A 143,084-nucleotide genomic window follows, 5' to 3' on the forward strand; every position below is an offset into this window, starting at 1 on the left:
ACAAGAAAGACTGTGATCGAAATTTGCGAATCGGTAAAATTTTATTGAAGGAGGCATTTAGCAGGAGTAAACTGCGAAGGCAAGAGAGGCTACATCATGGGACCAAAGAAAGGAGGAAAGAAGGGGAAGGTGAGGAAATTATTGGAATGGCCCCAGGATCCAAAACCAGATCTTTTGGCACAAATTGCGGTGCTCAAGATAGCCAAAGACAAGGAGACGCAAGAGCGCAACCTCATGATGCTCGAACGAGTATGAGCTTACCTTCTTCTTCTACTTCTTCTCGGTGGAATTGACTTTTATTCTGCTTTTTAATTTTATTTTTTCCTAAAATTGTATGTTTCAACATGTAACCTTGGGCTGTTGCAGCAGAAAAAAAACAATTATAAACCATACTTCACTGTTGATTTTACGAAAGTGTATCTTCGGAAAAACTTGATCTGTCTTTGGTGAACTGCGAGGTCACCGTCAGTATTGATATTAGCACTGTTGAACAGTGGGCCGGCGTCATAGTATACTCACATTCAAGTCCACCAGACTATTACTGCTCGATCACACCTCTTCCAGATGCTCTAGCTTTGAGAATGTATTTGTGATTGAATCGAAAGGATTTGACATTCAATCACGATGTCCTTAGGACAACACTGAGTAGCACTGGAGATGCCGTGATTGCAGCACCAAATGTCTGGTTCTACTTTTGATTGATGTCAGAAAATGATTGAGTCAAGGGCAGCACCTTGAAAATGAAAGAGAAGTGAAAGTGTTAAAGAAAGAATCAAATTGGTCTCTTCCAAGTTCTACAGCTTTGGTGGACGTCGAATTTTTGGGTGCTCAGATTCTTTGAGGCTTTCAGTTCCTTGAATGATTATTTGGCTGTGTTGTGTGAAGTAACTGTTTCATGTGGGCCGGTTCGTTGTGATAATTGTGAGTCTGCAACATTGTTCAGGATAAAATCTCGTCATTTTGGGAGGTTAAGAAAGAAGAGTACGACAAGTTACGTGCAGAATTTCGTAATAAAGACCGATCCATGGAGGAGCTCGAAGAACACCACCAGCTTGAGCTTAAGGTCTATTTGTAGTGCAAAACCGAATTAGTTCTCTCCGACTCCTGCTGGAGACTTCGAAAATATCATTTTTTTATTTCCCAGCTTGTGAGGCAGAATCCATGAAACATATGTTGATTTGGACGGATGACCGGTAGTCTGTGCACTCTTTGGAGTGAGATTTATAATATTGCGTTTGTGATTGATAATGTCGTTAGTGTAGGTACTTATTGACATATGGTGTAATGCGTTGATAGCTTTACAACCAAAAAATGAAACACCTGTTATACGAGCAACAAATTATGATGGCTACCATAAAGGCTGACAGTTCACAAGCTTTGAAATTGCAACGGGATAAATTTAGCAAGCGTGAAGGAGAGCTCGTGTAAGTGGGTGTTCGCTCAAGAGTCTTTGCGCCACGAGTCTTCGTATCATACTGAAGTAAGGACAATCTGGTATTGAATTTACTACTCATGTATGATCAAAGTTTGATTGACTGTACGAGGTCACGTACTTGACTTGGTGACTGAAAGAACTCTCTTCTCCGGCGCGTTCTTCGCAAACCATGTTACAGTGCTATATCATTGTGCTGGGACTAACTTCACACAGTAAAATACGGTTGTTGTGGTAGATTTAAGAATCTGGTAGAGATGGTTAACATTTTGTTCCACCGTCGTTCTGATGCAGTTAAGTTCTGGGGGCGACTTGCAGGAACGATAAGCGTGCTCTGAAGGATCGAGTGCGGGAGATGGAATTGTCCTACGAAGACATCATTCGCTCTTACAAGTTGGTACTAAGCACATCCAGCTTGTCTATAACAGGCAGCCGTGCAGTGCTCGATTTTTCATTAGTCCTTTTTCTTTTTTTAAAGCTAACATGTTTGGGTATCATGGTGCAAATTTGATTAAATGATTTTGCATTGTTTTCAGGAGCATGCCAAAGAATCCACGAAGATGCGCCAAGAGTTTGATCAAAAGTCTAAAGAGCTACATCAAAAGTCTGAACGGAAGGTATTATTTTATCCTGTTCTGTAGTACTGACTTGCATTGTTCTGAGCAGCATCACACCAGCAGTCAGCTGTTTAGTTTTCTACATGTCTAACAATTTTTTTGTAATTCAGCTCAAGTATAGTTTCTTTGATTGACTGTTCAAATGCTATGAGTGATGGCTTCCTGCAGATCAAAAATCTACAAGAAGAAATGGACTTGCGCCGAAAAGCAGAGATTCAGGAGATTGAGGAGAGGAAAAATTTGCACAAGCTGGAATTGACGAAGAAACATGAGAAAGCATTTTCTGAAATAAAATGTTACTACAATGATATCACCCACAACAACCTGGACTTGATTAAAGTTCTGAAAGTATGACAATGTGTGCCATGATCCTTCAAGCTGCGTCTTGCACCAGTTACCTATAATGTCCAAGTGTTCCTTGAAACAGGAGTGTTTAATTACATCACAACTTCAAATTTCTTCCCAATCAGTTGCTGTGAGTACTGCAGGAAGACGTAGCGGACATGAAGAAGAAGGAGGCCGCAAATGAGAAATTAATGTATGAGATTGCGCAAGGGAACAAAAAGCTTACCGAGCCTCTGACGAAAGCACTCAAGGAAGTCGAGGTTCTGAGATCTTGTCTGACAAACTACGAAAAGGTAACTATTCCTATAAGTCCTTAACATTAATAATGAATCTGAATGCTCAGCTTGAGTTTCCCTTTTCATTTGACATTTCAATGTGTTTATTCTCCTCCATTTCTAGTAGTTTTTCGTTCTATAATATCTGTGGCTAGTTGAAGTGCAGGACAAACACTTACTTGCTCAGACAAGTTCAGGACTGAAAGAGAAGACCAGAAAACTTAAGCAACTGGAGTGGGATTATGAGGTCCTTCAAAGAGGATGTGAGCAAGTAAGCTTCGTTATGGTCTCAAGAATACCATGTCTGTTCTTTTTCCCGTACCAGTGGAGTAAAACAAACAAGGGCATCGAATCTATCCAGATTCATCCATATTTTGAAATTTCGTCCATCGTAAATGACTGTCCAACCCCTTCAAATTTTAGTCATCAAAGTGTCAAGGTGCCCTCATGACGCACAAATCGTGAAAGAAGCATTTCAAGATCAGAAAATGCTCAACTTCTTCATACGAGATCCAAATTAGTAGGTGGTGAGCGAGGGCCCTTGTACAGCCACTACAACACGTACCCCTACAGAAGTCCGTCTGTTTTAATCGATTAGATTTGGCATATGAGATACTATTTTCATCTTGTCTGTAATCGCCTACACCATAGCCTTCATAACAGGGAAACAGGCAAGAATAGTCTCTAAATAGAGCATGTTCTATAATAAACTGGTGCTATTGTCCTTGCTACATTCCAAGAATCAGATGTCTTAGATTATGCATTTTGGCACTCATCATAGAGCTCGTACTAAGTATTGTTGTCGTGCTCCCTGAATTTCTCGTCAGCTACAAGCGGAACGTGATGAAATATTTGCTAAGTTTGAGAGTAGCATCCATGACGTCCAACAAAAAAGTGGGGTCAAGAGCTTGCTTCTGGAAAAGAAAATGCAGATTCTGGAAGAGAAGCTTGAAAAGAAGGTTACATACTCGAATCAATTACACGTCTTTGATTCCCTCGAATGTTTTGCTACTTCTGAAATAGTTTACAAATTATCATGTTCGATAGAAAAAATTCGTATAAACGGATGCAGTCAAAATTAAGAAAGAGTAATCTAGTAACTCTCTCTATGTACTTGGATCAACGTTACAGGAAGCGCAACTTGGAGAGGCAGGGGTGAAACTAGATCCTAATTCTGGTATAGCTGCTGTTCTCGAATCAAAAAACAATTTGATCAAGTCCCTACGTTATGACCTTGGAAAAGTTACGAAGGTAATTATCTGGTCAGAATGCTTAATGTGAATTTAATGTGTGAACATGTTTATACTATACACATGTTGATGCCTTATTCGTGATAACGTAGTTAACGCTTGTGGTTGATAGGCGCATAATGACGTAATTCAAGCATTTGAAGCAAAAATGGCAGAGTATGGGATCCCACTTGAGGAAATGGGTTTGCCACACTATATTTCCAATGTAATGAGCTGAAAGGACGACTGTGAATAGCTTTTTGTTTCAGACATTGCATCTTGAATTAAAGCAAATATAAGTTGTGCAACGAACACTACCGTAGATTTGACTGGCGATTGATGCCCATTTGGTATCGCTACATGTACCCTTGACAAATTAGCAACTAGAGTCAAAGTTTCATTCGATGTTTTTGTGCAATTGCGCTGAAGCTGTTATGCGCTTGAGTTGGATTTGATGCAGAGTATGTAGGCGCAGAGATAGATATTTTTAGCGACAGAATGTGTTGAAATTCTCATGTGCCCTAAGTCTTCTTAGAAACATTATGCTTTTTCTTATTATTACGGTCAAAGTTTCAACCGAATGACACTCTATATGCCATGGTTGCATTTGTGAAGCTCTGTCTCCATTGGCTCTATCTCTAGTTTGAATTCGTGTTTTTTTACAGCCTTTACGATGGAGTTGAATCTACGTCTTTTGTGTATTGCGTAGTTTGTTGATGCACCTGTTGCAGCTGTGAGGGAGCAGAGCTTTGAATGGCCTCTTATTGCTTCGAACAGAATCTCGTCGCATAGATGAACCTTGATATTAAACATGTCCTATGTGCCCATGCCAACCCAAACTCGAATAAGAATTGCAACCCAGGCTTTGAGTGCAGCAACAAGCACACGGCATACAATTGCTCCACGAAGTCTAAACTGTGTTCATGGTGTTGGGAAAACTTTGTACCTCCCTGCCCCTCAGACGAGTTTCTGAATCATGCAATTACCTTCAGTTCCTTTCCTCTCATCTCAAAATGGTATCATGTGTAATTTTCCACCTGGCCAAACGGTCGCAACAAGTTCCTGTTGTAAATTGATGGCAAATGCAAGAACGTAGAAAGTATCCGCGAGGTAAGGCAGTGAGGTATTGTATGCGATACACCTTTGTTAGGGCTACTACTTGTAATGCATGTCTTACCAACTGAAGAAAGTAAGTTAAGGGAATCAATTCTTCATTATTGACGTGCATCAGATTTGCTCATTGCTATGGTGTCCTGATGCAACGGCTTGTCGAACAGAGATGGAGACCCCAAATTGAATTGTAGTCCAGATAAGGAGAAAGTTAGGCTATGAGTATCGTGTTGTGAAGTTCATGAAAATTTCGGCGAGAGTTGCATTATTACCATCACCCTCACAAGCACCATTTGAGTTTTTTAAATTGGTAGTTTTTGAGACACTGCTAAGTGGATACCAGCACCAGGATTCAGTAAAAGTTTGAATTTTGCATTCGTGACAACGTTGCAGCCCAGTTGGGCACAGAAGGAAAGTGTGCGCGGCAACCTTGATGCATCAAGAGGTGTCTTCCGATTGAGTGTCATTCCTATTTTGCTAGAGAGGTCCCAAACCAAACCGTCAGTTTCTTGTAGTGAATTTGTAGCGATTTCGAGGGGGAATTTCAACTGAGATAGAGTAGGCATTGAATTTCAATTCGCTTCTTCACTGAGCCTCTCTTCGGTTATGAATCAGTTGCCTTGTGTGACACGTAAGAATCTCCGGGCGAGTGCATGAAAGGATGAGCAGCTCAAGCAGCCTCCGTAAGGTTATCGGTTCCATCAAGGATACCACAAAAGTTGGTGTAATCGCACTTAATAGCGACTACAAGGTAAAGAGAAACCGTTGTGATTGAACAGTTCTTCTTCAGAGTACGCACTCACTAATAATGGAGTCTACATTGCAGGACTGTGTAATCATCTGTCGTGAGGCACTTCCTCTGCAATTTTGAAATTCTTAACGAAGTAATGGATTAGGGAACACCTTTTTCAGGTTTGGCTACAACTTTGATTAGCCGATGACAACAATGACAATGAGAGCGAATTACAGGAACTCTTCAGTCTCCAATGCCATCTTGAATCCGCGTGTGTAGCTTCGAATGAGAATTCGGTTGCTATACTTAGAGCTCGGAGTATGTAATGCTGTAGGGGGGTCGAACCAAATGAACCCATCTAATTCCGTCGTTAATAACGTAAAGGATTGCAGGAGCTTGAGATCGCGGTGGTGAAAGCAACCAGTCATGTGGAGTGCCCACCAAAGGAGAAACATGTGCGAAGTAAGTAGCTACTTTTTTTTATTCAACTGGGATTGTTCATGCCTGGTAATCATCTTTTGATAATCGCATCGTCTTCGCTTCACCGAAACAGAATGATTGCATCAAAGCTTGATCTATCTTAAGTAGACAAAGCACATTGCGGAAACATGAGGACGTCTTTGTCTGCTAAATTCGTTAGCGATCTTTATCCTTATGCACTTTCCAAGTTTTTCTGTCTGATCGTGGATGAAGAGTCGTACAACCCATGGTCATCTCAAAAACTGCATAGTAGCTGAGATGTTGGATGCTGGCAGCTATATTTTTGGCAACATCATCATCGAGACCGCGAGCAGATGTGGCGTATTGCATTCACAAACTTGCAAGACGCATTGCCAAAACACACACATGGACGGTATATTCTTCGGTCTGAATTATAGAAACCTTGAGATTTGTCATGTTCCGAAGGTACAGTCTGGGTCTCCCGGATCCTAAAAAATCGGGTACCACTGCTTCAATCAACAGCATATGTAGCAGATCTCGTAGAACGTGTGCACACTTCGCTCGAGTAACTTTCGTTCGTGACCCATGATTTCTGTTGAATTGTAGACCTTTAAAATTTTGCTTGGACCAATGATAATGATCCACAACGTAACATGTAATTAGGAATAACCAACAGAGTGAGTCAGTCTCCCTCTTTGTGAGGCTATTGTGGTAGTGATTACGTAGGTATTTTCCGTTGGGCAGGTTGCATTGAAGTCAATGATGGTGATTCACAGAACACTAAGGGAAGGAGATCCCACTTTCCGAGATGAGCTTCTCAATTATGCCCGTAACCGAGGACATGTTCTAAACCTATCCAATTTCAAGGATGACTCTAACCCTAGTGGTAAGTCATGGTTCTTGATGTACGCAGCAACTGCTCACAACTTGGTATGTGCTGCGCACTTAAATATGTTCGAAAGTGGTCTCGCCGCTGCCGAATTTACCAGGTTGGGAAGAGCATCATGCTTCAATTACAACAAGCTTTGACGTGTACGTGTCATCAATTTGTCAATGCGTTGGATCGAACTTGTGCAGCATGGGACTACTCAGCATGGGTGCGCACATATGCCTTATATCTTGAAGAGAGACTCGAATGTTGTCGTGTTTTGAAGTATGACGTTGAAGCTGAGCGAACATCGGTAAGATTCTGTCTGCTCTTGAGGATGATCACACCTGCAAAAAACAGTTGTGTGCGCTACAACCACATTTCGGAGGGTGCAGCAATACGTATACATGTCAAATTCCCCTTTCATTTGCAATAGTATTGCCAATTGATTGCTGTGTTTTGTAAATCTCATCTCATCTGTGTCATGGAAAGTGCTTGGGTTCTCGTGTTTTTTTAAAAAGAAAATTGAACTTTTGAATTCATTATTGTTTTAATGCCTCTGGTGCAATATCCTATAAGATCTTTTCTTATTGGGTGTTATAATTAAAGGTATCTGGCAGAACCACAGTCGGACGAGGGAGCTTGGTACTGATGAATTGTTGGAGCATCTGCCTGCATTGCAACAGCTCCTGCACCGACTTATGAATTGCCAGGTATACGGGTCACCGACTGTAATGGCAATAGTTTCTGGAGTGCGGATGGCCGACAGAGGTGTGAGGAATTTCAGAAAGATGATTCATCTTCTCTTCAGTGTGTATGGTCAACTTCACTGAAACCTTACATCAAAACTTCTATCAACTTGTCCAACGAAATCTGTCCATCAGGTCCTGAGATGCAAGTTCCCGCTTATAACTTCACAAGCTCATTGTTAGAGTTTTGTCATCGTTGGTCAGCAGTATGCACAGTCAAGCTCATTTCTATTCACCAGATGACCTTGGTATATACGCATTGCAGCCCGAGGGAGCAGCGATCTCAAATTATGTTATTCAAGCAGCTTTGAGCTTGGTGAGCAATACTTTAGTTGGGTGGAATTTTACGCTTCATTTTTGGACTGTTGTGAGCACTGTCTCTTCTGGCATCATTTTGTCGTCCAAGTCTTGGAAACATTTGCATGCAGTACATGTACATTGTACACGTACATTCTGTCCTCATTCATCAATTTCAGTCCAGAAGAAGATGCTGTCTAAAGATTTCTGTGTTTCAGTGTCTAAAGGAGAGCTTCAAGATTTACCGTGCGATTAATGACGGCATCATTAACCTGGTAGACAAGGTATAAAAGATATTTCAAGGACCATTAATTCTTTTCTGTAAATCGTCCATCACAGTATTGTCCGAAACGCGTATTTAGATGGTATAAACAAATACATTTCAAGTGCTGCAGTTAATGGTGGTGGTTTCAAATGATGAGGTGATATTAGGCAGTAAAGGCACTTCCAAGCCTGAATGCCAGCTTTAAATTCCTTAACTTTCTCAGAATGCTAATACTTAAATATGGCACGATTTCATCAACCAGTCCTTAACTCCTTCATATTGCTTGCATGTTTCAAATTAGCTACCTGTGGATGTGTACGCAGTTCTTTGAAATGACTCGAAACTACTCAATAAACGCTTTGGAAATCTACAAACGAGCAACCCTTCAGGTTTCTCATCGACTGGAGTTTCACAAAATCAATAATAAAGACAAATGCTGCGCAGTGTAGAACTTTTCTATTTCTGGTCATGGAACGAAGCTAATAAGTACCCTGCAAGCATAACCTGTACTACTGAATACACTGATCAAGTGTACATGGAAAATTTAATTTTGATTGCCTAGGCTCGTGCTAAAAACTTCTTGTCATAAATTCTGATATCCTAAATAAACCTATAAATCTAGGCGACAAAGACGATGTCAAAATCAAAAAGTGATCAGCTTCCAACCACTCGACGTTGACTACTAAAATTTAACCCTGCAATTAGCCTGAACTAATACTGTGATGCGGTCGAACATTCTAAATCAAACCTTCAATCATTAAACGTCCTCTCACTATCAATCAAGTTTTCAGTGTAGGAGCCAAATATGATGGACCTAAGATTTTGCAGGCTGCAAGACTTGTGGAGTTTTTCGAGATGTGCAAAGGCTTGGACTTTGCTCGTAATTTTCAATTTCCTCATCTAGAGCAGGTTTGAGTCGCCTCTAAAATGCTTTTTGATTGTTGCTAAATCATGAATTCGGTTTTTGAATGTAGTCTGTCTAGGAAGATACGACGAGATATGGAGTGCTGGAATTATGCTGTTCTTTTTCTCAACAGCAGTAATTTCTTTTTCAGCCCCCAAAGTCGTTTCTTTACACCATGGAAGACTACATAAGGGATGCTCCCCGCATTCAAGAGGTAATGCTTTCGAATGGATCTGAGTAGACTATCATCCTTATTTGTATTATTTGTATCCAATTAAGTCATGAAATATGCGAGTGTTAGGAGAGTACCAAACATCCCTGAGTGTGTAGAGCTTCGCCTTAATTCTTTCCTTACAGGAAGTTGACGAACGCTATCCCAAGATGCTAACCGCATCCGGTTACACAAGCAACGACGGTGCAACACCTCCAGCTGTTCAGCCGATGGCTGAGGAATTCTTCACTCCACCTCGATCCGTAGAGTGGGATCTAATGGCAAGTCCCATGACACAGACTTCTCTGTTTTCAATGTCGACGATCCTTGAAGAACACGGCTCAAACGGCATCTACTGTAGTACCAGAAGTTTAGAAATGCAGAGAGGTGGCACATTAGCTCTGAGAAAAAAAAATGAAAAAAATGCATTATTTCCGGGTAGACATTCCTGGGAATTCACTCTTAACACTTGTCCAAGTATGATTCCATTGCTAGCCTAAGGTCGATTGCACATAAGTCAATGTCTTGAGCGTGCTCTGCACAGGAATTGAACGATGTGTTGCAGGCGGAAAACAATTCATCGAATTCTGGTCTTTACTCACCAAGTAATCCTCACTTGAACTTGAAAAAACATTTAAACCACGGTTATGCCAGTGCAAGAGATGTAAAGATAAATTGGTTCCTAACTTAGACTTTGCTTCATGAGTGTAAGCAAGCATGGCCGGGTGGATGGGTGTAATACTTCATAAACATCCTCTAATAGACTTGGATATGCACACGTGGGTAGAAGTCCCAGAGTCCGATTGGAAATTGCAATTGTACTTCGTGTACGAATTTAGGGGAACAGTGATGACAGGGACATGCTCTCAGAATAATTGTTGACCTCGTTGCACATTCAGGTACAGCGCAGCCACCGCAAGTCACGGGTTGGGAACTTGCTCTTGTTTCGAACTTAGGAACCCGTGCTGCCAGTGCATCTGCTCCCAGTGACAGGGTACTCCATCCTTCCCTTATCGTATGTATTAGTCCATGCCTTTTTTATGACAGATTTACGTATCTCTGATTGCATGATCGTGCTTGCACTTGGGGACACAACGTTTCTTCGGTCGTCTTCGAGATGACTCTTCCAGGATGAGACGATGGCAGTGTTCCAAGCTGATAAGGCAATGAGTAAATGAGCGGAACAGTCCAGTCTTTCGTGGCTTAAACTGCCGACTGATCTCCAGCACTTTCGGAGCCGGACCTGAGCATGGAAACTCATGGTGAGCTTTCGTGTGTACACGCAGGTGTCTGGTTTTGATAAGCAGTTGTTGAACAGCTTGTACGATGACGCAATGCAAAGAACATTCCAAGCAGCAGGGACCCAGAACAGCGCTAGTCCAGTCTCATCCGGATCAACAAACCCCTTCGAGGACATCATTTTCGCATCCAGCAACTATGCGCTGGCATCCCCGGTGGCGCACCGAGATCCCTTCCTACGCCAGCAGCAGCAACAACATAGGCTGTCCAGAATGTCGAATAACAATCCTCCTCCCTCTGGCAACAACCCCTGGGGATTGTCGCCAGTGAGGAGCCCCCAGTCGTCAACTTCACCACCACCTCAGCTGGCGTTGCCACCACCATCCAAGTATCAGCGGGAGGGTGGGTACTTTGACAGCAATTCGCTGCGAATTCCCAACTTGCTGTGATTGCTGTGCATACATTTGCAAGTGATTGCTGTGCGCACACACACACACACGCACACGCACAAGGAAGTGGACAGTGGAAAGTGTTGGAGCTCTCTCTCCCTCCCTCTCTCTCTCCTTCACTCTGTTTCAGGGGCAGGAGCGGGCGAGCGGGCAGGGAAGCCCATGGGACGGGCAGGGCACACAACCTCTCCATCACACACATGAATCAGCCCCCAGACGGCACCGGCACGGGCAGCTGGCTTGAGAGTGCGGTCGGCAGGAGAGAGGGGCAGGGGGGAAGAAGCAGTAGGCCCAGAAATGGGTCCATCCACAAATTCCTTCATTCATCTGCATGAATAATAATGGGGGGGGGTCAGAACGGAGCAATGGCCCCCGCCACCACTTCCGTTTCTGCATGAGAGTGAGGCCCTCCTGACTCCACAACATTCGTCCAGACCCCCCATGGAACCAACCCTTGTTAATATGGATGATGCTTCTATTTCAAGCAGACCCCAATGCTTCACAACTAACAATCCGCATTTTGCTATTCCCTCCCTTACAAGGGAAATCATGTCACACACTCCATTATATTTCTAATATTTTATTTATTATTTTATTTTATTTCAACACCATGTAGAGGACTCCTGGGTAGGGTAGAGTATATTATCTTGGATTGTTGTCATGTGCATTGGTTGTAGTTTCTTGCTAACTTACAAACACTCATTCCAGTGCAGCCAACCAACATAAACCGTGACATAAACCTTGGCAGGGTTTATCCATTTCTTTTTCACTCTTGGTTTGAGTTTTTCTTATCCTTTTTTTTTACTTTTTTTTCATTCCAAAGAAGTAGAACTATACAATCATAATATATATTTCTTTTATCTCATCATTCTGTAAAATGTAATTTACAAGTATTTTAGTTCTGAAAATGGCACAAATATATACACTTTCATTGAAAGAGATGAATATAATTTTCACACAATATTAGGAGTTATCTTTGTCAAAATCACTTCTAAAAACAATGATCCACTTTAAGCTCAAATGTTTTTGTATTGTACATTTATACACCTTTGAACAACCCTTCAAATATACTAATTTATTGATGAACTCTGCACTATCCTATTAAGATTGACTCATACCTAGTTGAGGACAAACTTGGTACTTTGTCCGAATTGCAAGAATTTACAAATGCCTTTGTAGGTCTTCAAATTACTTTGAATAGTGCTATGTGCTAATGGTATCCAATGTATTATAAGACAGCAACATAATTATTATTGTGTGTGGAAGAGAAAACTAAAAAAGTTTTATTTTTAAGAATCAATTGGATTCTTGCATTTTAACTAAAAAGATTTAGAAAAAGGGTTTTTTTTTTTTTTTTTTTTTTTTTTTTACTATTCTAAATTACAGACACAGATTGCAAGTTCTGTTTCTACATACATTTTTCCCGTCAAAATAATACATTTTCTAGAATATTTTTTCCGGGGTAATCATATTATATTTAACTTGTTTTGAAATTTTTATGTTCTAAAAGATGCTGTTATTTCTTCTGCAAGTTATTTTGTATCTATAAACTAATGCACTGCACAGTTGGGTTTTTTAGAGGATAGTCACTGCTGACACTTGACTATTTTACAGAGTTTGAATTCTAATTTAATCTCATTAAAATTTTAGAGCAAATAAAAAAATAAAAATTAATGAATCTTAAATAATAATTTCCGGGGCATATATTTTTTTGTAGTAAATTTATTATAGATTTATAATAAATATTGAAAAAACACCTAAACAATTTCAATAATAATCATAAAATTGTAGAATAGATGGTTGTCTAATCTTCTTTAATTTACATATTTATAGTCCAAAATTTTGATATTTAATCTAGAATAACTTTTTTTTTTTTTTTTTTTGACATCTACATAGAGTTATTTAGTGCAAGTAGTAAATAACCATCTTGTTAGTACTAAACATTATAAGTAGCAAGATACTAACAAGATGGTTATTTACAACCAATTTAATAATTATAATATGAGAGCATAAATGTATTTTTTTGTTGCTTTCTTATATGTAACAATTCAGAATTGTGATTATTCTAACCAACAATTTTTATTTTGAAATAAGTTTAGTTGGTGCTATAAAAAATAAAAAAAATAAAAAAAGATTAATTTGGAAATAAAATTGTTAGAATAATTGTTTTAGCACTTATGTATTGTGATCATCAATTGGTTGTTAGAATATAGTGCTGTTAAAATAAAATTCTAAAACAAGTAAGAAACTAAGAAATTTGATGTTATCCAAAGACGATTTTAGAATTTTGAAAAGAAATTTTTTTAAAAAATAATTAATTAATATTTATAATTTCGGCATTTTTTGTTGACTGAATGAGTCAAAATAATAATAATAATTATAATAATAATAAATCTCATACCAATATTATTTATTTTCAATAAAAAATATTCAAAACAGTTCTTTTTTATTTTGATAAGATTTTACGGTTTGAAAAAATCCAACTTTGAATAGAGGCTCCTAAGATTATTTTTTAAATCTTAAAAAGATGTAATTCAAAATATAAAAAATCTTTAAATAATACACAGCTATTAGCTAAGTTATTTAATGTTTAATAATGAATACAATTCCAACTAAATTTCTACATTTAAAAAATAATATGTTATAAAACATGTTTCAGTGCATGTATGTAAGAATGAAAGTGGAGTAATAAATCAAAAACTTCATATAGGTTAATGTTATAAAAAATTAAAAATAAAAATACTTGCAACCAAGTCTTATTTTTAAAATGTAGAAGAAAAAAGGTATATATATATATATATATATATATGTGTGTGTGTGTGTGTGTGTGTGTATTATTAAATATAATTTTTAGATTTAATTTATAATTTTAAAATTTTGTAAAATTATTTTAATAGATATCATTATTTTTTAATTTTTTTTATATAAGATTGGTTTAAGTAAAATACACAAATATTATTTTTAAAATAACAGGTTCTTCACACCTATATAATAATTTAAATATTTAACATATTTAACATATGAAAAACTAGTATACTGGTTAAGAGTATTATAAGATAAGTTTAAAAAAAAGTTATATTACTACTCAAAACTTATTTATTTTTATTGAAAGTTATAATATTATTCAACATTCAAGTATGTGTAACCAAACATCTGCCACCTTGTGTACAATAGCATTGCTATAATCTTTGGTAAGGTCATATATTTAAAGATTATAAAATTTAACTTATTAATTGAAAATCTTCGATTTATGTATTTTAATTTAATTCTTATACAATTATAAAATTATTATTTTTTAATTTTTTATAATAATATTATTAAAAAAATAGGTGATATTTTTATGACTATTAAAAAGTTGGTGGTATTCCACAAAACAAGCAAACAAACCATAGAACAAGAACAATTAACAAACACTTAGAAAGAATAAAAAGAAAAAACTTGAGATCTCATCAATGTTATAGCACCACCAAACTTTCTTAAAAGACTTTAATTTTATGTAGTACAATAAGTATTTTCTACTGCGAAATTCCAATGTTCCCCCACTACTTTGAATTAATTCCAAATAAAGATATAACTTATAATATTTTTCCAACTTAATTGCATGTATTTTTCAGAAGTATTTTGAGGTTTGCTTGTTTGGCGTAATTCCTTGGAACATAATCATATGTTATCCAGGGGCTTTCCAAAGAATAGTTATTTTTATAAACGAGTATGTGAATTATTGCTAAGAATACATATTGTGTTGAAGTCATTTCTTACAATGTGAATTGACAAGTTTTATACCCTGTCCCAGCTACATGTTTCATGCAACAAAACTTCATACAAAAATAGTTAAGTTTAATTCTCTGCAAAGGCATTTTATCTATCAAAATCTGTTATTTACATACATTTATTTACATTAGATTAATCCAAAATATTTACATACATACATATATGCAATGCTATAACACATGTTCATTTGCAACCTAGTTGCATAGATTTCAAAATGCTACAATAAATTATACTTGATTGTAATAGTATGATTTTGGTCTTGTGTTATGATCATGGTAGTAAGATGTTCTTTGAGAGGATGGGACAACCAATATTTATGTATGTTTTTAATCAAAACCTCAGAGCAAGAGTATGGCAATGAAAAGATTAAGTTAAGTTGGAAAAGTCCAAGCAATCCAGTATAAACAACTGCAGTAGCAGGTTTTTTTTTTAATCCTAATGAATTTTAATAATAAAAATTCAAAATAGTGGTTGAAAAATTGATGCATTCAAATCGATTCAAGGATCTAAAGAGTGAAAGTAAAGCAGTAAAGACAGAACAGTGCTTGAGAATGCTTGAAAGTAGTTGAAAAATTGAGTGAATGGATTAGTCTTTGTTGAAATATCAAACTGAAAATATAAAAACAGAGGTTTCATAGTGAGAATTTTGATTTATTGCACAAAAATTTAGAATCAATTCTAACAAAAACTTGGAAGTTTTCTTTTTTCTTGATGAGATACAATTACAATAAAATAATTGACTTATTTATTCATATCATCAATAAAGAAATATTACATTAAACTGATGAACATTTGGGAAATAATATTTAAAGGAATAAACAAAGTGTCGCAATGTTGGTAAATTATCAGGGTTCATTATGTACTGAATGTTACAACCATGGTTGCAACTAATTTAAACTTCATTCAAAATTTTGTAACAAAGTAATTGCAGTGGGTGACCAGGTTGCACATACATTATAACAAGTTACATCAACCAAAAATATAATGTTCAAAGATAAAAAATTAATTTATAATTATGAAGACATGTAAAAATCACTATACATAAAAAAAACGTCACTATTGACAAACAAAGATTTACTTTGTAGCGAGAGAGCATCACAGACAATGCATGTCTTTTTGGGAGTTATCCGATGAGTTGGTCCCTCAGATTCGGCCGGAAAAAACAGCAATAAATGATGATGAGATTAGACAACAGTTAAGGGGTGGGGGTGGGTGGGGGTTGGAAAGCCAGAAAGGAATGCAACAGAAGACGAGGATGGTGAGTTGCGGTGCGACGACGGTGCTGCTCATTCGAATGAAACTAGTCTGGTGAGTGTCGATGTGAGTGTTTACGAGGAAGGCCACCCCGCAAGGAGGAGGAGCATCCGAGGGCGGGAGGGAGGACAGGGTGCAGCTCAGCAGAAGTAGTGGTTGCTGCAGAAGAAGCAGCAGCAGCAGGGAGAGCAGTGGCAACAATGTCCAGGCGGGAGGGGTTCCAGGTAAAGGAGGAGTGTCAGTCAGGCTGGGCGAAGGAAAAACTTCCAGGTTCTGTACCACCACCACCACCTCGCCTCCCTCGCCTCCCTTCCTCCATTGCCTCCCTGCCTGCAGGACCCCCGCCCTTGCAAGTATTTGTCGTCAGGACGTGGCCCCGTTGCTTCGTCGTGATGATAGAACTGGAGGCGCACTATCGCTCCTCATGTTGTCTTGTTCATTTGGTGGTTGGCCAGACGGTCCGGACTTCACACACTAAATTCCAGCGCATTTACACTTCTTAAATCCAAGACTGTCCTCAAAAACTGTATATACATATGTCCTATCAAGGATACCTTTTGACTGCTATATTTCCAATATAACTCCAATCTTCTTCATACATTCAACATTTTTTTTGTTGTTCGTGTTTTCCTGACTTAAGTTTGTTGAACTTTCAAAATATTAAATTTGTCAGAATCATGGAGCGTGAATCATACTGAAATTACTTTTTCATTTGAAGCTTCGGCTATATGTATCACTGTATGAGTTCTACAATTCGCAGCTCCCTTTCCCTTCCAACCTTCGCTTGCGCATCCATGCATTTATGTGCATGCACAAGGGGGTGGTGTTGTGTTCTGATCAGCATTGATTTGGTGTTAGGCACTGGTTGTATCAAATAGCACATGACAGTGGGTTCCAGTTTAAATTAGGATTTAAGTGAAAAGTAAATTGTCCTGATTTCTTCAGAGAATCTTTTGAAGAAAGGAAAGTAAAATAGCAAAATTAATACACGGGCTCCGCGACAGCAGAGCAAAGTTTGCTGGAAATAGGCTGGGTTACATCAGCAGTGAGCTCATACGCTTCACCGGCACACCTCGTTCGCCCACATCATCGAATCTTCCCCAACAAGCCTCCGCTTTCAATTCACCTGCACTTTCTCCCCAGCCACAACTAGCGCCCGGCTCCACCCCAAGCTGAATCCATCCAGGCACCACCTTGCTTCTCCTTCAAGTCGCAATCCCCGATGCATACATAACGGCCACGTTGCTGCTTACACCCTCACATGATGTAGCACGAGACTACTTCTATTGCTGGTTCTGATATAGTTTCACTGCTTTGCTGAGCAACCCAGGATATCGGGTAGGTGGGTGCGGAATGCAAGTTCAGTGCTTTGCTTTCAATCGAGTTAGGCCTCTTGATAGAATATTAATTTCAACGTGCAAGAGCCAGTTGATAGTGGAAAACGTGAACAATCCTGAAGCTTGATAAACCTTGAGAAGCAGCTCTGTGGCATCAAAATCTGTAGCGCAAGGAGAGCGACTGAGTGTGACCACCTTTTTAATGTTGCATCATCGTAGTAGAGTTGCAAGTACCCTGAAGCTGATTGGGGTTGTGAATCAGACCCACTGATTCAAGTGCTACCATTCTGGAAAGATCCAACTTCTCCTGTAGAGGGTTTCTTTTTGTCTAGTTTTCTTTTTTATTCGGCTCTCTCTCCCTCTCGCTCTTATTCATCGTGCTCAGACTAGCCGCAATCGCAACGGCCGGGGCCGGCCAGGAGTTTCGCTATCCGTTACTTGTTTGCACTAGTTGATACGTTTCCGTGCACATGAGGCTATTTACATCAACTTCACGGCGATCCGCTTGTGATCCCGAAGCAAACTCGGACCCAACATATGGCATTGCAGCTCTCTCTAACTCCAAGGTACACTCTCCGTGACAAATGATTCCTGTAATCATCTTCAGTTCTGACAGCCTTGGTTCCCCTTGAAGATCGGGTCCAAGTGTTCACCCTCCTGCGCCATCGTAGAACAACACTACGATGGTTACATGGTGCACCGGAACTGCACGACACTCGGTGATGGCGCCTAGGTAACCTGCAAAAATAGCAAATCAAATTTGTTTTATTTCTCCACTGTTCTTTTTTGGCTACATGGATAGGTATGGCTCGGCATGCACGAGCGGGTTGTCAGATCCGAGGTTTTGGAGGAAAGGAGAATGGACTGTGGAATTCTTTATGTGTCCCAATGTGCTTCTCTATATTTAGCTGTGGTACTTACATAAGCTCCAACAAGTTTGTCTGTCGGGTCGAGGTTTGGGTGGTCGGCTACATTGCGGCATTCTATGGCACAAACTAGGAGTATGTCGAAGCTTGTTAGGGCATTCTTCTGAGCACCACACAAACCCATGTGGGTCACTTGTGGGGTGCATCGTCTGTGCCAACTCATTTTGCTAATGATGTCGGGAGTTCGCACCTTGCGAAACTAGTCGATGGTAGGAAAAGTATTGCGAGAGAGAGAGAGCGAATCGTCCTTTTTGTGTCGATCTCTTAGCTTCTTTCCGGTGCTGGCTCGTCCAGGATCATTCGCCACTATATGTCATAGTGATGATCTATCTGATTTATCCAACTTCCAAACCCTCAGTGGTAGGTGATTGATCTCCTTAACACCTCTTCGAACCTGACGTAGAGGCAGAATCGATGTCTATCTTCAAGATGCCATGTCTTGTCCTCGGCTCTCAATCTTCGATGACTCGCCTCTTGCACCAGGAATGGATTTTGAACACTTTTGTTCTTCCCCTCTGCGATGTTCACGCGATACTAGCGATGAATGCAATATCTGTAGCTAGGTTCTTTGAAAGTCCAACAATGATGAGTGAACCCTTGAACAGTTCATAGTAAATGCGAAGCAGCAACAGTTTCTGAAACTTGGGATTGCTCCCACAAATGTAGAGGCGTTGATCACTTTGAATCTAGTATTGCCTGCTGGTATTCTGGATGTGTAACCATGCGGAGACCGGGCTTGCATTGCACGTGGTATTGCATTGGCGTTTTTCAACGTTCCCCCTTGTTTTTCGCCGTCCTCATCAATTTACACTGAGTGACGTGTTTGGAGCAGTGAAGTTCGGGTATCAGCTTGATCTAGTGTCGAGTGTTGGAAGAGTTGGTCCGAAGAGTAGTGGAAACTTCATAGTTATGAGTATGTCGGACGCGATTTTGTGGTATAGCCACTTCTGTGTCGGTGAAAGAGTGTTCTATCTAGAATACGACCTAAGCTGTTCAGGTTTGGAAGGGTTTAGGGGACGCTTGAGCACACTCTCCAGCAACATGCCCACAGGGAGGGTTATGATCGGGTAATAGTTGAACTGTATTGTGGAAAAATTGCTAGGGATCTCACTGTGAAATCAGGGAATGTTTCCATTTCATCAGGAAAATTCTACTTGATAAATCGCGACTACCTTGCGGCCGTCTCTGTCGAGATAAAGCTGTTAATTGGGGCGATTGCATTATTAGCATCTATTGATCGCGATTCGATTGAAGCAAGTGTCGATTCAATTGTTATTATGAAGTATCTAGACTATCTGGACGAGCTGGGGTCTGATTATACGTTCCTTCTGCCTACCCATTGCTAGGTGCCGGTAACAGGATGGATTCACTGTGAAACAGATTTACGTTCACAGTAGGCAGCCGATTAACTACCGTCCCATGATTGTGACTAAGCACATTACTGCACAGATGGTGTAACTACACATTAGTTTATTTTAAGTCCACCTCAGGTTCAATCTGAAGTACTGGTGATTTTAACTGCTCGGGTAGTTAATTTCTGTTATAATCGCATAGCCAGATTGCGTACATTGAGATAATGTTCTGGTGAAATGTGTACACAGGTAAAATGGATCCAGAAATATGGAGCCAGCTTCCCCAGGAAATGCTTCTGGATGTGCTAGCACGACTCCCTTACGACTACATCCCAAGGCTCCGCGAAGTTTGCAAAAGATGGAAAGAGCTGCTAGTTGCGAAGTACTTCACGGACAGGATTGTATCGGTTCGAAAATCTCAGACGCCCTTCCTACTAGTCTGCGTCAAACGATTCCAGGCCATTGTAGCATACAATCCAGCTCGCAGAGAGTGGCGCGAAGTCTTCATCTGGAAGAAATCTCCTAACTTTTACATACATTCGCTCCGCGCCGCTGGAGGAGGTCTGCTCTGCTTCGAGGGGAACGTGGGCCGCAAGAGGGAAGATGGCGATATTCGGCTCCTCATCTGCAACCCCATTTCCAAGCTGTGGCGCATCCTGCCCCCGCTGCCCTCCGGAATCAAAACCTCAGGCTGCGTCAACTTGGTCGTGCTGGAGAACGAGCCGAACCAGTTCAAGATCCTATTCACGCAAATTCACCAGTTACACGGACAGCGACGCCTTGTCGGAACCTTGTTCGACTCACTGACTGATTCCTGGACTACTCACAGTGAAGACACTACTTTGGAGTCTATCTACCGGAGCGTCTACGTCAATGGCTCAATGCACTATATAGGCTCTGAGCGGGTGCATGAGGACGGCACCTTGATCAGTCGCAGACAAGGCGTCTCGTTCGATCTCTTACGCAAAGTGTTCTCTCGGTTCGAGGCACCATTGGCAAGCGTCAGTGTAGGAGCCAAGAAGTTCATGGAGCTTCATGACAAGCTATCTTTGGTCACATTTTCTACGGTGCCGACCTTCTCCCCCTCGGTGCAGCAATTCGACGACCAAACCGGAACGTGGGTGGAAGTACATGTGCTTCCTCCTGGAACTACCCTCGGCGTTCAGGGCCATGTACCACTTGGTCAAGGCTCTTATCTCTACTTTGCAGATCCCCGCAGATCATCTTTCAACGTCATTTGCTATGATTTGCTGAATCGGGAGAGGTTCGACGTCGACGAGGCATTCCTGGATTTGCGTTCAGAAGGGTACAAATTGTATCATCCTTCGTTATGCTCTGTTTGATTTTGGTGGCCTGCTCCTGGGCTTAAGTTAATTCCTTCCAGAGATGAGGTAATAATTACTTTAGAGGATATCATCTACTATCCTGAGAAAAGCTAGAAGCATGATCGCGTGGTTGTAAAGTCTGGTTCAGTTCTGTCGCTCAGAGTTGAGCTCGTGTGTCTATTGACACACACAATAGTGGTAAGGTTTATTAGGATAGAATCACAGGTATGGCTCTACCATAGAATTAATTACTGGTTAAATGATCTTGATCTGGGTCTCTACATTCCTTGCGACACAATCCGTCGACCTCCACAATTGTGCCTATTTTTCATGACTCACCTGTGAGGTGCAGTTATATATACATATATACATATATATATATATATATATCTATCTATATATATATTCATGGGCTTTTGCACACTTTATCACTTTCAAAGGCGACAAGCGGGGGTTCCAGAGTTCTGGATAATTTCTTACCGCGTTATGAGTTCCATGTGTGGGTTCTGTGATTACTATTGTTGCTCTTCCAGAAGACCATTCAGGATGTTAAGCTCCTGGCTGTGCAATCGCAATCAAAGTTCAGTGGCTCATCGATCGTTAATATATGTTCTCTCGCATGTGCATGATCCTAGACTTGAGTATGCTGAACATTGCCGTTGCCTAGTATTTGTGGTGCTGTTGATGAAATGAATCAGGTTGTAATGGGGAGGGGGGATGGGTGCATTATAAGCGACTCCATCACCATGTACCCTCTGGTCTTGTTGGCAACAGATGCGTTATAGTTGTCAAGTGCAATCAGTTACAAACCGATGAACCTAACGGAACCATTCTAGACTGGACGGTTTGTTTCAGTTGAAGAGCCTCTACAGCTTCTACAATCTTAGAAGTATTGGAATTGCAGAGGACTTGAGGTGCTTTATTTCTGTAGTACCATTTGCAAGTGCGACAGAAAAAAAGTCATGCCACGTTTGAGCTGCGATGAATGGAAGTGTAATATTGACTGGAGAAGAGCATTATTTGTTTACAATTTTTTATATAATATCGTGTACTGCGATGACCCCGTAGATTTCTTCATTTACAAAGTTTGTTTTACTGAAGGGCATGAAGCTTGTGGGTGACTTCGTCATGCACACAAGAGTGTCCCTCAGAAGTAGTACCTATTCCACCTTCTGAAGAGATGGACTTCAGCTCAAATGGATCACGCTTATCTCCACTTTTTGGCAGGTATTCTACTCAGATTGATAGGAAATCGAGCATATTTGGGATCATCTTATTTCATGCTGAGGAACACACTTTATCATGCTCAGCTTGACGATCCAATTACAAAACTTTTGCAGTCCCAGGTGTGCATTGAACTGATTTCATGGACTCGAGATTATTTCTGCGACCATCCTTAGCTTCAATGCCCAAGGCAGACAGACACAACTCCGCGTGAGGTCCAGAGACAGGGCAACTCTGATGAGGTTGCCGATCGCATTTCGCCTCGGGCATTGCTGAAATGAAGTTGGATAAACAAATGTCATCATATTTCATAAGTGTACATATATGAGGCCTTGTTCCACGAAAAAAAATTCGTCACTGTCTATTCATGTTGCAACTATAAAATTATTAAATAGTTTGTATTTAATATTAGAATGATTTCAATTCTTTAAAATACAATTACAAAATTTGAAATTATAAAAATAAAAATAAAAAAATAAAAAATCAGCCCATAAAATTTGTCCTGATGACTCTACAATATGTGTTTCAACCAAATATAAGTTACAACAAATTTCGTAACTGTTTTGGTGCAAGCTCTGTTACGAATAAGAAATAAATAAATAACTAAAATGGGAGTTCTTTATTATTCTTAATGTTATATTTGAAAACTTGTATTTTCAAACAAAGTTTTCCTTCTGTAGAATCATGTATTGGTAGGGTGGACCAAGTTCTCAAAGTCCTGTACAAAACCCCCACAATGCAGCAATTGACTGGCCAAGATTAATAAATTAACAAATGAAGTATGGCAAATTAAAATTTGAATAAAAATCAAAATGTGTTTGCAGTCAATCACTTCATGATGACACCTTTCCAACAAGAAACACTATGATGTACAAGTCATGCTTGACTCTTAATCCACAACTTACTTTGATTTAGATACAATTACAAAATACATATATACATAGATGTACATAGAAGCAGCAATCATACAGATGTTGGCTCTTGTATAATTCTAATCTGAAACAAGAAAGTGATGGAGAACATGAAGTTGCTTTGAAGAGCTTGCAATGAAGACAACAATCCTGTTTTGCCAAAATTAGTAATAGGACTTTTCAAAAATCCTCTACATTTCTTTTAAAATTCCATATGAATGCTCAACAACCATACATGTTGATGATTACTTAAAATTAAACTCATCATATAGTCTACAAAGTTGAATTCTAGGCCAAGGCACAAACAAATTCTTATCACCAATATCTCATTCATTGGCTACAATCAACACACTAATATCAACATCTTTAATTTTTATAATTGCCCCATTCAATCTTCTTCCTACAATCACATCTTGAAGTGATTTGACATTAAAGGTACATAAGAATTATATATTAATCCAAGAATGTTCACAAAAACATCTATAAATTGGGCTTTGTGATCTACAATGGCTTAAAGTATTGTAGAATAATTATGATCACAACTATACCAATTTGTTAATGTACATCTTAAAAGTAGATCAAATAAAACATGAAAATTATTAAGAACACCACAACATTGTGATATGCCATGAATATTTTCAAACTTATGTTTTAATTTTGATAAAGTTTTTTTCCATGGCTATTTTAAATATAAAGAAAAAATAATATTGATTAAAGTAGTAATAAATTACTTACAAGCTATAGTACTTGTTGAGTCATCCACACCAAAAAGTTTATTCATAGAGTCATAAGTGTCTCTAATTCAATGCAATGGCAATTTGTTTACATACTTTCATGAATTGCCATATAATATTAATTAGTCTAAGAAGAAAATTCCTCTTAAATCTTTATGTACCAAATTACAAATGCATAGAAAAGTTGAAACAAATAGTTAAAAAAATTGTCAAAAGTGTTCAAGATCTTTTTGCATCACCAAAGTTGAAAATTGTTCCTACTAGTGATTTTTACATAGCTTGATATAATAAAGACCATGCTTTGATCCAAATATATTCTTCTTCTCAACCTTGTAAAAAAAATATTTCTTAAATTATTTCTTTACAATCAATAAAATGAATCTAAAAAAATGATAGAAAAAATTTCTTCAATTTTTATTTGTATTTTGAAATTACCAAAATTGATACTTTTGGTATATTGCTTATTTGATTCATTTTAAAATATTCTATAAATTTTTAATTATACTATAATTCTAATAGATTTTATTGCCACATCCATAGCAACAATTTCAACTCTAATATTGTGATTGTCTACGTTGCGTGACTTTTAGAAAAAAAAAGAAGATAATAATTAATTTTAAACCAAAAATAAATATAAATATTAAAAAAAATCAATCATTAAGATTATTGATAAAAAAATAATAATAATCAACCAAATGATGATACATAAAATAATATTGATCTCTCAATGGTCAATATTTTTATATAATATAATAGAATATGCTTAAAATAAGTAAGTAATAAATAATAAATCAAATTATTACTTATTTAAAAGGAAATTTCTAATACTTTCATGACATCACTCAAATTAAGAAGAACATTTATATAACCATATCCCATAGCAATGGCACTATCCATTCTCTCATATTCATATTTCATCATATCAAGATGGTACAATTCTTTTAAATCTATTATTTCTTTGTGGCAAATATCTTCTTGATCATGCCCACAAGTAATAGCTTAAAGAAATTCAAGCCTAATCTTATCTATAGAAGCTAATACACATTCTTCATTCTTAAGAATACCTTTCTAGACTTTAGTCTTATCTCAAGACTTTCTAATTTTTTTTATTTTTGGCAATAGTCATTCTAATTCAATATATTATCATTTTTGAATAATTTTTTAGTCTTTTTGAGTAATACAAGAGTATGTTAAGGGTTTTTTTTTGAAATTCATATCCTTGAGATTTTGGCAAGAATGCTAACTTATTTTTTTATCTTATTTTAAAAGTAAATGGATTATTCTACTCTATTGTTGTGTTTTGAAGCTTGCAGATTATCCACCTTCAAACAAATAATTTAGTTTTGTAATATTGATTTTTTTCTTAAAGAGAGTAAATTATCCCTGTATGTGGAAATTTTCATTTGATATTAAAGGCTACACATAATCCTTCTCTAATTTAACTTTTTGAATTTGTTTGAGTTATCAATAGAAGAAAAGATTATAGATGCTACTTTTAACAAAATTGAGAATAGATTTACAAATATTGCTAATCTTTTTAAGCTTTTCAATACTCTAAGAATAAAATTCTCTCATATTTTCAATGTGAATCATAGAGGTACTATACCTATGTCCATGGAAGAAGTCAACAATGAAGTTCAAAGTCTATACCAAGAAGTTGTAAAATTAAGAGATATAAGCAAATGAAGTTCATAATTAAATCCAAAGAGTTTTGCTATTATAAGTATAAGAGATGCAATGATAAGTATGCTAGAGAAGTTTGATAGAACAAGATCAAAATTTCAAGGATTTCTATAATAAATAAAGTTTTATCTAAGATTGCATTCTTTTTAATATGATGATGGAATTTTCTTTCTTGATTTATATCTTTGATAGAAAAAAAATTCACAAATCTTTTATAATTTGAATTCATTTTTGAAAGTGTTTGCAGCTACATTTAGAGAAAGTGATTGAGAAAGGATAGCAAAGACCAAGCTCGTATTGTTATGACAAGGATCATATTTAATTATGACATATGTTGCTAAATTTCAAAATCTTCCTTGTGATGTGGATTCGAATAAAAAATTCTTTATCAATCAATTTTCATATGGTCTGAAAGATAATATCAAAGATTTAAGGCTGACAATGTTGAGAATATATTCATTAAAGCACTTTATTGCTCAAGCTATTGTATGCAATAATCAATTCTTTGAAATACTTCAAGAATAAAGATTTGATAAGAAAAGTAAAAATCAAGCCATAATGACATCTTTTTAGACTTTAAAAATTTATTTGTCTAGTTGCTAAGGATAAGAATTCAATGAAAATAAATAAATAAGTGATACTTTTCCAAAAAAGTATAATAAAATAAAAATAAAGAAATATGTGTATTAAAAATAAAAATAAAAAAAATAAAAAAAAACTAGAATGGTTATTAGCAAAAGAGAAGAAAACTAGAAACTTCTTAAAACTAGATTAGAAATAAGAAAAGAATTGACAAGAATGAAGAAGGCTTTATTCTTACCCTTATATACATTATCTACCTAAGAGCTATGTAGTGATGTTCTATAGAACCTTCAAAATGTGTTGACTTAGCACATCATGTATCTTAACTTACAAGATAAGTTTTCTATGTGGATGCCACATAATTAGCTTATTCTACACGTAATCAATATATGTGGTGTATGTTTAACTTATTGACGAATTTTTTAACCTATCAATTAATTATAAATACATATAAAATTTGTTAAAATATATAAATAAATATGAAAGTAGAATAAGTAATATTGTAGAGGATATTACTTTAGGTAAGTTGCTATTGGTTAAAAGATTGGCTTTTGATATGTAAGAAGGACAAGAAATAAAATAGATTCACAGAAAAAAGATCTCAAGAATAAAAAATATATATTAAAAGCATATTTATATAATAGATAAAATAACAATGGATAGTCTTAGTAGAATGTTGGATAGATGTATTCATCAAAAGATGAAAGTTTTCGATTGAAGTAGCAGCCACCACCTCTAAGTACAAGATATTGAAAGTAAAAGATATCTTACTCTATACTCTCTTTGTGAGTAACTTTATTGATGTTATATATTGGTGACTTCAAAATTTTTTTTCTTCAATAAGTTATAGGCCCACTCACCTTTATTTGTGAGTTTTGACATTCTTTGAAGTCTTTCTTATTGTGAAGAGTAGATCTTATGGTTGTTACTAATGTTAGGATTTGATATCTTCTAAACTTCTTTTTGTATCTACTTGTTGATGTAGTTTTGTTCTTAAAAGTTTTTAATTGCATTCATTATCTTAGATTGTATCAATTACCTTAGAATGATGTTATAGAATACTAGTATTATGTTTTTTTATTGAATTACATCATTTGTACATTAATATTGTGCTTTTTTGAGGTGAATTTCTTAAGAGATTTTTTTATAGTGATAAGAAGATATTTGTGAGATTAAAAGTATTCTTATGAGATTTGAAAGTGATTAAAGAATGAAATCACTTGTTAATCCTCAAAAGAGGCATTCTGAGTTTTTAAGGCAGCAAGATCTTTTTGTTTATTTAATAATCTTTATCTTTATTTTATTTTATTTTATTTTTTGATACTCTTCTTCATTAGAAATAGCTTCAAGTGAAGGTGAGGATTTGAAAGTGATTGAGAAGTTTAGAGGAAACAACTTCTACCATTGGAAGAAGAGAATGGAGCTTTTGTTGGCTTCATTGGACCTTTGCCACATTGTGGATGAAAGAAAAGAGCCTTCAAGTGATAATACTGATGTCAAGGTGAAGAAAGAATACAAACATTGTGAAAGAAAGGCTTATAGCATGATTGCATCAAATTTGGATGATGCCAACTTTTGACATATAATTACTCGAAATAGACTAGTGGAAGCATGAAAGACTCTTTACAACATTTATAAGAGTAGAAAACTTGTCAACATTCTATGGACAAGGACGAAGTTTTTAACAATAAAGATAGAAGAAAGAAATGATCTTATGTCTTATGTCAACAATGTAAAAACATTTACAAACCAACTAGCAATTATTGACAAGTCAATTGATGATAAAGACATTGTGTTGACATTACTTATGAGCCTTTCAAAGTCCTATAACTACTTTATTGTGGCATTGGAGTTTATCAACATGAAGGAGCTTACCATGAATTATGTCACATCAAGGCTTATCTATGAAGTGACCAAGAAGAAATTAAAAGAGCTCTAAAGTGATGATTTGGCTCCATTTTTAAAACAAAGTAAAAGTAGATATTCTCATCAACAAGATAATTCAAAAAAAAACTTTAAAAATTACTATATTTATAAAAAAATAAATTGCTTTATTAAAAATTACTACAAAGTCAATAAAGGAGATACGGAGAATGCAAACAATGTTCATGATAACTTTGATAGACATGGCTAATGGTTTCATGGAAAGTGAAGGAACCTCCATGGTTGCTATATCCAAGTCGATTATAAATTTGGATGTTATTAAGAATATCTTGAGAAGAAGATAAATGCCACCTCTTCCTATAGAAGTGGATCATAATAAAAAAAAATGAGGTGAAAGAAATCTTAAATTTTAGGCATTGCCAAAATAGATTAAAATATCTTATTTATTGACATAGATATGATATTAATGAATACACATAGAAGCCAAAATAAAATCTTGCAAATGCAACAAAAAAAATTGAGGCTTTTTATCAATGATATTAATCATACCAAGATAAATAATAGCAAGATTTATAAAAGATGATGACCACTTCTTGTGGAACTTATTTCTAGAAGGTAAGATAATGTCATGGACATACATATTTTTTTCAATAATTATCTATATGATTAGATAGAAGTAGATAAATGTATATTAATTTCATAATATCTTCTAAAAAAGATTTGTAGAAACTTTATAGATGTAATTTTGACTTTACACGTTGTCATGTTATAACACTACTATATGGTGAAAATATAAATAAAAAAGATTTATTAATATTTAGTCATCTTGGATGTTAGAAATAGTAGCCAATTCTAGTGCCAATATTCAAGGGCCAGTTAATGTCACCCCATTGCAAGCTGTACCACAGAACGTGACAATAGCGTATGCTCCACTGGCATCATCGAATCAAGTACACTCCGTACCAACGAGACGACTAGGATCATTTTTTAACCCTACATGGAACAAGCCTAGTAGGTATATACCAGTAGAGACACCCAATATGCTTGATGGAGGTGCAAGAAGACCACTTCGTTATTTCCGTTGCAGACAAATTGGTCATTATGCTAATGAATGTTCCAATCCCAGAGCCAATGATAATTACGCGTTAGTATGTGGAAATAGCAAGCAGTCAAGGCATACTTATCAGCAATGTAATGCTTCATTCAATTTCAATAATCGGGATGAGCAGATTCAAAGCCAAGGAAAAATTGAAGAGATAAATCGAGGTCAACAAGATCCTCCGATAAATCGGGTGGAATGTGTCCAAGCCATTCTTACCAAGAGTCAGCAAAAAGAGAAAGGACCAATTCAACATTTGGGTGAGCTTGATGTCAAAGGCCAATTTGACCCAATTACAGGGACATCCAATCCAGGTCCTGTTACGGGCCTCTTACCTAGTATGAGACCTGACTCGATTGGGCAACCCAATGAGGTCTCGAATACGGAGGCTTCGGTTCCATTTCAAGTTGTTTCATTCTCTATACCGTTTCGGAAGAAACATCTTTTCTATGAAAAGGTCCTCTTAGAGGCGGGAATTCCATGGAAGCACGGTCTGTTGTTCCAATTCTGAGTCTAGGGCGAAAGAATAGGGGACCTCACGAAGTTAAAGGAAAAGAAAGAAAAAAGAAGAGGGCATTCGGAGATCGGGATTTTTGGAGTCGAAGAGCTGGCTTCAAGCTCCTTCGAAAGGTATAAGACTTAGTTTCATAGGATTTAGGAGGATTTTACAATCGTTGCTCAAAGTCAGTGTTTGTATTAGTGAATTGGGTTTTTTTTGCAATAAAGTTAAGGCTAGTACTCTTGACTGTTTTGTGAAATTGGAGAAACATCTGCAGTTGAAATTTTAGAGATGTCTAGATGGTTGAGTATGCCAAGTGCTTGCAAAAATTTGTGTTAATCTAATAGTATGGATAGAAGATATTTGATCATTAGTGTAAAGAGGTATCACAAGTCGGCATATTGGGGTTGTTTAGGGTTTTTGTAATATCTAGGGATCTACCAGCTGAAATAAGGTGAATTTTGATGTGGTAAGTCGAAGACTTAAAGGCGGAGCTGTATACAAAGTTTGAATGAGAATCAATGGTTAGAGAAGGAAAAATTATAAGTTATAGTTCGTCATCAACTTCTAGGTGGCAGTCAAGGGACATCAGTGTGGATTTAAGGCATTTTCTTGCAATCTGTAAATTGGATTGGATTGAACTTCTTGAGCATTTAGAAGACTTATAAAGGCAGTAGTGGTAGAAGTTTCACAACAATCAGACGATCAGATTGAAAATTACACCTTGCCAAAGCTCACTATCTAGGATTAGGGTTTAAAAAAATAAATAAAATAAATAAAATAAATAAATAAATAAAACTAAAAAATAACAAAATAAATTATGCTTATAATATCTCAAAGTTATTAAAAATAGTGTTTCTAAGCACTTTGTATTGGGAGTAAGCTTTTATATTGAAATCCGAAATAGTTTGTATTTAGATAGTTGAAACCCACTAAACTACTCGGATACTTGCAAAACATCGTTTTATCTTCCACATCCAGATGTCCCGTGCATTCTCAAGCAAGACAGCATGTAATACGATAATGTGTTTATAATTGATTGGTAGGTTAGAAACTTGGTAAATAAGTTAACTACGTGCCACATATACTAATAGCTTGTGAAACAAGCTAACTATATGGTACACATATAAAAAACTTTGCCTTGTAAGTTAAAATACGTATCTAGCAAAGTCAACACATATTGAAGGTCCTATAGAACATTGTTATATAGCTCCTAGTTTGATAGTATATATGAAGGTAAGAGTGAAGTCTTCTTCACTCTTGTCAATGCCTTTCTAGTCTTTAGTCTTGTCTCAAGACTTTCTAATCTTCTTGTCTTTAGCAATAGCCATTCTAGTTCAATACATTACCAACTTTGAATAATTTTTTAGACTTTTGAGTGACATAAGAATATATTAAAGTTTTCTTTTTTAGAAATTCATATCCTTGATACTTGCAAAGTTTTAGGAAACCACTTTAATATTATTTGGTAGATGATTTGATTTAGTGGTATTGATAGAAATCTTCTTGGATGACTTTTTTTGTCCAATAGATTCATAGAAATATAATTTAATTGACTAGAAGTTATTTTTTTTCATAATCATACACTTTCTTGAAATTTGGTGATAATTGCTCTCATTTATCTTGAATTTGTTATTGGTTTCTATATACACCTATTCTCCACAAATTATTTGCTATGATTTTCCACTATTTAGGTACTTTAGTTATCTACATACATTGTCATTTGGTTGGCCTATATTTTTCAAAATCTATCCTCTTATAACAATACATAAATAGAATCTCTATTAAGGACCATCTCTTAGTTTTGAAAATCCTATCTTTATCAATAAGATTTTAGGGTTTAGGATTTAGGATTGTTAAGTGTATATCTATCATCTTTTTTTATTCAAAAAATTTATATTTCTAAATTTCTTAATTTAATGTTTTGAAAGAGAATAATTGTTTTAATATTGAAACATTTCATTAGATTTTAAAATTATACTACATTGCTAATCAGATATTAATTTAATAAATCATATATTTTTATTTATATGCAAAAAAAATTATTTAAAAATAAATTAATCAGCCTAGTTTTTTAAATTTTAAACCTCTATCAAAATATTATATATTAAAAAAAACATTTTTCTAAAAATTAATTATTTAAATGTTTTTTCACAACTTTCTAAACATCTAAATAAATTGATAAAAAATATTTAAGATAAATAATTTTAATTTTATAAATGAATATATATATATATATATATATATATATATATATATTATTTTTGAACATAAAATTTTCAAAAAGAAAAAAACTAATATATAATTATATAAATATATATAAGATATTATTAATGCCACCACACTTTTTGCTATTGCCACCAAAATCTCCTATCTATTATATGCCACCTTTTTATGATAATTTACATACCAATTAAATTCTCTTTATATCATGACTTTCCAAATCATTTGATTGAATAGAGATTTTGATTGAAATAAAACTAAAAACTAAAAAATACTAAAAAAAAAAAAAAAAAAAAAAAAAAAAATAGATTAAGTAGGTGGTAAGTTCTAATAGGAGTAACAAAAATTGTGATGGTATTAGCAACACCCTAAATATATATATATATATATATATATATATGTATTTTTTTCTAAACAAATTTTAAACCATAAACTATCAAATCAATATTTTTTTCATAATTAAATCATTTAAAAATAAGGTTTTAGAAATATGATATATATATATATATATATATATATATATAATTTTCACACATTAATGTTACATTAACTAGACTTCTAGAATCTGTTTAAGTTCCTTGCAAAAGAAACTTTTAAAAAAAGATAGTCGATTTGAGAGAATAATATATTTATACTTATATAACTAATAAATTTTTAAGTTCTATTTTTTGAGAAAATGATTTTGTATTTAAAGTTTGATTTAAAATTTATTCAATTAAAAATTCAATAAGTTTTGAAGTTTTATTATGGCTAGTTTAAAATTTAAGATAAAAATCACACTACATTGCTTTAATATAATAATTATTTATTGGGATAATGTAGTTAAAGCTGATAAATTTTACCTGAAATTAAATTTTAAGTTCAAAAATATAATTATGTATCATTTTTAAAAAATATTCGTTCATATATAAAAATATATTTATATTTATATATATATATATATATATGAAACTGTTTGGGTGTTAACAAATTACACTCATGCATACACACTTCAATTAGTCCATATATTAAAAAACCTAGTCCAAATCATAAATAATAAAATTCATTTTTATTTATGTCACAAAGGGACGAAAACTTATATAAAATATCTCTAAATAAACCATTGAATAAAACATATAATTTTAAAAATCTTATATTTATTACAAAGGTTGTGAATTGACCTTCAAATAATTCATTAGAATGGAAAATAAAAGAAGCTGATTAAATAAATAAATTAAAAACCAAAGAAGTAGTTTTAACCAAAACTAAGGTTGGTGTAAAATTCAGATACTTAATTATTTCCACATATTTGTGAATTTTAAAAACTGTTCTAAAAACAATTCTTTATTATAATGTGAATATTATTATGTGAAAAAAGTATTTATTAACACAAAATATCAATGAAAATTAAAAAAAACTAATTAACACCAAATAGTTAATTAAATTATTGTAAAATACTATTAATGATCTAAATACATTATAAAAATTAACTATATTATTTCATTATTTCATTATATGTTGTACATATGGGTAATTATTGATTTTTTAATGAAAAGTAAATAAACACACATACTTTGTATTATTTTATTCATTCAAAAAAAGTAAAATTATCTGTACTTCTTCATATGGTAATGATACAAATGAAGAATTTTATTTGGAGATATTGTGTAAGATATTGTGAAAAGATGATAGAATAACAAGAAATTAAAAATGCAAGATGTAATATGTAAATGCAATTAGCTTGAGAAAATAAATCACTTTTTTGTTGGTGTTTCTAAAATAAACTTCTTTCATAAATAGTCATTTATGTGTATTTAAATTTCAATAATTGCTTCAAAAAATGTAATATTCTACTTCAAATAAAGTTTATCACCCAATGCAATGATTTTATTCATAAATTGTTTCTCAAAATACATATAGACTGTATAATGTGTATCAATTTTAAATGAATAAAATCATAATTTCGAATACCTTTTAGCCGAGATATACATACTCTGTTAAAGAGTTCAAAGTAAAAACATGCATATATATACTTTGAACTTTTCAACAGAGTATATATATATATATATATTTGGAATTTTATTTTAAATGCAAGACTTATGATTTGTTTTTCAAAGTAGCATACATTTTATTTAGTTTTAAAATATTTTCATTTTATTGTGATGTCCTTATGAATTATAAAAGGAAACTCATTAAAATATATTTTCCATATACAAGCACAATTTCGATAAAAATAAATTAATAATGGATTTTCAAGCCATTATAGCTAATTTACATCCATGATCAATCATTTTGTACATAATGTAACTAAATTTTCAAATATTATTTAACTAATAGATGTTTAAAAAAAGCAAACATACTTCATGAAAAGAAATTATACACTGATTTTACACGTCATATTTATAAAAGAAAAAAAAAAGAAAAAAAGAGGAAATTAATAAATTAAAACACCCACTTTACATAGAAAAGATTTAAAATTATAGATTTTGATACAGTAGTTTCGTATGTTACATTAGAAACAAATTCTTCAAATTATGTTTTATCAGAAAACCAAAAACTTTTTTTTTAATTTTTTAATTGTTTAATTGTTTTTCTCCTTTGTATGTTCTTTTCTATTTGTTTTCTTCTTTTCACATGGATAGAATAGAATGGAGTGTTCAAGGACCTCGAAGGTAGGAAAACATCCGCATTGTTTAGCACCATGTAATGGGTACTTCCATTTTAATCGAGGAGCAAGGGACGGTCATACTCCCTACCTCTGTCTTTTTCTTTTTTTTCTTGTTTTTGAAACATACTAGGTTTACTTGTTGCTTAAATTGAATAGAGGTCATGCTCCCTACCTTATTGATGACGAAGGGTACTTGCTACTGCCGAGGCTTGTGCCACTTTACAAAGCGGATGGACAAAAAGGCAGCATTCTGGAGCAACTGTTCAAAGGGAGAACCAGTACTGCCTGCCATACTGGTTGCGCAACTCGTGTTTGGCATGTTCAAGGCAGACTGGCAGAACTTTTGCCCAAAAGCCAAAATGGCAAGCTGAGACCACAGACGAGCATCTCAACTGAGCATGACGAGGGGATTCTAGAGACTTGCGTTCTTCGCAGCGGCAATAATATACACAATGCACATGACATTACTCGGAAGGAGATTGCTTTTGAGGCATGCACAAGGTAACGTACTGTACGTGCTGGACTTCCACAAAACTAAATTGCCTTCACTCCATCTTTTCCCCATACTTTTCCCTTATCTGAACCCTTAAATCTAACCTCGAGAGGTGGACTGTGTCCTTGAGAGTTTAATTGAAAAACTGTTTCCACAGAATGCAGGTCAATCTCTGGTAAGAATACTACAAAACTCGAGACTCCTGGTAGGTCTACTACGTCATTGTACCGATTTGTCGTCCAATGGACGTCAAGATGACGAAGTTTTCCTCTTGGTGAGCACCTCGGAGTTCAGAGTTTCTGAATAGGCTTCTTTTTCGGAATGTTTCGGAGTTAGTGTTGGTGAGGTTAGCGTTCCCATGAGCGATTCCACGGGTGTGTAGTAGAGTTGGAGAGACATGCAGCAAATCAATATTCCTAGGAACAGCTGCAACCACAAAAGCGAATCCCTATTTGTATTAGACATAGTGTCCATACAAGACAAGGTATGATCTCTCATAATTTGCATCCGCAATCAAGAGGAGTTTAAGAGTGAAAAGATAAGTTGCCTGTAGAGTTGGTTTGAAGTTGAAGAGCTGAATGGATACTACCATGGTAAGTAACATCGCCATGGATGTAGCGTAAACCTGTAAACAGACGATACCATTAGAAACTGATCGCTAACTTGCAACAAAATCGACATTCCGAAAAATCGAAGCTTTGTGAACAGTTCCCTCGACCTACTCAATTCACAAAAGTTCGAAGTTGAGATGTGACCTTGACAATGCTGTCAGCATACTTCATTATCCATGACACCAAAAGACCAGTGCAGCCAAGGTTGACTACCACGAGCCATGTCATGAAGTTGTAGCCATCGAATAGGCGGTACCACCAGGTACCTTTAGAGAAGCCTCCTCTCACGTCGTCCACAGTCAGGCGTGCGATGTTAAACAATATGCCGAACCTGCAATATGCGCACAATGATTCTCTGAACAGATGCTTTTAATTAGATGTCACAATAACCAGACAAGCAAAAAGCATTGGAATGCTAAAGCCGTTTGCATCGTCTAAGTAGAAATGGTCACTTACGCATATAGTTGCATGTTCTGCCAGTAGAGTGAGTCCTGGTTTTTCTTCATCAGGAATTCGGTGTAGATGCCTGCGAGCGCTGAAAGGCACGCCGAGAGTATGCCGAGGAGGTAGCCTTCAATGGGCGCAGCCAGTAAGCTTCCGCAGTTGATTTCTCCACAGTCTTTCACCTGTGTGCCGATCAATTTCAGGAACTCCTTGTCGTGCATGTATTTCTCGCATAATCGAACCTGACAGATATGATCAGAGAAGACGGCTGGTTTAGAGGCGGTCAAGAGGAGACTCTCACCTGGCTGACTGTTGTACCGATGGTCAGCAACACTATCGCCATCCATTGCAGTCTTGACAACTTCCTCTTCAAAAATGTCCTGGAAAAGTGCACATTGAACCAGTATAACAATAAAGACACATCAATCAATTCCGCCACGAGTTTGAGCATGACTCCAACTCTTCTACATTTCATACATCAAAAGGAACCAGAGAACAAGTAAGAGCCTCAACCAATAGTTGCAGATTCGAGATCAGGAGCCTAACCTGAACAAGATCCCAGTTGTGACAATCTTCAAGTTGCCCATGATTTGATGAGTTGAGGTGTCAACATACGTGAGAGTTAGAAAGTGCACATTATTGTGCACAAGGTAGATAATGGATGGGATTGGGTAAAGAAATATGCTGCTCCAGCTTGTTGTAACTTTTGCAGCCTTCGATGTTTTGCTTTCCTTCCATAAAAGATAGCCACAAATGATGAACTGCACAGAAAACCAGCGAGTTTCTAAGAATGTGCAATGACACGCACTGCTTCTCGGTGAAACTTCAGTTGCATGCTACATTCCAGTTTTCGACCTTTAGAACTTCAGCCAAGAAAGGAATGGTTGCGTAGTCGTATTTGTAGCCTCCACCAGTTTGTGACAGCGTTGTTAGGATACCCTGTCACACACGACATCCAGGATCAATCATTTGCGTAGTAGCCAAATTAGGATGTCAATTCACGAAAAAGACTTCTTCAAGATACCAATCACCAGTTCTGACGAATCCTAATAGCTGGAGCTGAAATTTCTGAATCACATAGAAGAACACTCTGAAGTCACGGTGTTTGGCATAGTCTGGCCTCAAATGCAGTGTGTTTCAATAACACTTCAAAGCGAATCGTCCGAACAATATCAAATCGCATCGCAAATGGATTACCAGTGGAGTGACCCACATCATTCGCAGAGCAAGGCTTAGATGGAACTAAGGTCTCTTCCTCAGTGGCACCAAATAAAGAGACAAGATTGGGAATGCAATGGAAAGCACAAGGGCCACATTACCAGGGAACTCGTAAAGACCGTGAGAACAGCAGCCACAAAGAAAGATTGCAGTCGGACAGGATGAATTGGAGGCTTCTCATCGTCCCTCCCCTTCTCATACACCGGCACTGCGACATCCATCAACGCCTCTCGATCTTCCCATGATGACTTCTCTGGTCCTCTCATTACTCCACTTTGCTCACCTTGTACCAACTCTGGTGAGCCTTCTAGAGTGTTTTCCTGGTACCCTCCAACGCTTTTTTGTATTTTCAACCGCCAACAGCTGCGAATTGTCACAATTTTCTTGGAAACCTAGCTGCGCTAAAAGTAAGTGAGGAAGGCCTCTGTTGTTGTTGAAGGCTGCTCAGCACTTGCGACAATCCCCAGAGTCGCATTGAATTCCGCGTGCGGCATCGATACTCCCCAGCTGAAACAAAACTATGGATAACAAGCGGTGCCGAAAGGGAAAACCGGCACAGTGGAGGAGGCCAAAAGCTGCATGCGCCATGATGCCACACCCCAGTGCGAAACAGGAAAAACAAGAGAGTGGGGGAGGGAGGAGGGTGCGAAACAGGGGGAGCTGAGGAATGGGGGAGCGCGGAGAGAGACAGCGAGAGAGAGAGAGATGCTGGAATCGAACCCAGCCAGGTGAGTTGTGAAGACGCAAAACACACTCATTCATTCACTCACCCCACAGCGCAGAGCAGGGCAGGGACGGGATAGAACCAAGCTTCAGGACGGGCGAATGAACAAACCCCCTGAGAAGGATGATGGATGGATGGATGGATGGACGGACGGACGGGTGGGGGTGGTTACGGGGACGCCAAGAAGAAAAAGAAGAAGACAAAAGCAGAAAACAGAAACCCCCCCCCTCCGATTCTCCAACACCCCCCGATACCCTCCAATACCCTCCTCCAATATCCTGCCTGCCTGCCTGGCTTCCTTCTGCTGCTGCTCCTGATTCTTGATTATTACTCCCTCACATCCTTCATCCAGGCGCTTCTCTTTATCATCCAAACCCTCACACTAGCTGGGCTCATGCCCGACGCACATTCTCATTCATCACTACTCCTGTTCAATTCTTCCTCTGCTTTCTGTTCCTTCACATTCCATTCATTCTCAAACTTCACCGTTCTATTTCTTTATTATTATTCCTAATTTATTTTGAAATAAATAAACTTCTAGAGTTCCACGTTTTTATGCCATATCATGCATTTTGTGTTTTTAAATATTCCGCCAATACTACATTGAGTATTTATTGAATAATCACAACCCACAAAACAACACAACTTCTTTTCCTTCTTCTTTTCCTTCTTCTCTTTTATTTTGATGAGATATAATTATAAAGAGAAGTAAGGAAAATGAAACCTTTTTATACAACATAATCTAAATATAGCTTTCAAAACTTCTATGCTCCTTGAAAGTCATAATTGAAGCCTTCTTTTTGCTATAATGTGTTTATTTATATAATAATATTTACCAGTAATTACTGAAGCTGAACTTTTAAATCTAAATGTAGTAAATACGTCCCTAAACAGAAAAAATTGTTGCAAGAATTTTAGCATGTAATAATTTGTGATAACAATGTTTGATGTAGAAAAGACTTTGTGATCAATGGAAAATGTGTTATTTGAAATTGAATCAGCTTTTTCTTTTTCTCCAAAAATTGCGAAAATTCTATTAATTTCAAAACTTTTTTTTTGTTACAAAAATAAACAAATCTAGACTATGTCGGTTGCTGTTTTCATTTGAAGAAGATTCTTCAAAAATAAAAGGTAAAATAAAATAAAATACTGCAATTTTTATAGTTAGTAAAGGAACCAATGCAACTTTGTGTTTTATAAACACAATATGACATTTCAACATTTAAAATTTAAAATTAAATAAACCATTATCACTTAAATTTTAAAGAGAATTTACTTCACAATGGTATAACTCATTTTTTCCAATTTTGGACAAAACTCATTCTTTTGATTTTTTTGAAAATAAAACATAGAATCTGGTTAAACTTTCTACAATAAAAAAACATAAAAAATAAAAAAATAAAAAAATAAAAATATGTATGAATGTATATATATATATATATATATATATATATATAGATAATTTTTTATTGTATATTTGATTATAAAAAATACATAAACTTCTTTAAAATTAATTGATATTGTTCAAAGTATATATATATATATATATATATATATGAATAAATATCTTCACATAGAAAATATTTAAAATAAGTGTTGGTAGATTTGAATTTTCTATCAAGATATTATATATTTAATTAGCAGAAATTTTTATTGTTAAGTACAAAAAAGAGATAAAATTTTAATTTGTAGTTGTTAAATCAAAAATAAACTACTAATAAAGTAATAGAAATATATATATATATATATATATATATATATATATGCACAAAATGCAAAAATAAAATCATTTACATTTCTTTAGTAAAATTGGCAAATACAATTTTATTTATCACAATAATTTAAGTAAATAAATTAAAATTAGAATATCTTTGTGGTAGATGAGATGCCACTCTAGGCACATAAAATATTAATTAAAGCATATGCTTGTGGTAGGTGAAATGCCAAAGGATATAATAGATATATTTTTTGATGAATGTAAAAGCCAAAAAATGGACGTTTTCTATTAGGTCATCAACTACTACATATAAATAAAAAGTATTAGAATTGAGAGTCATCTTATTCTATACTTCTCTTTATTAGCAACTTTGATGATGCTAAGTGTTGAGACTTCTAAATTATGTTTCTTTAATATGTTAAGGGCTCACACACATTTACTTATGAGTTTTGAAGTTCTATGAAGTCTTTAATATTATTCAAATAGAATATTTTGTTTTTGATGATAATAGAATTAAAAATCTTCTAAATTTTATATTTATATTTTATTCTAAATATTTGATAGCTCTTACTTATTGTTAAATATATTTTAAATTTGGCATTTATTTCATACCTTAAAATAATGTTTTACAATTCTAGTATTATATCTTTTTAATAAATTAGATCTTTGGTGGATTAATATTATGCTTTCATACAAGAAAGAAGTTTAAGGTGCTTAAGAAGCTTCTTATAAGATTAAGAAGTGATTTTTAAGTATAATAGTGATTTAAGATTGATAAATTTGATAGGTGATATTTATATAGTTTATAAATTGTATAAAAAGTCTTAAAAATGAAGTTGAAAGTGATATCGAAGTAAAATTACTAATTTATTTATAAAAATGGTATTTTAGAATTCTAATGCAATTACACCTTTTTGCAAATTTTGAGAGGTTTTAGAATCTTTGATATATATATATATATATATATATATATATATTAAAAACTGATTTCAAAAGAAAGTAACAACTTGAAGGCCATTAAAAAATTTAAAAGAGACAGTTTCTACTATTGGAAGAAGAAAATATAATTTTTGTTAGTTTCTTTAGATCTTTGACATATTATAGATAAAAATGAAGATCCCTCAAGTACTAATGTTGATTCCAAAAAAAACAAAATAACTTCAAATGACCTAAAAAGAAGGCTTTTGGTATGATTGCCACCAAATTTAGATGTAACCAACTTTTCTTTTATTATTTCTTGTAATGGATCAAGAGAAGCATAGAAGATTTTTTGTAATAATTATAAAAATAAGAATCTTTTCAATAACCTATAAAGAAGGAATAAATTCTTAATAGAAACTGAGGAAAAAAGTAATGATCTCATACTTCATATTAACAAAATAAAAGATCTTACAAATCAATTAACAATTATTAACAAGCTAGTAGATGAATATGATATTGTCATGACCTTATTTGTGAATCTTTTTAATTCTTAAAATTACATAATTATGGTATTAGAGTCCATAAAAATGATAAAAATCACATTAGACTATGTTTCGCTAAGATTTATTCATGAAGTGATTAAAAAGAAGAAAACAAATGAACATCAAACAAAAAATTTGGGTCTCTTTTTAAGACAAGACAAAGATAGTTATACCAACTAATATAATAATGTAAGTAGAAATGTGAGAACTTCCTTCCTTTCTAAAAACACATATCATTTTGTACAAAATTACTATAAGGCTATGAAAAAAAATAGAGAAAATACTAACAATACATATAACAAATTTAGATGAAATAATTATATATTCATAGTAAGTAAAGGCACCTCTATAATTTTTAACTCCAAATAGATTGTTGATTTGAGTGCTATAAAAAAAAAATAGCTTTATATAAGCATTTATTTGATACTTATAAAGAAATTCTAGCAAGTAGAGTTTTGTTGGGAGACAATGACATGATACAAGCTATTAGAAAAGATTCTATTGTAGTAGAGATTGTTATAAAGGCTCAAATCAAGATGATAATATTAAAAGAAGTCTTATATATGTGTCACAGACATACGCATGTAAGCCAATAATTACATATATAAATAGATAGAAATAAGTAAAAATAGGTAAAAATAAGTTAATTCTATAATATTTGCTATGAAAGCTTCCTAGAAGCTTAATAGATGTTGCTTTGACTATATAGGTATCTTTAATTGACTTTTTGGATTAGAAACGTGGTCAACAAGTTAGCCATGTGCCACTCATATTGTTAGCTTGAAGACCAAGTTAACTATGTGGCCATCACATAGAAAAACTTGCCTTATAAGTCAAGGCATGTGTCCTACAAAGTCAACATATATTGGAGGTCTTATAGAACATTGCCACATAGCGCCTAGTTAGATAGTATATATAGAAACAAGAGTGAAGCCTTCTTCACTCTTGTCAATTCCTATCTTGCTTCCAGTCTAGTTTCAAGAGTCTCTAGTTTTCTTGACTTTTGGCAATAGCCATTCCATTTTCTTTCTTAATATACATATTAAGTTATTTCTATTTTTTCATCTTTCTTTGAGAGAAGTCTCACTTGTTTATTTATTTATGTTCTTGTCTTTGACAATGTGCTAAAATTGAATAAAAAAAATATTTTTTAGTGAGCAAATTTATTTTCTATAGTTATAAGGTTGTATTTGACAAAAATGAGTTTTTTGTGAAGACATTAGGTAGACATGAAATTTCCAAGGGCTTTAAAAATAGAAAAATCTTCTTCATCAATCATAAGAAGGTGAATGAAATTGAAGTTGCAACATTTGTTGAATTTCCACAAGCTCAAATCAAGTTTGGCATTTAGCTTTGATGCCTTATTCATTTCAATTTCAACATCATGAAGGAGCTCTAATCTATGGTGAGTCACTTGGATCTTAGTCAAACATATAATAATATAACATTTCTTGCTTATGATAGTTGTATCTAAGGTATATATATAAAAAAAAAAACTTTATTTTTAAGTAGAATTACAACAAGTGTAAGCAAATTATTGAAGATTGTATATTTGGATATTTAAAAACCTATAAAGATGTCATCAATAGAAAGAGCAAGGTATTTTATCAAATATATTGATGATTTTTTAAGAAAGATGTGGATTTTTATCATTAACGGTAAGAATGAGTATTTATCAATATTTAAGGAATTTAAGGCACTTATAGAGAAGTAATGTGAGTAGAAGATCAAGATATTTTGCACTAACAATAGGAGTGAATATTTGTTAAATTATTTTGATGAATTTTTAAAGATTTAAGGTATTCTAAGGCAAATTTCTATTTCTTACACTTTATAATAATATGAATGTATTGAAAGAGTAGATCAAATTATTGTAGAAATGATAAGATGTATGATTTATACTTGTAACCTTATACATGAGTTTTGAGCAGAAGCCATAGTAAATACAATACATGCAAAGAATAGATGCTTTACAAGTACAATCACAACCATGACTTGACAAGAAACTTGAAGTAGGAGAAACCTTGTGTTTTATACATGATAACTTTTAAATTTATTATGTATGCAAATAAATCAAATTATATGAGGTCCAAACTTGATACAAAAGATACAAAATGTGTATTTCTTGGATATTGTGAATGTACCAAGGTATATAAATTAATGTGTTTAAATACCAAAAAGATTATCAAAAGTTATGATGTTAAGTTTTTGGAGTATAAAAGTACTTGCAAGCAATTAGATATGTGTCTAAGTAAAAATAATAGTATGTTTGTAGATACATCTATAATTTCAACAAAGAAAGAAGATGATGAAGACAATTAAAGTGGTGGAGATGTGAATCAAGGTAAAAAACCTAAAAAGATGAAAAAAAAAATATAATTTTTAAAACCATTAATGAGAGAAATAAAGATATTGAAGATGATGATGATGAAAGGTGTCATTTTAAAGTGAAAAAAGACAAGATTTAAGAAAAAAATAAATTTGAAAGAAATCATGGAATATATAACAAAGACTCTTCTCCAAATGAAAAGAAATATCTTATGAAAGAAATAAGATTACTTGATAAATGATAGAAGAAGCACATCTTTTTTCAAGTAACTGAAGAATATATCAATGTTGTACTTTTTACTAATTTATTGACTTTATACAATACAATAAATTCTATAGATGCTATAAAATTGATGAAGGCTAGAAAAAAACAGTAAAAATTATTCATATATAATAGAACATGAAAATTGTTTATACTTTTAGTAAATTCATCTTTAATTGGTTGTAAGTGGATACTTAGAATTAAAAAAAATACAATAGGCAATATTGTGAGATGCAAGATAAGATTAATTTTCAAATACTATTAACAAGTTGTTGGTCTTGATTTTAATGAGGTATTTGTTTTTATGGCCAAATCTGCCAATATTAGAATCATTATACCAATTAGGGCAACAATGGACTTAAAGATGTAATAAATAGATGTGAAGACGATTTTCTTAAATAAAGAGTTAAAAAATACTTATATAGATAAACTTTAAGTATTTAAAAAACCAAAAATAAATAAAAAAATAAAAAATAAATACACAATAGCTAATTTGTAAGTTGAAAAAATCATTGTATGATTTCAAGCAATCATCAAAAGCATGGTACTAATGTTTTGACACATTTTTTTATAAATAAAGGATGTATAAAGAATAAAGTTCATCATTTAATATATGTAATGCAATCAAAAAAAAATATTGATTTTTATCATTAATATTAATAATTTATTCATCTTAATTAATATCAAGATGATGGATTGATTAAAGGCAAAGTTAAAAAAAATTAAAAAAATTAAAAAAAAAATAAGATGAGTGATTTGACAAAGCTTAATTATTTTATAAGAATAGAATTTGTGAGAGATTGTATTAAAAAGACTATTATAATAAATCAAAGTAAGTACATTAAGAAAGTATTGAAACAATCCAACATAAAAGAATATAAGTATCATGGATACATACATATAAACAAATAATTACTTATATGATTGGATAAAAGTAGGTAAAAATAGGTTAAATCTATAATATCTTCTATAGAATCTTTCTAGAAGCTTCATAGATACTGCTTTGACTTTATAGGTATCTATAATTAACTTTTTAGATTAGAAATGTAGTCGATAAGTTAGCCATGTGCCACACATGTTGATAGCTTAAAGAACAAGCTAATTATGTTGCCCTTACATAGAAAACTTGCTTTATAAGCTAAGGCATGTGTCTTGCAAAGTCAACATATATTAGAGGTCTTATAGAACATTGCCATCTAGCTCCTAATTAGATAATATATATAGAGGCAAGAGTGAAGCCTTCTTCACTCTTGTCAACTCTTTTCTTTGTTCTAGTTTAGATTTAAGAGTTTCTAGTTTCTTTGTCTTTTGGCAACAGTCATTCTAGTTTTTTTTTAATATACATACTACTTTATTGATATTTTATCACTTTTCTTTTGACACAATTTTTTTAAGTTTATACATCTTCTTTCAATTCATGTCCTTGATAGTAAGTCCATTAAAACAGCTTTGAAGGCCACTTTTTAACTTTATAAATGCTAGAATTGAAGATCAAATATAAGTTATTCTATAATATCACATATTGACAAAGACATTAGATTTGAAAGTCTTTGAATAATAAAAAAGTAGGAGTATCAAAGCAAGTTAAAAAAAAATTAAAAGAATATATTACCATATAGAAGATATTATCTTAAATAATTTATTAATGGTCAAAAGATTGGCTCTTAAGATGTAAAAAGGCCAAATCTATATGTAAGCCTCAAAATTAAGGACTAATAAATAATATCAATAGAATAAAAGATCTATTAGAAAGTATTTATAGATAGATAAGAGTATTAAGTATAGGTTATGGAATATCTTTGTGATAGGTGAGATGCCACAAGATCCTAGATACATAAAGTATATGTTAAAGCATATGCTTGTGGTAAGTGAAATGTCAAAAAATATAATAAGTATATTTTTTGATGAATGTAAAAACCAAAAAATAGAAGTTTTCTATTAGCACATCAACCATTACTTATAAGTAAAGGATATTGGAAGTGAGAGTGACTATATTTTACACTTCTCTTTATCAACAACTTTGATGATATTAAGCATTGATACTTCTAACTTATGTTTCTTCAATATGATATGGACTTCATTATCTTTAGAATTAAGGATCTTAATTGTATTTTGAAAATTAATTATATAAAAAATTAATAAAAATATAAACAGATTTTATACATATATTTTAAATATAAAAAATTACTTCAATAACTAAAATAGCTAATTTAATAAAATTTTAAAATAAACTATATCTATTGTAATATTTTAAGTTTAAATATTTTTTAAAAAATACATTGTGAAAGGACAATATAAATTTTTATAATGTAATAGGACAACAAATGTTTTTACATTGGAAAAGACAACATATATTTTTGCATTGTGAAAAGGTTAATATAGGTTTTTGGTCAATAAGAAGAATTCTTTGTCTCAATTAATTAGTCAATGAGAAAACTTTTTGATGTCTTTGTCATATAACTAGATTTATTTTTATTATATAGATAGTAGAAAGTAATTACTTATTTATAGTTTTTGAAATCATGAACATTTAATCCATAATTTTATTTTATTTTTAAATTTAAAAATAATTTAAAATATCTCTAAGTAATAAAAATTCTTTGTAATATGTTTGTTGAATTTTTATTCCAAAGCTACAAATTTACTTCACAATAAATTTCAAATGAGTTGAAAGATAGATTGTTTATATTCTTTAAGATCAATTTTAATATTCTGGAACTTATAATCAAACAAAATGTAAGTAATATATTCTTTCAAGCACTTCATAAGTACTATTACATTTTTCAGAACCTACTCAGATTAAATTCTAAACATTGATATTTCAAAATACAGAAAGTAATATATTCATTTAATTTAATTTATTATTTTTTTGGTTCTTCTAGATTTTATAAATATCTTTGAAAATATCATAAAATCTTGAAAAATATTATAATTTATATAACTTGATTATTATCATATTTTCTTGAAGAAAATTTAAGAATGAATTAAAATGAATAAAATTTACTAAAATCAAGTAGCTTTTTTTAAAACAGAGTTGATTTATTATCTATTCTTAATTTTAATAAAAAAAATTCTAATAACACCAATGGAAGCTAAAATTTATTTATTCTTATTCTTTACATAATAAGAATTGGTTTTAGAATTATAGGAGTTTTGTCTTTGTAAAGAAAAAAAAAAAAAAAAAAAAAAAAAAAAGAAGAAGAAGAAGAAAGAGGTTTAATCACAAAACAAATAAATGCCTTCAAATCTACTAATTTATCGATACAATGACGTAGATGACATACATATCCTAAATATATAGAATAATATAATGTTAATTATTTACTATTTTTAAATAAAATAATATATTTTTATATTATAAAAATCTATGTCTTTTACTATTATTTGTGTGTTTTATTATTATTATTATTATTATTATTATATTCATTTGTATGTTATCTTATTTTATTGTATACTATAATAAATTATAATGATCATTCCTAAGTTGCTATAGTATTAATATATACTTATATGTTTTTTCAGTTATAACTGAAGTATATAGTTATTGTATTTGATAGTGTAAGCAAAGACTTATCTTACTTTTTGATGTTGAAGAAAATTAGTATTTTTTTTTTGAATACTTGTTCCAATTTCTTAAAAATAAAAATATAATACTTGTACTACAAACCAAAAGTCTATTTAAATGTTAAAGTAATAACATACTCACATCCAAGTATAAACATAAGTGTTGTTAGATACATGTTCAAATTTGATGATGTCCAAGTAACACAAACAAAAATTGGTTTTCCAGTTTATGAAATTTTATTTTTTCTTTCTTAGCTTTTATGTTTAGTATATACTTTGAAAGAATCTACATGGAAGAGACTCAAACAAGGATTCCTTCCTTGCTTCCTTAAAAACACTAACAAAAATTTGTGCCGTTGGGTACAAAAAAATTGTTTACAAATAGTAAACAATTCCCTATTTGTAAACAATTTTTACAAAGATCTCTCTTCTCTGCCCTGCCCTCCGTGTGGGACGACGACTCTGCTCGACTCTCGTCCGAGCTGGGCTCGTCTTCGTCGTCGTCAACTTCAGCTTGACCTGGCCCTTCTTCCTCTTCGTTGTACTGTCCGTTGCCCACACTCTCTCTCTGTTTTATTTGTTGATTTAGGGTTCGCCCCTGCCACTAAACCCCCTCCCCCCCCCCCCCCCTTCCCCTCCAGGTCCCCTCCTCTCGCCTTCACTCCCTATTGCTGCCAGCTTGTCTGTGCTTATTTCAGTAGCTCCTCCTCTTAGTGCATGACTAGTGCGGGATTCTGGTAGCCCTCTGCTCGAACAGCTTTCGATGATACGTGGTTTTTATGGGTTAGAAGCATAGTTTGTTGACTATAGTAAATTTTCGGTGGTCGAATGATGCTGTTGCATTCACAGTTAGGGATTCAGCTGCTCCAGTTCAGCTAGGTGGATAGACGGTGTGAGAGTGGTCGGAAAGGAGCTAAGCAGCAATGCCTCGCAAATGGAGGCAGTCTGATTTCGACGACGACGGTTATGATGATTACGACGAGGAGGACTATTACGAAGAGGAGGAGTACTTGGAGGACAAGGAGCCGACTTCTACCTCTTCAGTCGTGCCTGGTAAGATTTTTGAGTTTCTTCACCATTTTTTCATGACGTGGGAAAACAGACTTGTCCAATTCTTCAGCTGTAGGGTTTGGAACTCTTGATTTCAACTGTTTCTCCTTGCTATTCCTGGTTCCATCTATGATGGTTGTAGATTTCATTTCGTAATTTGATCCTTTTCCCCTTGCCACAGTTCTCTATCTTTTGACTTTTCGTTGCATCCCTTTTTTCCCATTAGTTAAATTCACTATCCTTTGTACCACGTACGAAGCTGATAGAAAGCTGAGTTATGCAACTTCTTTTAATAGTCGTGAAGGAAGCTATAGATTCTGGAATGCACTGTTACTAGAAATTGGAAGCTGATTTCACTGTTTTTTTCAACCTGTGTCTGGATATATCGGATTAAATCATATCACCGTGGGTATATCGCCAAATGCTACATGTATGTGCCATCACTAATTTTCTGATTTGGTTGCCTGTTGAGATTTATCAGGACAATCTCAGAGCTTTACATCTACAACGCAGCCTACCGCAACTGAAGTCAATGAGCCTGAGACGGAGGAAGGTTTATGGGCTTGTCCGGTGTGCACTTTTGATAATTCATTAGATAGTTTGACTTGCGACATTTGTGATACTCCACGCGAAGATCTCAGCGAAAAAGTCAGCGACCCGTCAACATCCTCGAAAGAGAAAGGTGTTGCGTCATATCATTTTACATGCTTCTATTTTAAGTCCGCTTACTCAGCATTCAGTGTTTCTTATGGTTGAGGTAAAATACTGTTGAGTCAATGCAGCAAAGCATTTAATGAATATGTGGGCTCGGGCACTAGCACGGATGTGTAGAGTAACGCTAATTTAACAGTACTTGAGTAGGTTACGCGGCTGGACTTGATTAAGCTTCGGTAATGGAATTATGGTCTTTGAATGTTTGAATCATGTGTGTGCACTACTACTTGCCCCCTCTCAGTTAAATCAACAAATTGAGCGTATCTTTTATCACAGAGGGATTTTGGTGACTGAGAAGTCTATTTTGTTGATCTCTGCTGACATATAGAAGATGTGCAATCTACCAGTTTTTTCCATATCGAAGCATTTTTTCCATATTAGTCACGTTAAGATTAGGGTTTAGGAATATAATTTTAGGAGCGATGAAGGAATGACTGAGATGCTCTTGCTGTTTGCAGCGTATGTTGTTACTGAGGTCCAGCGAGTTTCACCTCTTGCAAAAGCCCTTTTTAACCCGCTGCCAGGAACCAAATCTGACCAAGCAACGGCTTCTCTTAGAAGTAATATGCCGGTTTTATATCAGAAATCTTGGGGCAAAGTTGCTGACTCTTCATCGTTTAGTTCCAAAATAGGTGAGGGTGTATTGCTTGGTACTAATGTACTCTAATTCAATGTGTCACAATGAAGTTGAGCGTCCATATCATGCTGGTAAAAAGATGATCTTTTAAAGAATGTGCCAAGCCGCTTTTCGCCAAACATCAATATTGGAACCTACAGTGTGCTGAAGTATGTATGGTTTGGTTGCATAATCTGAGAATTTGAAATTTGCATATATCTTCCAGCTGTTAGCAAATTGTAGTTCAGGTATGGATGTTTGGTTGCCGTTATTTCATCTCGATCAAAATTAGAGTAAACATTGTATCCCTTATTCATTTTTTGAAAAGTTATGTCTTAAAAAGTTGTTTGAGTATGCTTCAGTAATCGTGGATTTGTTCAAAATCCTCACATGGTGTTTTTCCTTATGTGTTCCCTTTCTTGGAACCTAGAATTGAGGTGCATGTATTTTAGTTTGTAATGTGCTTTTGGATCCGGCAGTGCTTTATCTTTAGATGCGATTTTTTTATCATTTTTAAGATTCATGGTTAACAGATCGATTGATTATACGTGCAGTGCCATTTAAATTTGATACTCCTTCTCCAGACGAAAAAAATTTAGCGGCTCGTGGGCTTAAAAAATCACCTATCAGTAAGCGTTTATCTTTTCTTCTCTGTTACCTGCTCTCATTCATTGGATGGATAGACATTCTTCGCGTACTGTTGTGTGGATATTCTTTCCGTGATTAACCTCTTTTTGGTGCATTTGATTAAACCAGTTTGAAACGTTTTATGTTTCTTTTTCTGCCGATTTTATTTCTTTGGCTTGTCCACATACAATCTATGGTATTGCAGTCTGAATCATCCCTTTTTAATGTGTTTCCTCTAATGTATGACTTTTTTGCTCACAACATATGATCAACTTGCATGTAAGCAGGAGTTGCCCAAAGTCCAGATGACATATTGAATGGCGCCAGAAGTAGCATGGCCAAAGCTGGGACCTCGAAATCGATCAGTTCAGCAGTCTCCAAACTGAATGTACCAGGATTATCTCAAAGTTCTGGAGCTAGTACAAGTGAAAGTCATGTGGGAAACGGTAGCTCTTCTGCTCCAGAAGGTGAACTGGCTGATGCTTTGAAACAAATGAACGTTGGTGGCGATTACATGGAATCGAAAAGCAGAGAGAATGCTGATGCTTCAACCAGCACTTATGGATTGTCACTTGAATCTTATGAACCTGAACCGTGGATGTTAAAGGATGCCAACAAAGACTCGAGACAGCTTCTTCATCTCATTGTGGTGAGTAGGTTCCCATATCTGACTGTTTTCTGATCTTTTGGTTCAAACTTAAGTTTCACCCTTGTGTAGTATTTATACGATTTCGTTCTTTATAGCTTAAGCATGATCTACTGAGTGTAGGTTGGACATGTCGACGCTGGAAAGTCTACTCTCATGGGCCGTATTCTACATCTTCTTGGTCGAGTTTCTCAGAAAGAAATGCATAAGAATGAAAAGGAGTCAAAGCAACAGGTGCGGTCCTAGTCTCATCATATTTTTTACGCCAGCTCTGAATTTGCATTTGTCTTTGTATATCTACCAGTTGTAACTCTTCGGCACTTTGACTTGTAGAATTTTCATGTGACATTTCACGTAATGGTTAATCCTAACTTCAATTCCAATCATGCTTTAATGATTACCAGGGTAAAGGTTCATTTGCATATGCATTTGTCCTAGATGAGGGTGCAGAAGAACGTGCACGTGGGGTAACAATGACAGTGGCTGTTGCTCATTTTGAAACGCCTAAACTACGCGTAGTGCTTCTAGATGCTCCAGGTCACAGGGATTTTGTTCCCAACATGATATCTGGGGCATCTCAAGCAGATGCTGCGATTCTTGTGGTGGATGCCTCGATCGGGGCTTTTGAAGCAGGTTTGGAGGGAGAGGGTCAAGGCAGAGGACAAACAAGAGAACATGCTCAATTAGTGAGAAGTTTGGGTGTGGAACAGCTGATTGTAGCTGTAAACAAATTGGATGCTGTTGATTTCTCTAAGGAAAGGTTTGATTTTATCAGGGGTACACTTCAACCTTTCCTGAAGCAATGTGGGTTTAAGGACGGATCGTTGCAGTGGGTTCCTGTAAGTGCGAGTGAGGGTCAGAATTTAACAATGGCATCAACAGAATCAGCATTGAAAGCATGGTTTGTAAATCCTTCTATCATCCTAACTAGGCATGTTATTAACTTACAATGTCTTCAGAAAGAAATGGAGATGGTTTGAATTTAGAAGGTTCCCTGACCTTTTTTATTTGTGGATCCGTCTTGAACAATTGTCCACTTTTGAAGTTTGATTCGTTAACATGTTTGTTGGGCCCGCATGCGCCTCAAATGTGTTGAGGTTAGATATAAAAGATGCAAACAGCTTTTGACTCATGCAAGCACTGATATTGTTCTTCTTTGTTTTGTTTTTGTTTTTGTTTTTGTTTTTTTGTTTTGTTTTGTTTTGTTTTGTTTTGTTTTTTTTTTTTTTCCTTCAAGTGCTCCAAGGTGCTCTATGTGCTAATACTAAATTGAGGCAAATTTGTGTTTGTCAGGTACAACGGTCCTTGCTTAATAGAGCTGGTAGACTCATTAAAGCCTCCTCCAAGGCTTGTGGCCAGACCTTTGCGCCTTACTATTGCCGAAGTAATGAAAACTCGTACTCTTGGACCTAGTGCATTTGGTGGCAAGCTTGAGAGTGGCGCAATTCACAGTGGCACCAAGGTTCGTAATCTTGATTTATAGACTCCGGACCTATTACACCTGCAGATTTGTCGTTAGTAGTGAACCTGCTGTTTCTGATTTTATGTATTTGGTTGGGACGAATCGGGAAGACGCTTGCAATGTCCTTATAACGCTACCTGTTTGTCATAGCAGTCCGGACTGCTATTCTTGTTATAGCTGCTGTTCTGAAGTGGCATATTACTTTTCCTTTTCCAATTCCATTGTGTTGGCAGTATGGTCCCAACGATGTTTCTTCTGGATCCAAACTATTGTTATATGTCGTAACAAGACATTGCAGTTTCAGTAGTTAATGGGTCTACCGTGGATAGGACAGGTTCGAGTGATGCCAAGCGGAGAAATTGCTACTGTGAAGAGCATAGAGTTGCAGGGACAGCAATTGAAAACTGCAAGGGCTGGAGAAGGAGTAGATGTGGGGCTTAATGGCATTGATCCTGGTATGTTAGCTCCAGGAGGTGTGGTTTGTCATCCTGACTACCCGGTACCTGTAGCTACCCGGTTTGAGGTCCAACTTCTTACTTTGGACATCAGGACTCCAATTCTTAAGGGCTCGCAGGTTCGTTCCGCGTGGAAGTCTAGCTCTCCTCTCAATTTTATAATGGCCGCCGGTTTAGTCTATTGCTCTATCATCCTCTATGTTGTGGTTTGATGGTATTTGAAGGGGAAGTTCATGTGCAGTTGGAGTTGGTATGTGCTGTGTTATGAAATTTCTCTTGTTTTGAGTGTGAATCCCAGTGCGCGACGTTACCTAATGACTGTTGATAGTATACAGGTGATTTTGCATGTCCATCATGCACGACAGCCCGCAAGGGTGGATCAGCTTGTATCCTTGTTGGACCCTAAGAAAGGGACAGTCTTGAGGCAGCGTCCTCGGCATTTGACTGCCAATCAGAGTGCTATTGTTGTGGTACGATATGTTTTTTTCACCGGGGAAGGTTCATTGTGGTCTAGGTGGTATATTGGAAGCTACTGATTACTTTGATTTCCTCCAAATGTAAGACTCGAAAGTATTCCCTTGTGGTTGAGGCTGACTGCCGTTGTTGATGTCCTGCAGATAGTACCTGACGAGGGAGTGTGCATTGAAAAGTACAGCGATTTTCGAGCTCTAGGGCGGATAGCCTTGAGAGAGGGAGGTAAAACCATAGCTGTTGGTATAGTCACGGACATACTCGAAAGGAAATAATGCCATGCAACTGCTTTCCCTGTACAGCAAGCTCATCATCTTATTCACTAATAATGAAGTGCATGTTTTTCAGACTATACTATGAGCAGCAGAAAGGTTGATTTGTCACGTTTAAGAGTTGTAGCACATTTACGTAAAGTTTAGAGGGTGATTAAATTCTGTGAAGTAGCATGTTAACAGTAAATGTTATTCACTTCTTTGCAAGGGAACTAATGATTCTTATGGTCATTTAAACTGGGCTTGAAGGTCCTAAACGCATTCAGAACAATCAAACATAGTTATTGCTGATGAATTCGCTGGTGCTCTTCATCGCCCCTCTTTCTTCCCAGTTGTGCACACTGTGGCAGCAATTGTTAATTCTCGTCTCTGTCTTTCTTGCTTTTTTGTGTGCTTTTCTTCTAACTCTGTCTACTTTTGCTCCTTTCTTTAATTTGTAGCAACTTTCATTCTCTAATGGATTTGTGCATACTTTTCCTATCATGATGTGCTGTATGAAAATCTGATCAATCACGGTACCATCTTCTTAGCATTGCGGATTCTAAAGTAAATGCGTAGTCAATTCATGTGCTCACAGTACTCGTGAGTAAAGAGAAGACTCGAAATTGGACCCAGCTACCGAACAGAATACACTTGTGGCTCACAATGTAGACTTGAATTCGTGGCACTGCCGCGTTCTGTCTCTCTCTTTCCGATCCTTGCTCTCCTTGGGAAGAGAGAGAACCACAAGCGCCTTTCATAAAATACGTTCCGTTGGTTCTCACCCTTTTTTAAAGCTGGGGGAAGGGTGTAACAACCCTGGTTGTGATTCCTGAATGAAGCTACTGCACGCGGTTATAATACATGACAGCTCAACAGCTTCGCAATTGCCCATGCCATGAATTGTTTTCGTCATGGGATTAATTGTAACTGATCCTGTGATACGAGCTGGAGTACTTTCCCTACGATTACACGATTCTGGAGCAGTGCAAGTGGTCGTAATGATGTAATCTCCAAGAAGATTAATGTGGAAGCTGGTGAAGAGAAGTACCGGCCGAATTTGAAATCGGATTGGGGGTTTTCCATCCTTCGAACCTAGGATTAAGGCAAATTTTAAAACAGCCTTTTACGAACTAATTACAACTACATCATCTGCTACTCCATTCCAAATATGTGCCTCGAGGCTCTCGCTTCCTCCGCAATAGTGGGCTGTAGCATCCTTTCATACACAACATCCAATCAAGGTAACGGAATTTATATGTAATCAATGCGCACATCACATGTTTCCCTAGGCTTGGGCAATCTACTGTAGTCAAAATGGGAGATTTTGGATTTATCCGCCAGTATGAATTCCAAGGGAAATGGGAGCATAGCTACTTAGTCTTGCCATCTCTTTCTTTCAAGTTCCAGCAAAAGTGCACACCTTTTATGTGCTATAATGAAGATAAAATGAAAACTTTATTACCACATAATTTAGTAACAGTAACTATTGTATCAAGAATGCCATGAGTGGGTGATACAGTCTGTGTCAGAAACGAGAAATTAACGATGAAGTTGGTGAGAGAAAGTGAGGAGAATATGAAGAGGATAAACATAGCCAGGTGGGGGGGGTGGCAGAGGCCGAGAAGCATGGCGGAGGAGTGAGTCGTCCTCGTCCTCGACCTCGTCCTCCTCGGCGATGGGGTTTTCCTCGTTGCGTCGCCTCGTCTCTCCAATCGGTCTCGGCATTCAAGGCTGCTCGCGTTGTCTTCTAGATTCATCGGGCCATCTGTGCTGTCCTGCACTGCCGCTAATCATCCTATTTTCTGGGTCCCTTTTGAATCTATTGCAGGCAGTATATTTGTGTATATGGATCTCCTGCCACCTCGTACCGTCCCTGCGCTAGGCTCCTGCTCCTGCTCCTCCTCGACTTTCTCCCTCTAAGCTCTGAATTTTCTCGTTTCTCCTTCGACGGTAGTGGGTTGGACATTGTTTGTTCGTTTCAGCCATGCAGGGCCACCCATCTATTTGCGGTACTGTAGTCAAAACTAGTTTGTTTGAATTTCGTGGTGTTGTTGAATTTTGCTGTGTATCTTATGAGAATTTGGTGGAGTGTGAGGTATGTGTGAATTTTGTTTTTTGAGTCATAACCCCGGTGGTTGGCTTTGCGGCTTGAGAAGTGGAAAATTTAGGTTTCACGATTCTAAGTGGAAAGATCGGTTTGGGATTCGGGTTGTAGGTTGGTAGTAATGAGATATATTGGGTAAGAACTTCGTTGGGAGTTATGCGACACTGTTTGGGTGGTAACAGCGTCCGGAAACACGTCTCCCAAACAACTAGTATTGTGAATTGTTGGCTACTTGTGATGCAATGCTGTTTTTTGGGGATGGAGATGTAATTCATGAATCTCGTGCATATATCCTTTCTGCCTGATTTGGTTTTCAGTATTCAAATACCTATTCAAATTTTGTATGAGATTTGGGTTACAATTGCGAACATTTTCGTGTCCACTAGGTGAGATGAGTAGTGACATGGTTTAGACCGGGGACCCTGCGTTCTGTAGGCTTCGCGATAAGAAATGTCTGGCGATTGAAATCTAAATTTAATCTGACTTATCTGGTGCTTCTGAAATAATATACGGCTTCTGAAATAATATACGGCTTCTGAGTGGACCAAGTTATAATAGTGGAAAGTTTTGATATATATTTTTACGGATATGGGTTTGTGGTGTAGCAGTGTACGCATTGGGGCGAGGAGATCTAGGACAGTTGGGTATCGGAGATTACTCTGATCACCCTACCCCTACTTCTCTATCAACCTTGGTCGGCAAGGACATTGTACATATTGCAGCTTCAGATTACCATACCGCATTTCTTACTGGTGAAGTTCGGTAGTATCCCTTGAACTTTACAGTAATTTTGATCTTTAGTAGCTTGTAATGTTCTGTGACGCTGATGATAGAGACCAGCATTACGAAAGATGTTAGATTTTCTACGGTTATTTAGTTCGCATTGGTGTTCTGTGTGAACCAGATGAGGGGGAGGTTTATACGACCGGGAGCAATGATGCAGGTCAATTGGGAGTTCGAGGTATGGAGGAACAGGTGGTCCCCATACGGGTTGCCGCCCTAGACACGCACATGGTGACGCACATAGCGTGTGGATTTAAGCATACTGTAGCCGTCACAGGTTCGATTGAACGCTTTTGGCCTAGTGTGAAGTGAAGTTTTAGTATAGTATGTGTTCGATTGGTGTCATTAATCCTATTCCGAGTCTCTTATCGTGATGTTGAGGATCCATCTCGATTGATCTCACGTCCCTGTCTTGTTTAGCCAATTGTACATAGGAAACCATGCTATTGCTCAGAATACATATCCAAAATTTGGATTTTTACGAAGAAGTTCGAGGAAATGGGCCGATAGAATTCCTCTGCGGATTCTTTAGCTCTATGACATAGTTCATTGCAGAATTGTGCTTCCATTCTAGAAAGCGTTGTTTTTACGGAATTGATGTGGTGGTACAGGGCTCTGTGGTCTTTTACCAAACCTTCATTCTGATTAATTTTGTTGTTATTTTTTTTCTTGTCACAAAGAGACTGGTGCGCTAGCGTCCTGGGGAGGAGATGAATATGGACAACTGGGATTCGATTCAGGAAATATTGTTGATGGGGTACAGCCTCGTATCGTGAAAGGATCACGCGATCTGCACTTTTCTCGTGTGGCAGCTGGTGGTTACCACACTCTAGCTCTTACAGGTGCTTTTCTACCCTCTAGAAGTTTTTCATAACTTTGCGTCTTAAAAGGCTTGCTGACCACATTGTCAAACAGGTAGCGGGGATGTCTATTCCTTCGGAGACGGCAGTTCTGGTGCTTTGGGACATGGGAACTTGGATGGTTGTAGTACACCCTCGCTTGTGAAGAGCCTATGGGGTCTGGGTGTCACTCAGGTAATAATTTGACGTGCGGAAAACCTGGTGTTAGAGGTTATGCTGATCTTTGATTCTAAGCTTGACCTGAATTTAGTGCAGACTAACGACTGTGTTGGTTGGCCAGCTGTGCATGCTGCTTGTGTAATGCCTGCAAACGTTTCTTCATGGCTTCTTATTTTTGGGAATCGAGTTTGCAGATTGCTTGTGGTGAGAACCACAGTGCGGCTTTGACTGTAGATGGGAAGGTAAGTGGAAGATCTTTCTTTCATCTTTACTAATTTCCAGTTGCTAATAATATAATATAGTTTTTTGAAATTAACTCTGATTTATTAACAATTTTACTAATGTGCCTTTGTTTATGTTTTGATGTAACCCTTCAGGTGTTCACATGGGGTCGAGGAAAGTATGGTCAACTTGGACACGGTAGCACTCAGAACATAAAACTTCCTGTGGCAGTGAAAGCATTGGTAGATCATGATGTGATTCAAATCGCATGCGGAGGGGATCACACACTGGCCATCACTAGTGATGGTCGGCTGTTCAGCGTAAGCTTCGCTCTAACTTTCTTTGTTTTTACATGTTTTTGTGTGAAATATGTACTTGTGTGCCAAATAGAAATCATACTTCATGTAACTATTGTTGTCAGTGGGGACATGGTTTATGGGGGCAAACCGGCCATGGTACCAAAGAAGATGTCCTAAGCCCGAAACAAGTACACCAACTTGAAGGAAGGGTTCTGGTACAAGTATCGGCGGGTGCTCGTCATACTGTTGTGTTGTTAGACCGAGGAGAAGTGTATGGTTGGGGTGATTGTGAGCAAAGGCAACTTGGAACATGTGACAGGTGTGACTTCTCGACTTATGGTCACATATGCGTTTCTCTTTGTCGTTGTGAATGTGTCCTAATGAACACTAGTTGCAACTTACTCACTCTCTAATGCATAACACTTACTTGAATAGCACTTCAATCTGCAGCGAAATTCAATTCTCTCCAAAGTTGCTTTTCAGCGTTGAGGATGGCAAACGACCACTCTTTGCAGTGGCAGGTGGGGAACACACGATGGTTGTTTGTGAACACATAATGGAACACCAACAGGGACATTTAGGAATTGAGAGGTGCGCTTCAGTTTTACACATCTTGATTTCCTTTTCAATTTGAATTGACTTGAGATTCCATGTATATAGCGCCATATACATTGGTGATGCTATTTGTTTCTCGCAGACAACTACTTGATACATCCAGTGAAAGTAGTTTGGTTGAGGGATCTGCAACCAAGCCATGTTTACCTGGGGGAAAGGACGTGGACAACAGACATGGCAGCGGGCTTAGGCCAATGAAATTGCCATCACTCTTGCAGATTGTTCAGGTGAACTCCTTGGTTCTTTCGTTTTCACAAAAATTTAGTGAGTCTCTTTCTATTAACGTGCCTATCATTCAGCTGCAACTTTGAATCTTTTTCGTTGCAGGCTTGTACTGCGTAAAGTCCTCTTTCTTACCTTTTGGTTTGTTCGGTAGAGCTCTTTATATTGTCACTCTACCGATAGTTGGACTTCTGCCTGCCCTGAACCCAATATCCTCTAGGGAAACCCTCACCTGGAGCATTCTGAGTTGACAATGAACTTCGTATAGTTAAAGTTAATACTGAATACTTTTCATTTCTGAGGTCTTGTTTTTTCTAAGCAAGGTAATGGTATTATACATCTGTATGACCCTCTGCGCATAACATTGTGTAGAATGTAGCAGCCTCTTCACGAGCGATTCCAGTTTTAGCTCATGCCCTGGAGGACATCTTCTCTTCCGTCAGATTCCTCATTGTGGTATTTACACAAAAAATCTCAAGAAATATTAATGGAGATGAAAATCAGATCATTGATCGTGTTCATAGTAGAGGTACAATTTATTCCAGCATTATCATATGCTATGTAATTGTTGCGCAAATGAAAGTTGTGGAAGGCAGCGAGGATGGTGTTTCCAACGGGAATTTAGTTGTCTTTTATGGATCCCTTATGGTGAACCTTGTTTTATATGTATTAGCACCATGTTTTCTTGCTCGAAAACTCAAGTTTTTAGAGGTACATTCCCTTTCTCTTAAAGGATTTTTTGCATGGTGTACAGGCGAAGATAGCGAAGGTCCAGGTCTAGACTTGGAACTCGTGCAAGCTATCTACCACGGTGTCTTGCAGCTTTTAAATCCAGAGGTAGCAGCTTTTAAGTTTTCCATGTGTTTTAGTTTCTGTCACCAGAATTGCAGACATTGTTGACCATTATTTTTGGGTTTAGAAAGAAGAGTTAGCTTCACTCGGCTTAGTATTATGTCGTTTGTGCTAATTTACATGCAAGTATCATGTTAAATACTTGGGTCGTGAATGTTTAGAGTCTTTCCATGACAAGTTTCTCCTTGATTGAGCAGATCGTGAGAAAGCTTGGTGAGGCTATGGTACGCTTATTCCAGGGTATAGAGAAGTACATGGATGAAGTGCCAGAATCATTGTGGGAAAAGGTAATCAATTGCAGAGCTTGCTGCTATTGCTACTAATCGCAAAGTTCGTGCTTCATTCATCTTACACTTGTCATGTGCTGAATCACTGTTGCTCATGCAGGACAACAGTAACTGTTCACAGCTGACAATTACTTATGTCCCCATGTGAATTAGGTTGTTGAACTGGTATCCATCTTGTGTTGCAGTTGGATGCATGAGTTTAGAGTATGCTCCGCTGATTTTAAAATGGTCGCAGGTACTGCTCATTGGTCTACAATGTCCTCTCATTGGAGAGAACGGGTGAGTATTTTTCTGCACGGCCTCATTGATTGCTACAGGAATAAGTGCGTCTCTATAATATCTAGTGCCATGCATATAGCTTCTGGGCATAGGACGTATATTTAATTGCTTATTGATTTGTACGATTTTTGTCCGTCTGATTGGTTCATTCCTTATGTTCTTCTACAGTCCTGGGGATATGATATCGGTCCATTTGTTTTCGATCTTTCACCGGATCTCTGCTTCTGCTAAAAGAGTAAGATTGACCATTCTTAACCTAGAAATGAACCACATGTGGTACTTGAGCATTTGACAAGTGGGATATGGAAGAACTTACGTCAGACATTTTAAAAGTGCTTTACCTATGTTAGCAAAAAGATGTTCTAGGTTCAATTTTCTATTTTCAAATTCAGCCACCTTCTTGAGGTGGTCGTCTGCACAAGCTTCTCCTGTATCTAATGGTGTGATTATTACCTCTCCCTTACAGAAAATGTGTAAGTGGTTACGAACTTATCCAAAAGACATTTTTGGAGGGCGTTTTGTGCGGGGTATTCATAGATTTATTTCAAACAGGTGAGGAAACCTATGCACATTGCAGCGATTTTCCATTTTGCTGATGTGGATGGTATTTTGACGTATATCTTTCACCGACTAAAGGATGTAATAAACCTCCATAGAAAGGCTTGTACAGGGAATCATCAGAACATCATCAGAACATCATCAGAACATCATCAGAACATCATCAGAACAGTTACTACATCGTCTGTTACATAATTTTCAACTCAATTTAAAAAAAGAAGCAGAGAGTTAGTTCAGCGATTTTTTCTGTTTTGTCCTGCCAGAGAAACCCAATTATCGAGCAGTCGTGAAGGCATTCATTCAGACGTACTAGGCTCTCTTAAGGTAATTCACCAAGAGTTTGTGTGGTACTTCTTTGGCTGATCCCTGAGTCGTTTCATTTTTCTAGGTTATGCTCATCTTAATTTTGTACAATAGTGATGCATTAAAGCGCAAATTGTTTTTTGGTTTTTGGTTGTAGGCGCTCTCGATACTATATGAAGCTGATAGCAAGGAAGTCTTGGTTCCATATTCTGACTTTTATAACACTTCAATTAGCAATCACGCGAGTTTAGAGGTAAGTAGGTATTTGTGATGGTTACAGCGGTATCCTTGACGAATGAAAATTTCTGTGAATACGTTTGCTTTTTTCTTTTTTTTCTTTTTTATCGCTTTTGAGGTTTTTTCTTTGTTTTCTGAGCCGTATATCCTAATTTGTGTTAGTGGACACTTCTATTTCTTTGTCATGGTTTTGCATAGGTGCCAGAATAGCTGCATGCATTATGGACTACCTCTAATCTACTCTAATTGGATTAGACATTAAAGTTCCTTCATAAGTATGTTCCACGTCAATTAAAAATCCTACGCATTGAAGTGATTTTGTGAAGTAGATCAGGATACATTGAGATTTAATTCTTGTTTGGTTCACTCAGGATGATTACTACCGTTGGAGCAATGTTAAATTCGCTAATAATGATGTACCGATAGTTGCATTTTGCCAGGTATTTCTGTTGCTTTGGTTTGGGAGATGTGCAATTTTGCCTTAAATGAGAAGAAACTATCTAGATCAAGATTTCTTTTGTCGGAGAGGGTAGGAGATTTGCGTTGCAGTAAGCATTTGATGATATTATGGGTTCTGGAATTTTTATTATGTTTGGATCGCGATCAAAGCTAGTGACATCAGTTATGTGCAAGTGCAGTTTCCATTTATATTGACTCCTGTTGCGAAGAGCAAAATTCTACAGGTGAGGCCATACTAGAATATGTTGCTAATTGTATTCAGTATTGATACGATGGTTGAAGTTTATACTTTAGCTTCAACGAGGAAAACAAATTAACTTTTTCTTTGTAATTTCAGTTGGAGGCAAATATACAGAAGACCAATCAGTTGCGACTTTCCGTCATGACGCAGCTGTTTAGTGCAGAGCTGCAGAACCCGTTTCTAATCCTCACTGTATGTAACCTTCCAATCCTTTCGGAACCACTACCCATTTATTGTGATTAGTGTGGACTTCAGATCACGTTGTAATTTCTGTCAATTTTGTAGGTCCGCCGCAGCTCCTTGGTTGCAGACACTTTGCGGCAATTAGAATATGAGGATGACTTGAAGAAGCCTCTGAAGGTGTCTGCTTCTATTCCTCCATCTGTTTCATTTATTCTTGTTCGAAGTAATCTTGTTTAGGAATTTTGGTGGTGCCCCGGCACAGGTGCATCTTGAAAATTCAGGAGTAGATGGGTTTAAGTAGGCTGTGGCGTTGCCGTTTGTCACGAGTTAAAACGCATAATACACTTTTCAAGAATGTCCCAGGTTATATTTGAGGGAGAAGCTGGTGTAGACGAAGGAGGCGTTACCAAGGAATTTTTTCAGCTGCTGATTCGAGAACTCTTTAACGTTGGTTATGGTAAGACTTAATAAAATTATTCTTAATAGATTTGGATGGTTCATTTGATGCTGTTTAAGACCTGGTGTTAACACGGCACTAACCATCCACTATCTATATCAGACTCTGAGTTTGTAGTTATGAAGTGGTTCTTTACACGACTTTCGTATGTTGTGCGATTTTGTAGGAATGTTCACATATAATGAAGATACTCGTCATTTTTGGTTCAATCGCGATTCAATGGAAACTAAACATGAGTTTAGACTGGTAAGTATACTTTGACTCAGCTCTTGCATATGCTCATTGCTACAAGTATTAACACTTGTATTATTTTTTAGTCAATTGGCTGCAGAAAATGTTTTAGTCACATTTGATAGGTGAAGCTGAAAGGAATGGTGATAAGGCAGGTGGGGAACATTCTAGGCCTAGCTATTTATAACGGAGTCATTCTGGATATTCACTTCCCGAAGGTATGGACCTTGTCCTTTTATAGGTAATTTACACGACTGGTTCTGTGTTCAATGTGATGAATTTAGACAATCTTGTAATGTTGTACGTAATGAGTCATGATCTTTTTGGCAGAATTCGATTCTGAAGTATTTCGAAAAGCCTTAGTTCACATAGTTGGGTACTAGTCCTAGTCATGTAGTTGTTCAATTTTGAAAACTGATACATCTGCCCTGTGGTGAGATTTCAGGCGGTTTACAAGAAGCTCTTAAGAGAAAGTGTCTCCCTCAAGGATCTTAGGGACTTGGAACCTCAGATAGCAAAGGGGCTTGAAGAGCTATTCGTATATCAAGGAGATGTTGAATCCACTTTTTGTCAAAATTTTCAGGTACCCGTGGATGTTTTCTGTAGAATGGAAATTATCAAATCACTTTATTTCGATATTCAAATTGATTTTCAAATGGCATCATCCGGGGTAATATTGAGATTTCATTTAGCAAGAGTAATGACTGACATGTTCATACTACAGATCACATATGAATATTTCGGTGAAATGAAGATTTATGATCTTGTTGAAGACGGTGGAAACATAACTGTAACTAATGATAACAGAGAAAGGTACTGAAATGTTAATTTTGATATGTCGAAATTTATGTGGTTGTTCTCTTTGTGTAGGATGCGTAGTGCGTATGCGTACATTTCCATCAAAAATTACTCACGTCTTAGATCTATGTTGGATTTTTCGATCACTTGATCGCTACTTTCTTGCGATGGCAACTCTGGCACATCTTTTCACTGTGTTTGGTGTTACTTATGTCAGATATGTCAGCCTCTATGTCAAATATTTACTGGAAGATTCAATTCGAGAACAGTTTGACGCCTTCTTGGAAGGTTTCTATCAGGTCCATTTTCTATCCTTTGTAATTTTTCATAGGAAATCAATGTTCTGAACTTCATACTTTGCATTTTTGACTAGTTAAAATTATTGGTTTACATAAGGTGTTTTTGCAGGTTTGTATAGGACCAGCATTAAGTCTTTTCCGTCACGAAGAACTGGAGCTTCTTATCTGTGGACTACCTCACTTTGACTTTGATGTGAGTGCCATCTTGATTTCTTGCATTGAATTGCTATGAAACTAGATACGTTTATGTTGTTCCTTAGCAGATTATCTGCATAAACTGATTCACTGATTCATGGACTTTCAGGCACTTGAGCGTGTGACTAAATACGAGAACGGCTACACGAAGGATAGCCAAGTTATCAAATGGTTTTGGGAGGTGGTGAGTGGCACCAAGCTATGTGGTGAAATCTATTGTTTCATCTGACATCAAGGGTTTTGAGGAGAGAGACCATTTTTTAGGTCAAACGGATCGTTAGTAATGACTTATCCTAGTATGCTATGAGCAAACGAGGAGTTGAAACTAATGCAATTGACCTATTTGTTTGTGCTGGTAGGTAAAAAGCATGTCTTTGGATGAGAAAAAGCAACTTCTTTTTTTCACGACAGGGAATGACCGTGCACCAGTTGGAGGCCTCGCCACCTTGAAGTTCATCATCACACGTAATGGTGATGATACTGATAGGTACTTATAGAACCTTCAGTTGATTTTAAAGGTTTATAAAATATTTATGTTTCTGTGGTATGAACTTGTAAGTCTTGGTTCTCTGGATATTACTGGTACTCATCTTTTTTAACTCTGACATCGTGGCTGCAGGTTACCCACTGCGCACACTTGCTTCAATGTTCTGATGGTACCCAATTATAGCTCTAAATCCAAACTAGAAAACAGACTCAAGCTCGCGATTGCGAATTCCACCGGGTTTGGTCTGCAATAGTGTTTTCATTGCTCATAGCTTCTCTTCGCCATGGATGAAAGGTTATTAGTCTAGAAGTACTTGTGTTTGATTTTACAGACGCTAGGCAGATACAGTTGAATAGTTGTAGTTATCATGTTTTAGGTCATTGTAAGCTCAAGTTACCCCCAGAGGATGTGGATTTTGAGTTGGACCTACTGGAAGAAGGTAGGGTAATTGTGGTTTACGGACATTCCATGTTCAGGCACTCATGTTAATGTCAAAAACCTACAATGAAAGGTCGTCATCAAATTTTTATTCTGATGTTCAAAAGAGAGTACCGAAGGTTGTATTGGAGGGAAAAATGTACAAAAATGCAAATAAAAGTCTGGGATTCACGTGTATAGCGAACGTGTAATGTCATGGTTCCTGGGAATGTAACAAGCGGAAAAAAATTGAAAGGTTTGTTTTTATGTAGGAAAGTTTGTTTAAATATTTTAATATTAATGATAATGTTATTGATTTTACTAATTTTTTATTCGCTTGTTTAATTTAGTGAAGTTTAAAGTTTTAATATTCTCTGAATTCACATGATAATCAGTAAAGGTTGAATGTACTTCAATAGTTCTAATTGTAATTTCAAATTTCTAAAATGATTAGAATTTTAGAGAAAAGTTGATAAACAATAACACAATCTTTTCTCCTATGGTTTAAATGATATTATTTAATTACATTCCAAGATTGCAAATAGTTATATATGAGGACTCAACTTCATTGAAAAACATGAACCATAAGAGGTGTATAAAATATAATATGACAAATCAAAACTATATAGGTTAATGGTTAATTGAACTTTTGCATTTCATATTTATTTATATTTTTACATGAGTAGATGATTTTTTTATAAGATTAAGTATAACTAGTAAATACTATATATTAACAATAATATTTTATTGTTTGTAGAAATTTCAATTTTTAAAATTTAACAAAAAACAAAAAACAAACAAAAAACAAACAAATTATATATACTTTCTTCTAAGATTTGCTTTATTCAAAAATTTAATGCTTCATAAGAAAGATGATGTTTTTGCATTAATTTTTAAACAATTGTTTTTCATAAAACTTCTACAATAAAAGTATTTTATTTGTGCTTAAAGGGTCTAAATACCTAGAAGCCTTCTTCAAAAGACAAGAATATAAATCTTTTATATGTCCAATGTTTAGTGAAGAATAAATCTTCTTTAAAAGCGTTGAGCTTTTAATATAGTATAAAGTAAAAAGAGGTATGTAGTAAGCTAATGTTTTCAAAAGTGTACCACTAAGTATGGAAACTTGAATTTTGAATCTACCAATTATGATATAATAGAATTATTAAAAAAGGTCTTAATGGATATTGAAACAAGTATTGAATACAATATCAGAATTTAATGTCTACAATATCAGAATATACAAATATCAATACATTCATTCTGATATTGAATGTAGTTATTAAAAAATCTGTATTAACTACAAGTATTTAATGTTTTAGAGAGTGTAGTTTGGTCTCTTACCCCAAATCTCAAATAGAGCACAATAACATAGAACAATCTATTTCTATTAGATTTATTTTGATGAAATTATCTCTTAAGAATAAGAAAACCGTATTTTTAGTAGACAATGAAAACAAAGTGGCAAGATTTTACAAAATTGTTAGATTGGTTCCAAAATCAAAGCCTACAAAAAAAAATAAGCACTTTGTGTAGAATTCTTCTACAGTCCAATCAGTGATTTGACCTTTGATCTTATTCCTTATTCATAAGTTACTTGTGAAGAACTTATAATATATTTTGCAAAACTTACTAGGAAGTTAATTCAAAGTAATATTTCCTCTACAAACCTTGTACTAAGGAAACAGGATGTATTCCTGGATTAAGATTTTTTCTGTAATTAGTCAAAATATTGGTCCAATTCCATTTCCATAAGAAAGATATGTTCATTTGGCTTATATACCACAAAGACATCTTGATTAATTCTTAGAGGAACAAAATTGGCCTTCATATTAATATTCACCGTGCTTTATATTATTTCTAAAAGCTAAAATCAATTCTCTACAAATTTTGATATTTTCATGAAACTTGTCCTATCTAAAATTGGGCTACCTCAATGTTATACAAATTAATTCCTAATCCTTGGAATTGGCATACTTTGAAATTTATTTTATTTTATTTTATTTTATTTTTAAATATAATATACTATCTATAAGATAATAAGGTAAATTAATTTTTATTATATTATATTTATTATTATTAGTTTTTTTTTTGAAAGGTAACAATTGAATACAAAAAACCTTCATAAATTGTTTTTAAAAGTTTCAAAGAACTATAAAGTATTTTGTAGAATAATCTTTATAAGATTAGAATTTTTAACATAGGTATCATAGGTTTACATGATAACACTTAGTACAATAACAATGCATATTTTAAGATATTAAACTAATATATTCTTTACTTCTAGCTTTAAAATAAAAAAACATGGTTATTAAATCAAATAACTAGATAGAAAGTAATAGCCATGTTTTTAAGACATAAGTTTATTTTTTTAAGTATTATTTATATCATAGAATACAATTATATGTATATATGTTTAAAATTTTGATGATTAAATTATTTTATTCAAGTTAAAATTATTTTAAAATATGACACAATTATTCATTACCTCAACAGGGTGAACTTGAGGTTACACCTCTCACGTCTCAGTCAAACACCTGATTGTTCATTCCCATTAAGCTTCAGTAGAAAGGTGAAAGCTGACAAGTGAAGGAAGAAGAATACATTACATTGAGCACCATGATTGCAACACCATGTTTCACCAAAACCTACATATTTGGTCACTTGGGTCATGACACAATGTATCCAAAAAAATCCAACATTGCAAAGGTTGCAGATCTTGAGTTTTATATTCACATCTTTTTGGCATAAATCACACACACTTCCATGCTGCCACTCAGACTTATTAACAATTTCAGACTCTTGACTTGACTCTATTATTACCATAATTTCTAAACTGCACAACTAATTTGACTATAACAACTTTAAAATGGCATCTAATCTATTTTTGCATCTTATCAAGTCGGATCTTTTTGCACTTGTAGGATCAAGATCTTTTGTACTTGTCAAGTCCTTTTGACATTCTTAATCCTCTTTGGCAGCCCCTCTGACCTCTACACAGATTACTTTCTGGCTGGATGATGCTGTGTGTTGATGATCATGTAACTCAAGTAGAGGTTGTATGTTTAAGGTATTCCATCAGATAATGATCTGGGTAACCATTTGGGTGAGGAGATGGAAAAGACCTGGGTCATGCCTCCCCCAATCCATTGTCCTTTTTAATTCAAGTTCAACCATTTATTGTAATAACTGCATGTCCTTGTTTTGGTGTTCCATGCTACAAATTGATCCTCCATTGTTTGACCATCTTGAAACTTGGTTTGATGCCATGTATTACATTAGTGCAAGATAGAACCTTGATTTGAGCCAATTCTTTTATTTTAGTAACTTACAGTTCTTAGTGTTTTTTTATGGAATTTCAACTTCTCATATTTATTTATTCATTCTATCTACTATGACTACTCTGGTTCTACCTATCTTAATCTACTCTGTTAAAGGACTTGGTGCCCTTAGCTCCTATTAAGCTCTATTCTATCCTAAAATTTAGATTTTCATAAGAAGTTGAAAGTTTTTCAATTGTAATTGAAACAAGAAATTTTTTATACCAATTTTTTTTGCATACTTTATATTTAATACCAAAAGATATTTTGAAATCTAGCAAAAATGATTATACAATTTTTCAATGTAAAATCTTGAGGCCTCATTACCTTAAAAATATATATTTTAGGGCTCTAATTCTCTGAGCTTAATCGATTTGAAAGTAGAATGGAACAAAAGGATAAATAATGTTAGGATGAATAATAAACAATGGATAGAAATGGGAGAAGTAGAGATTGATGTTGTGTGATAATTTGGATGAAAAATGTGTTGCATTAGCCAAGGTAGCAATGGAAGGAATTTGGTAGACGATTCCCCCAAATTCAACATGAGGATGAAAATTCCTTCTAATGTTAGCAATAGCACAAGTCAATGGTAGATGATTCTCACGTTTCTATTACTCCCTGCCACACTTAGGCTTGTGGGCTTTAATCGTGCCTCTTTTGCAATAGGGCTCCAAGCAAATATAGAATATTAAGATCTACCTCTTGGCATAAACTAGATGAACATATTTTTCCAGTAAAGTGCACAGTGTGGGGGTGGTTTGCCCCCAGCGTGATGGGAGGGTGCGAAGGAGCGGAGGGACAGGGCGACAGGGGAGGGACCCGGAGTGTGAAGGGGAGGAGAGGGAACCCTGGCTCTCACCCCCCCCCCCGCCCATCGCCCCCTTTCGTTGTGCGTGTGCGTGCGTGCTTGCGTGGGAGAGAGAGAGAGTGAGAGTGAGAGAGTGAGAGAGTGACTGTGTCGCTGTCTCTCTCGCCGTTCGATAGGAGGAGGGGCAGGGCAGGGCAGGATGGGAGTGGTGTGAGCGGTGAAGGGGTGTGTGCGGCATCGGCAGCACCACCTGGATACAAGCAAAGAGGAGCCAGGAGTGGGAGGGGGAGGACTTGGACGAGGAGCAGCAAGAGGAGGAAGAAGGGAGCCAGCCACCCTGCCTCACCTCGCCTTGTCTTGCCTTGCTCTGGGTACGTCAGGCAATCTTTCCGTCCGTCCGTTCGTCCGTCCGTCAGCCAGTCAATCAATTACCCAGCCTGCGTGCTTGCTGGCCCCATCTCAACGAGGGGGTGAAGTTGGGGGTGACGCTTTCTCTCATTGTCTCTCTCATTGTCTCTCTCATTGTCTCGTTTCGCAGGATGATGCTGCGACGCCCTGGAGATGGCTGGGGAGCGGGCTCCATGAGCGCCATGCCCTGTGACGACCACCTCCATGTGATGGGCGCCCGTATGGACCTAGCGTCCCAGGTGCAGGGCTTGCGGATGCTTCAGGGTCAGCAAGAACATGAGCAGCAACGAATTTTGTACCAGGAGAAGGGCATTGGCCTCCACGTCCATGACGACCATCTGGGCAAGGGGCAACACCCAGCGCACGTTGTGGTGTATGGCCACCGTGCAGATGAGAATCCTCATAACCATGCGCCGCATGCGTACGGGGTGGTTGAAATGGGGAGTATTAAACACGACGTCATAGATGATATGGACGCGAAGCTTGAGGGCTTGAGCGCGGCAATGCTACGAGTTGATCCTAAGATGGAGGACTGCGAGCGGCCGATGAGCGAGGGCGATGTTGGGCTAGCGAATAACCCGCAGGTTGGGTTGCAGGTTGGGCGGCTTCGTGGTCGGTCGTCGCGAGACCCCTCTATTGAGTGGAGCGAGAGCGCCACGGTGGTCTTGTTGCAGGCTTTTGGGGAGAAATATCGTGCTCTGGATCGAGGGAACTTTACGAGCAAGATTTGGGCTGACGTCGCGGCGAGGGTGAACAGCCGCGGCTCGCTGACGGTATTGGATGATTTTAATCGTAAAATGTTTTACGCCTGTGATTTTATGTAATAGTGTCTTATTTTTTATTTTTTTGTGGTTGATTTTGTGCTGGTTTAAGGGTTTAAGGTTTAGGGTAACACCATGAGGCTGACACTTGGGGTTTAGGGGGTTAGAGTTGCTCGAAGTTGATTGCTCTAGAGTTTACTCAGCGAGAGTGAGTGATGGTAGAGCTTCAAAATAACTTACAGGAAAGCACTGCGATTGAGTGGTTCTGAAAAGTAAATTATGGGTGCTTTAGTTTTCAGTAATTAGGGGGATGTTGTTATCTCGACGGACCAATTTCTATGCGGATCATGTCTTAAACACGGTTGCAGTAGAAGTCTTGGGGTTGCTTTCGTATTGAGCCCGTCTTGAGTTTCTTAACGTCTTTGCTTTTCTTAATTGGCGCATTTTACTTTTGGAAGGAAACATTTCATGATGAGTGTTACCAAAAAGTGGCTGAGATGTTGCTATGTTTAGTTTTGTATGTCCTGTGGAAGATCAATATTGTACGAGAACTATAGTTTTAGTCATTATTGGTTTTCCAGAACCTGTGGTAGAGGGTTCTTATCTTTGTTTTTTGGCTTTGTCTGAGCTGTAGCTGTATCACGGTCAATTAATGCAGTTAATAGTTCCTGAAACTTCAAGCAATTACATTTTTTAGTCTCGATTTAGTCGACGCATCTTGAGGACCAGTATCTGCTTGGTTTCAGTCAAGTGTTCCTTGACACTCATTGAGAAATTGCTAAGATCAAGAATCATCAGGCGTCTTTCCAATTGACCTGGTCAACTGTTAACTGATTCACTCACTGTAGCAGGTTATTGTTTTCACGGAAGATTCATCCTGCTTTCTGATTACAGGATCTCGTTTATATCGTCATTCATCATCTGTTTCTCAATCCCAAGACTTGGAGGAGATATTATTAAGTACAAGTTCGTTAAACACCTTCAAACGCTGAAAGTAGAATGTATGTGGGAATATATACCTTCATGTGGAACAATATGCTTATTTCTCACAAGAAGTTCAGAACTGCCTCGAGGATGTCGCTTATACTGATGTATATTATCTGTTCATGGTTTAGGGTAATGTAGTGGACCGCATACCAAAAACACAGGAGCAGTGCCGTATTAAGGTGTGTAATTTTGTTACGCTCGTATCGTATCATGATGTTATTACAGTCAACCACTTTCTTGTACTAGCTATTGATAATGATGATGATCTAGGTAGTCGATTTTCTCTTCGTCGCATCTAATATTTCATATGAAATTCAGGTTGATAACTTGAAGAAACGGTACAAAGTGGAGAGGGAGAAGAGACGAGTGTCGGGATCTGGGACGTCGAAGTGGATATTTTACGATATGATGGATAAGTTAATTGGAGCTAATCTTAGGCAAACACGTGGTGGAGGTGGGCTTGGAGTGGATGATTCACCTGTAGGCCTGGAAAGCGGTGACACACCTCTCGGTATTCGATCATCCGAGGGGGAAGGAGACAGAATGTACTACTTATTGAATGCGAGTGGGGAAGCCAATCAAACATCAGATGCGATTAAGCACAAGATTTCTTCGATTCATGGAAGAAGAAAAAGGGAGAGAACGTTAGAAGACTTGGAACAAGAGCACGTAAACGCCCCAGCTCTGATGGCTCTGTTCGAGGGTTACAATGTTCCACCAAGCATCATCGATGCTATGTTACAGGAGGACATGGATGAGTACACTCTGATCAACTCTAGAGACATGACGGTGTTATTGGACCAGCTCCGAAGCAAGCACCGGCTGCATATCAAGCTGGGACCCGCAGAAAGAATCAAGCAAGCCATTGAGGCTGCAAAAGAGAAGAAGAATTGCTTGGCTCTGGTTATCCAGCAGCAGCAACTGTGACATTTAGAAATAAATGTCGCAAACTAGAGGAGCTGGAGATACGTAGGGTGTATGCTAGAGAAAGTGGCGGCAGATTGCGGCTTGTGTTACCAGAAGGTGACTCGGAGAGCGGCGAGGTATTTTCCTTGATATTGGATGTCCTCGAAGATGGTTACTACGGAGTGGAGCTGAGTCGAAGCTGTTGATGCCTAAATGCAATTTTGCCTGGTACAACCAGGCGAGTGATCGTGGTGCAGTGGAAGGTTATTTCTGAGGGAAGTGCACGTTTGTGAAACAAGGTAGAAGCCCAGGAGCATGAAGAGGGTGACAGGAAATGGCTTCACATCAGTACAGTAGATATTGAGGGGTCACAGGGGTGTGCAGAGAATTTGTTTGTGGTGTTTCAATTCACTGTCGATGTGGGTGGGAGTCGATCCGTGCAGATCAGTTTCAGTTTTGGACACAAATTGATGATCAAGATGAGGTTATTTTGGTTCGTCGGGAGTAGAGCCATTCTTCATTTTTCGAATTTCTTTTAGATTGCAAAGGAAACTGACCTGTTTGTGGCGGGATTAACAATCTGTATCATTCGTAGGTGCATTACTGTACTCTTCCTCCGAGTTGTGTGTGGAGAAGGAAATCTCGACGCGCCTTTCTCATGTATAAGTGGAAACTATGAACGTGGGACAGTAGGAAAGAGCACACAAGAGTGATAGAAGTACTTGATATATCGTATCGGCAGTTTTGATGCCTCGATCCTTTGAGGAGTCGATATTCCTCCTTTCATGCTAGAGCTACCAAGGTTTGTATCGGTGACGTATTGACATTTGTTTGATATGTATTATGTTTTAGGTCTGAGGCTGAGCAGTATGAGTATAAAGGCGATTTACGTATGCAATCTTGGCAGGGAACGGTTACAGTTGGTCTCAGTATTTGAGCCTCTGTAGAGATTTGGGTTTTGACGAGGGGGCTCAGTTGGTTGTCACGGCTATTCGAGTGTCACATTTCGATGTGAAGTGGATGATTTTAGTGTCTGAAGCAAACTCAATGCTGTGTTGCAGAGAAAGTTGCTGTCGGAACAGCCACAAGAAGAATCTGGCGGGGTACACCTAGTTCACTAGTTGTGCCAGTTTGTATAACTGAGATATTTGGAGAATTTGGTGTAGTCGGATTGTGTTTGCATTAACTATACTGCAGTTAGATTAGTCGAGTGTTCAATCTATTATGGCTTGGTACTTTTAGGATTGGCCTCAAATAGATCATTCAAGAGGTTCACGTCGTGTGATTGGCGATCCGAATCGAAATGCACAATTCAATACGTTCATCAGAATCAAAGAGCTCCCAATTCTGTGAGCTTTGCAGAGTTTGAGGCTTCGAAATCTGTGTGGAATGTATCGTCTATGATTTCATATGCTTGTTGTGTACGTTAGTGTTCTTGTAGCGATGATGAGATTCTATTTGGTAACCTATCTATCGAATCACTACAGGGCTCTCCTAGCGTAGATCAATCAAATGCCTGCAAAGCCTGTATCACATGTGCCGCTATGTTCCGTGCTCACTGTTACAATTAGTCATTCCCCATAACTTATACCAGATGTAACTACACATTCACTTCCACAGGCTGTTACTTGAAGAGGATATTTTTCAGCGCATCCCTGAGAACGGCTAGAGGAACCCTAAACCCTTCACTGACGGTCTCGAACTCTTGAGACCATGAGTTTTGTGTATAGAAGCAGCTGCAAGTTTTTACACAAGACTCAAATGCATGTCACAATTATGACGTGAATCTCGTAGAAAACTCAAATAAGAGGTGCCCAGACTTACAGTAAGAAGTGGCTCATGAACCATCCTTTCCATTATACCAAATGAGAGAGAGAGAGCTTGTCTGTCATGGCCTGTGTGAATGTTGTAGGGGATTGAATTCTATCTTTCTACAACTTTTGGGGCCAAATATATGCAAGGATTCCATGGAAATGTGAGTGCTCTACCAATTCTTCAAGATGATGCCATCATGTCATTCATGATGACTAGTGATGCCATTAAGCCTCAATGAGCCAGCTCGGTCTCAACGAAAAAGCAGAAGAAAATTTCGAGCAGAAGATTTTGGTGGTACCACTCAATTCTGGATAGACCTCCAAGGTTCGCCTTGAAGCACAGTTGAACACTTCAGCAAAGACGACTAGATGCATTAAGCATTTCACACGCCAAGAACCAGGCAAATTGATAACAGAACAAGAACCATGCATATCAAAAGATCAATAGCATTGACTGAGTCTCGGAGGATCACACGAAACTTCATAAAAATGTACCAGGATCTAGAGCCTAGTGTTCTAGGATCAGGTATAAAGTCGCAGTGACTTGGTGATCCAAGGTCTAAATAGCAGTACGTGCAATATTGACAAGGTACGTACGTATTGATCTTAAGACCAACATAATTTTCTGGAGTGCTGTTTCACTTTGCAGCTACGTGTATGAAAAACTTACTGTAATATACAACCTGTCGAAGAGATATGAACATAGAGGCTATATTGTCCAAAAGAAAGTGTGATGCTCGAATTAGTTGCCCACCACCGCATATACCCTAACCAGGTTTTTATCTTCTCAAATGCAGAGCAACCTGAAGTTGAACTTAATTCAACTATGAAGAAAAAGAAAAGAATCGCCACAGCCAAGGTCACAGCTGACCAGGTAACTCAAAGGATGCAATGTCCACTAACATGGTACAGCGCCAAGCATCCTCTGCAACTGAAGACCAGAGCAGTCATCAGTCCAGCGAAGGTGCTTATAAACACATTATTCGAGTAGTAGGCTTGCGCATGGACTCCACAAGAGTTCATGGTGTAAGCAGACGGGATAGTACTGCAATCAACAAACTCGAGTCATTTTTGGCCATCATCTATCTAACTAATGTTGGAGCCTTTCCTTGGTTGTACTGATGTACGAGTTCATGTTCCATCTTCGACCCATTTCACAAGGATCTATTAATTTTCGCCAAATATACACGAACACGAAAATTGTAAGCTCCAAGAACGTAGTGAAAAACCATAGGCTTAGGCATGTTGCTGCTGATCATTGCTTTCAAGGAAGGCTAGGTTTGAGCACATTGTGCTACACCATGCATCAAAAGATTCAGACAGGTTCGGCCAGCTCTGCGTTGGCCATTTCGAAAGATACGGTTCCTGTTCAAGGGGAGGGAGCGTCTTCAGCACCCCATTCAAGGCCTTGTCCACGCTTTTCTTAGTGGCCTCATATACACAGAAGTCGATTCCAACAAGCTCCGGTAGCCATGCTTCAACCAAAGCAAGGCGAACTGAATTTTCAAGCCAAATCTCTCCCTTGGCCACAATTTCCAAATAGCGAACGAGAACGTTGCATATGTCTTGAATGAAAGTGATTCCGGGGTAGGTGTACTCGGAACTTACATGAGGCCATATTCCAAACAGCATTTGCGAAAAAGATCGGTCTATGAAGATTGTTCGAGCCGCCTCCTCCGCAATTCCAAAATCTACAAGAGAATTTAAAAGCCAACAGAGACCTTTTCCGGCTATTGAAAACTCTTCATCTTTGTATAAATGAGGAATCCTGCAATGTTGCCGAAAATCTTCAACAGCTCTTCGAAGTGCTTCATACATTACATCTTTCACCACACCTGCCACAGACTTTGACACGGTGGGACCTCGCATTGAGACCTTCAGTAATCTTTCAAACGCGGATCTGTTCTCGAGCACTTTGGTCTCCATCAGGTCTGGCTGATCCATTTGCATGCTCTTGAGCAGAAGAGTCTCTAGTACACGTTTCAGTGCATCCAACGAGCTATCCTTTGCAAGTGTACCAAAGGTGCCAAGTCGAGCAGCTAAATCAGGGGTTGGAGCAATCTGAAAGGCAGAGACAGCAGATCGAATTTCGGACAAGCTTACTGCATTCCATGGCATAACAGCTAAATAACGCATGCAAGCATCAACACATTCCTGAAACACAAGCTGCGCTGCCACGGGGAGGACTTCAATTGCATGGGCAACATTCGCGAAGGAGGATGGGGAAATCTCTGGCCCATACAATAGCTGCATACATCGCGTGTATGCACGAGGGTGGCAACGAGCTTCGAGAGTAAGGTTGAGAGGGAGATCATTATTTGACCAGCGCTCGGCCAGACACGCATCAAAGTATTGACACCTGCAAACGAAGGACCAATCTCAGCGAGTAAAAAGACGATTCCATTCTGAAGAACAAAGTTGAACATGTAGGCACGGATTTCACAACGAAATACCGGCAGCAAAAAACAGAGTTTCAACCTTAAAGAACAAATCAACGTGATGGACAAACAAGTCTATGGACATGTCAACAAAACACAGAAAGAAACAAGCCATCAATTCTTCGATTATGTAGATGTGGAATTTTGGGCAAACAATGTCTCCTAAATCACCATATATCTAATTCACAAAGATCAAAGCAACAAGAGCGTCACATATGTACAAATATTGTAAGAATACACATTACCTGCGAAGATATGCGGAGTGCACATGTAGAGTAGCAACTGTAGCTCCCTCGTCTGACTTTTTGTTGGATGACTGACCTTGCTCTTGAGAATCACTCCTTGGACCTTGTTTTCTCGATTTTTTACAAGGTGGTCCCTTCCCTGGTTCTTCCTGAGAAAACCTATCCGAGCACCCTGCTTGCAACGGGACCAACAATAATGTCACGTCGCTGCTTTCATCCTCCTTAAGCCAGACTTCCATAGGATTACCCGAACCATCTGCCTCCAGGCGCAATGGAGGAGCCAGGCGGAGCGTAATGGAGCTCTCATCATCCTTCGGCCAGACCTCCATCAGCATTCTCGTCCTAGATCTTCCAGCTGAGTGGGACGACGTTTTCCTAAACTTTAAGCTGAATGGGATGGTTCGCTTAGACGAGAGTAGCTTCGGTCTGGAGCGTCGTAACATGTAAAGCGAAAGAGAAATAAGTTTGAAGTGAAGTGGTGCCAGATTTGTCCTTAAAATAGCCCTCTAATAGCATTCTTGCTGAAATCAAGAAAGAGGGCCGCGTTTCTAGAACTCTGCAGGCAAAGTAAATGACCAAATCAATAATTCAGCAAGAGTATGTTAAGAAAGCTGATCATCAAAGAAGTGCTACTAAGGTACATAATGAAACAAAGTAGGGAATGAGACCAAAGTGGAACGGCACCAGGATAAGCGACACTTATGTACTACAAAAACACGACCAGGGACGCACAATCCATAATGTGCTGGCGCGATTAACAGAACCCAAGCAGACCTGCCAAGGAAAAACCAACCGCAAATATTTCAAGAAAATCAATATTCTTCTGAAACTGGTGCAAAAGTAGCTGACTTGGACTGAAGCTGAACGAGAGAGCTTGATACGCAAGGTACAACATAAATTTCATAACTTTTGAAAAGTTGTTTTCAGGAAACGAGATAAAGGAGGACACAAATGCTGCCGGAGCACCTTAGGACTGGTAAAGATAGGACAACAACAGCTTCGCCCACAAACAGAGGTATGTCAAGCAGGAAGCGTACCTCGACACTACATCATAAAAACCAACTTGACCAACCCTAGAGCAAAAACTGGCATACCACCAAATCTTCAAAAAAATGAATTAAGGACCATCAGAGTCGCATACTAAGACATGTAATTAACTCGTTCTCTGTCAGTAAGTCCAGACATGAACCCACTCCAAACACAACACTAAGCTGGAGAAAACATCAGAGTAGGTCACGGGGCCACTACGTAAGCTCTACCACAATTAAACCGACCGAATCTGGCACTAACCTGCATGTGACAGATTCAGCTCCAAAAGCTGTTCCAACCCTCAAATTGAACATCAAGAGGGCAACGCCAAACGACGTAATGATAACTGAAGTTATATAGATCAAACAGACTCTGATTCTACAAATGCAAGACCGTCCTCAGCAAGAGTTCTATTCAAACCTACTAGAAAACTAAAATCTCCTTCGCAATATGTGAGATAAATTTATACGGTGCCCTTAGTGCATGGCATTTCAAATACAATTAATGATAAAACGGATGAAACTCATTGCATCTCGACACTTCGATCAGACATAGACCAATGTTGTGCACTGTTTGATAGGAAATTAAATATGATGATTATCAATGCTTCAGCACACATTGATTTTCAACAAATCATCAATAGCAAGTTAATTGAATAGTGCTTAGGTAAGTTTAGATTTCCCATAATCTCTAGCGGGAGCAGAAGTCTATGTCGTAAATGAAACATGCACCAGGAGTCTTACAAGCTTGATAGTGGACTATACCTGTTTCAGCCCGCAAAGAAGCCTTTCGAATCCAGGCAGATCGAAGCGCAAGCACTGAAGGCACAGAATAGGGCTCTAGTACGTTAATTTAATGAATTTCAGAGCCGCTCGGAAGAGGAGAGCTCTGTTAAAGACCAAAGTGGTCTTAAGTAACTACTAATAGACGTATATGTGAAGAATTGCACGGCTAAAAGACTCGTACAAGTCAGTCAGTGCACAATGCTAACCCTTATTACGAGAAAGAAATACTTTGATTGCTTTGCAAAAACAAGAGAAGAAAAAATAAAAAACCGGGACGAACAGGAAATACAGCGTTGTTAATAAGTTCAGGCTTCCCGTTTCATATGCAAACAGGAATAAATCAAATTGAGTTGCTAAGGATAGCCTTCAACGCAGTGTTCAATAAAACGAAACGTTTACCGGATGTCCAGAGAGTGCTTGGACTCCGCTTAAACTAGGCGTTGGGTTCAGTTTTCTTTAAGAAGAACGTAACAATCCCAAAAAAATGATAGGTTTCTTGCATGAAATTATATACCAAAATTGCACAGAACATGTCACGCTTGCGAGAACTGGACGGAAAAGAAGCAAACCCTCTTCAGAAGAACACGAAAAAAGAAGAGAAACTACTACAGACTTCCGTGCAGGGCTGCCCCCTGAGACGAAAGGAGAGAGCGAGAGAGACACAACCCCCAATCGAACGAACGAATGAACGAATGACGAGACTATTCATCCCGGGAAATACATTTGTCATCCATCCGCCCTCACAGCACTCATCTGAGAAACACCCATAGCCGCGACCACGCCCATTTCACTTGTCGAAATGAAAAATACTAGAATTGATGTGCTGGAATGACCTCAAAACTACCAGAGGATGATGGAACAAATTCAAATGATTATTAGCACTGAAAAGAATGACGGTTGAATTTCCAACTACGAAATTTCAACTGTGGCTGAGGAACCTTTGGACAGGATGGATAAATAAATAGTTACTTCATCGATTAATAATGGATTTTCCTCTCAGAACGGAATTACGTTGAGGCGGGCGGCGATGGGGTGGGAAACGGCTATAGAGTGAGTAGTTTGTCCCACCCCATCATCATCATCTATTTGTCATCAAGAGGAGGTTCATTGTCAATGCCGGCCTGTTGTGGGGGGGGGGGGAGGAGGGAAGGAAGGAAGGAAGGATAGAAGAAGAAGAAGAAGAAGAAGAAGAATACCAGGTTCATGGTCCCCCCTCCCCCTCCCTTTCCTTTCCATTCTTTCTTTCTTTCCTTCTTTCTCTTCTCTTTCATCATTGTGTGTGTGTGTGTGTGAACTCTCGATCTGTCCCCTTCATACTTTATATTTAAATGAGCAACTTTCACAATCCCCCCCCCCCCTCCTGAGTTGATCCATTGCCATGAATCCATCCATTACCAACATTGACTCATTGACTCATTATCATTAGACGGTAGAGGTACTTGTTCAACAATCTCTTTAAATTTTCATATATTAAATATAATTACAACAGTTGTCACCACAAAAGTATGAATAAAACTTTTATATATACTTATATATAAAAGATATATATAAATATTTAATATACTTATATATATATATATATAAGAAAATGTTTGAAATTATGTATAAATTTAGTTAACAATCTATGGAATTATTGTGTATGTCTTCCAAAATAATTATCTTTACATGTTCATGTTAAGTTAATTACATGTTGGACTATAGTTTTTGTTTTATTAAATTGTTGAGTTACTTTTAGATGTTTAATTTTCTACTGTTTTACATTGCATTGATAGCAATTCGAATTATAAAAATAATATTAATTTTTTTTTGTTCCTTAGCAAGGTTCTTAAATCTAAAGAATAAGATGTCTTATTCATAAATTATATATGGTTTAATATTTAGCATTTTTAAAATATTTTTAATATAAAAAATTATTGTTTGTTATATTCAATATTATATTTATTCATACAAATACATTTTTAATTATTTATATTCTGGTTTCAAGTTAACCACATTTTGGTGACTTTAGGTTTTGTGAAATAATATATATATATATATTTTAGAAAAACTACAAGAATTTTGTAATAGATCTATAAATGAAAATTTGTGGATTTGTAAAAGTAGTTTTGTTAGATGTATGTTGTAAACTTAAGGTGAATTTGACAATTAGATCAAAGGTTGTTGAAATTCAAATGGATTAGGGTCTCAAAATTTTAAATTTTAAAGTGAGCAATATATGTTTTTAAGCAATATACCAATTTGATTGGTATATTTGTTTGTGTGCTATTAGTTAACTTAGTTTCTAACAGCAATGCAAAAAAATTAAGCGAGTAAAAGGTGAAAATAAGAGCTATTGATATTTGAAGATTGAAATAAAGATTGAAGAAGCAAGCAGACTGACATCCTAACAAATTATGAGTTTTATTCTCTTACTATTTAAGTTTAATTTTCCTCAAATTTTATAATCTTATTTTTATTTAATAGATTTAAAATTATATATATTTTGAATCAAGATCAATTATTAAATTAATAATTATTGAGAATTTAAATTTTCTATAAATTTGATTAGAATTTAATTAAGATTTTAGTTATTTAAACTTACCACTATACTAGTAAAAAGGGAATAAATAAGATCAATTATAGAGCATTTTGAGAGTTTATGGAAGACATTTTCACATGCATTAATGGATGAATTTTTCTTTGAAGACATAGATTGGATTATAAAGAAATTATTCTTAAAATATGTTTAGCAATCAAATGAGAATTTGTAAGCATAAAGGTATTAAGAGAGTTTGAAGGACGATATTGTTTATTGTCAAAGGTACAAAAGTTAATATTGAAGTTGTTAGAGCATGCCATGGCAAGATCTTCAAGTATAAATCAAACATGTGTTCTTTTATATCAACACATAATAATATATTAAAAATAACATATCTAATTGTTATCTTTACTAAACCTCAAACTTTTTATTACAATTCGAATTTATTTACATATTAGTAACTCTACAAAAATTAACATACTACACAATATCTATGGGATTGTATGTATTTGAATTATATTTAAAAATATGTAACTAGTATTTTATTTTAGGTTATACTGTAGAATTTCAAAAAAAAGTAATTATTGAATAATTTTCACAAAATCTGCAAATTATTTAAGAAGATTAGAATAAGCAAACAAACCAGTGTCAAAGACAAATTCACTTGTATCACTTATGTAAAAATATAATATAGTGTGCACCACTTAAATAATGTTTCTCTGTGATATTCTTGATATGAGTTGTTAGGCTTGAAAGTGATAATGATTCCTAGAATGTAAAACATTATTGCTTTGGTGATACATAACGAACTTAAAATACTGACCTTTTCATTTCTCAATGTCACTCTGACATTGGCCAAGGGGAAATTGGCACCTTAATTATAATTATCAAGACGTAATGCCTAACGTCGAAACAACGTCAACTTAATATGCACTAACTTTGGTGATACAGAATCCTAAACATACTACTTTTTGAACCGATGCTAAAAAAACTCGCAGCAAGTTGGTAAAACTCGACAGAGATTTACCTGGACTGCAGCTAGAACATGCAGAATATTAGAATCTTCACCGAGCAACACTCCAAGGAAACCAAATATTTTCGCCCAACAAAATTTTAGAGGGCACTGGTTGTAATTTTGGTAGAGAAACCCGGAATAGCAATAATTGAAGAAACGCGTGGGTACAACTGCTGTAACTGAAGAAATTGTCGACAGAGAATGGAACTATGCAAGAAAATCCAGTACAATCAGATTTTGCTGAGTTATGGTATCTACAAGGCTGGGCTGTTGCAATTCTAGAGTGATGCAACTCTCCTCTAGCCTTACATTCCCTGCTAAGGAGTCAGAGTCCAAGGTGGCACCAGCTCCTTCGAGTACAAAGCTACATTCATAAGAACCTATTCTAGGAGGTTGGTTCAGTGCATTTACAGCTGGGACACTGATGAGGTTGTCACGCCGCACATACTTATCCGGTCGGATGACTAATCTGTGTCTTCGCCCCAGAAGCTCTGCCACTCGCTTCATGTCTCCATTGGCTAGGGCTTTACGAACCCGAGTGGTCGACACTTGTCCCTTTTCTCGACTACTATCATCAACTAAAACAGGAGAGCTCATTTCTGAAGCATCCATGATAGGGTTTACAATAGCAGATTGCAAGCCGTACTCTTGACAGAGACGCACCAAGTCCGATGCATCACCTGCTGCCTTATATCCAAATCGATAGTTTGCTCCTGCAATCCCACGCATTTTCAGTGTTATCGTGGAAGCACCAAAATGCAGTGAATTCAGTACAGACAACTTCCTCATTGAACTACTGAATCAACTACGAAGACACTTTCTTCGCTTCGTCCATTGGAAACTGGACATTACAATGAATTGTACCTGCCACAACTCCTTTCACCTTCAATTCTGAAGCCAACTTCTCCACAAATTGTTCTGGGCTTAACGAACGCACTTTGGAAAACTCAAGCATGTACTCTTGAGGAACTACGTCACCGCAATGTTCCGCCCACAGACTCATTACACGAGCACGATCACACCTGGCAACTACTGGTAATCTGCAAGTCCTCACTGGTGAAGAGTTAGCTGGTAACAAAATTTGTAGGGAAGGCGGCTACAACATACTTGCAAAGGAAGCCATAAAATCAAGATCAAATAAACAAGGGGAAACGAAATATCATACCGGACCTCCCAACCGAGTACTTCAGCCATTCCAGCAAATGAGACCAAGAATGGTGCGCCAATCTCAGCTGCGTGTTCAGCTAGTGCACGATGTCCCACATGCAGAGCATCAAATTTCCCTAGCGCTACTACTCCTCCTGCCACTGCGCCAGCACCCTTGTTTATTCTACAGTGATGACCATATCATACACTGCTCTGAATGTCTAGTGCTTCTTCTTGTGATTCAGGTACTCTACCTCGCTCACATTTTGTGTTATATAATTTACTTCCACATACTAAAATTTCTGACAGCCACTGCATGACCCCGCAAAAATTCAGAGGCACTTCAGACGGAGACCATTGTAAGGTGGGGGCAGAATTAATGAAGCAACATGATGCAAACACTCCCCCGCATATGCATCAATGATTTGGAGCTGCAGAGACTTATTAGCCAGCGTAACTTGCCAGATAATGCAAAGATTTAGAGGATGTTATGTAGAGACAGCTAGCTAATCAACTCACATGCTTTCGCCTCCAACTGCAAGCCCTTCTGCTGTTCTCCACTGGTCCAGACCCTAAACATAAATTCTCGCCACTATCATCACTACATTCAAATAATAACATCCCACTAAACAGCTCAAAAATTGTTTATCATAGCGTAAGAAAACGGTGAGTATTTACCGACGGCTATTAGATAATTCTGGAGTCGCACAATTTTGGAGGTTCAATGTCGGGGCCTGATGGATTCTCACATTCCACCACCAAAGCCGAGAACGCATTACGGTTGTCGCAAGGGTAGTAGTCTCAAAACTACCACAACTTAATAAAGAGGATCGTAGAGGTAGGCACCCATTTCCCATTTCGATCATGTGAGAAATAGGGTAGTGGGTGCAAGGAGCAAGGAATTAATCTAGACAAAAATAGCCCTTCAATAGTGCATTCTGTAGCTTGTGTGTTCAAAGAGGGGAAAACAAGTGTCCAAACCCTAACACAGACCAAGAATGCAGAATAGACAACCTCTCCACTTCGAAAGCATCCCACTGCATCCCCAGCACTTAGAGTGAGCACGCACATTCCCTCATTTCAATGTGAGACAGGCAATAATACCAAGTCCATCTGCCCAAAACCCAGCCAAACATCAGTAAAACCTCAACCCAGCTAGCGCCAACATCAATTACGAACTCCAAAGATGTCGCACAGCCGCAGAGGCATATCGCACACGCAATCTCTCCACAATGCGCCTATCATTCCCCACCTGCCCTCTTCCCACCAATCACGAAACTTGACGATAAGCTCGCTGGGTTCAATTATAAAGTCATCGACAAGGATCTCCAGGCTCCATCGCTTGAAATGACCCACAAGACATATGACAGGCACTTCCTTCAGCAGGGATCAGAGACAGAAAAGAGATCCTCGACTACGAAGGAACATCGGTGAGTCACGAACCTCCCAGGTGGAGCCTTGCAAATTAGGGTGGTGCAAGGCTCTGCTGATCTGGATAAACCCTTAGGGCCTTCTTTAATACAACCTTTAGAAAGCTAAAACGAAAGTTGCGGAACTCTCCGTGGAATTCATCCATCGTCAAGGTGCTGGTGGGACATGTTGTGGGGTAGTCCCGTCGTCGTTCACGCTTTGCAATTGAACCGGGTGTTGGAGTGAGCTCGTTGTATTTTGACATTCAGGCCTTCCACATCAGTCTTTGGATCCACCATTTACAAGTTGCATGGATTGGCCGTGCCGGTGACCAAGAAACTGCAGGTTAGGCTCAGCATACTACGGCTGAAATCCGGCATTCTGTTTGCAGGTTAGATTATCGCATTATCGGTGCGGAGTTGGTCTGGAGAAGTAATTCAATCCGGGCTTCGCAGGTTGAATGTGGATCGCTTGCATTCGGTTTGGACAATCAGCACCCAGACTCAGCTAATCCCTCACAATTACACACCCGTAGGTGAAAGGTAAGAGGCTATAAGACACAGAATTGGAAACGAAAGCCGCCGTTACTCTTGTTCAAGAAGAGGAGGATGTTGACATTTTTGATGGCATGTCGGTGGGGTAGCTTTCGGCTTGTTTGATGCGTCCTGTGGACGCCACCAGGACTGTATTGACGGGGATTGGGGAGCTTGCATCGCAAGTGGACACTACTGATATGGCGGAGCTGCTGTTATCAGAATGGGATGTGTGACAAAAGTGATGAATCATGAACTGAGCGCTGGTGCAGAGTTGCCGCGGTCACCAGTGGTGATAGTGTTGTGGCACGTGGATCATGGAATAACACTTTGCTGGATGCCTTCCGGCAAATATTCCTTGCAGGTCGGGAGGTTGGATGCATCACAGAGCGTTTGTGGTGGTCAGACGATGAGCGACCTCTCTTGCAGATTGTTGTCTTTCTTGTAATGCCGTTGATGGAGTGATGCCGCAGACTCTTGAAGCTATGTCCCAGTTGTACGCTCGGAAAACCTAGTTCCTGATGCAATTTTTGTTACAGAGACGCAGTTAGGATGAATTAGTGTGCGGGAAGATGTGTCTACACCTGGGGACCGAGACAATATCCGGAGTTTTCCAGAAGCCGGAGATTACATTCAGATCTTAGCTAGTGAGGAGAGAACGAGGAAATAGGATCAGGCTTGACAGACCAGATTGAAGGAGAAGCGCATGTGATAGTTGAAGCTACGAGTTGTTCCTGCCGTTGTTGGGGATGAGACTGATGTTCTCACTGTAGAGTTGCGGGCGATGAGGTTATCTCTGAAGGCGAATATTCAGGGTACTGCTGAAGCAGTTAACCAAATTCTCATCCTCCCCAGCTATCCTCGGGTGAAGCCAACATCGTGCACTTAAGGTAGGGACAGTTTCTCAATCCGACATTGATCTCGTCGTCAGCACAACAACTCTTATTACTGAATTTAATGTGGTCCATAAGGGATTTGCAATATAGACGGCAATCCGACCAACAAAACTCAAAGTCTCGAAGCGCCATATCATTTGCCATTTGTTGAAGGAAGCGAGGGCACTTATTGTGGGAATGGTTCCTAACGTGAAATAGAGTCAATCAGCAGGTCAGGCAGAGGTTCTCAATGTGTTTAAGCAGAAGGGCGAAGGGCGCATTGGGAGAGAGACGATGAAATTTCCAGATGCCGAGTGGAAGATAGACCTTTTTGAGGAGACAGCCCGAATTCGGGTGTTACGCAGTAGAGAGTTATCATTTAAAGGTCTTACGCAATCGCTTAAGAGAGAGCAGCAGGATGTGGACATAGTGGCCCAAGGAGCACTGTGTGAGATGATCATTACAGAAGGGGTCAATTTTCAGGTTGAAACTTTCGGCGGATGCTCAAGTTTGTGTAGTCTCAGATTGAATCAGCTCTTATTGAATGTTTGACCCTATGGGTCTCTTCGTCTTTGTCATATCTGTGTTTATTCCAATTGTCCCATAAATTGTGACTAAGTAGACGGTATTTCAAACTCCGATTGGATCGGAGTGAATCCGAGGCAAAGATACTCTAATCAACATGTTGGGAGCCATCCAGGTTTAGGGTTTAGGGCTCGTCAATCAAGCATAGCATCAATTGCCATCAGCCTTCCCCAGTGCTTTTCTTTGTGTTGTAGCCATGGGCTGTATGTCTTCGTCGTTTCACAGTTTGAGGATCACTGTTTTAACTCTGTGAATAGCGTTGGCTTGGGAAAGTGTGGTGCAAGGATGGTACACAAGAATTTCTGAGGAATCAGGTAAGTTGCTATGAAAGTTTTAGCTAGTAACTGATGCGGTCGCACTTTCAAACAACCATACTGAAACTTTGGGCGAAGGGTTGGTCAGTTTGTCATGATTTTTAGTTCCTTTTGTGTCTGTATGAATGTGTACTAGTTAATTTGGCGGTAAGCCACTGATCTGGATCAGCCCTTGAAGCCTAGATTCCAGAATTGAGGATTTGATCCGTTGCCTTCATTTCATGGTGCAACTGGCATAAGGTTATTGCAGAATTACCTAATGTTTTCCAATTGAAGAAAGTAACAACAACCTATGACTAAATATCCCTTTCGTCAGGAAACGCTTTTCCAGTGATTATCTTTTTTTCTTTTGTTGAGGAGTTGCATGTCCAGGACAAACTTCTTGTGCAACTAGCCTGTTCTCAACTTGAGTGCAGGAACTGTTTTTTTCTTTTCTTTGGGGACTTCAAAAGATGTACAATGCACAGCTCAAATGTTAAGTAATACCTTGGTTTTCTTTTCTCTTGAAGCATGTGTGAAGGTTTACATTACTAAATAGCAGTGACTACCAAACTTTTGTGGACTAAGTCAAATTAAAACATAAGTCCGAAAAAAACTTGCCAATTCTTTCAAAGTCAGAATAGGATTATTTGCAACAGAATGAGGTGCATAACATGCAACAGATGAAAGGTTTTTTGATCTGTTGGACCAATTTAAATTTAGTATGGTTTGAGTACACAATAATCTCCAGTCCCAGGTATCTCACCTGTTTCTATCACTTCACAGAGTCCTTCAATCAATTCATCAGCTAAAGCTCAGAAACGAGTAATTTGCCATGGTCAATACCATGACCTTATTTATACAAGCATCAAATGTTCTTTGTATATCTACATTCAAACACTGCAAGCTTTTAGACCTGTAGACGTCAGCATCGACTTCTTTTACTGCTAATAATTAACTTTGACACCACAAAAAAGAATTGAGGGCCATATCCATGCAATGTTGGTTTTTTTTTGGTTTTTTTATTTGACACAGTGTAGGTGGTCAGTTAGTCAAGTGTACACTCGAGTTGCAAAATATGTTTATTCAAAAAAAAAAAAAAGAAAAAAAAGAGAGAAGAAGAAGAAGAAGAAGAAGAAGACAAAGAAGTACTTTAAAACATCCTTCCATATATAATAGTTACCTTCTGAAATCAATTATATAGTATTTTAATTTTTACTCTGATTTCATTGAAACAGGACACGTGTGGTTGAGTAATGTACTTCAGTAATGTACACTACTTTGTGTGGCATTTCAACATGCAGATGAAAAAATGAGAATTTTTTTGAAGCTTAAATATAAATACAACATTGTGGAGTGACTTTTATCTATAATAGGATTTCGAAGTTTATTGTTATCTAAGACAACCTACAAATGAATTCTTGGTTTTGGGGGACCATCTTGATTACCTTACAGATATCCAAGATATACAAGACATATAACTAAAATAATTTCTTAGACCATTGTGAAGACTAGACCTTAATGGCCTGAATCCACAATTAAGATGTACTGCAGCATGATTTAAAAGTATAGGTGGCCATATGGTCTAAAACTTTTTACAAATGTTCTTAGGTATAAATTAGTCCACTTTAAAGTATACATAGTTACATGTTGAGATGTATTGTAAAAGTTAAGGGAATAACTTAAGAGATGCAATTCATACTTTTAGATATTATTAAAGGGTAGTAATAAAATTTATTGTGGTTAGAGCATAGACATTACTATAGAAATTGGATTATACAATGGGAATACACTTATATAGTGTGTATATATACACACACACATATATATTAAAAAATTATAATGAATGAATAAATAAATAAATAAATAAAAATATATATACATCTACTAAAAAAATATAAAACAAAATAAAATCAAAACTAACACATATAACATTAACATATTTAGGTAGTAGAATGTTTTTTTTAAGGTCTTTAAAGTAATAAAACAAAGTTTGTTACATTTGATTATTTAATGTTATTATAAGAAAGTAAAGACAAGAAAAAAGCCATTTTGAATATAAATTTATTATTTATGTTATTCTTATTATTATTATATTTTAAAATAACTATTTAAAAATATATGTATATATACACATATATACAAATATATAGATATATCTATATATTTTAAATATTATATTAATAAAAATTTAAAATAAATATAATATTTTTATTTATATGTATATATATGTATTTATATATAAATATATATAAATATATAATAACTAAAGAGTTTTAGATCTTACATAAATGTTTTACTAAGAGAATTACAACTTAAATATTACTTGCTAAAAATCTTACAAAAATAAAAAGACTTTAGTTTATATGTAAAAATTTTAAATTAAAAAACATATATTTATGTAGTTTGTAAAAACTATTTTTTAAAAGATAAAGTCCAAGATATTGTTTTAGTAATAATCTTTTTAATTAATTTATTTTTAAAAAATAGATTAAAATAATTACTAAAAATAATTATTTTATTATATCTAATTATTTTATAAAAATTAAGTAAAAAGATTTATATATAAGTAGTGATAGAAATTTTGTATATACATAAATTTATATACATGATTTAATAAAAATCCGTCTAAAAAATGATATAAAGGATGTTTGAGTTTTATTAGAAAATAAAGTTTAGATTGAATAAAATGCAATCTTTTAACAAATTAATTATCATTTCAATAAAAAAATATTTAAAATTCACCTGTATAAAATATGATTTTTAAAAAATATGATTTTTAAAAAATTTGATTTTTAAATATATATATATATTTAAAATTAATTTTTTTTACTTATATTAAAAATTAAATTATTTATAATTGGGATTTATTAAATCAAACTAATATACTAAATTTTTATTAATATTCAAATATTTATTTATTATTTAATCTTAATAATAATTAATATTAATATTTGATAATTTTTTTAATTAAAAAATGCTATAAAAAATATTAGTATATAAAAATATATAATAAAATAATAAATAATAACATAAAAATATAATTAAAATCAGAATGATGTTAAAAACATATTTTAATTTTGTTAAAGTCATACCCTACTTCCACCTTATGATCTATTTTGTACATGTCCATTGTCTTTGATTCCATTCTCAACTTCTATTCATGTCCTCCATTCCTATCTCTGTTTCCACTCCCATCTTCAACTACATCTTCATCCCCACCTCCATTTCTAACTCTATCCTTGTTTCTATTTCCATCTCCAATTCTACCTTCATTTCCAACTTCATCTCCAATCCCATCCTTGTCTCTACTCCTATCTCCAATTCCACCCTTGTCTCCACCTCCATCTCCATCTCCATCTCCAATTCTACCCTTCTTCCTATCTCTGTCTTCAACTCCATCCTTATCTCCATCTTCATCTTTAATTCCAATCTCATCTTCAATCCCATTTCCAACTCCACCCTTATCTCCAATTCCATCATCAATTCCATCTTTGTTCCCACTTCTATTTCCGTTTCTAATCCCACCCTTGTCTCTACATTCATTTGTTTTAGACATATATAATTACTCCAATAATTATCTATATTATTAAATAGAAATATATAAAAATAAATTAATTTCATAATATCTTCTAGAGAAGCTTCTTATAAGCTTTATAGACATAATTTTGACTTTATACATATTTGTAATTGATAGATTAGAAACTTATTAAATAGTTAATCTCGTGTTGGTAGTATGTGAAGCAAGTTAACTATATAGTGCACATATAGAAAACTTGCCTTGTAAGTTAAAATATATATCATATAAAGTCAACATGTGTTAGAGTTCTCATATAACATTACCACATAGCTTCTAGTTAGATAGTACATATAGAAGTAAGAGTGAAATCTTCTTCACTCTTCTCAATGCCTTTCTAGTCTTTAATCTTGCTCCAAGATTTTTTAGTCTTCTTGTCTTTGGCAATAGCTATTTTAGTTTAATATTATATCATCTTTGAGTGGTTATCTAATCTTTTTAAGTAACATAAGAATATTTTGATATTTTAGTTTTTCAAGATTTATGTCCTTGATATTTTGATGAGAGTGCTAAGTTATTATTTTTATCTTATTTTGGAAGTAGATTATCCTACTTTTATTATTTTATTTTGAAGATTATGGACTGCCTACTTTTCAACAAACAGTTTAGTTTTTTAACGTTGATTTTTTTCTTAAAGAGAGTGGATTATCCTTTTTTATAGAAATTTTCATTTGATATTAGAGATTGCAGATATCTTTGTCTAATTTAACTTTTTGAATTTATTTTGAATTGTTTATGAAAAGAAAGATTATAGATACTACTCTTAGTGGAAGTGATAATAGATTTGTAACTATTGCAAATCTTCAAGAGCTTGTTAATACTCTAAGAGTAAAAGTCTTAAGTATTTTCAATATAAATCATAAAGATATTATTCTTATGCCTATAAAAGAAATTAATAATGAAGTTCAAAGTCTATACCAAAAATTTATACAATCAAGAAAAGCAAATAGATCAAATTTGTAACTATATTTAAAAAGATTTGTTATTACAAGTATAAGAGAAGCAAGGATAAGTATGCTTGAGAAGTTTGATAAAACAAGATCAAAGTTTTGAGGGTTTCTACAACAAATAAAGCTCTATCTAAAGTTGCATCTTTTCCAATATCTTGATGGATTTACTCAAGTTAGATTTATTGGAGTAATCCTTTCTAGAACTATTTTTTTTGGTTTGTACATTTGATGGAAAAAAATTCACAACTAGTTTGTGATTTAAGTTTATTCTTGAAAGTATTTATGGCTAAATTTGGAGAAAGTATTTGAAAAAGGTAGCAAAGATCAAGCTTATATTTTTACAACAAGGATCAGATTTAGCCACTATATATGTTATTGAATTCCAAAATCTTACCTGTAATATAGATTTGAATGACAAAACTCTTATCAATTAGTTTTGATATGGATTAAAAGATAATGTCAAAGATTTATTGTTGATAATTCCAAAAATAAATTCATTCAAGTAATTTATTACTCAAGCCATTGCATATAACAATCAACTCTTTAAAAAAAGCTAAGAATAAAGATTTGGTTGAAAAAATATAAGACAAGCCATAGCAAAACGTTTTAAGTTTTTAAAAGCTTACTTGTCTAGGCCAAAGCCTATGCAAATTAATACAATACATTTTAAACTTCTTATTGAGCAAGAAAAGGATCATTGTCATGTAGAAGGTTTATCTCTATATTGTGGAGAATCCAAATACATTGCTTAACATTATCCTAAGAAGTAACACAATCACAAAATGAGGAGTGTAGTTTCTAGAAAAAACAATATATCAAAAAACAAGTTTTTTTAATTACAATAAGATTGTGTGGTTGAAATCTTGCATAACACCTAGTGAAGGTCATATTCTCTTCTTAGATCCCTCATCTTATTTCACTATAGAAGTTTGTTTAGAACTAATAAATCACAAATCCTTATCCTTATTAGATTCAAGAGTGTTAACATGTTTTATAGATGAAGACTTTGTCAAAAAACAAGAGATATTGTTAGATAAGAAAAATAAATCCATACATGTAGAAGTAATAGATGGTCATTTGTTGTCTTTTGAAGATGTTATTTATTACACTATTCTTTTAAGGATAGTAATTAAAGATCATAATAGCATAATAATATTTAATAAGATAAGATTATCTTCTAATTTAGTTATTTTATAATTATTATGGTTAAAAAATTATAACCTTAAAATAGATTAGATTTCTTATTAACTTAATTTTTCTTATAGTTTAATCCAAAATTTTAATAGTCAAATAGAAATAGATAAACCTAGTACATCCAAATCCTTATTAGCAAGTACAAGAGCTTTCATGCATGTTGTAAAAAAATGTCATCTTTTGCTATATATGCCATGCTCATTTTTTATGGTGGAAAGTCTTTAGGTAATATTCTTAGCTAATATTAAGATTTTAAAGATCTTTTTGAAAAAAAAATATAGATATTCTTTCAAAGCATCATCCTATGATTATTTAATTGATTAAAAAGAAGAAAATCAACTACCATTTGGATAAAATATGTATTGACTTTTTTAAGGCATTTTTCATAAAAATAAATGCATCAAACTTTGCTATGGATGTAGTTTTATCACAAATGGGAGTAGATAATAAGCTTTACTTAGTAGCTTCTCATTCTAAGAATTTTTTTATAGTCAAGATTAATTACAAGATATATGATAAAGAACTTCTTGCAATTAAAGATTCATTTTAAGAATGGTGTCATTATTTGGAAGACACTTTTAGTTTAGTCATCATATATACAAATCACAAGAACCTCAAGTACTTCATGTTAGCACATATTTTGAATTGTTGCGAAGTTTGTTAGAGCATGTCTTTATAAAGATTTGATTTCAAGATCACTTATTAATCCAAAAAATAATAAGGTTTCTCAAATGCGTTTTTAGATGTTTTTATCTTATACCAAAAGAAGAACATGTAGATTTTGATTAACAAAGAGTTATTTTCTTGAAGCCAAAGCATTTTCATCTTTGAGAAATAAAAGTAAAATTAATTATTAGTTCAATCTTTTTCAAGTAAGTTCAATCGAACATGTCTTCAGATCTTTTTATTTATAATATTAAGAATAATAATATTCTAAAGTCTCATAATACTTCTAAATTTGAGTTTAAGAATAATCTACTCTATTTCAAAGAAAAATTATATATTTTAGAAGGCAAAGCACAATTATGTGTTCTTTAAGCTTATCATGACATTCCAAAAATCTATATCATGTAATAAGATGATTATATGGTGAAAAATGAAAACATGGATGTTGTTATAAAAGAAAATTTGATTATTTTGATTTGAGGCATTTATGTCCCTACAAAATGGATGTTGTTATAGAAAAGAGGCTTCTATTTGTTTTGTAGAGACATAAGTGCCTCAAATCAAAGTAAATGATATAAAAAACTAATATAGACATGTTTAAAAGAGAGTTATGAATAGATTCAAGCAAAAATTACCTCAAATTATCAAATATTAATATCTAGAGAGGATTAGTTGTCAACCTAGATTGAAATCAGATCTGAGGCACAAAACCACATACATATGGTGACTTTGGGGTTTTTTAATAAATCAAATAAAAGAAATTTGAAAGTACACTTTCATAGAAATTTTTGAGCATTGGTTTTTTTTCAATCGAATTAACATTTAATTTTTGGAAGATTTTCAAAGTTAGTTATGTTCTTAGTTGGATTAAACTTTGAAAAATAAAGTTATGTTTACAAAATTAAAGGTTTCTTAAGTTTTGTGGTATTTATATGAATAAATTTTGAATAAAGTGTTGGTGTGCTAGTTATAAATGTGTGTGCAAATTTTGAGGGTAATTGAATAGTTAGATCAAAGTGTGAAGGTTTTTGTGTGTTCAAATCTCAAAAATTAGAGTTTGAAGATTAGTAAGTATTTCTAAGATCTTTAGTAATTTGTTAATTGGATTTAAGTAAATGTTTTTTTATAGAGAGACTAAACTTGATTTTCAACAGTTTAGGTGAATTTTGAGAGCAATTCAATGGTTCATGAAGGAAATATTGGTGCTAGAAGTTCAACATTCAAATTGGAGTAAGAGGCCATTCAATACCTGACAGAATTTAGGATTGATCTTCTATTTGGTAAGTTTGATCTTCTTCAAATTTTGTGTGCTTATTGCCAACTTAGTTATTGAGAGGTGTGTAAAATCTAAAATAAGATCAATGATATAATTAATAGATATTGAAGTTCTAAATTTTCCTAAGATTATGTTAATTTGTCTAAGATTTGGTTTGGGATTTAAGATTTTTTTAGGATTTGGTTTAGGTTTCAATTAGAATTTGATACAAGATTTAATTAAGGTCCATTAGGATTTTAATTAGGATTAAAATAAGACTTGATTAAGATTTATTTAAGATTTTTGTAATATTTCTTTAAAATTTCTTTAGAATTTCTTTAGAAGTTCTTTAGGACTTTTACATGTTTCTTTTGTAGTTTTTTAAAGATTTATTTTGGATTTTATTAAAGCTTGATTAGCATCATTAAAGTTAATTAGAGTTTATTTCAGATTCTATTAGAGTTTTTAGGATCTTGATGTTGTAATTTCTCTTCTACCTTCTATATCTAGGTATCCAATGCATTCTCAAGTAATACTTCAGATAATATGACACTAGACATTTTGGATACAACTAGACTTCGGAATTAATATCTAGAGATTTTTGATAGCCTCGAATGTGGAAGGTAGTCAAAGAATTTATATAATTATGTGATATTTGTTCAAGATCAAAAATTCCTTGTCATCAATCTTATGGACTTTTTCAGCCATTACCTATTTCAAAACAACTATAGTCTTCCGTTTCTATGGATTTTATGAAGGATCTTTCACACTTAAGTTCATATAATTCTATTTTTGTGATAGTAGATTATTTTTTTAAGACGACACATTTTATACCATATATAAAATCTATCACATGTAAAAAAATAAAAAAGTTTTTTTTGACAACATCGATAACTATCATGGATTATTAAAAAATATTATATCAAATAAGAGAATTAAATTTGTATTAAGATTTTTGAGAATTCTTTTCAAGATTCTAAAGATGGATATAAAAATCTCTTTGACTTTTTATCCTCAAACTAATGAACAAATGTAATAGATGAATCAAATTTTGAAATAGTAATTAAGGTGTAATGTCAACTATTATCAAGATGATTGAATTTATTTTGTTATTTGTAGGATTTATGTATAATAATTTGATATATTCTTCCACTCAATAAATACCTTTTTTTGTCAATTATAGTTATCATCCATGACTTGATATTGTTGACTCTTCAAAAGTTGATAATCCTATGGCACAAGATTTGACAAATTGTTTGTGAGAGCTACATACAATAATGAAGGCACAATTAAAGGAAGCTCAAGAATGATAAAAGATCAATGCAGATGCCTATTGTAAGGAACAATTATAATTTAATGTAAGTGACAAGGTATGGTTACTTCATCATAATATTAGAATTACTTGTTTTTCTAACAAGTTGAACTATTATAGGCTTGGACCTTTTTTTATTTGTAAATAAGTCAATCTTGTTGTTTATCAATTATATCTACCAAATTCTATAAAGATCCATCATATAGTCTACGTATCTCTTCTATAACCATATAAGATAGTAAATATCTTAGGAAGAAGACAAATGCTACTTCCTTCTAAAGAATTAGATAATAAACAAGCATTTGAAATAGAAGAGGTTTTCAATTCAAGGTAGTGCCAAAATAGGTTAAAATATCTTATTCATTAGTACAATACCATGTTATAATTTGGCTACCATGTAAAAATAATATACATATATATTTAATATATAATTTATTATACAATGTAATAAGAATTATATTATTAGATTTTAGTTAGTTACAAAATTTGATTAGATTTCTATTTTGAAGTAGTTAATTTAAAAAGGCTATTATGAAAATTTATTTTATATTTATAATAATTTTTATATATTTAGAGCCACCTTTATTAGAAATTGGTGAGTCTTAAAATCTTATTTTATTTTATTTATTTGATATTTAAGATACATACTATATAAAATTTATTAAAAAAAGAATTAAAGAAAGATTTTTATGTAAAAAAGAATAGTTAGACTAATAATATGGATGAATGGAGATGGATGATAAAATGGCCATTCTTATTAATCAAAAGTTATGCCCAATGGACTTTAAGGAGGCTGCCCGAGGCCTTATAAGGAATTGGGGTTACTCTTTCAAACCCTTTCAAACATCAAAGATTAAGGTTGTCAAGTTTAGAATTTTGAATATGGTTTTAGTAAAAGTTTTGTATCATTTGGAGTTTTTTTTAAAAATGATATAGGCGCTCAAAGTTAAGGTATTGATTTTGTACCTACTATCACTCTTTGGAGTATAGCTTATGCATATATAGGATTTTTGAAGATTGGATTATGTAGTTAGAAAGTTGGTTTAAAAGGCTATATTTTTCATACAAAAATCAAAAGATTTGAAGTTGATTTAAAGGAACATTGACTACTTGAAGACAGTGCTTGCAAATTGAGATTTGTCGATGAACCAATTTCATGAAGGATTTGGTTTTAGCCATATCTTGGGTATTTGGACAGATCTTTGGCTAATTTTTTTCAAAAATATATTTTACAATATTTTTAAGATATATAAAAAAATAGTATTCACGTACTTGTAAATTAGAAATTAGAGTACCTGTTAGGATTTCTAAGATGCCAAATAATATGTAATAGATTTATAATTTTTTTTATAGTAAATCTTAAGGATAAATGCTATATTTTCTAGAAAAAAATTAAATGATTTGATTAAGAGATATGATATTCTAAAATTCAAAGAGAAAAAAGTTTTTTTTAAAAAAAAAATATTTTAAAAAGGATTTGCTATAATTTAGATATTTTATGCAAAGTTAAGGGATTTTTGGAAGCTAAGACTCTATATATAAGTTAAAGATGGAGATATAAAGCTATGAAAAAATTATGATATAAAGACGGATTTTTGTAAGGAGATTATGAATTTTCTTTGAACTTATGAAAAATCTAAGTTATCAGCAAATAGTTCATTGTGATTTGGTATAGCAAAGGATATTAAGGCATTTCTAGATGCTTTAGAAAGCTTTGTGTATAAAACTTTATGAATATAAAAGATTTTTATTATTAAAATATTTTTTTATATTATTATATTTATTTATCTTTTGTAATAAGAATAAATCACTTATTGGAGCTTAGCTAATAAGTTAAAGCTAAACTCTCTACAATTAATTACTCAATGTATTTTCACATAAAAAATCATGTTAAATGACAACAAATATGATATTAATAAACGTACATGAGAGCCAACAAAGAAACTTGTAAATGCAACAAAGAACGTTGAAGCTTTTCATTAATGATATCCATCAAAATCAAGATAAAGAGGAAAAAGATCCATGAAAGATGGTGATCGCTCCTCATAGAACTTATCTCTAGAAGAAAGAGTAATGTCATGAACATATATAGTTATTCCAATATTTATCTACATAATTAAGTAGAAATACATAAAAATAGATTAATTTCATAATTTTTATATATAAAGATAAGAATGTAGCCTTCTTCACTCTTATTAACACCTTTTTAATCTTTAGTCTTGTTTCAAGTCTTTTTAGTCTTTTTATCTTTATCAATAGCCATTCTAATTTAATATTATATCATCTTTAAGTGATTATCTAGTCTTCTTGAGTAATGTAAGAGTTTCTTGATATTTTAGTTCTTAAAGATTCATGTTCTTGATATCATCCTTGTTTCTAATTCCACCTTCATCCCTGCCTTTATTCTTATCTTTATTTCTTGTTTTTATTCCTTAAACTCACAATCAATGTTATTAATTTTTCTGTTATACTTTGGCCTTGCTATGAAATATTCAAGTTTCCTTGAATATAAAAAATCTATTTTAGTTTATTATTTTTTAATAAAAAAATCTAATAAATATGATTATATTGTGTTGTATTTTTTTTGATATTATTAAATATTTTAGTATTTAAAAAATATTTTTTGTAATTTTTTTAAGATAATGATTAGATTAGAAAAAAAAAAAGGTATTTCATTTCAATTCTTTAAATTAATTTTTTTAAGAGCCAAGATATTGATAATTATCTTAATTATAATGTTTTAAATTATAAATAACAAAAAATTTATTTAATTGATTGAATTTTAATTATATAATATTAAAAAATGATTTAAAGTATATAAAAACTAATATATTATTATTAATATTTTAATAATAAAAATATCCTTTTGTAATATCTGTAATAAACTATGTATATTATTTATTTGGTGGTTTATATTATTAATCTTTGAAATTTATATTTAAGAATATTATATCAAATAATGTTTGGAATTAAGCCTAAATTTTACATGTATGTATTTAAGGAAATGTTAAATAGATCTAGGTTTTTACTACATCAATCCACCTGTCTAAACCAGCATTGCATCTCCTAGTCCTACATCTCCATTCTTCCATTCTCAATCCTATTCTCAGAAGCTGTTCTCATTTCAATCTTTCCAACTCCATTCTCAGACTCCTTGTTCCATATCCCAAATAACTGTTCATGGATTGTTTCTCAGCAACACACTTACTATGTAAGAGGTCGAAAAATGGGAGGACTTCAATGCAAATTTTACATTAAGTTAGATGAGATTGAAAATCTATACCAAGTTCATGTCAAGTTGCATTGAACTGCATTGGATTCAATATTGCATTGTTACAATCTCATACAATCGAACTGCAATTTTTACATCCATTATTTATAAATCTACATCTAATATGTGTATCACAAAATTGTCTGGCGCATCTTCACTCGCTACCCCCAGCAGCTGCGCCTTCCATCGCCTCACTCTCTCATCTTGTCATTTTTCAGTTGCTCCTTCAACGATACTAACAAGGATAAAGAAATACTGCAACAGAGATGTAGGAATTCATAGTAATTACTATTGACAGTCACAACAGACGATAGGGATCTTCAAAGATCCTGAGAAATGACAATTTTTGATAATATTAAGTAAAGATAATAATATGTTTCATGATGTCAGCATGAAATCTAGTATCGTACATGAGAAGCATATATTAATTTTGTGAAGTGGTTGTACACCTGGTTGCAAATTTACTAGTTCAAAACTGGAATCCCTTTTTTCAAGGTTAAAATTTTTGGTCTCTACATAGAAGGTAAGATTCATTAGGTTTTGAAAAGAAAACACTCAAGCTCCACATTATAGAAAGTTATGCTTGTTTGAAATTATGTCCTAAAAATAAACTTTGTGAAGTAAATTACACTCAAAAAGGCCATTGCACACTCTTACATCATCTTGATGTAAGACAAAGCTTTCGTCTACTAGATCCTCAAAATAAGTCACACAAAAAATTAAAAAAGAAACTATCTAAGTTTTCCATAGTATCTATGTCTCTTGTGATGTCTTCAGAGAAGAATCTGTCTTTATAGATTGGTATAATTAGTGTCCCTGCTGTTGTTGTCTATACAATATTTTTAGCCACCTTGAAACACAACAAAAGAAAAGTATGTTCACATCAAACCAGATATATCAACATTGATCCAAAATGGTTCCCCACATTGACCTCCAAAGATGTACAAATATCTTAAAGCAAGATGTACAAATGTACTTGACTCAAAGCAAGTTGCAGTGCATAATAATACATTTGGATGGTTGAATACTAAAAGTAATTATGGTTTATAATGGTAATATAGACACCAGTTCCATTGTATATAGTAGCAAACATCTAAGGACTAGCTTACAAATTGGATGCATGAAATGTTCACTTTAGACAACTAAGGACTAATTCACAAATTGGGCATATGAAATGTTTTCTTTAGACAACCAAGGACTAGCTCACAAATTAGGCACATGAAATGTTCACTTTAGCTACTACCATTGTCATAAGGCTAGCTTTATTCATTTGTGTTATAGAAAAAATTCTATTATTCTTTCAAAGCTGTCAATTATCTGACTAGTTGAAACATCCAATCACATCTTTGTTTGTAGATAGCCACTCCAATTCAACACAAAGTTCGTGTTAAAAAAATGATCTACAAACAATTACTTAAGATAGAAGACTAGAGGTTGGAATAAAGAACTCGATTAAAAAGGTCAGAATGGAAACATTTACGGAGTATGAGAGTAGGAACCAAGTTGCAAGACTTGCAAGTACAATGATGGTTTAGAGAGATAGGTCGATTTAGTAAATTTTTTGATCTATTTAATATTTTCATATATATATAAAATCTCTTAGATATAAGATAAAGAAATAAAGATGTAATTTGATTAGATGTTAAGAAAGTAACTCAAGAAACTTAACAAATGCAAAGTGGTTGGAATCTTAAGTATCTTTAAGATTTAAGTTATTAAGACCAAATTGTTAGGATCCAAAGAAATTATAATAATAGTTTCTTTGCTTGTCAAGATGGAGGCTTTGGTGCAAAAAGTTGTGCTTGTTGTATCAAGGACATGAATCTTGAAGAAAGAAAATCCTCAATACACTCTTAAGTCAATGAAGAGAATTAGAAAGTCATTCAAAAGGTGATATAATATTAAACTAGAATGACTATTGTCAAAAGCAAAAAGATTAAAAAATCTTGAAACAAGACTTAGGACTAGAAAGGCATTGAGAAGAGTGAATAAGGCTTCACTCTTGCTTCCATATATACTCTTAACTAGGAGCTATGTGGTGATGTCCTATAGGACCTCAAAAACGTGTTGAATTTGTTAGTCACATGTCTTGATTTGTAAGGCAAGTTATCTATATATGCGCCACATAGTTAGCTTGTTCTTTAAGCTACTACACAAAGTTAATTTTTTCCACAAGCTACCAACATGTGGTTAAGTTGTTGGCCAAGTTTCTATACTATAAATACATCTAAAGTCAAAATCGTATCTATAAAGCATCTAAGAAGCTTTTCTAAAAGACTTTATGAAATTAATCTATATTTACCTACTTCTATGTAATCATATAAATAACTATTGAGGTAAATGTATATGTCTGTGACATTATCTTCCCTTTTAGGGACAAGTTCCACAAGGAGCGGTCATCAACTTTCATGAATCTTTGCAATTCTTTATCTTAGTTTTGATGGATGTCATTGATGAAAGGCCTCAACCTTCTTTGTTGCATTTGCAAGATTCTTTGTTAGCTCCCATGTATATTTGCTAATATCATATCCACACCAATAAACAAGATATTCAAACCTATTTTGATGCCACCTTGAATGAAAGACTTCTTCCACTTCAAATTCTTGATTATTATCTACTTCTATATGACGAGGTAGTATTTATCTTATTCTCGAGATATTCATTATCTTACACAAATCAAAAAAGGATACGTGAAATATAAGGTGGATTTTCATAAATTTCGGTAAATATAATTGATATGCAACAAACTTGATTTGTTTACAAATAAGAAAAGGTCGCAGCTTAAGATAGTCCAACTTATTATAAGGATGAGTAGTTTCAAAATTACAATGAAGTAACAATATCTTATCACCTATGTTGAATTGTGGTTGTTCCTTACAATAAGCATTTGTGTTGGTCTTTTTACATTCTTAAGCTTCCTTTAATTGTATCTTCATTGTTGCATATAGCTTTGACAAATGATTTACTAAATCTTCCACCACAGGATTATTAACTTTTGAAAAGTCAAAAGTATCAAGTTGTGGATGATAACCATAATTAGTAAAAAAAGGTGTTTGTTGAATAGAAGAATGTACCAAATTATTGTATGTAAACTCTGCCAATGGCAAAAGAGCTGTCCAATCATCTTGATGATAATTGATGGTACCTTAAATACTGTTTTAGAACTTGATTCACTTGTTCAATTTGCCCATCAATTTGAGGATGAAAAGCTAAAGAGAGCTTTATATCTACCTTTAGAATCTTGAATAGGGTTCTCTAAAATCTTGATACAAATTGAGTTCTCTTATCCAATATAATATCCTTTAGTAATCCATGATAGCGATAGATATAATCAATAAAAAGCTTAGCTATTTTTTTACCTGAAATAGATTTTGTACATAGTACAATGTGTATCATTTTGGTAAAACAATCTACAATTATGAATACAGAAACATATAAACTTGAACTTCAAAGATCTGTTATAAAATCCATAGAAATAAAAGACCATGGTTGTTTGGATATAGGCAATAATTAGAGATGTCCATAAAGTCAATGATAAGGAGTTTTTGATCTTAAACAAACATCACATGATTAAGCAAAGTCTTTTACTACCTTTCACATTTGTGGCCACTAAAAATCTCTTGATATTAGTTCTAAAGTCTTGTTGTATCCAAAATATCTAACTGTTAGAAAATCATGACAAACTTAAAAGACACGTAATTGTACCTTGCTTTCTGGAATATATAAGTAATCTTTAAAATATAATAGGTTTTTCTTAAATTCAAACTTTGAAGTATCATAGGACTTAGAGGAAGTATTCTTAATATTATGAATAAGAGAATCAAAAGACATATTTGATTGTATTTGCTTGACAAAAGTTGAATCAATAGTCAATGTTGATTTTATTCCTCAAAGATGAAAATGCTTGAGCTTCAAAAGAATCATTCTTTATTGATCAAAAGATACACCTCCTTCTTTTGATGTAAGATAAGAATGTCTAGAAAGGGCGTTTGATAGACCTTGTTGTTTTTCAGGTCAATAACTGATCTTGAAACTGAATCTGAATAAAAACATGCTCCAATAGGCTTGACGATGATTCAAAACACGTGCTCACATGAAGTACTTGAAGTTCTTATGATATGTATATACAAAGATTGGACTTGAGGCACCTTCTAAATAATGATGTAATTCTTAAAATGAATCTACAATTCTAATGAGGTCTTTATCATAGATCTCATAATTAATCTACAGTGGTAAAAATTTTATAGAATGAAAAGGTATTAGATATAGTTTGTCATCTGTTTCCATTTGTAACAATATGATACCCATAGCAAAATTTGACACATCTTTTTCTATAAAAAATACCTTAAAAAAGTCGATAGATTATAAGATTGATGCAGAAGTAAACTCTTTCTTTAAAGTATCAAATAATGCTTTTATTTCTTTATTCCACTCAAGTTTGTCTTTACAAGTCAAACGTATAAGTGAAGCTACAACTTGAAAAAATTTCTTAATGAAGATTCCATAGTAATTAACAAAGCCCAAAAAGTATTGCACATCTCATATTGTTCTTAGAATCTTCTAATCTATGATAGTTTGGACCTTCCTGAAATCCATCATAAAGCCTTTGTTGGAATTGATATATCCTAAAAAGTCAACTTGAGTAGTATGGAATACATACTTTTTCAACTTGGCATATAATCCTATATCTTTAAGTTTCTATAACATGCAACAAACATGATATTCATGTTCTTTTGTATTCTTAAAGTAGATTAGAATGTCGTCAAATTAACAAACAAAATAATCATCCAAAAACTCACAAAATCATCCAAAATTTGTGATCCGATCGATACATTTGTGAGTCTAAAAGGTATGATATTATATTCAAAATATCCATACCTAGTTCAAAAAGCAATCTTCCATTCATCTCTTTTTTTGATACGAACTAAGTTGTATGCACCTCATAGAACTATTTTGGTATAGATCTTTGCTTGATTGAGTTGGTTAAGAAGTCTTAAAATCAAAGGCAAAGGATATCTATTTTTGATGGTGATCTTATTGAGTCCTCAATAATCCACACACATCTGTAGAGATTCATCTTTCTTCTTCACAAATAAGATAGGAGCCTTCTCTAGAGATTTAGAATGGTGTATGAAGTTCTTTACAAACTTTTTATCAATATAATCCTTTAATGCAGCCAATTCATTTTACAATAAGCTATAGATTAGTCCAAATGGTAGTTGAGTTCCTTCTTGCAGATCAATTGAACAATCATATGGTTGATGCTTTTGATGAATAATCACATTTTTCTTTATAAAAACGTATTTGAATTCTTGATATTAGTTAAGAATATTACTTGAGATTTTTTCACCTTTAGAAATAGGCATAGTATATAAAACAAAAGATGATCCTTCTTTTATAGCATGCATGAAAGCTCTCGCATCTACTAGAAAAGTTTAGATATACAAGACTTATGTACTTCTACTTCACTAATGCAATCTTAGATTATACTGCTAAAAAATTTAAAGTTACGAGAAATTCAATCTATTTGAAGGTTATATTTTTCTAGCCATGACAATCCTAAAATTATTGGATTAGAAAAAAATCTTATTACATTAAATACAACTATTCTGTTATGATTTTTAATTGCTATATATAAAGGAATAGTCTAATGGATAATATTTCAAGAAGACAATGAATGACCATCTATGACTTCTACATGTACAGATTTAGTTTTCTTGACTAAAGGTATTTTTCAATTTTTGACAAAATCTTCGTCTGTAAAACAGACTAAGGCTCCTAAATCTAATAAGGCATAGAATTTGTGATTTTTAGGTCCTAAACACACATCTATTATAAAATAAGGTGAAGGGTCTGAGGAGAGAATATGACCTTTATTAGGTGTTGCACATGATTCCAACCACACAATCCCTATTGTAGGTGGAGAAACTTATTTTTTGACACATCATCTTCTTCGGTAATTTTACTCCTCATTTTGTAATTGTATTGCTTCTTTGGATAATATTGAGTAGTGTGTTTAGCTTTTCTACAATATAAACATAAACCTTCTTGGCAACGTCAAGTCTTTTCTTATTTTGTAAGAGATTTAAAACGTATTGTATTAATTTATATTGATTTCAGTCTTAATGAATATATTATAGAAAACTTAGGAGCTGCCACCATTATTTGATTGGTTCTTTTTCAGCCAAGTCTTTGTTCTTGATGCCTTTCAAATAATCAATTATTGCATACAATGGCTTGAGTAATAAATTGTTTCAAATATTTTGCTTTTAACATTGTTAATAATAAAGCTTTGATGCTATCCTTCAACCCATATTGAAATTGATTGATAAGTGCTTTGTCATTCTAATCCATGTCCCAAGCGAGGTTTTGAAATTCAGTAGCATATGTAGTGGCTGATTATGATCCTTATCATAAACATAAGAGTTTAATCTCTGCTACTCGTTCTTGATCACTTTCTCCATATGTAGCTGTAAACACTTCTAAGAATGAATTTAAATCATAAAGAAGTCGTGAGTCCTTTTCCATCAGAGGTGCAAATAAAAAAAAGAACACTTCTACATAGAAGTGTGCCTATGAAGCCGATTTAAATAAATCCATCCATGTACTAGAAAAGGTGTAATCTTAAGTAGAGCTTAACTTATTGTAAAAATCCTCAAAATTTTGATCTTGTTCCATCAAACTTCTTGGGCATACTAATTCTAACCTCTCTTAAGCTTGTAGAATCAAGACCTCCTAAATTTGGTTGTGAAGTTAATCAACTTATTTCCATCGACTGCACTACTTTTTGACGTAGACTCTATACTTCTTTCTTAAGTATAGAAGTAGTGCTTCTATAGTTAATATTGGTGATGCATGAAATTTCCACCCTAAGAGTATTCATAAGCTCGTGAAGATCCGCAATAGTTACAAATTTATTCTCACTTTTGTTACAAGAAGGATTCAAAATCTTTCCTTCTATAGACAATTCAAATAAATCCAAAAAGATAAATTAGAGGAGGGTAATCCGCAACCTCTAATATAAATTTATACAAAGAAGGATAATCTTCCATCTTTAAGAAAGAGATCAGTGTTAGAAAATAAGATTTTTTGTTTAAAAGTAGATAGTTTATAACCTTCAAAATATAACAATAGAAGTAGAAAATCCACTCACTTTTAAAACAAGAGAAAAATAATTTGTTAGCACTCTTATCAAACTATCACAGACATGAATCTTAAAAAAAAAAAAATCTTCAATACACTCTGTAAAATAAATAAATAAACTTTGTGATAAGTTACTGGTTGGTTATTGATAACCTTGAAAATTAGACTGATGGTTAGGCAGTTTAGTTGATAACAGTAGGTTGTTAGTGAAATAAATGGTTAAGAATTCAAATGGTCATAACCTTTAGAATCCGTTGGCCGATGGATCATCTTTTTTGTAGGATAAAGAAGTTGAAGAAAGGGAGATCGGGGCCAAACTGTGATAGTCATAAGCCAAGGCAAGCTTGGTGCTATCTCTTTTTGTTTCTTTGTTGTTGATGAGTAATGGATAGTTTCTGAATACTGAGAAGTTAGTTTGGAGTGCCAGACTATGATAGTCGTAAGTCAAGGCAAGCTTGGTGCTACCTTTTTTTATTTTTTTGTTGTTGACAAGTAATGGATAGTTTTTGAATATTGAGAAGTTAGTTTGGAGTGCCAAACTATGAGAGTCATAAGCCGAGATATTAAATGCTATGTGATGAATTGAAAATTGAATACAATAAGTAAGCTAGAGATCAGTAATTGATTATATATATAAACCACAAAGAGAGTAAGTGGAAGATGAATGGATAAGAATATAGAAGTATTGTTGAATTGATAGTCATAGAATGGATTAGGTGTTGAATTAAGACGAAAGTAGTAAGCCTTGGTGTTTTGTAGTTTAATAATTGATTTCAGATAGCTCGAGTACAGTCAATTGTGACACTAACAGACCCAATTCATATAACCAGTCTTTCCCCGTATTTGAACCTACCTCTATTAGTTCAATTGCTTTGGTATATTGAAGCTTGAACACAACAAGAACAACATTTTGGCATCGCTGTCGAGGAAATAATAACACTATGAAATGTTAGAAATTGATTGTATGGGAGATGGAATTATATGTTGAATGAGAACGTGAGAAGAACCAGTTTTAGGGTTACAAATATGTGCGTTATAATTCAAGGCAGTATTGATTTTATAAAGAAGAATGAAAGTTTATGAGTAATAATCATGAAGGGGAGGATTATCAAAGAATTAATCGATAAACAAAAGAAAGATAAGAGCAATTACGCATAAGAAATCTCCTACGAGAACAAAAAAAAGGAATTATAGGTCTAAATAAAACCAAAGGAAGAAAAATTCAAATTCAAATAGTAAAGAGACTAGTGATAACACCAATGGGAGCAGAAGTGCCAGAAGTACCAATTACAGTACAAATTGGAAGAGTAGGAGATCGAATTACAAGTATGGCACTATTACCTACTTTTAGTTGTTGGCTGGGCTCAGATCCTGATCACCATATATCTCAATTCTTGACAGCCTCAGTGACTAATAATGGTAGAACTGAAGACATTTATTTGAGAAAGTTGTCAGTAACTTTAAAAGATACAGCTTTTAAATGGTATAAATCACAACCAATGAGTAGATTTTTCAATTGAAAGGACTTGAAGAATGCCTTCCTAATCCATTTTAGACTAATTGGATTTGAAGATCGGCTAAGAGAAAGTTTTATGAATAGTAGGATGTTTGCGGAGGAATCAGTGGAGTCCTATTATAGTCAGGTAGTGGATATATTTTGTAAATGGCCAAATAATCAAATGCCAAATACATTTATATTGTCGATTTTAATCAATGGTTTCCATCCACCAAAATTGAAAATATTTATAAAAGAGGCTCGACCAGCTACAATAGATGCATCGTTGGCACGAGCAAAGGTATGGGAAGAATGTCATTATGACCAATTATTAACAGTGGGGGCCACTATGATTCCAAATTTATGAAGCCAACAAATACAACTGGTGTCGTGATATAATACGATTAATAGGTGAAAGAGTATAGAGATTATTATAATTTAGGAGATTTTAGTTCAAAGTATTGGAGAAATTATCTTAGAAATATGGTTAATAGTCAAAGGGATAGAAAAATTAAAAGGTGCCAATGTTGCCTTTTAGAAAGGTGACTTCTACTTACTTTGTAGTACCATAAGGCAAATCAAAGTAGATTGGAAAAATAAATGATATAGGAATCTTTAGAAGAAAGTTAAGAGTAAATTCTAAAAAAAAAATTACTTAGAAAAACTAGATATTGATACCCAGAGAGGGCCGGTTATGAACCAGGGTTGAAATCAGACCCTGGGGTACAAAAGTGAGTTTCGATGACAACTCCACAGTTCTTTTGGAGATCAGAGATTGAGGTTTGATAGCGCACTGAATAGACTTATATGAGTATTGAATTTGGATGATTTGGAGTTGATATAACTTTGTAATAGCTTTGCAAAGTCATAGATTATTTTGGATGACTTGGATTTTATGAAATAAAATAGGGATTATGTTTTGGGTGATTTCAAGAGTTTTGTAATATATCTAGGGGCGAAATTCTGTGGATTTATGGTTATTCTTATGCTTAATATGTATCGTGAATTTGAACTTGATCTAATAGTTGAATTGAGGGATATTGAGGTTTAGGTTGGTCAAGGTCTTAGAATGTAGAATTTTAGATCCAATGGGGGTTTTTAAGATTTCTTACAATCTATCAGTTCGATTGGAGTGAAACTTGCGTGAGAGGATATAAGACTTGTTTTTCTATGTATATGAGAATTTGAAATCAATTAAACAGTTCAAAAGAGAGATGTTGGCTCTGGAAGATTGGCATCAAGATAGGAGAAGGAGGCCGACCAATACCTGAGCACATTTTTGAGGTTATCGTCAAATTGGTAATCCAAATCCTTTTCAATTTTATTGTGATTGTTTTTAACTTATTTGTTAAAAAAAGTGTAAAATTTAAGTTAAGATCAATAGTTTATTCATTAGTTATTGAGGTTTAAATCTGTTCTAGAAATTACTAAGGTTTGGTTTAGGGTTTGATTAGGGTTTGGTTTAAGGTTTGATTAGGATTTGGATTAGGGTTTGATTTAGGATTTAGGATTTAGGATTTAGGATTTGGATTAAGATTTGATTTAGGGTTAGAATTTGCTTTGGAATTTGGATTAGGATTTAGTTTAGGATTAGGATTTGATTTAGGGTTTGGATTAGGATTTGGTGTAGGATTTAGGGTTTGGTTAGGGTTTTATTTAGGATTTAGGGTTTAGAATTTGGATTAGGATTTGATTAGGATTTGATTTAGGATTTAGGATTTGCTTTAGGATTTGGTTAGGATTTGGTTTAGGATTTTGTTGGGATTTAGTTTAAGGTTTGTTTAGGGTTTGATTTAGGATTTAGGATTTTATTAGGATTTAAGATTTAATTAGTTTTGGTCTAAAGTTTGAATGAAGTTCAATAGGATTTTAACTAGAGTTAAATTGAGATTGAATTGAGATGTATTTGAGTGATATTTGTGATTCTTCTAATATTTCTTTAAGAATTCTTATTGTTTGTTTGAAATTTCTTTGAGGTTTTTTTGAATTTGATTAAGCTTGCTTAGCATTAATATGGTCTAATTAGAGCATTGTTAGTATTCTATTAGAATTAAAATTTCTTTATTGTAATTACCATTCTTCCTTTCACAGCTAGGTGCCCAGAGCATTTTTAAGCAAGACTTCACATATTACGACACTGAAAAATGTGTCGATGGATAATTATCCATAAATGGTTGACTCCAACATGAAGAATGTTATCTTGTAAAAACCAATTAATGCTACACCACTCTAAGCAATAGCACCAATAACAATGACACCTTATTATACATTGCCTACCTATCAACAACTGGAGTTGCTCACAAATACAATTATTAAAGATCCAAATGAAGCCTTGTTATTAAATCTAACAAAGAAGATGGAAGAATTGGCCATGAATTTGACTAAAGATAAGGAAAAATGACATAAGCCATCTAATACGAGACCCAATATATCGTGTAATAATTATAAGGGACAAGGTCATTTTGATACGGAATGTCCATCACCTAGACAAACAGGTGTTCAATGTACATTGTGTGGACGAAAGCACCCTAGCCAAAACTGCTGGCATTTACAAAGACAACAACAGTTCAATAACCAGACGTTAATACAACCAACTCAATAGAATGTTAATCAAGTATAAACTAGAAATATGGGTGGTTGGAATAATAATCGCTCAAATCGACCTAATCTTGGCTTTGGAAATTTCCAAAATACTAATTATAATCCAGTTTATGGAACAAAGATGCAGAACAGTGTAAATAATCAAGGAGGTAATCTCCAAACTATATCAATTCAGCACTCCAATTCTTAATCAGTAGCAACTGGTCAGCTAGGATCATTTACTATGGCTACCTGAAATTGGCCTAGTACATATATTCTAGTGGAGACTCCAAGTATACCTAACGGTATGAGTCGAAAACCACTACATTGCTATCGGTGTCGGCAAATTGGTCATTATACTAGTAAATATCCTAATCCAAGGTTTATAGATGAATATGCTCCAGTATGTAGAAATTGCAAGCAATCAGATCATTTTTATTATCAATGCAATGTTCCATTTAACCCTAATAATCATGATCAAGAGATATAATCGACTGTGCAAATTGTAGAAGAAAAAAATAATGGGACACAGGAATCACCAATTCATCAGATAGAAGTAGTCCAAGCTGTCTATACAAGAAGTCAGTAAAAGCGAAAAGGACCAATTGAACATTTGGATGATCTTGATGCGAAGGGCTAATTGGACCCAATTATGGGGCCATCCAATCTAGATCTTGACATGGGCTTCTTACTCAGTATAAGACCTGAATCGGTTGTGCACTCCAATGAGGTACCAACTACGGAGGTTTCGGTTCCATGTTAAGCAGTTCCGTTCTTTATGCAGTTTTAGAAAACGTCCTATCGATTCAAAGATCCTCTTGGGGGGGCAAATTCTAAGAAAGCTTTGTCTACTGTTTCAATTTTGAGTCCAAGGTGGAAGAATATCTTACTTCACGGAGTTAAATTCAAACCAATGAAAAGGAAGAGGGCATTGAGTATTATCTTACATATGAAATCCTATGACATTTTGAAGGATCTGGATGCTATTTTGCCTTCTATTTCTATGAAGCAACTTCTAGCGGTCGCACCAAAGTGTCGTTCTATATCAAATTCATCGTTAATATAGTATAAGCAACGCAATAAGGAAGTTAGTGAAGTCAGTTTGAACCCTGACCCAAGTGCACCAACCATCAATGTTTTAATTGATGGTGTTATGATCTCGGATGTTCATGTGGATGGTGGTTCCAGTATCAATTTAATGAATGCAGATACAATAGATGCTTTAGATTTGAAACACTTAGTACCCACAATATTGGTATTACGGATAGAAGATAATAGCTGAGTTAAACCAATGGATATTTTATGGAGTGTTCAAATTATAATTGCCAGTATCGCATATGAAATTGACTACATTGTCTTTCGATTATAATGTTCAACTTTATCATATCCAATTTTATTCGGACGACCTTGGCTTTATCAAGCGAAGACCAAGAATGATTGGGATCGGGGTACTTTGACAATTGGTAAGGGTGGAGATAAAATGGTATTACAAATGTACCCAGTACACTATGACGAGGAATCTCAATTACCAATATCTAAATTGACATCAGACGATGAGTTTAGCACCGATGATGATGCAGTAGCATTGATTACAGAGGCATCCATGGAAACACACCAACACCCTGGATTGGTGTACCAATGTGGCGGTCCGAGGGAGTACTTGATATACCTGATGGATTCAGAAATCTTTACTAAATTTAATATTAATTGGATGACCAAGTATGATGTCAACCATGTGAGTACCATGGACTTAGGATTTAGTACTATGTACATGTCGGACTACCGGCTGATTTGAAATCAACATGGGTGTTGAAACAGAACATCACTGCTATACTTTTATGTCAAACTATCAACTTGGCAACCACAGTAGAGCCTCGGATAATTAAAGTATACGAAGGTATTAAGAAACATGAGTTAACTTGCTGGACAGAATTTTTCTTGTATCATAAATCAACTTTTGCTTAGACTTATGTTGATCTAAAAGATATCTCCGCTAAATTCTGTGAGCATCGTATTATTTTAGAGGAGAATGCTAAACCGGTACGGTAGAGGCAACATTGCCTTAATCCTAAATATTCTCTCATGGTGAAGGAGGAATTGGACAAGCTTCTTGCAGTTGGTTTTACGTACTCGGTACCAAATAGTAAGTGGATTTTTTCAATCATGATAATACCAAAAAGAAACTGAAAAATCCGAATTTGTCAGGATTTTCACAATTTTAATGTGGCCACCAAGAAAGATTACTTCCCATTATCTTTCATGGACAGTATGGATAACTTGTTGTCATTATCACTACGTAGTAAAAGAATAGGAGTGGAGCAATAGTTAAAGTCATTCTAAGGTGTTGTTTAGGGTTGGCTAGATTACCATTTTCTTGTATTTCTTGTGTTTTTGAGAGTAGTAGTTCCAGTTAAGAGTTAATAGTGAGGAGCTGGTTACAAGTATCAATTGAAGATGTTCTAGAATGGATGAGTCAACAGCAGAATCAATTGGAACTTCATGATGTCAGATCTTGAAACTGGAAGGTCAAGTCGGTGAATTGGAAGAGTATAATGAAGATCTCTCAAACTAGTTGAGGAGGGAGTCGATGGAAAGACTGGAAGAGGAAGAAGATTTGCAATTGGACCAGATTCGATGGAATGCACATTCGATAATACAACAAATGATCAATTAGGTGGGTGACAAGAAATAGTACCTTTGTAGAGTTTTGTTAAGTAGTTTTTAGATAGGTAACAATTGTGTGTTTACGATGGCGCCGTACAATTAGGAGTGGAGCTATGTAGAATAGATAAATAAACTTTGTGGTAAGTTACTGCTTGGTTATTGATAACCTTGAGAATTAGACTGATGGTTAGGTAGTTTAGTTGGTAACAATAGGTTGTTAGTAGAATAAATGATTAAGAATTCAAAGAGTCATAACCTTTGGAATCCGGTAGCTGACGGATCATCTTTTTGGTAGGATAAAGAGGTTGAGAAAAGTAAGATCGGGGCTAGACCGTGAGAGTCATAAGCCAAAGGGCCAGACTGTGAGAATCGTAAGCCAGGGCAAGCTTGGTGCTACCTCTTTTTGTTTCTTTATTGTTGACGAATAATGGATAGTTTTTGAATATTGAGAAGTTAGTTTGGAGTGCCTGACTGTGAGAGTCGTAAGTCGAGATATTAAATTCTATGTGATGAATTAAAAAAGTGAATACATTAGATAAGCTGGAGATCAATAATTGAATATATATATATATAAACCACAAAGAGAGTAAGTGAGAGATGAACGGATAAGAATATAGAAGTATTGTTGAATTGATAGTCATAGAAAGGATTATGGATTGAATTAAGATGGAAGTAGTAAGCCTTGGTATTTTGTAGTTTGATAATTGATTTCAGATAGCTTGAGTATAGTCAATTGTGACACTAACAGATCCAATTCATATAACTTGTTTTTTCCTATGTTCGAAGCCACCTCTATTAGTTCAATTGCTTTGGTATATTGTAGGTTGAATACAACGAGAACAACACATATTATCTTTTCTACATTCATAGATCTAAATTGATTCCTAAACTTAGTCTCAAATTCTTCCTAATCACAAATTTTTCCTTGAGTTCCATAGCTTTGAATATAATGTCACTACCAAATAGCTGCCACATTTTTGAAATAGTTAGCTACATACATAATTCCTTCAATGGTATTTGCCCCAAATAATTAGAAGTATTGTCGCATGTTGAAGGGCCAATGATATATATCTTTTTGTCTTAAAGTTCTAAAGTATATATCAAACTTACTCAATTTCAACCTTGCAAATGTTGATTTTCTTATCCTAAAGTCTTTTATTTTTTCTTGTACAGTAGCTATGTGACCTAAGAAGTGTTGTATTTGAACCTCTATTTGGGATTGCTCTACCATATCTTCCTTACTATAATTTACTATGGGACTCCACCATTGTAATATCTTCTCACCTTCTCTTGACTTTTTAAAAGTAGCTAATGATAGCCTTAACACAGTATCTAATGTGACTACAACAACTGACCTCAAACTAGATGATGACTATCAATACACTACCAAAAAATAGTCTAACACTCGCTGTAATATCAATAAAATAGGACCAGTCTATCTCAAGAGTCTAAGACTCTTTTATTCTACAATAACATAAAACCTCATCACAAAGTAGGATAAAGTAGACCAAAACAAAATTGAACAAAACTAAAAAAAATAGGACACAAAAGACAAAACTAAGCAAATAAAACTAAAATAGAACAATAGTGAAGAAGAAGATGCAATACTAAATTTTACTAAGAAAAAAGGTCCAAAACTATACTTAATTACATGCCCAAAAGGCCTTTATTAGTTCTATTTATACTTTATTCTACCACCTTGGAATTTCTAGAATGTTCTTAAATAATGAATCTTATTTAGATCACCACCTTAAGTCCTTTTTAGAAGGTTCTATAGTAGACTCCATCTAAATAACCACTCTAAGCTTTTTTTAGAATGTTCTACATTAGATCTTACATAGTCTACTAACTTAGTCTCAATTCTAGAAACTTCTATAACTTCTCAAACATGGTTCCAACTATCTATCCTCATGTGTCAACAATACAAATATCTTATCTATACCCTGTTACTAAGGCTCTAGGATTTGATTTAGAGTTTAAGACTTGATTATAATTTGATTAAGATTTTATTAGAATTAATTTAGGATTTTTTTAGCATTATATTAAATTTTAGTTGGACTTCATTTAAGTTTTTTATTTTTGATATTTTTAAAATATTTCTTTGATATTTTTTAAAAAATTCTATTTTATTATTTCTCTATAATTTTTTATTATATATATAAAGGTTAATTCATGATTTTTTATGTTTTTTTTATAATTTCATTAAGATTTCTTTTAGATTTGATTAAAATTTGATTAGCATTGTTAAAATTTAATGAAAATTTATTTAAGATTCTATTAGAATTATTACAAATTTATTATTATAAATTCTATTTTACCTTCTATAATAAGGTATTTCATACATTTTTAAGCAAATTTCATAGAATATAACAATAACAAGTCTTTTTTTACTCAATAAGATGTTTAAAATGTATTGCTTTAATTTGCATATCTTCTACTTCCAAATAAATGTATTGAAAAGACATTGGTATAGCAATTGATTAATAAAAACATTAAAGCATGTGTATGTGATGTTTAGATCAAAGTTTAAAAAGCCAATTGTCATACTTCACATCAAAGTCAATTACTTGGCTCAATTTTTGAGGATCAAATGAGTTCAACATTAATTTCTTTACCTTATATTATAATTTTTATAAAAACTAGCTAATGAATTCAATATCATTCTACTTAATATAAAACCTAAAATTTGTTTTAAATGTGAAGCATATAACATTATTAATCAATTGTCTCATTCCAAAATATAAATCTTATTGGTTACAATACAAATTGCATCATGCTTTCTATATATGTATCAAAATTTTGCCAAATAATCTTCTAATTTATCCATTATTAAATTTCATTGTTAAAAAAAAAAAAAAAACCAAAAAAAAAACCAAAAAAAAAAACCAAAATAAATCAAAATTTGAAAGTAGTGTTTTAATAAATCTAACTTATGATCATAGAATTGAATAGCTTTGAGATTGAAGTTCTATCACTAGTTGTATTTAATTGATGAATCTTCAAAATTTTAATCTTGTACCATCAAACTTCTCAAATAAGATAAATTTTGATTTTTTAATACTTGAATAATGTTATATCATAAGAGAAGTAACATGATTTTATATAGATATTGAAATAGCTCCAATCATCTTTACCTCTTCATTTCATATCAATATTATTTTTTTATGTCATGGTAAATTGAGTTGATACATATTAATCATTAATTCTTTCAATTATTCTTGTATTTAAGCCATCGTACTCTATATTTTAACAAGTTTTGCCTTGATAATATAATAAGAAAAAAGACATCAAAATTATTTAAGATAAATAAAAAAAATTAAAAATAAATAAAAAATCTAAAAATAATATCAATTTTGAAGTAAGTAATTTACAACTTCTAATATGCTTAATTCTTATCAAGAATATAAAATAATGTATTCTTAATCAAAAAAAGACAAAGCTTTGATATTTTAAGTACACTCTTGTCAACTTGAAAGGACAAGAATTCAAAGAATATAAATAAGAGGTTTTTATTTTAAAAAAATGACTAGAAAGAAAGAAATAAATATGTATATTTATTATGAATATACATATTTATTCCAATATTTATCTATATGACAAGAGAGAAGTAAATAAAAGTAGATTAATTTCATAATATCTTCTAAAAAAGCTTCCTAAAAGCTTCATAAATGCAATTTTGACTTTACATGTATTTATAGTTGTGAGGGTAAATATCTCTCTCAATTCAAATCACAAGATGATCTTAATTAAGAGCTTCTTGTAATTGATGGTATAAAGTAGAAGATACAATAAATAATAATAATAATAATAATAATAATAAATAAATAAATAAAATAGGTACAATTAAGTAATTACATACAACAAAAGTAGTCTATAATTTATTTATTAAGTTTTCATCTAATAAAATATTAAATAAAATATTAAATAAAATATTTTTAAATAATTTATTTTATTATCTTTCTAGTGATATAAGAAACATATAAATTAAAATTACTATGAATAAGTTATAAAAGTTTAAAGATAGGAAGTGAATAGTTAAAAAGTTATCTAAAAATATTTTATCTCAAGGATAATTTGCTCATAGATCAAAGACTTGAGCCTCACCAAGGCTCACTTGTAGTATATATGGATTGTCTAAAGAAGCCTTGAGGCCTTAGTCTTATCTTCTTACCTACATCTAAGATGCTAAAATCCATATGGGACTTATGCACCTCCCTTCTTACAAGGACTAAACTAGTTGCTAGTCCTCTTATTTTCTGCTAGTAGAATTCATATTTTTATGTTTTTGACTTCACTATGGTATTTAAAAAATACTCAAAGAGCTTAGGAACCTTGTATGGCCTTCAAATCTTATTCCATTTTTTTCATAATGGCTCCCAAAGTGATAAAATTCAATTTTACCAAAAACTTAAAAATTTCTCTAAAAATTTCTAAATAATTCTAAATAAATTCTAAAAAATCTTATAATATTTTCATAATAATAATATCTATTTGAAACTATATTTTTCTACCTTTATAATTTTTTATAGTAATAAAATAAATTTAAATCCACTAAAAAATTTATATTTTATATAATTAACTAAAAAGACATGCAGTTCTTTTAGATGCTTCTTCTAACTACTAACTAATTATTGATAGGATTTTTATAAGTAATGCATATAGCTAAAAGGCCAATAAAGATATTAATTTGAATAAATAATCCTAAATACTTAACAATAAGTAAAAATACTAAATCAACTAAATTAATTACCTTTAAGACTTATTAAAATTTAATTTTTTGTAATTTTTTTTTAATAAAACTTTTATAAATTATAAATAATTTTAAATTCTAAAAAATAATTAAATAATAAAAAGACTCTTTGAACATAATATTTATATAATTAAATGATTTATAACTATATTTTTAATCAATCTATCAATTAAGATGCATTGGTAGGACTTATAATAGTTGATTAATAAATTAGAAATTTGGTCAAAAAGTTAACCACATATCACATATGTTGGTAGCTTGTGGAATAAGTTAACTATATGGAGCATCTATAGAAAACTTGCCTTATAAGTTAAAAATATGTCTTATAAAGTCAACACATGTTGGAGGTCCTACAGGACATTGTCATATAGCTCCTAATTAGAGAGTATATATAGAGGCAAGAGTGAAGCCTTCTTAACTCTTTTCAATGCTTTTTAGTCCTTAGTCTTATTTCAAGACTTTTTAGTCTTCTTGTCTCTAACAATAGCTAGTTTAGTTTAATGTTTCATTATTTTTAAGAAATTATCTAGAATTTTTGAGTGGCATAAGAATGTCTTGGTCTTTCAATTCTTCAAGATTCATACATTTGAAAATATTTTAGAAAAAACTAGAATAACTATTGTTAAAATATTAAAAAAACTAAAAAGCTCTTAAAGCTAGACTAGAAGCAAGAAAGGATTTAATAAGAATGAAGATGTTTTTATTCTTGTCTCTATATGTACTATCTAACAACAAGCTATATGGTGACATTGTATAGAACCTTTGACATATTTCTAATTTATAAGGCACATATTAAACTTGCATAATAAGCTTCGTATATGTGCACCTTACATCCAACTTGTATCATAAGTGACCAACATGTATGACACATGGCCAACTTGTTGACAAAATATTTAACATATTAATCACTTGTAGATATATTGTTGTATTTTGTAAAGTTTGCTTGAGAATGCATTAGGCACTTGATTGTAGGAAGTAAAATAGAACTTGCAATAAGAAGTTTCTTATAACTCTTATAGAATTGTAAACAAAATCCAATTTAATTATAACAATGCTAATCAATCTTTAATTAAATCTCAAAAGAAGTCTCAAAGAAATTATAAAAAAATATAAAGAAATTATAATTAAATTTAATAAAATATATATAATAATAAAATATTTTTAAAATATTTTTAAAATATTAAAAATAGAAATTTTAATTGAATCCTCAAAAAATTCTAAAAAATTGAAATTAAATTTCAATAAAATATTAAATAAATCCTAATCAAATCTTAAATCTTAATCGAATCTTAAATAAATCTTAATAAAATTCTAAATCCGAATCAAATCTTAATTCTTAATCAAATCCTAAATAAATCTTAATCAAATTCTAAATCCTAACCAAAACCTAAGTGAATCTTAATCAATTACTATAGCTATTTGAAACCTTAATAAATATGAATTGAATTATTTATCTTGACTAAAATTTCATCCAAACTTCAATCCACAAAAAAATTTACAAGCACATAAAATTTGAGAAGAATCAAACTCACCAATTGAAAGAAAAGTTCTCAAACCCACTCGGATGTTTGTCACCCTTCTTTTCCAATTTGAATGTTGATCTCCAAACAAATATTTTTCCTTGCCAAACTATTTAATTACTCCAAAAATTGGATGGTATGTAAATATGTAAGTCTAAATTTCTCTTACCAATTCTTGCTTCAATTGAATTAGCAGATGTTGCAAGATCATAAAAAACCCTCATTGACCCTTAATTTCAATTATCTAAAATCATAATCCACAAAACTCTCATAACCTTCAATCTAACTACTTAATTGACATAAACACAAATTCACAATAAGTATACCGACCAATTGACAAATTTTTACTTATAAATATATTATGGCACTTACAAAATTATCAAATTTATGATTTTTTTTTTTTATAAAATCTAAATCCACACAATACATCTCTTACTTTGAAAAGATCTCAAAACCTCAATATACCTTCAAATCACATGAAATTAACTCTGAAAAGGCCTCTCACAAGTCTACTCTCAAATCTTATTCTCTAATTGACTAAAGAATCCCAAAGTTGCTATAGGTGTGTGGTTTTGTGCCTTGGGATCTGATTTCAACCTTGATTCACAACTAGTCCTTTTTAGATATTAATTCTTGGTATTTTGATTTTTTTTTTTTTCTATTTTTTTTAATTATCTCCTAAAATTTTATATATTAATTATAGACCTCATTTATTTTGATTTGGCTCATTTATGTCCCTATAAAATAAGTATAAGTCTCTTCTACAAGAAGGCAATATTAGCACTTATTAATTTTTACTACCTCCTTGTTTATTATTTATATTTTAAAGATAATTTGCTAAAATATTTTCATTTAGCTCTTCTATAATATATATATATATATATATATATATATATTTTAACCTAATAGTTGTATTACTACATGATAATGTCTAAACGTAAAGCCATATCTATGAAGCTTCTTCACAAGATATTATCAAATTTATTTATTTTTACTTATTTCTATTTATTAATACTATTTAAGTAATTATTGGAATAAATATGGATGTTTATGACTAAAGATGTTATTATGAAAAGAAATTTAAATTTATTTTAAATCACTTCTTTTTATTTGAAAAAAAATTAAGTTTTAACCATTAAGGCAATGTTACTCAAAGAAACTCTCCTTTATAATAGCATGTAAGCAATGTGCTACACAAAACATCAAATTCATATTATGGATGAAATTTGACATTGAAAGCTTTGTCTTAGAATGTTTCGTCAAAGGCCCCTACCCCTAGAATAAAGGCCAATTGATACCTAGTATTAGATGAATAAAAAAAAATTCACAAAACTCTCCGTACCAAAGCATTTTAAAATATTTTAACATCCCAAGAATTAGTTGCCCTCAAAATTTGAGGCAGCTACCTGCATCCATCTCTATCGACAACTCTATCTATGGATGACCAGCGGATGAAGTAAAAATAAGTAAAGGTGCGAGCTGGGTTGAGTACCTGCTCTGTGAAATTGCTGCTGAAGCGACTCTATCAGTGTACAGGTTTTGGTATCAAGTCTGAAATTTCTAACAATCATCTTTTAAAAAAAATCTAAGCATGATAGAAATTTTTATTTCAGTTTGTTGCTAGGCACAAGGTTGTTTGTGCAGAGACCGTGAGTAACTGAAGCTTCACAATCATTCACTGGGGCTTCGTGCCTGTGGAGAGGGAGAGTGGGAGGAAGCTCCTTGTCTCCTCGGCCTCAGCTGGCCCTGTGGTGTTCTCTCCACGATGCATTTGCTGTAACTCTACTGCATTCTCTTTTGCTGTCCCCTCTCCGCTGTTGTTGTGATGGCCTCCAACTCTACTTCCTCGATCTTGCCTTTACTCACTTTGCCCGACGACGTGACGCATACTGCTTGGAATTCTTCGTCTTCGCGCCTCGCTCTGGCCTCGCACTCCGGCACTCTTCACGTCTGGGCCTATCCTCCTTCCGTCCATTCTCCCGCTACCTCCTGGCAGGCATGCTCTTTCTCCTCCTTCCCATTGTTGTTTGTTTGTTGTTTTGTTTTGTTCCTTTCTTTCTTTTCTTTGCAATTTTTATTTTTTATTTTTTATTTTTGTGTATTATTTTCTCCCTTGGTTTGTAATTTTCATCTTAGGTTTTTTCTCAACCTATTTCGCCCTTTTCCTCTACTACCTGTGTCCAGGCTCATGATGCTCCCATCCTTAAAGTCGTCTGGGCTCCTCCTGAATTTGGCCACCTGCTGGCCACCTGCGCCACTGATGGATCCGTCTCTCTGTGGGAAGAGATTTCTTCGAGTAAGTACTGTTGCAGCAGCTCAACTTTCAGGTCGTTGTTAGCATTATCTTTCTCTCTTTACTCAAGAGCATGAATTTGAGGGATTAGGGTTGAATTGTGCTATCTACGTTTTGCAGAGGATGCCGGAATCGAGTGGAGATTGGTGTGTCAATTCCCAGAGAATCAGACCCCTGTTCTGGATTTTGTGTTCGGGAGTTGCTTATCAGGACTAAAAATTGTAATGATCACTCTTTTTCCGTGGAGCTCATAGTTTTCTATCCGGAATAATGCCAGTTCGAATTGATGTCATATTGTCCTTTCGCTCCTGCTCCAGGTTTAGGATTTGTTTGTGTGTGCTGTTTTTATTTATTTAGTTAGTTAGTTACATATCCTCCTTTTTTTATTTATTTTTTGGCAGCGCACGTTCTCTTGTATGTTGAGGAGGTTGAGTTTTATTTCTGGAACAGGTCACGGCCGGAGGTGATGGACATATTAAGATTTATGAGACCGCAAGCACACTTGAGCTAAGGAAATGGCAACTGCAGGTACATCACTTTGTTATTAGAGCCTGTGTAAATGTTGCCGAACGTTTTTTTTTTTTTTTTTAATCTCTCTAGCAGCTGGGTTTCTCTTTTTTGATCTTTAGTGATATGCTGCCGCTGTTCTGCTGCCGAAGGCCTTGGGCAGCTTGAATTAGAGGGTTTGGTTTAACTTTTGCTAGATGTGATAAATAGTTTGTCGTAGCTGTATCAGAAGCTCATCATGTAACGGTTTGTACATGTGTGTCTATCGGTTGAAAGCAAGCCTAATTTTTGGGGAAGGAACTTCTATGTAACTCTTCACGTCACAGGCTGAATTCCCAAATGTGGCCAATTTGAAAGAGGGTATTGCGCGCATAACGTGCACCTCTGCTTCCATCTCTTGGAGACCTCCTGTGGATTCTGTTCAGAGGCCAGTATTCGCGCTGGGTTATTGTACGTCTTCTCAACAGTTTAGCACTGCCAAGGTAAGAGAAATATGGCCCATTAGTATGCAGAGAATTTCATTTGTAGAGTTTCGAGTCTTATGCGATAAGTGACTTTAAATTAGTATGTTGACCTCAGCGAAAGAGAGGACCTCAGTTGACCATGTTCGTGGTTTGGGGCATCAGATCTGGGAGTTTGCGGAGGCATATCAACGATGGCAGATGATAGCTGAGTTACGAGAGTCACATGAAAAGCCCGAGCCTGTTCATCATATGTCTTGGGCACCTAACGTGGGCAGGTAAGTCCTGTTTCTTTTCTGAATTTTCTGACTATCGCTTTTTTTTTTTCAATATATTAAAAAGTTTCACTAGGTCTTTGAGAGGTGAAATCTCTCTGGTCTTCTCTACATGTAACTGGGAATACGTAATCTTGGAAATTTGTAAACTATGATGGTTTCTTGTGTGCTATTTTTGAGCAGGCCATTTGAGCTCATCGCTGTGGCCTCTGGAAAATCGGTATCAATCTGGAGACTGGAGTTCCCTTTAGATTCGCAAGGAAGACTAGTTGTGACACGTGCAGCTCGTCTTATTGACCACAATGGAGAGGTGCTTGCCTCAACCCTAAATGGCTCTGACGCTGTCCTTGTCTCAAAGAAAGGGGTGGACTCAGTTTTGTCAAAGACCATAATCCTGAAGTGCGGAGGGATTGAGGCTTGAGAACTAGGTTCAATCAAGTCTCAAAGATTCTTATATATGTACCTTTCTCCAACTCTCTTTGAGCAAAGTGCAGATGTTTGACATGGTGCGATTTGATCGCAGGTTTCTCACTTGGACTGGGACATGACTGGCATGACCTTAGCTACTTCGGGTAGTGATGGTACAGTTCGGCTTTGGCAATCCAACTTTAGTGGGCAGTGGCAACAGCAAGGAATTGTCAAGAGCGTAAAAGACTCTTACAAGCGTTGAAGCTGTCCTTCATTCGTGCGAGATATCGACGACAATTAAAGGCGGTTATTATCAGTAATTGACCAGACACTCGACTATGCACCATATCTGTATACCTTTGAACACACTATCTAGAATCGAATGTCTAAGTTGGCAGCATGGTCCGATACATCACACTTTTGATTAGTTTCAAGTGTATAGCAACTAGAAGGGACGTGGACGACAATTGCACTCCCCTCCGAGGAAGTCATTCCTACATCGTAATGAACTAATGACGTGAGAAGTCAACATTGAAGAGCTGTGAGATTTTTCTTTCATGAAGATAATAGCGCAGAAATTTTATGTTGTAAATGAGATACCGTATTGGGTCAATGTCCGTTCCTGAAGATTTCAAACGAAGGAAACGATATGGAATGATTGGTTGAGTTTTGAAACGAGTCTAGTAAGTCTGAACGATTGACTCGAGCAGCTGTCTAGTGCTGAAGGATGTTGTCATACACGTTATGGAAGACGGAGCATCGAAGGGTTGGTGACGACTCTGCGTACACGATGGATAGCTATGACAACAACTAAAAAATACATTCAATTGCCCAAGCTTTGCAGCAAAAATCACGAGGAATATTACAGCTTTTTCGTAACCCACATAATATGAAAAATTATTTTGATCTGTAATTCCCATGATAAATCAGAATTGCATCAATAAATGCCAAACTTCAATTAATAGCACACCGTTCCCACTTTACATGGTAAATTTGCGATAAATAACGCTTTACTTTGAATTATCTATTTCACTGTAGCATGAAATCTAAATTTGACTTTAATGTATATCCACTGCTGTATATTTAATAAAACTAATATTTCTTTTTAATTTTTAAATTTTAAAGCATTGAATTGTAGGAACTATATAAGTTAAGTGAATTATAAACAAGTTTTATACAATCATTAGCATATACAAGAGTATTTAAATAACCAAGAATTTAATTATAATTCATTAAAGAAATTAAATATTTTTATTCTCATTCAAAATAAATATTTTCCTTTCTTAAGTTCCAAACTATAGTAATTGAAAATGCATACAGTTTTAACTATCAAATAGCTTATATTCATATATCAAAGTTAAAATCTATAAATAAGATATCACAATATAAAATAAATATATAAATCTTCTATCCTTCGATGAGTTATATTAGATTTTTTTCTTTCAGAATCTACCAAATTTATTAATTGAAATATAATTTATGAAATAATTATTTTAAATAAAAAATTTAATGTTCTCAAAAAATTTAAAATCAAGTGAAATATCTAAAATATTCTTAAGATTTGAAATATAATATAGCTAAAGATACTTTTGAAATTTTAATTTTATAAAAACATGTTGTAATAAAAAGAACACTTAAGATAAAAATATTTTTTTCTAAAAAAAGGTTGAAGTGCATTAAATTAACTAAAGAGATCTTTTCAATGTATAAATTGATTTATAAGCCACAAGAGAAACAAGACTTGAGAAGAGATGATAAGACTAAAGACGAATTCCATATTGTCTTTAAATATACTCTTTATGCTTTATAAGACTTGTAGGCTTTGTGCAAAATGTATTGTTTTCCACTAATTATATATAATGTTTAGTAACAAGAATTAGTAGCCAAGCTACTAAATAGACTTGTTAGAAATCTCTTTAGAAAGTCTTGCTAATAAAGCTACTGATAGAATGTTTTAGAGATTTTTAAGAAAAAATATCCTAACAAATTCAATTTAAAAACTTTATACTTGAAGCTTCTTACAGTTTATTATCACTAGAACTTTAGTATTTGAATTCTTAAACAATCTACTACAACAAACTTGGATAGATTACAAAACATTGTTATTGTATATTTTTTTGTTTATTCTTCTTTTAATTTGAACTTTAAAAAATTGTTGATTGAATTATTTTTTAAAAATACTTAATATTTACATTAAATCTTAATCTTTTATTCCCTTCACTTGGAACATTGTAATCTAGTAGAATATTTTTAGTATTTATTTAATTTTTTATAGATGCAAAATCTATTTTTTCAAGTCAAAATTTTACAATTAAAAAAATTTCAATTTCCTATGTGATATAATATTTTATTTTATTTTCTTTTCTTTTTTATCAAAAAATTAAAAAACTATGTTTTTGGTCATTTATTTCTAGATTTTTATTTTTATTTTTATTTTTTTAAAATACTTTTCAAGCATAGTTTTTTTAAAACTATATCTCTTTGAAAAGATGATTAAAATATTTATGTAATTCTATTATTTTATCTAGTATATGCTTTTCAGATTTAAAATAAATAGATGGAATGGTTGCATGGAGTATCTACATAACACAAGGCTATCATGTTTCTTTTGCAAACAATTGTATTTTAAAAAGCTTGTAAACTAAGACTTAAATGAGCTATGATAAATGATTGAGAAACAATTATATTGCAAGACTCTAGTTCTTAATCAAATTTTATACATACTTTTTGAATGAAGATAAAGAAGGTCTAATAAGATATTAAAATTCAATTATCATTATTTTTTAAAGTTTAATACTAAGGCTACATTATAATTTTAAATTCACAATGCACAATTTTTTGGACACTTTTGGACTCTTTTGGACATTCATAACTAACACCCATATATATATATATATATATATATATATATATATATATTTATATTCATGATTAAAATTTATATTTAAAATAATAATAATAATAATAATCAAACAATATAAAGACTATAATTGATTAATTTATTGATGTATGTATATATATATATATATATATATGTATGGTTGGTAACATGAAAATTATATTCAAAAAAGAATGTGATTTAATTATTGCTAAAGCAAATATAATTCTCTAATAAACATTGAGAAAATTTTAAAATAGAAATATAATAAAGTTTCTAATATGAATAGTGATAGTATTTATGAGATGATTCTTTAAATTCATACTTTAAACAAGCAAATAAAAAGTAGTAGATTGGATGTATGTATACATACATATATATATATATATATATATATATATATATATTTAATTAACAATCTCAAGTAATAGACATTAATATTTGGAAACAAATTGGATTATAAAAGAATCTATAACAAGGGTTTGTATAAAAAGGAATATAATAATGGTGTAACCTTATATATATATATATATATATATTTAATTAACAATCTCAAGTAATAGACATTAATATTTGGAAGCAAATTGGATTATAAAAGAATCTATAACAAGGGTTTGTATAAAAAGGAATATAATAATGGTGTAACCTTATAAAAATAAAACACGAAATCCAAATTGACGTATAAAAGTTAAAATCTTAAGGTTCAAAAGAATAAAGTATGTTGTAAATTGAAGTAAACTTAGTTTATATGTATGTATGAGTATGTATACATACATGTATATTTATATGCACATATAATAAATGCTAACAACTAAAATAATGTATTGAAATCTTTTAACTTCACATTAATTTTTAGATACATATTTCAGTACCAGAATATAATAATTCAATTTGGGTAATTTTGAAATTGGTCATTGGCACATGACTAATTCATTACTTTGGGTTGAAACTGATTACTGGCTGGCTTTTCACAACACAAAAGATAAACAAACCGGCCCTTAGTTTTTAGTCAAGTCTTGGATGCAATTATCAAATATATACATATATATATATATATATATATTTATATATATATATATATATATATAACAAATAAAACAATAAAAATTTTAAAAAAACATCCGAAGGATATGCCTAGTGAAATTTTATTACAGGTAAAGAGGAGAGTCCTGAAGATGTGTGCAATGAGAGTAGTTCTGGTGGGAATGTGGAAGCGGAATGCACACTTATGAATGAATGAATATAAGGGACCCAGAGTAGCTTATGGGACTTTGGTTGTGGGGGTTGGGGGGAGGGGAGACTGTGGCGAGAGTGTGGAAGTGGCGCTGCCCTGCCCTTGGCTTGGGCTTGGGCGTGGCATGCCACAGATATAGTTGAACCGCGGCATCTTTTTTGCACTGGAGGTTGTTGGGCGTGGCGGACAGATTGTCGTGTCGTGAAGGAGGGTCGAATTAATTGAATTAATCCACCACCGTTCCATCCTGGTGGTCTTGGGAGATTCCCGAGGACGACCGGGGGATCGGGGAGAGAGGGGACTGACTCATCTCCATTTTTGTAGGGTTCTGACTCTCTCGTGGCTTTGTGTTTGCGGGGTAGGCTCTACTACTACTACTACTACTACTCATGATATCATTCAATTGCACGGCACGCCTTCCCTGTATAGTCCTGGTGCTCGTAATCTCCCGCGTGCAGTGAAATGTTTTTATTGCCACGCTTACCCTAGTATCTCTTGTTTCGCATTGTTCCGGCATGGGCACAGTCTAGGAGCAGGGTGGTTTCCGAGCCGGCGATAGAGGCGCACAGAGCTAGAACGTGTGGCAAGGTGTTAGGAAAAGGAAGCAGGGACCGAAAGTGTGATGTGCGGTGAGAGGGTTTTGGAATTGTGCGGACAGAGGCGATTGGAATACCTGGAGATTGATCTTCTTGCTGCGGTGCTGAACAAGGCTTAGGTGAAGGTCTTTCCAATTGAGGAGGATGATGTCCTCATCGTCTAATACGACTAAGTGGATGTCGTATCTGGAGGAGGGTTTGCTGGCAGAAGAGGAGGTCCAGCCTACTAATCCCTTCTTCTGGTGCTCCAGCCAGCACCCTGTCGAGCAAGTCGATTGCAGGTATGCATAGATTCTCCTTTACTTGACCATTGCCTGAATTAGGTCCTAGTGATAATGTTTCTAAATCCAAATTCTTACACATAGGCAGCTCATGTCAGTGGTATGCATTTCTCCTATGGGTGATCTTGACATCGTGCACCATTCTTGGCGTTTTTGCCAGGAATGTGAAGGTTTTTATTCAGATGAAGTAATCATTGCTACAAGCATCTGCCTTTGCCATATTAAATGAGGAATCCTTAACATTTGATAACCTTAGACAGCTAAGTTAGTTTACGTGCATTTAGTTGCCTTCACAGTATGGTTCTATCTGCTATGATATGAATTTGCAGCATTTACTCCAATGTCTGTACATAAATAGCAATGTGCTTTGGCTCGGCAGTTCTTTGTATAGACTATTATTGTAGTCATTCTGAAGAGGTGTTTACTAGCCTAACTTATGCATTTGTCTTATTTATTGCTAAATCTGCTAAATTGCTAAATGAGCGGTTACACTTCAGGGATCTCTTCATTGCTAAATCTGCTAAAAGTTTCTTCGTTCTCAAGATCTTGTGATATTCAGGTCAGGTTTGCATGATCCGCTGGTGAGAAATTTAATTTATTGGTATGTGTTGCGGATCCTAAATGATTGCTTTGTCTTCTGCAGTATCGATAATGAATGTTCGAAGGGAGGTCCAGATGTGCCCGAAAGAAGTTTTTCCCGAAAGAGGTTTTTCAGGCTTCACTTCACTTTATTGATTGATTACTTCGTAAATAGTTGCAATTTGGATTCCTTTGTCACATGCATATAAGAGTCTGGTTTAAGTCGTGCTTTCTTCATGGATTATCGAATGAGTATTTGGAACTGCATCTCCCCCTCCCGCCTTTGTCGATTCATGCTGTGAATGACTGACGATGACCAATTTGTTTGTATCATCTTATATAACGATAGTTCCTAATGTCTAGTTTAGTAATGGTATCACTTCTTGCCTTGTTTGCTTTGGAGATGAGTGATATGTGGTCCTCTTAGGTCTCGAGAAGAGATTAGTGGTGGTGCTGGCAACAAAGCATGTCGTGAAAAGATGCGCCGTGATCGCCTCAATGATAGGTCAGTGTAATGATACGGCCTGCTTGTGCTTGTTTGCTCTTGTCGCACTTGGAAAATATGGCCCAGATCTAGCATTTTTGTGAGTGTGATTGTTGAAGTGGCAATTTTTTTAGTTCTTTTATAGTTTTGGTGCTGGGGCTGATAGGCCCAAATGTACTCAATAAATACACCTTAGTCCTGGGGAATGATTTTCAAATTCAGATCATTTGAAACCCTGAAGAACACCAATTGTTTCATTTTTTAACCGCCTCTAATTTCTTAAGTTGCTTATAAGTGTGGAGATATGGGAAATGGGTACAAATTTCCTCACAGTTCTTAACGTTTTGGACTTAATTACGATATTTTTAGATTCTTGGAATTGGGTGCGATATTGGAACCAGGCCGACCGCCTAAGACTGACAAAGCCACTATCTTAAGTGATGCTGTTCGTATCTTGACTCAGCTTCGAGCTGAGGCTCAAGGGCTTACAGAATCCAACAATCAACTGAGAGAAACAATCAAGGATTTGAAGGTACATAAGCTTATCACATGTCATGTTTTATATTAATATAGGACCGGACCTCATTGAGATTGAGGGCAGATTATGCTTGATTGTCTTATTTATGTGTGCATCTTAACTCCTTTACTTCAATGTGCAAGCAGTTGAGATACAAAATTTTAGTAGAATTTTTACAGGATACTCGTAGTTGCAAATCTCCTGGGTTTCAATAATTCGGTTACTTCAAAGCTTTTTCTTGGTCCTGATCAGAATGAGAAGAATGAACTGCGTGAGGAGAAGTCACGATTGAAGGCTGACAAGGAAAGATTAGAGCTGCAAGTGAAGGCAATGACCATTCCCACCAGATACATGCCTCATCCTGCAGCTATTCATGCAGCAGCTGCTGCCTTCTCAGCACAGGCACAAGCTGTATCAACCAAAGCTGCGCAAATGGCTGGTTATTCTGGCATGGCCATGTGGCAATGGATGTCGCCTGCTGCTGTGGATACTTCGCAAGATCATGTCCTGAGGCCTCCAGTGGCCTAGAGCTATTCAATTCTGCTTTTTTAATCTCAGTCTTTACAGTAGGAGGGTCGATCTTCTCAATCCATAGTCATGTGTAAATTATGTTGAAAGGACATTTATTTGATTTTGGAAACTGGTGTTAGATTTCTCACCTCTTCAAATGAGTAAAACAGCAATTTCCTCTTAGGACTCTGAGTAACACCATCTGCTATGGTGCTCGAAAAGCTGCGTGATCTAGTTGCTGTTCCTCCAGACGTCCTTGTATTTCATAATTGATATGTTTCAACTGACGAACTCTCCTCACAAATGTTTCTGTGAAGGGTATAAAAGTTAGTTGACCTACTGGGATTGTGGTAATTTGTCTACAACCTTGGGGCAGGAATGACTGGTCTGAGCTACTGAGCACAGTCCTGGATTGCACCTTGTCCTCCAACAAAGTGCTTGCTTAATATGGATGTCAAATACGTAAAGGTCTGGGTGGTCCTTGTTTTGAAGAGTTTTCTTGTGTTTTCTCTAAGTGCTCTTCGAATAGCCAGAGCTTGAACTGGCATTGGTTGACATCTTGTACAAAGACTTTCAATAGAGTCAGTGCAAGTTTTCTTTTGGAAAATCCACACGCGTGCTAGCTTTGGAATCTCTAAATTTGGCGTCGTCAGAGTACAAGAATTTTTGTGAACTTGTATATTATCTCTCGGATGATAGAAGAATGATTGTTTGGCCTGATTCCGTGAACACAGTCCATCATACGCATTAGGCCTTGGTATTTTGGATCCACGCATATCGACACATCTCAACCAGGGTTGATCGTTGGTTCGTCCGTGGAGAATATTGAAGCAACCGTTGTTTTGCTTGTTCGTATCTTAATCAATCCAAGTGACCTTTTAGGCCCCGGAAGAGTGCATTTTGATTTTGGGCTTTGAGGCGTGACAAAAATCTTGTGCCGGTGTAATTTGAAACCATCTTGATGTGCACATGATCTTTAAGAGTTTCTTGCAATTCATGCACGACCTTCTCTTCATTCATTATCCATTAGAAGTTCCTTGCAATTTGCGTTAGGATTACAGTGCAGGAAGAAATTGTTTCATTTTTAAAAGAATTGTACATTTACTGGAAATAGTTCAGAACGTCATTCACTAGTAGTCATCATGTCAGAATTGTCATCAAATATGATAATTCATGAGAGATTAGAATTGTCCAACATTTAAGAAAGAAATTGCTATTAGACATTTAGACTATTGAGCATAATTGCTTCATAAACCTCTCATCAAGCAAATAAGCTAACGCTTGTGAGTTGGATGAGAAGAGATTTGTGCTCCCTAAAAAGTAATGATTGATAACATAAGGAGGATTGAAAATGATGATGAAATATTGTGATAAGTAGCACGATTTGAAAGTCTAGTAGCAAAGTATTTCTTCGATTTGGATAATTCCGATACCTGATGAAACACTATATATGATGGCAATTCTTTTGCAATGATTATACCACTATGCATAATAGAAAATGAAAATAGTTTGTAAAATATTGTTAAGATACGTAATAATTATAATACTGAATTTTTTTAAAACATATAATGTAGTAAATATGTAAAATTATATAAATTTTCAAACTAAAATTTAACAGTAAGAATATTAAAGCTTAATTTCAATTGACTACGTATTTTGCAAAAAAAATCTGAGATACAATTTTTTTGAACTGTCTATACATGAACTTAAAGCTTTGCAGCTATAATTATTTTGATGTAAATTTTTAATTGTTGAGAATTAAGCACAAAATGTTCATTACATGGAAAACTAAAGATCTCATCTTATAATTTCACAGATTTCTTTGTACAAACCACTTATAATAGTAGAAGGATAAATTTCAGAAAAAAAAATTTCAGTATAAAAAAATTAAACTATTCAAATTATTACACAGATTTTTAATGTTTTTATTTTTGAAAGTTGGTTCAAAACACATTTTTCAAATTGACAATAACTCTTCAAGTCCTGAGGACTTCTAATTGTTGTTGGTATGACATTTGATGAGTATAATAATACCAAAGTAATGGTGGAAATAATGCAAGTCTAACAACATCTTGTTACATTGATACTGAATTGTAATTTCATAAAAGAAAATTCTATATTAAATATGTATATATTTTTTTCTTAATCTTAATATCTATTTATAGACTTTTAAAATAAATATTTTCATTAAATAATTAATTATTAAAATTAAGCATATTTCTCATTATTATTTTTTTAAAAGAAAAACTATATTGTTTTGTTTGTTTATTTATTTGTTTGTTTGTTTTGTTTTGTTTTGTTTTGTTTTTTTTTTTTTTTTACTTTTTTGTTGAATTTTTATTTTCAGGTTTAAATATAGAATCAACAAACATGCTTGACATGAATCTTGGTTGTAAATTATTGAAAATCTATTGACAAAGAAGATGCTCAATTTCTAGCTTGCTAACAACAATTTTAATCAATTTCTAACTTAATCTTTATACTTTAAAATGGAACGATTTAAAATTATTAATAGATATTAAATCAAAAAATATTTAAGAAGAAAGAAATTATAAATAAACTTTTTCAAAAAATTACAATCATTTAATAAAATTTTTATATATAAATTGATATAATAGATAAAATATACATATTTTTAAAATAAAAATTAAAATTTTAATCACATTGTGATTTTTTGAAAATTGAATAAGTTTTTGAATTCAATATATAAATTTCAAAGAACATATTAAAATGTATCTTAAATACTATTTTTTTTATCCTTACAATTACATAATGCTAGAAGACAAAGCATATATATCTCTATATATATGTATGTATGAATATATATATATATATATATATATATAATGGAAATCCATGTAATTGGCCAATAAAAAGCTATAAAATTTTAATTTATGGTAACTAAGTAAAAAATTGACCACTCTTAAATAAATGTTGACTAAGAAATATATATATATATATATATATATATATATATATATATCGAATCATTTACATTTCTTCATTGTGGTTGGTAAATGTAATTTTTATTGACTACAAAAATTTAAATACTTAAAATTTTTTTAGGATAAACCACATTTATGACAACAATAACAACACAAATGATAAAAATTTGAGGATAAAGCAACAACCACATTAATAACAAAACTAATGGCAAAAATTTGGAGGCAAATTACAAATATCAAAGAGTTTCAAAGAGTGCATAAAAAAATATAAGAAAATAATAACAACATTGCTTAGTTTTTTAGATTATTGCATATGTATCATAATTCCTTAGTATTATGATTCTTGTCTATTTCCAAAGGAAAATACTAATAACAACCAAAAAAAATAAAAAAAATACAATAACAACATAGAAAAATCCCACTTGATGAATTAGAAGACTTTGGTCCAATACAATAATAATTATAAAAGTTGGTATAAATTTTATATGAAACTTCAAAGCTTGGATATTTCAACTTTATGTTTGACCTCTACCAATTATATAAAATCCTATAATAATATATTAAGTTTATTAAAGCCACATTTTAGATCTACTATTATATTAGCCTGCCACAAACATTTCAATCAAATTCCAAGTTAGCTTCAAATTTTGCAAGAAAGATGGCTGCATTCCCTCTAGCAAGTATTGAGAAATGTTTCATATACAAAACAAAGCCTTTTTCAAAGTTGAAGAAGAAATGAAAAGGGAGTTATCTAATCAATCCAATCTTATTAATACTTAATACAATATTACCTCAATGATTGGTTTAGCCTCTTTCTTGACAAAGGCAATAAGTACAATAACTTTCTTATCAAAAGTTATTAAGCAACATACAAAAGAACTTAAAAAAAAATCTATCTCTATAGCAAATTACATCCTATCTTGAAAGATAAATAAATAAATAAAATAAATAAATAAATAATGATAATAATAATAATAAAAATAAAAATTTAAAGATAAATTAGCTGTTTGTTACTACCAATTTACTAATCAAATACCAAGATAGGTTTAGAGCTTCTAAAAAGAAAGGCCATGATTAGTATGGTAAGTATTGAGAAATATTTTATATTTAAAATGGAACCACTTTCAATGTCAAAAAAGAGATGAAAAGAGAGTTACTTAGCTAATCCAATCTTGCAAATATTTAACACAAACCTTCAATCCAATACAAAGATAACTTCAGATTTTACAAGAAAGAAAAGGTGATGGATTGATATTTAGAACAAAGAATACAACACAACAACATGTCATGGATATATACATTTACCTCGATAGTTACTTATATGATTAAGTAGAAGTAGATAAATATAGATTAATTTCATGAAGTCTTCTAGAAAAGCTTTCTAGAAGCTTCATAGATGTAATGTCATACTATAATTGCTTATAGTATGTAAAAATTAGTTAGAACATATAATATGTTCATAAGACTTAGTGTATGTTAGAATGGTTAATAGATTAATTTAAAAGAGAATAGATATAAGAAACTTTATTTTAAATTTTATCTATTTTGATTATGGCATTTAAAAAATTATAGGACCTAAATGTTTAATATAGAGCCTTAAGAGGAGATTAGAGCCTAAAGTTGAAAACCTAAACTAGTATGAGATTTATTGGAAGGCATGAAAGCAAGGCATGGTCAGATGAAGGCAAGGGATCGAGATCTTCATTCCTATTGGTCGAAGGCCATAGCCAATAGGCTTTTAGGAGGAGGTCTACGACCATAAGAAGAGTTTTTGGCAATCTTAGAAGGCGATATAAAAATCAAAAGCTAGAGTTATGAGGTTTAGGATTTGGGCTACAATTAAGATGTAAAAATTAGTGAATTTAGAATAAGCGTGAATATATTATAGCCATTTGAAGTTAAAGTATTATTTTAAGACATACTATTGTTTTTTTGAGCATATGAGGAGTTTTACGATAGTTTTTGGAGATCAAAAGGTGCGGATAGAATGGAAATTTTATGACTTACGTTTTTTATGAAAAAATTGTTACATTTGGAGTTTGTATGAAGAAGTTATAGAGAGTTGAAGTTAGTGCATCCAAATCAAAGGTAATAAGTTAGTGATTTTATTTATAGTAATAATTGGAGCCATATCTTAAATTTCTAGATGAATTTCTAATTCAAACCTTTTGGAGAAAGTAGATTATTGTGTTAAAAAGCTATACATATAAATTTTGTGGTATTTGAATGCTTAGTTTGTGAGATATGAAGACAATTGCATGTAAGTGTATAAAAACTACGATTTGAAGATATTGTTAGGATTTTGGCAATATCTTATGATCCACAATTAATTTGCAGTTGAAATTTGTTGTGATAGTTTTTGAAAGTACATCAGTACTTTATATAAAATTTGAGTATGTTTGAATATTCCAATTAGGAGATATGAGTTGTTGAAGTTCACAAATAATACCCAATAAGGATACATAAGGATTTAGAGTTTTTTTAATCATATTTTGGATATTTTTAGAAACTTAAGACTTATATGTTTGATGTAGTTGCTTCTAAAAGTGATATATATATATATATATATATATATATAAACTTGGTCTTTCTTATCTCAAGACTAAATTGAGCAAGTAGTGACAATCAAGAGCCTAATGCTTTCTTGAGGTACACTCTCTCTATCCCGATAGCGGTTATGACTTTAGATGTATTTGTAGGATAGAAACTTGGCCAATAAGTTAATCATGTATTGGTATCTTATAGAAAAAGTTAATTTTGTATAGTAGCTTGTGTAACAAGCTAACTAAGTGGCGCATATATAGATAACTTACATTGAAAGTTAAGACATGTAGCTAGCAAAGTCAACACGTTTTTGAGGTCCTATAGGACATTGCCACGTAGCTCCTAGTTAAAAGTATATATAGAGGCAAGAATAAAGCCTTCTTTATTCTTGTCAATGCCTTTCTAGTCTTAAGTCTTGTTTCAAGATTTTTTAGTCTTTTTGTTTTTGGCAATAGCCATTTTAGTTTAATATTATATCACCTTTTTAGTGACTTTCTAATTCTCTTTATTGACTTAAGAGTGTGTTGTTCTCATTGTGTTCAAGCTACAATATACCAAAGCAATTGAACTAATAGAGGTGGGTTCAAACATGGGAAAAGATTGGTTATATGAATTGGATTTGTTAGTGTCACAATTGACTGTACTCAAGCTATCTGAAATCAATTATCAAATTACAAAATACCAAGGCTTATTACTTCCGTCTTAATTCAACACCTAATCCATTCTATGACTATCAATTCAACAATACTTCTATATTCTTATCCGTTCATCTCCCACTTACTCTCTTTGTGGTTTATATATATTCAATTACTGATCTCCAACTTACATATTGTATTCAGTTTCTCAATTCATCATACAAAATTTAATATCTCGGCTTACGACTCTCATAGTCTGGCACTTTAGACTAACTTCTCAGTATTCAAAAACTATCTATTACTCGTCAACAACAAAAAAATAAAAAGAGGTAGCACTAAGCTTGCCCAAGCTTATGACTATCACAATCTAGCATTCCAGACTAACTTCTCAGTATTCAAAAACTATCCATTATTCGTCACCAACAAAGAAACAAAAAGAAGTAGCACTAAGCTTGCCCTGGCTTATGACTCTCACATTCTGGCCCTAATCTCCCTTTCTTCAACCTCTTTATCCTACCGAAAAGATGATCCGTCGGCCAGCGGATTCCAAAGGTTATGACCTTTTGAATTCTTAATCATTTATTCTACTAACAACCTACTGTTACCAACTAAACTACTTAACCATCAGTCTAATTCTCAAGGTTATCAATAACTAACCAGCAACTTATCCCAAAGTTTATTTACCTATTTTACATAGTCTTACTCTTAATTATATAGCGCCCTCGAAAACACATAATTGTTATCTATCTAAAAACTACTTAACAAAATTGTACAAAGGTACTATTTCTTGTAGCCCACCCAATTGATCATTTGCTGTATTATCGAATGTGTGTTCCATCGAATCTAGTTCCAATTGCAAATCTTCTTCTTCCTCTTCTAGTCTGTCCATCGACTCCTTCTTCCACTAGTTTGAGAGATCTTCATTATACTCTCTTAATTCATTGACTTGACCTTCTAGTTTCAAGATCTGGCATCATGAAGTTCCAATTGATTCTGTTATTGACTCATCCATTCTAGAACATCTTCAATTGACACTTATGACTAGCTCCTCACTATTAACTCTTAACTGAAACTACTACTCTCGAAAACATAAGAAATACAAGAAAATGGCAATCTAGCCAACCCTAAACAATACCATAGAACCCTAAACCCTAAACCCTGGTTTATGCGACTCCAACTACCAAGGAGAAGATGTCGACAGCAAGTATACCGAAGTAATATAAGGATTTTAAAGACGTGTTTCAAAAGAAAAATGCCGACATGCTACCGAAACACAGACCATATGATTGCGCCATAGACTTGCAGGAAGGAGCACAACCGCCTTTTGGCCCAATCTACAATCTATCGCCGATGGAGTTGGCGGAGTTGCGGAAGTACATCGACAAGAATCTAGCCAAGAACTTCATCCGTCATTCAAAATCATCAGCTAGAGCATCCATCTTATTTATGAAGAAGAAAGATGGCTCATTGCGGATGTGTGTGGACTATCAAGGCCTCAATAAGGTAACAAAGAAGAATCGTTATCCGTTACCCTTGATTTTTGGTCTCTTAGAACAACTTGGACGTGCAAGGATCTTTTCAAAAATTGATCTTAGGGGAGCTTACAACCTTGTACGAATCAAGGAAGGAGATGAGTGAAAGACAGCGTTCCGTACAAGGTATGGTCATTTTGAGTATAATGTCATGCCCTTTGGTCTTACCAATGCTCCAGCGGTCTTTCAACATATGATGAATGACATTTTTTGAGAGCACCTTGATGATTTTGTTGTCATCTATTTCGATGATATTTTGATATTCTCCAAAAATGAGGAAGAGCATGAAAAATACGTTCGTTTGGTCTTGAAGAAACTATGCAAGCGAGGATTATATGCCAAGTTAGAGAAGTGTTTATTTCACCAAATAGAGATGGAGTTTTTGGAGTTTTTTGCGACTACGGAAGGTTTGAAGATGGATCCTAAGAAGGTGGAAGCAATCGTGTCTTGGGAGGTTCCGAAGACGGTTAGAGACGTACAATGCTTTCTTGGTTTTGCTAACTTCTATCGGATCTTTATCAAAAATTACTCTCAAGTTGCTGCTTCCCTCACTCGGTTGACATGCAAGGATAAGCTGGAATGGGGACCTCTAGCAGAGAAGGCGTTTCAAGACCCGAAGATCGCATTTACTACGGCTCCAATCTTGGTACATCCAGACTTTAAAAAGGCCTTTTATTTAGAAACTGATGCTTCGGATTTTGCTTTAGGAGCTGTACTTTTACAAATGAGAGAAGATAAGAAGCTCCATCCGGTTGCATTCTATTCTCAAAAGTTCTCTGCTGCTAAAATTAATTATGAGATCTACCATAAGGAACTTCTTGCTATAGTGGATTCTTTCCAAGAATGGCGTCACTTTTTTGAAGGAACTGCACATCCAGTGACTGTATACACAGATCATAAGAATTTGGAGTATTTCATGTTGGCTCGAGTTCTAAATTGACGTCAAGTTTGGTGGAGTATGTTGCTATCTAGGTTCGATTTTGTTATCACTTATCGACATGGAAAGCAGCAAGACCTATTTGATGCCTTATCGAGGAGATCGTAACTTATACCAAAGACTGGAGAAGTAGCGTTTGATCAACAATGCACGATATTGTTGAAGCCAGAGTAATTTCAGCTTTGCGCTACTATTTTGTCAATTGTTGTTGACTTCCTGAATCAGGTACGTACCGTGACCATTGAAGATTCAGTAGCCATTGATATTAAGCAGCGTGCCAATGACGACAAGTTCAAAGTGGAGGGAGATCTTTTATACTTTGAGGAGCGGTTATATATCCCAAAAGGACCAGCACGACTCCGAGTTCTTCAATCTCGCCACGATTTTCCAGCTACGGGACATTTTGGATTCAATAAGACCTTAAAGCTTATTTCTCGAGATTTTTGGTGGCCCCAAATGTGGAAGGATGTGAAAGATTTTGTCCTCTCCTGCGACATCTGTTCAAGATCCAAGAATCCTCGGCATTGCCTTTATGGACTCCTACAGCCATTATCGATTTCATGTCGACCATGGTCTTCAATTTCCACGGACTTCATCACGGACCTGCCATCATCGAACTCATTTGACAGCATCTTTGTCGTGGTAGATCGGCTTACAAAAATGGCACACTTTGTCCCTTGTAAGAAGACATCGTCCAGTGAAGTCACAGCAAGGCTCTTTCTTGATAATGTGTATCGTTATCATGGACTACCAGATGATATCATATCAGATCGAGGAACCCAGTTCGTATAAAAGTTTTGGAGATCTCTCTTTGAGATACTGAAGGTGGATATCAAGCTTTCTTCGGCTTTTCATCCTCAAACTGACGGCCAAATGGAACGGGTGAACCAAGTCTTGGAACAATACTTATGATGCAACATCAACTATCAGCAAGACGATTGGACCACATATCTGTCGCTAGCTGAGTTTGCATATAATAACACCCTCTATGCGTCGACTCAATACACACCATTCTTTTCCAACTATGGATATCATCAGAAGCTTGATTTATTGAGTCCATTAACAAATAACAATCCAGCAGCTGAAGGATTTGCGAAACAACTATTAGAGCTTCAAAATACGTTGAAGCTTCAATTACAATCCGCTGAAGAATCCTACAAGGCGTCTGCAGATAGATTTCGGAATCCAGCACCTACTTTCAAAATTGGAGATAAAGTATGGCTTCTTCGATGCAATATCAAGACCAAGCGACCATGTGATAAGTTGGACTATCAAAGATTGGGACCATTTATCATCCAGAAGCAAATCAATCTAGTGGCGTACCGTTTGGAATTACCGGCTTCTATGAAGGTACATCCAATCTTTCATGTTTCTTTGTTGGAGCCTTATCGAGAGTCGTCTTTTCTTGGAAGAGTGCAATGTCCGCCATCTAATATTGAGATCGAGAACCACGAGGAATATGAGATTGAAAAGATACTAGATTCATGGCGAAGGTGGGACAAGTTGGAGTATCTTGTTCATTGGTGTGGCTATGACATTAATGAGCGAACGTGGGAGCTAGCTGAAAATCTCGCCAATGCGCCGCAAAAGGTACAGGAGTTCATCAACAACATCCTCATAAACCTAAGCTGGTTCAACGATAGCTTCTTTCTGAAGCTTGCTCACCCAAGAATATAAGTAAAGGAGAGAGCACCACCAAAATTCGTAGTTGATGTAGTTATTTTCTTCAAGATAAAATAGAATTTTTTCAGTAGCCATAGTTTGGTCTTCTGATATGGATAGCCAAGAGATAGATACTATGCCAGTCAGATTATCTCAACCAACTAGCTCACGAAGGCGACCCCGAGATGAAGTACCACCTGCACCACGACGACGACGGAGGATACCAAGTAATCGATCACTGGTGATTGTATTTGAGTCCGAGCCTGCTTACGATGGTCAACCAGAAGGCATATTTGTAAGATAATTTCACAATGAAGACACGGAAGTTCATGCTTGGTCAAAAGTTGAAGAAGTGGGCCACTACTGTTGGCTTCAAGGATCGATGAACCACTTACCTCGTGAACAACAGTTGGAGTTCATAGCAGACGTTATGCGACAGATCTTCATTTTCTTGCGTTGGTACTGATTGACAACAACATTACTTTTCAGAGACCTCGAAGCTAAAGGAAGGGGTGATGTTAGGGACATAGTCCTTAGAACCTTCTAGAGACAAGTTTCTAGAACCTTCTAGAGACAAGCTTCTAGAACCTTCTAGAAGCAAGTCTTTGGAACCTTCTAGAAGCTTCTTAATTGGTAGAAGATGTTAGGAACATAGTCCTTAGAACCTTCTAGAGATAAGTTTCTAGAACCTTCTAGAAGCTTCCTAGTTGGTAGAAGTTGCTTGATAAGCTTCCTAAATAGGAGTATATATTGGAATCGAGGCTGAAGAGTTCTTCAGTCTCGACAACACATCTCTTGGAGCTCTAGCTCACCTCTCTGGTGTTGTTTTTGTATTCATCTGATTAATCTAGTTCTTGCCAGTTCTTCTTGAACTTCTTGTTAGATCTCAAGTCTGTATTTCTGTGTCCATGACATCCAAGCAAAAGTTGATTTATGATACAAGAAAAATTCTATCCAGTAAGTTAACTCCTGTTTCTTAATACCTTTGTATACCTTAATTGTCCGAGGCTCTGCTGTGGTTGCCAAGTTGATAGTTTGACATAAAGGTATAGGAGTGATATTCTGTTTCAACACCCATATTGATTTCAAATCAGACAGTAAGTTTGACATCTGTGAAGTATTGAAACCTGTGTCCAGAGCACTCATATGGTGGATATCATATCTAGTTATTGAATTAATACTAAATTTAGCAGAGATTTTTGAATCCATCGGATATATTAAGTACTTCCCCAGACCACCACATTGGTACACTATTCCAGGGTGTTGGTCTATTTCCATGGATGCCTTCGTAATCGATACTACTGCATCATTATTGGTGCTAAGCTCATCGTCTGAAGTCAATTTAGATGTTGGCAATTTAGATTCTCCATGATAGTGTATTGGGTACATTTGTAATACCATTTTATCTCCGCCTTTGCCAATTGTCAAAGTACCTCGACTCCAATCGTTCTTTATCTTTGCTTAATAAAGCTAGGGTCGTCGTAATAAAATTAGATACAATAAAGTTGAATGTTGTAATTGAAAGATAATGTAGTCAATTTCACATGCAATATCGATAATTATAATTTGAATACTCCGTAAAATACCCATTGGTTTAACTCGGCTATTATCTTCCATCTGTAACACCAATGTTGTGGATCTAGTGTTCCAAATCTAAAGCATCCATTGTATCAGCATTCATTAATTTGACACTGAAACCATCATCCACCTGAATACCCGAGATCATAACACCGTCAATCAAAACATTGATGGTTGGTGCACTTAGGTCAGGGTTCAAATTGATTTTATTAACTTTTTTATTGCATTGCCTAGGTTGTATTAACGATGAATTCAATGTAAAATGATACTCTGATGGGACCACTAGAAGTTGCTTCATAGAAATAGAAGGCCAAATAGCGTCCAGATCCTTCAAAATGTCATAGGGTTCTATATGTAAGATAATACTCAATGCCCTCTTCCTTTTCATTGGTTTGAATTTAACTCCGTGAGATAAGATATTCTTCCGCACTGAACTCGGAATTAAAATAGTAGATGAAGCTTCCTTGGAATTTGTGCCTCCGAGAGGATCTTTCAACAGATAGGATGTTTTTTGAAATTATGTAGAAAACAAAACAGCTTGACATGGAACCGAAGCCTCCGTAGTTGGTACCTCATTGAGATGCACAACCAATTCTGGTCTTATATTGAATAAGGGGCCCATGTCAGGACCTGGTGTCATGGTCATACTCATATGAGCTAGTAATTACATATATAAGTAGATAAAAATAAG

The 143,084-nt window shown here is 34.3% G+C and overlaps 11 protein-coding genes and 1 pseudogene across 28 annotated transcripts in view; 9 read left to right on the forward strand and 3 right to left on the reverse strand.

Annotated features, from left to right (window-relative positions):
- The window catches only part of LOC112282329 (dynein regulatory complex subunit 4), a 5,356-nt gene extending 1,053 nt beyond the window's left edge, over positions 1-4,303 (forward strand). For all 3 annotated transcript variants that reach the window (XM_073534054.2, XM_024519783.3, XM_090250853.1), the window contains exons 2-12: positions 1-249; positions 944-1,063; positions 1,297-1,424; positions 1,751-1,829; positions 1,969-2,049; positions 2,218-2,397; positions 2,538-2,687; positions 2,836-2,940; positions 3,497-3,628; positions 3,801-3,920; positions 4,032-4,303. The exon at positions 1-249 is cut by the window's left edge. In XM_073534054.2, coding sequence (XP_073390155.1) covers positions 97-249; positions 944-1,063; positions 1,297-1,424; positions 1,751-1,829; positions 1,969-2,049; positions 2,218-2,397; positions 2,538-2,687; positions 2,836-2,940; positions 3,497-3,628; positions 3,801-3,920; positions 4,032-4,136 — 1,353 coding nt within the window. In that variant the 5' untranslated portion in view covers positions 1-96 and the 3' untranslated portion in view covers positions 4,137-4,303. The remainder of the gene's footprint in view (positions 250-943; positions 1,064-1,296; positions 1,425-1,750; positions 1,830-1,968; positions 2,050-2,217; positions 2,398-2,537; positions 2,688-2,835; positions 2,941-3,496; positions 3,629-3,800; positions 3,921-4,031) is intronic.
- A 308-nt stretch (positions 4,304-4,611) lies between these two features.
- Positions 4,612-11,772, forward strand: LOC112282293 (putative clathrin assembly protein At1g14910). 8 transcript variants are annotated; one of them, XM_090250847.1, is made up of 16 exons: positions 4,612-5,453; positions 5,624-5,759; positions 6,134-6,203; positions 6,497-6,594; positions 6,927-7,068; positions 7,260-7,363; positions 7,671-7,763; positions 8,065-8,115; positions 8,315-8,380; positions 8,685-8,750; positions 9,190-9,270; positions 9,417-9,479; positions 9,623-9,757; positions 10,021-10,081; positions 10,376-10,470; positions 10,763-11,772. In XM_090250847.1, exons 2-16 carry the CDS (start codon positions 5,670-5,672, stop codon positions 11,162-11,164), a joined length of 1,617 nt encoding a protein of 538 aa, XP_090106973.1. In that variant the 5' UTR covers positions 4,612-5,453; positions 5,624-5,669; the 3' UTR covers positions 11,165-11,772. The 8 variants fall into 8 exon arrangements, with proteins under 8 accessions (XP_090106973.1, XP_090106976.1, XP_090106975.1 ...); XM_090250850.1 differs by having other exon boundaries at positions 4,612-5,920; positions 6,959-7,068; XM_090250849.1 differs by having other exon boundaries at positions 4,612-5,759; positions 5,921-6,203; positions 6,959-7,068.
- Positions 11,773-17,427: 5,655 nt separating this feature from the next.
- On the forward strand, positions 17,428-21,758 carry LOC112282283 (F-box/kelch-repeat protein At5g15710). 2 transcript variants are annotated; one of them, XM_024519712.3, is made up of 2 exons: positions 17,428-18,259; positions 20,054-21,758. In XM_024519712.3, exon 2 carries the CDS (start codon positions 20,059-20,061, stop codon positions 21,145-21,147), a length of 1,089 nt encoding a protein of 362 aa, XP_024375480.1. In that variant the 5' UTR covers positions 17,428-18,259; positions 20,054-20,058; the 3' UTR covers positions 21,148-21,758. The 2 variants fall into 2 exon arrangements, with proteins under 2 accessions (XP_024375480.1, XP_024375481.1); XM_024519713.3 differs by having other exon boundaries at positions 17,428-18,092.
- A 13,303-nt stretch (positions 21,759-35,061) lies between these two features.
- Positions 35,062-38,143, reverse strand: LOC112282081 (CMP-sialic acid transporter 1). Its single transcript, XM_024519271.3, has 8 exons — positions 37,483-38,143; positions 37,019-37,102; positions 36,710-36,924; positions 36,465-36,543; positions 36,176-36,345; positions 35,864-36,050; positions 35,656-35,733; positions 35,062-35,534 (listed from the first exon to the last, which is right to left on the reverse strand). Exons 1-8 carry the CDS (start codon positions 37,645-37,647, stop codon positions 35,358-35,360), a joined length of 1,155 nt encoding a protein of 384 aa, XP_024375039.1. The 5' UTR covers positions 37,648-38,143; the 3' UTR covers positions 35,062-35,357.
- Positions 38,144-48,010: 9,867 nt separating this feature from the next.
- Positions 48,011-54,047, forward strand: LOC112282947 (uncharacterized). Of its 2 annotated transcripts, XM_024521170.3 has the most exons (11): positions 48,011-48,492; positions 48,971-49,171; positions 49,662-49,835; positions 50,374-50,448; positions 50,734-51,095; positions 51,216-51,326; positions 51,497-51,993; positions 52,386-52,554; positions 52,889-53,128; positions 53,345-53,479; positions 53,627-54,047. In XM_024521170.3, exons 1-11 carry the CDS (start codon positions 48,363-48,365, stop codon positions 53,753-53,755), a joined length of 2,223 nt encoding a protein of 740 aa, XP_024376938.1. In that variant the 5' UTR covers positions 48,011-48,362; the 3' UTR covers positions 53,756-54,047. The 2 variants fall into 2 exon arrangements, with proteins under 2 accessions (XP_024376938.1, XP_024376939.1); XM_024521171.3 differs by lacking the exon at positions 49,662-49,835 and having other exon boundaries at positions 48,064-48,492.
- Positions 54,048-55,325: 1,278 nt separating this feature from the next.
- LOC112282946 (uncharacterized) lies at positions 55,326-65,393 on the forward strand. 4 transcript variants are annotated; one of them, XM_024521167.3, is made up of 32 exons: positions 55,326-55,743; positions 56,447-56,590; positions 56,743-56,898; positions 57,302-57,463; positions 57,537-57,655; positions 57,835-57,882; positions 58,018-58,182; positions 58,284-58,480; positions 58,612-58,752; positions 58,859-59,003; positions 59,371-59,527; positions 59,753-59,835; positions 60,048-60,137; positions 60,373-60,416; positions 60,585-60,651; positions 60,883-60,968; positions 61,238-61,298; positions 61,435-61,530; positions 61,886-61,954; positions 62,153-62,197; positions 62,311-62,406; positions 62,500-62,574; positions 62,761-62,854; positions 63,021-63,100; positions 63,241-63,303; positions 63,531-63,668; positions 63,810-63,898; positions 64,101-64,182; positions 64,292-64,375; positions 64,487-64,561; positions 64,737-64,864; positions 64,997-65,393. In XM_024521167.3, the coding sequence occupies exons 1-32, from the start codon at positions 55,719-55,721 to the stop codon at positions 65,115-65,117; spliced, it is 3,225 nt and encodes a 1,074-aa protein (XP_024376935.1). In that variant the 5' UTR covers positions 55,326-55,718; the 3' UTR covers positions 65,118-65,393. The 4 variants fall into 4 exon arrangements, with proteins under 4 accessions (XP_024376935.1, XP_073389997.1, XP_024376936.1 ...); XM_073533896.2 differs by having other exon boundaries at positions 55,361-55,743; positions 56,444-56,590; XM_024521168.3 differs by lacking the exon at positions 55,326-55,743 and having other exon boundaries at positions 56,458-56,600.
- A 3,983-nt stretch (positions 65,394-69,376) lies between these two features.
- On the forward strand, positions 69,377-73,837 carry LOC112282700 (uncharacterized). The gene is made up of 5 exons (XM_024520674.3): positions 69,377-69,384; positions 69,589-69,783; positions 69,951-70,593; positions 71,697-71,747; positions 71,887-73,837. Exons 1-5 carry the CDS (start codon positions 69,377-69,379, stop codon positions 72,493-72,495), a joined length of 1,506 nt encoding a protein of 501 aa, XP_024376442.2. The 3' UTR covers positions 72,496-73,837.
- Positions 73,838-74,717: 880 nt separating this feature from the next.
- On the reverse strand, positions 74,718-79,350 carry LOC112282699 (BTB/POZ domain-containing protein At3g05675). Its single transcript, XM_073534017.2, has 4 exons — positions 78,765-79,350; positions 77,704-77,745; positions 76,972-77,527; positions 74,718-76,647 (listed from the first exon to the last, which is right to left on the reverse strand). The coding sequence occupies exons 3-4, from the start codon at positions 77,412-77,414 to the stop codon at positions 75,525-75,527; spliced, it is 1,566 nt and encodes a 521-aa protein (XP_073390118.1). The 5' UTR covers positions 77,415-77,527; positions 77,704-77,745; positions 78,765-79,350; the 3' UTR covers positions 74,718-75,524.
- Positions 79,351-82,494: 3,144 nt separating this feature from the next.
- LOC112283004 (FAD synthetase 2, chloroplastic) lies at positions 82,495-84,941 on the reverse strand. Of its 2 annotated transcripts, XM_090250854.1 has the most exons (6): positions 84,717-84,934; positions 84,143-84,577; positions 83,984-84,036; positions 83,484-83,625; positions 83,183-83,358; positions 82,495-83,031 (listed from the first exon to the last, which is right to left on the reverse strand). In XM_090250854.1, the coding sequence occupies exons 2-6, from the start codon at positions 84,328-84,330 to the stop codon at positions 82,526-82,528; spliced, it is 1,065 nt and encodes a 354-aa protein (XP_090106980.1). In that variant the 5' UTR covers positions 84,331-84,577; positions 84,717-84,934; the 3' UTR covers positions 82,495-82,525. The 2 variants fall into 2 exon arrangements, with proteins under 2 accessions (XP_090106980.1, XP_024377060.1); XM_024521292.3 differs by having other exon boundaries at positions 84,143-84,941.
- A 536-nt stretch (positions 84,942-85,477) lies between these two features.
- LOC141045463 (uncharacterized) lies at positions 85,478-86,965 on the forward strand (annotated as a pseudogene). The gene is made up of 3 exons (XR_016503182.1): positions 85,478-85,851; positions 86,123-86,272; positions 86,502-86,965. The product of XR_016503182.1 is annotated as an uncharacterized LOC141045463 (transcript).
- A 34,070-nt stretch (positions 86,966-121,035) lies between these two features.
- Positions 121,036-124,076, forward strand: LOC112282122 (protein SEH1). The gene is made up of 8 exons (XM_024519362.3): positions 121,036-121,533; positions 121,722-121,833; positions 121,951-122,051; positions 122,281-122,358; positions 122,664-122,819; positions 122,964-123,076; positions 123,257-123,383; positions 123,597-124,076. Exons 1-8 carry the CDS (start codon positions 121,363-121,365, stop codon positions 123,741-123,743), a joined length of 1,005 nt encoding a protein of 334 aa, XP_024375130.1. The 5' UTR covers positions 121,036-121,362; the 3' UTR covers positions 123,744-124,076.
- Positions 124,077-127,638: 3,562 nt separating this feature from the next.
- On the forward strand, positions 127,639-130,847 carry LOC112282941 (transcription factor bHLH115). Of its 2 annotated transcripts, none has more exons than XM_024521145.3 (6): positions 127,639-127,951; positions 128,119-128,470; positions 129,114-129,176; positions 129,477-129,554; positions 129,903-130,065; positions 130,303-130,847. In XM_024521145.3, the coding sequence occupies exons 2-6, from the start codon at positions 128,334-128,336 to the stop codon at positions 130,576-130,578; spliced, it is 717 nt and encodes a 238-aa protein (XP_024376913.1). In that variant the 5' UTR covers positions 127,639-127,951; positions 128,119-128,333; the 3' UTR covers positions 130,579-130,847. The 2 variants fall into 2 exon arrangements, with proteins under 2 accessions (XP_024376913.1, XP_090106981.1); XM_090250855.1 differs by having other exon boundaries at positions 127,650-127,913.
- Positions 130,848-143,084: the final 12,237 nt, after the last annotated feature.

The sequence above is a fragment of the Physcomitrium patens genome, chromosome 5 (assembly GCF_059467195.1).
Source record: "Physcomitrium patens ecotype Gransden chromosome 5, ASM5946719v1, whole genome shotgun sequence".
Classification (NCBI taxonomy): Eukaryota; Viridiplantae; Streptophyta; class Bryopsida; order Funariales; family Funariaceae; genus Physcomitrium; species Physcomitrium patens.

Excerpts from the sequence above, each read along its gene's own strand:
- LOC112282293 (XM_024519723.3), top strand. The coding sequence starts at position 5,670 with ATGAGCAGCTCAAGCAGCCTCCGTAAGGTTATCGGTTCCATCAAGGAT. Across the intron at positions 7,069-7,259 it reads GGATGACTCTAACCCTAGTG|CATGGGACTACTCAGCATGG; the intron begins GTAAGTCATGGT and ends GAACTTGTGCAG. Across the intron at positions 8,381-8,684 it reads TCATTAACCTGGTAGACAAG|TTCTTTGAAATGACTCGAAA; the intron begins GTATAAAAGATA and ends ATGTGTACGCAG.
- LOC112282283 (XM_024519712.3), top strand. The coding sequence starts at position 20,059 with ATGGATCCAGAAATATGGAGCCAGCTTCCCCAGGAAATGCTTCTGGAT.
- LOC112282081 (XM_024519271.3), bottom strand. The coding sequence starts at position 37,647 with ATGAGAGGACCAGAGAAGTCATCATGGGAAGATCGAGAGGCGTTGATG. Across the intron at positions 36,346-36,464 it reads TCGGTACAACAGTCAGCCAG|GTGAAAGACTGTGGAGAAAT; the intron begins GTGAGAGTCTCC and ends ATCGGCACACAG. Across the intron at positions 36,051-36,175 it reads CAGAACATGCAACTATATGC|GTTCGGCATATTGTTTAACA; the intron begins GTAAGTGACCAT and ends CGCATATTGCAG.
- LOC112282947 (XM_024521170.3), top strand. The coding sequence starts at position 48,363 with ATGCCTCGCAAATGGAGGCAGTCTGATTTCGACGACGACGGTTATGAT. Across the intron at positions 51,096-51,215 it reads AGCTTCTTCATCTCATTGTG|GTTGGACATGTCGACGCTGG; the intron begins GTGAGTAGGTTC and ends TACTGAGTGTAG. Across the intron at positions 51,327-51,496 it reads AAAAGGAGTCAAAGCAACAG|GGTAAAGGTTCATTTGCATA; the intron begins GTGCGGTCCTAG and ends AATGATTACCAG.
- LOC112282946 (XM_073533896.2), top strand. The coding sequence starts at position 55,719 with ATGCAGGGCCACCCATCTATTTGCG. Across the intron at positions 58,183-58,283 it reads GTGATGGTCGGCTGTTCAGC|TGGGGACATGGTTTATGGGG; the intron begins GTAAGCTTCGCT and ends TATTGTTGTCAG. Across the intron at positions 63,304-63,530 it reads TGGATATTCACTTCCCGAAG|GCGGTTTACAAGAAGCTCTT; the intron begins GTATGGACCTTG and ends GTGAGATTTCAG.
- LOC112282700 (XM_024520674.3), top strand. Across the intron at positions 69,784-69,950 it reads CTTGTCTTGCCTTGCTCTGG|GATGATGCTGCGACGCCCTG; the intron begins GTACGTCAGGCA and ends CTCGTTTCGCAG. Across the intron at positions 71,748-71,886 it reads AGGAGCAGTGCCGTATTAAG|GTTGATAACTTGAAGAAACG; the intron begins GTGTGTAATTTT and ends TATGAAATTCAG.
- LOC112282699 (XM_073534017.2), bottom strand. The coding sequence starts at position 77,414 with ATGTTACGACGCTCCAGACCGAAGCTACTCTCGTCTAAGCGAACCATC. Across the intron at positions 76,648-76,971 it reads CACTCCGCATATCTTCGCAG|GTGTCAATACTTTGATGCGT; the intron begins GTAATGTGTATT and ends CTTCGTTTGCAG.
- LOC112283004 (XM_024521292.3), bottom strand. The coding sequence starts at position 84,330 with ATGATCGAAATGGGAAATGGGTGCCTACCTCTACGATCCTCTTTATTA. Across the intron at positions 83,626-83,983 it reads GCAGTTGGAGGCGAAAGCAT|TGGCAGGAGGAGTAGTAGCG; the intron begins GTGAGTTGATTA and ends GTGCTGGCGCAG. Across the intron at positions 83,032-83,182 it reads GGTGAAAGGAGTTGTGGCAG|GAGCAAACTATCGATTTGGA; the intron begins GTACAATTCATT and ends GTGGGATTGCAG.
- LOC112282122 (XM_024519362.3), top strand. The coding sequence starts at position 121,363 with ATGGCCTCCAACTCTACTTCCTCGATCTTGCCTTTACTCACTTTGCCC. Across the intron at positions 122,052-122,280 it reads GCTTATCAGGACTAAAAATT|GTCACGGCCGGAGGTGATGG; the intron begins GTAATGATCACT and ends TTTCTGGAACAG. Across the intron at positions 123,077-123,256 it reads TGGGCACCTAACGTGGGCAG|GCCATTTGAGCTCATCGCTG; the intron begins GTAAGTCCTGTT and ends ATTTTTGAGCAG.
- LOC112282941 (XM_024521145.3), top strand. The coding sequence starts at position 128,334 with ATGATGTCCTCATCGTCTAATACGACTAAGTGGATGTCGTATCTGGAG. Across the intron at positions 128,471-129,113 it reads GTCGAGCAAGTCGATTGCAG|TATCGATAATGAATGTTCGA; the intron begins GTATGCATAGAT and ends TGTCTTCTGCAG. Across the intron at positions 130,066-130,302 it reads AAACAATCAAGGATTTGAAG|AATGAGAAGAATGAACTGCG; the intron begins GTACATAAGCTT and ends GGTCCTGATCAG.